The following is a 117,500-nucleotide window of genomic DNA, read 5'->3' on the forward strand; positions in this document are numbered from 1 at the left end:
ATTTATGTGCAATATATGTCAGGACAAAAAAATAATAAAAGAAATGCCATGTTGGCATTGCACTGATGGAAGAAGTACTCCATTTATTTCACTTAGCACTTAGTAGCAATACCACTACACTTAATCTTATCTGGAATAATAACCAAACCTACTGTACCTATCGATGATGTCACTGGTAGGCAGGTTTCTGTTCACAGCCCTCCTATGAGACACAGACAGAAATGATGCAATTACTGAGCATTGGTGAGGGTCAATTTAATCTATGAGGCTATGTTGAAAATGGGTGAAGTGGTCCTTTATACGTGGATAATGCATGTTTTGTAACAATAATCTAAATCTTCAAAGTAAGTAGTCACTCAAGTTTTCTAATAATTGTTGTGTAATTTTATATAGTGTAGGCCTAAGTGAAAATTGCCTCTGAGATGTAGTGGAGTAGAAGCAGGCCTTCTGAATAGCCTATTGCAGAGGTCTATTTTTGGGGACACAGGTTTGGTGTAGAGGGAAAAGAAGAGTAGACTAGTTGGTATTGACAGTTCAATATGAAAATACACATTAATCTAACCTACACAGATGATAGTGCTGTCAAGTCTAAACTGTATAAGAAATAATCCGATAGCGGTCCCTGCTTCATCTCTCTCAGAGCTAAGGGGTCCTTGGCCTGAAAACATTGAAGACTCCTGGCCTGGCTATTGGACATACTCAAGTAAAGCAAAAGTACCTAAACATTTTACCTAAGTAGTTCTTGTGTAAATTACAGTAGTTACGTTCCACCAGTGTTAAAGTGCTCGCCAGCGTTGTGGGGCCTCATAGTACTGTCTGTAATGCATTGCGCAGGCACATTAGAAGCAGATTACAGTCTATTAGTTACTGCTGTGCAGCATGCAAATGGCGTGCCCGTGGGAGAGCAGAAAATCATTTTAAACTTCAATAAGTTACAAGCGGGGGCAAGTTGCCCCCTTAATCTGTATCAAGCCCCCCAGGCAGTGCAGGGCTAGATGCAATTAGGAACCGAATAAAGAATTCAACACGGTAAACAAAAGGGAAACAAATGTAACATAATGAGACTGAATTGAAGTCTAGAGTATGAGTGTGCCTACTTTGATGAGTTCTGCTCTTGCGTCTAAGTCACAAACGTCACGGTTTATTGACAGAGATCGCTATGCCGTTCTACCCTTCCTGACACTCCTGAATAAAATAAAGATCCACAACTTCGTTTGAATCAGCTAAATGTCTTTATTGCAGGTGGCAGAGCATTTGATGGAAAAGTCCTCAGTATTATGCAAACACACAGCACGCACGCACGAGCGCGCGCGCGTGAGCACACACACACACACACACACACACACACACACACACACACACACACACACACACACACACACACACACACACACACACACACACACACACACACACACACACACACACACACACACCACACACACACACACACACACGGGGCGGCATAGCTCAGGGGTAGAGAAACCGTTATTAAAGCACGAAGGGTTCCCGAAGGGTTCCCAGTTTGAATCCGGGCTCCCCCTGAGTTAATGTCGAAGGGTCCTTGGGCAAGACTCTGAACCCCACATTGCTCCCGGTGAGCAGGTTAGTGCCTTGCATGGTTTCCTCTGCCACCGGTGTATGAATGTGTGCGTGAATGGGTGAATGTAATGCACAATCTCTGTAAAGCGCTTTGGATAAAAGCGCTATATAAATGCACCATTTACCATTCACACACACACACACACACACACACACACACACATGCATGCACGACGCATGCATGTCGAGGAGCCAAGAACAAATCATTTATATACTTTCACTCTTGTGTAGCCAGCTACTGGTATGAGATTATAAAATCTTAGTTTTTGAATAATTATCGTATTCAAAATTCAATTCACTTGAAATGACTGCAACACAGCAACATTTCAAATGTACCATAATAACATTCAGCCAATTCAATTACATTCAAACCCTAACATCTGCATAGTCCCTATAGGACACAATAATATGAAATGGTAATCCATCGCCAATGAAACTCAGTTTGGGGAGGGACGAGGGGGACATGAAAACCAGGGATTCCCAACCTGTGGGTCGGGGACCACTGGTGAGCCATATGATGATATTGCAAGTGGGCCCCAAAATAATTGGCAAGACTAAATTATTTTATTGATAACTAAAATTATTTTATTGATAACTAAAACTCTGAAAATGCACGCCGGCCCACCCATCTGACCACTCAAGTAATCAGATGGGTGGGCTGTGAACGCATTCTAGATTTTCAAGTGGGATCTGATACAGAGAAAATGTTAGGAACCACCACTACAAACAGGCAGTGGTGTAAGGTAACTAATACTGTACTTAATTTTGAGGTATTTGTACTTTACTTGAGTATTTCCAATTTCCAATACTTTTACTTCTACTCCAATACATCTCGGATCCAAATATTGTACTTTTACTCCACTACATTTATTTAAAAACTTTAGTTTTCAGTAGTAGTACTTTACAGTTATAAATTATAATATTACAAAACATACATTAACCACATTTACTTTTGGTACTTTAAGTACATTTTGATGCCAATACTGTTGTACTTTTACTCAAGTACATTTTGAATTCCAGACTTTTACTTGTAACAATTTCTACATTTCAGTATACTTTTACTTAAGTAGGCCTATAAAATGTGAGCAATTTTTCCACCACTGCAAACAGATTAGTGACACAAGTACAATGTAGGCCTATATTTCTTTGGTTAAAACAAAACGCTTTTTCGTTAAATGTTAAAGCACTATATTGTGATAGTTAGGCGTCTCTGTGTCTCAGATCTTTAATAAACAGAAAATACATTTTCAGGTGGGTGTCCAAAAAAAATAAATATATATTACATTTAAAAAAAAAAATGTTTTAAATGGATCAGAAGAAAGTTATTCATCTCCTTTTCATTTCATTTTTCTTTTTAAATAGTTTTCGGGTTCCAATTTTGTCTGCTAATCTTTGTGTCATAATTTTAATTTCACTTCTTTATGAGTACTCTCTCATGATCTGAAAATACATTTTCTATTTAATCAAGAGTTGGAGCCGGAGGGAGAGATAGCTGTCACTGAACAAACACTAGATACCAATGAATGAGTATCATTCAGAATACAAAGCCATTTAACACTTATTTTAACCAAGACATATCACTTACCCTGTACCTTTAAATGCAGGCTTTGTGTGGCGAAAAGAGCTGATCTACAAGGCTTCGCTGCGTCTCACCGCGACGCGGTGATAACTTTCAGATCCGTTCCTTTCGACGAGCGACACGGTCATACCATGAAACACAAATCCGGGGCAACCACGTACAACAACACACGCCTGTCCAATGTTTTTGTCCGCAAAGCCCGCCCTTACTCACTCGCCATTGGTCCAGTTGACAAATACTCGTCCTCCGATTGGACAGAACGGCTGTCCGTCAGCGACAGTAGACGTGTAACCAGGAAGTGCTGACATAATAATAAATTGAGGACGTGATGCGCTGGCGTTCCGGGGAGATTTTAGAGCAAAGTGCGTTAAAACAGAGATAAGACCAAAGTAAAGCGTGGAAGTTTGAACGTGTCCTTTTATCCCGCAGCTTTGCATCATGTGCAAGCACCCACAGTGAGCGACACATCCTCCACAAACAGCGAACAAGTGTGTGACAGACTGACAGTGAGTATCCATCCACAGCATTAGTATCTCTTTCATGGATGCAATGAAGTGCATTCGCATTAAAGTCGCGTTTAAACAGCCTGCAGTTGTACGAAACTAGACAATCTACAACTCTACAACAGTGTTTCTCAAATGTTCACATTTCAAGGTCTCCCCTTAACTCTGACAGACTGTCAGTGACAGTGTACAAATGTAACCAAATTGGTTCCATTTGTACACTGTCAGAGTTACAGACTTAATTTAGACCCCCCTAAAGGAACCCACAGAGTCCCTGGAATCAACTTTTTGGAGCTGTGTGGAACACAAGCTCCCTATACGTGGCCGTGTGTGTGGGTCTGTCTGTCTGTCTCCGTGTCTGTCTGTAGCCTGCAGTAACCTTTTCTGACCACACATGTTAAGGGAGGGGCGCTGTTGCACACACACACACACACACACACACACACACACACACACACACACACACACACACACAGCTCCACTTCGAACAGAGGTTCGATTTTTTTGAGAACCACAGCTCTGCAAGCTCACAGCCTTTTTAAGATTATTTGTATTGCACATTTTAACAACAAGGCGATTAAATGTAGACCTACTTGACACCAAACATTTAGCAAAGGAAACACATTAAGGATTCAGTAAAGAAGAAGAACTGAAAAACAGTGTAAAAGGAGAATTGAGAATATAAAAGGAGAATTGAAACCAGTCAAAACAAAAAGGGGTAAAAAATAAAACAGTAACATTACAGTGCAGTGCAGAAGCATAATTAAATATGTCTATAAAAGTCAGTGACAAACAAAGTTTTGGATTTTTATTTTGCTGTGATTTTTAAAATAACTGATTGCTGCTACTGTTTTCTGGGAGTTGGTTCCAGTTGATATGCATAAAGCGGCTCCATGTTGATATTTCCCAGATAGACCAGCAGTCTTCAATGTTTCCAGGCCAAAGACTCCTTAGCTGAGAGAGATGAAGCAGGGACCCCCCACTACTTTTGGGGGTCCTCCCTATGTTCCCCAGGTTCTATGCCCCATTTCCCAGGTTAACATTCACTAGGTTAGCATTCACCAGCGTCGGCAGGCTAGCATATCACCAGGTTAGCATTCACCAGTGTTAGTTTTACTGAGGTTAGGGTTAAGGTTAGGTTTAGGTGGTACAGTAAGTGGGGAACATAGGGGGAGTGGGGGACTGATCATAAGTGCGACCTCTCAATAGTCCCACCAGGTTAACATTCACCAGGTTAGCATTCACCAGCATTGGCAGGTTAGCATTTCACCAGCTTAGCATTTCACCAGTGTCGGCAGGTTAGCATTTCACCAGGTTAGCATTAACCAGCATTAGTTTTACTGAGGTTAGGTCTAAAGGGGAAAAACGGGAGGTTGGAACTATGGCATGGCACCGAACATAGAACCTGGGGAACATAGAACCTGGGGAACATAGAACCTGGGGAACATACAACCTGGGGAACATAGAACCTGGGGAACATACAACCTGGGGAACATAGCGCTGCCATAGTGTAGTGTTGTGTTGGATTCATTTTAATGTGTATTTTCAAACCGTTCACCGTTTCTTTCCCCTAAACTCGGTGTGACACGTTGTGAGATTGCAGATCGGCCAATAGGCCAAATCTGTTATTATGGGGGTGCCTGGTGCCATGTGTGATAAGTTATTTTTATTACATTAAACACTTGAACCCTAGCATCCCTATTCTGAAGGGAAATTTAGCCAAAAACAGCAGATCTAAAGGCACACAACACCGCGCTCTATACCGGCACTTATCAGCCATTGGAATAGTGTGGTGGCTCATTACTGCTGCTATGAGAAATGATGGGTAAAATCATTATTGCTTTCAAGATGACTGTTTCGCTCTACATTCTGAAAGCAACCATTGCTATAGAATGTTGTTCTGTAACGGATCTCTCTCTCCAGTTATTTAGTAAGCAGAAGTGAAACTGCCTGTGATGGCAGAAAGGAGTGAGCTGACACAATTGCAACCAGAACACTATACAATTGAAGCTGATAAATGGGCTTCTTGATTCGGTTTTGACACAGGCATTGATTGATTGATTGATTGATTGATTGAAGACTTTATTAGAAGTTTGCATAGGAAAAGGTATAGTTTCATGACAGTACAGTTCACTATTACAAGGTCAACTAATATGATACACCCAAAAAAGCCTGTGGCAGCTATGGCTTGTTTCAATTGAGATCCTTTTAATTAACTCATAACATTGAATGACAGACAGACAAAATATACCAGTAAGACTCCCTAATCGGGAGATAAGCGACCGTCAGGTCGCAGCGTGATTTTAGGGCAAAATGTGTAGGAGCAGTGTCCAAAAAATGTGTTTGAAAAAATATATGGGACAGATCCATGTTGATGACATGAGTGTAGACATACTGTGTACCGATTTGCGTAATTTTAGGGCAAAATCTGTAGGGGGAGTGTCCAAAAATGTGTTTGAAAAAGTCGGCCTGATGGTGTCGTTATATGGGACAGATCAATGTTGATGGCATGAGTGTAGACATACTGTGTACTGATTTGCGTGATTTTAGGGCAAAATCTGTAGGAGCAGTGTCCAAAAATGTGTTTGAAAAAATGGGCCTGATGGTGGCGCTATATGGGACAGATCCATGTTGATTACATGCGTGTAGACATACTGTGTACCGATTTGCGTGATTTTAGGGAAAAATCTGTAGGAGCAGTGTACAAAAATGTGTTTGAAAAATTGGGCCTGATGGTGGCGCTATATGGGACAGATTCATGTTGACGGCTCTCTTGGCGCCGCCGAGGCGGGTGCGTGGGTACCGGCCCCAGCTCTCCCGGTCGCTCCTACCCCGAGTTACGGCATTTTATGTGCGCTGCAGTGGCGGGGGTCCTCCACTAGGGGTGCGACCACTTTTGCATCCATTCTGGAGCATCAGGAGTCGGTGGTCCCTGGGAATTCCCCGTGAACAGCCCCGTTGGGGTGGTCATTGGTCATTTTAGCACTTTTTGGCAGCGACAGGGGGTCCCTGGGGGTCCCTGGAGCTCCGGGGGTCCCGGGAGGGGTGGAGGTTGTGGATTGGCAGGCAAGGAGTGTGTGTGCAAAGTTTGGCATGGATAGCAGCCGCGTCTAAGTGGCTTTTCAGTGCCGTTTTAAAGGAAGGTAGGGATTTACATTCCTTTAGTTAGACATAGACAGGTGGAGAACCACACAAACAAACGCATGGCATCCGTAAACTGTGGAATAAACTCCCTGTCGCACTTAGAACTACAGATTCACTCCCTAGATTCCGCCGTGGACTGAAGACTCATCTCTTCAGACTCCACCTAAACCCATAGCACTGCTGTAACACTCCCCTTCCCTCAATGACCACACATGAAGCTAGATAGCATTTTCTTTTTTAGGTTTTAGAAGTTTTTTTTACTGATTACGTTTGTGGTCTACCTATGTTAATATTCTTTCTAGATTGATTTTCCTATGCATTTGTTGTATTGCTGTTGATGTACTGACATATTATCTTGCTTATTATATTATACCTGCTTATTGTAAATTGCTTTGGATTAAAAGCGTCTGATAAATGCCTAAACTGTAAACTATTCGGGGCATGTCATAATTAGTCAGTGAGAATAGAGAATCTAAGTCCTGAGTAGGGATGTTCCTAGCGACTAATTTCACTGACGTGTACACGTCAATTTTGAAACCGAATATTCGACTATTCGAAAATGTATTGTTATTTCTTTTATTGTAATTTCACACAGAAAATAGCCAAAACTGAGCACTTCGATCTATTAGGGCAAACCTCGTTTGAAAAAAGTATCAAGAGTATATAAAAGCCTTTTAAAATGTTATATAATATTGAAATCTTGCTCACATTAATCAATTACATCATTGCGCGAATCTAGGTCAGATCAATAATTAGCGCATCAGTCGCAGCTTGGTCGCTACAACAGCTGACGTCTGACTGGAGTCGCTATACTAACTGAGCAACAGCTCTGTTCTCTTCAAAGTTAGCTACATAATGGTATTCCATTCTCAGCCAATGTATGATTAAGCATTCTCCTTGGCTTGTTCTCACCTCAAAATATGGATTAATTCATGGACCGGATCACAGATGCAGCGTGCAGGCTATCCTACTCGAGGTAACGAGTGATTCACATCCAGTATCTTTAAGATACACGTCGCTTAATTGCCATTAATTTACTCGCGCAGCAGACAGCCTGCTTGGTGTGTGGCTGCGTGCAGTGCCATGACACTCACTGCAGGTCACCGCGACCATTGACCACAGCGCGCAACAGTCAGACTGTGACACAGTCATGCTCCGCAAATCAACCAAGGGAATGCTTAATTTGCTTGTTAAAAAGTTACATTTTATTAAGACAAGACAGTAATATGGGCAGAGAATTTAAATGTTTAATAAAGTTAATATCTCAATAATTAAAAATATATTTAATAGAATAATCGAATTGTATTTTCAAAACGAATAGTGGTTTACAAACCGTTTAGTCGGATAACCGAATACACGCGCACATCCCTAGTCCTGAGAATAAAAGCTGAATTGATCCCAGTGCATGACGGAGGATAATTTCACAATGAACTTAAATCTCCACAATACGATTATTGTGAGTGTTTTTTTTATCACGATAAACGATAATAATGATTATCATCCCATCCCTACTTAAAATAAAAAATAAACAAATCATCCCGGAGATTCTGTCAGGTAAAATACTGCAAGAGGGCAATGTGCAGTGGCTGATAACTGCTGCTATAGAAGGAGATGATGGGTAAAACATTTATACTGTATCCTGTTTTGTTATGTAAACACAGGATACAATTGTGTACTTTGCCTTCAGTGGTTAAAAGACAGCCTGGAAACCAGCCACATCTGCCAGTGCAGGTTTGTCTCGACCCGCTTGGTTGTCATTGCAGTTTGAGTTTGCTACCACCGTAGTATGAAATCAGGAACCAGTATGCAAATATGGGTCGGGTTTATCACCACATTCACCAGACCAGAGGCATTTTTTTTTTTAAATCCGCCTCCTTGGAAATGCAGGTTCCACACAGAGATTCCTGTGTAATATCTACACCAGGGATACTCAACTTAAGATGGCTCAGGGGCCACTCAGCAAAATACCAAATGTCCAAAGGCCGCAAGCTAAAAATGACGGTCCTATTTTGGACAATGATTTTGTAACACGCTATGACTGAGTACTGATCTACACAGTGATATTAGTCTGTCCATGCCAGGCTAGTTAAAAGAGGCATCGTCGTTATTGTCCTCTTCCCTCCAGGCCATTTCTCCTGTGTAGCTTATGCAGCAATACGCAGTGTGTCCGGACCCGCCTCTGTCCATTTAGCTTTTATGTATCGGCTCACTTCCAAAAGAGAGAGGTAATGGGATTAGGTGACAAGGCGGGGGACTCCGAAATGTCTGGCCTTGGGCAACTGTGTAGTCCTCATCGCCGCGGTACAGAACTCTGCACAACACCTCTTTTCCCTGGGTGCTTAAATAATCACATCAGGACGCTCTCCCAGCTCTCTGTGGCTCTTTATTTCTCTTGCTGATGCGTTGATTTCAAACCAGCGGACGGCAAAATCCTCTGTGCTACTACTTATTCTGAGAATGTACAAGAAACGGACCCGTTATTCCGTTACATTCTCAGAGTTAAACGTGGATAACAAGGCGAGGCAAGTTTATTTAACGCATTTCAGCAAGGAAATGCACAACAGGACATTTGTATTCAGTAAACCTTTTGTCGATAGAGAAGGTAAACGCCTATCTATCCTAGACCTCTGGGGCGGCAATGGCTCAGGTGTAGAGTGGCCGCTTGGCAACCAGGAAGGTTCCCAGTTCACTCCCTTATTATCCCAATTATTACATGATCGCCTATCCTAATTATTTGAGATAATCAGTTATTTCGCATTAACCATTTCCATGTTGAACAATGTTAATACATTTTCCAAACAGCAGCAATGGCAGATCTAGATGCTTACAACACATCACTTGTATGCTTGTAGCAGTGGTGTGATATGGATTTTAGAAGTGGTGCCCATCTAAATTCATGACGTGATGATTCATGTGCGTGCATGTGAGACGCGCGTGCGTGCCGCTAAATAAGTCTGGGCTCGCCGAGCCCAACCGAGCCCACGGCATCTTACCCCTGGCTTGTAGCTATTTCTGCTATTATCAAAAGTATAAAGTTATTTGCCATATCGGGCCTGTTTAATTTGTGATTATGAAGCCTAAAAAACAAACATTCATTTAAATTGTGTTCATATGTTCAATGCCAAATACACAATTAAATCATTTTAGCGTTTGTGTGACAATAAATCATCAACTTAAATTAGTAATCGTGACAGCCGATAGACAATAGAAAACAACTGCTCAAGGACACAGAGGGAAAGAAGCTATAAGGAAATTTTTACTGTGACTCTCTGTCTCTCTCTGTCTCTCTCTCTCTCTCTCTCTCTCTCTCTCTCTCTCTCTCTCTCTCTCTCACACACCCTCTTTCTCTAGTGGTGGTGTTGTTGAAAACGTTGCAGAAAAATAGTGGTTTTAGAGTAACGTACCTCCCCCCCAAAAACCGGTCTCTCCCAGCAGGGCTGTTTGCACCCCAGGGGAAGCCATCAGGCAGCCAGCCATACTTCTTGAACATGCTAACCCATTAAGATCGGAAAAATACCTAAAAAAGTCTTCTAAATCCTAATAGTTTTCTACAGTATGTCAGTGGTTCTCAAACGTTTGTGTGTGTGTCAAGGAAAATATTTGTTCCATGGACCAAAAAAGGATTTACGTTACAAATGTCTGCCTTTAAAAATATATACATTCAAAGATTTGGACACATTTTCACGTTTTTTCAAAAATAGCAGATCTACAAGCTCGCAGCGCGGCACTTGGTGCCGCGCTGTGAGCTTGTATATCTGCTATTTTTTTTTTCGTTAACGCATAAAATAATGCTTATAGTGGTGACACAGATACAGTATGCGTTCCCGGACTAAATTGGCTAATTCAGTCTCTTCTTTCTGCCTATTCCCCTGACCACACCGTGAGAATCCTCCACCACACACTCGTTCTCCTCCGATGCACACCGGCTATTTTTCTTTCCTTTTCTCTTTTTTTTGTCTCCAAATGCACCTGTGCGTGTGCACTCGGTCTCCATTATATTATCGCTGTATCTCGCTATTTTTTTTTTCAATTCCCTGACTGTGTGTCTCTGAATCACACCCAACCACACGCACGCTCGCATGCACGGGCGCACGTACTTCTTTGAATTCTGGGTCGGTGTTTTTTCGCAGCTAACGGCGAGGAGTAGGCCTGGGCGATAAGATGTCAAATCACGGTTTTGCCTCACTGACAATTAATGTATAATTACTAGTAAGACGCCTCAGCGCGCGGTCACGCCTTGGCCATCTGGCCAGTGATGTATATCGGAAAGGGTATGATGTCAGATGTCATAGACGTCATAGGACTTTCACATAACGAATAACCGAGTAAGCATGTTTGGGCTCTCACAGCATATCTTCATATACAGTACATGGATCTCCATATATGGGTACCAGGGGTCACCATGGGACTTCATTCCCATATTAAGTCCTGTTAGATATGGCCTTAATATTGATAATATTGATGACGTCAGAGCGACAAACCCATTCTGTTAAGAGTGGTTCCCCTGACATCACAGTGACATCAGAGCTTGATGTCAGAGTGACAAATAGAACCACAGTGTCAGGCGTGACAGAGATCCATACAGTACATACGGACGAGCTGTGACCGTTTACATACTAATCTGCGACCTATGGTCACAATAAAAACACTGAAAATATGTGATCTATAAGCTCACAATGCGTCGTGAGCTTGGAGATCTGCTATTTTTGCATGCCACTATTGTACAATGAAGTATAATACAGGACTCAAGTGGTTAAACAGACGGGGCGTGCAGTCCAGTCGCGTCTTGATTGAGCATGGCGGCCTGCGACTCACACCTCATTCTTCCACTGTTGTCAAACTAAACGGCACAGTTATTATTGATTGATGCGCCGTTGAGGGTTTCTAGGTAGAATGTTGAGCGGCATGCGCTCAATGAGACCTTCAGACACATGCACAGGATATTAACACTGGCATTCACACATCATATCCTTTCTCTCTCTTTCTCACACACACACACACACACACACACACACACACACACACACACACACGCACACACACACACACACACACACACACACACACACACACCAATACTATAGTTACAAGGATTATAGATTGGTGATATTATGAACTTGTGAGGGACATTTGGCCTTCAGAGGTATAGTAATGCAAGTACACACACACTAGGGATGGGACGATAAGCAATATTATCGTTTATCACGATAAAAAACACTCGCGATAATCGTATCGTGGAGATTTAATTTATCGTGATATCGTCCTCCGTCATGCACTGGGATCAATTCACCTTATATATGCCGAGCTGCATAATCCGGTACCACTTAAACCCTCTATTGGTAAAACGTACTTATGATATACAGTACATACTTGATGCAGTCTTTTTTTCACTCTATACCAAATCTCTTTGCCAAAAAATAGCCGATCTACAAGCTCGCAACGCGACACGTTGTGAGCTTCTAGATCTGCTATCTTTTGGCAAATGTTCTGCCCTAGGATAACGGATGTTGGGGATATTTTGATTATCGTGGTAATATCGTAAATCGCGATTTCTTTGTTCACAATAATCGTGATGTGATATAATTTTCATATCGTCCCATCTAGGGCTGTCACAATTATTATATAATCGTCTAATCGCAATTATTTGACATAATCGCAAATATTTGGTCATAATCGTCAATCGTGAATGTTGAAAAATGTTCATACATTTACAAACATTTTCAGAAATAGTGGAAATAGCAGATCTACAAGCTCACAACGCGTCGCGATGCGACGCGTTGTGAGCTTGTAGATCGTCTATTTCCACAATTAATGTTATTTTTTAAGTAGTAAGTTGTCAAATTTCTTTGCGTGTGCACGCATGCACGCACGCACGCACACACACGCGTGCGTGCAGGTGGAACAGCAGTGTTGCTCTAGCAGTGTGAGTAGTGACGGTAATCAAACAGATACGCTGGTGTGAGGGGAAGTAGTGTTAGCCTAAATGAGATGGATAGCGGGCGCTCACACTGTGAACATAACACACGTGGAAGGTGGTGAGAATCCATTTAATTACCACCAGGAGATGCATGCACGAGATAAACCATCTGCCTTATCAGAAGTGACTACTGTACTGGCCTGCCTCTGTAATACTCTGTCTGCACTGTACTGTGTGTCATTAATGGTGTCGGATGGGTGCCTGTTATGTACCCTACGTCTTCAACGTTTTCAGGCCAAGGACCCCTTAGTTGAGAAATAGATGAGGCAGGGACCCCCACAACCTGTTCATAGATTCCATATACAGTAGTTTCATTGTTTGCCAACACAATTATCAGTGTATGTTGGATTCATGTCAATTTGTGTTTTCAGATATTTAACCACTTGAACCGTCAATACTTAATAAACTTGACCTTTCACTCTGTACTTTGTCTACTCTTTCCCCCCCTACACCAAAGCTCTTTGCCAAAAATAGAAGATCTACAAGCTTACAACGACTCGCACTGCGAGGTGTTGTGAGCTTGTAGATCTTCTATTTTTTATACTTTCGCTGCTTTTGCACGACACTGTCATAATATGTCAATTTCTGATTCTACACTTGGAAAATAGCTGCGACGCGTTGTGAGCTTGTAGATCGACTATTTTCAGAGAACAACACCCGAGCGCAGCCAAACATGAAATGACTTGTCTGAGTTCTAAATGTAAATATATTTAGATTTTAGTTTGTCATCATTGCAAGGGTTTTATTTAAATTTATTTTGTTTTTGTCAGGGATAAAAAGTAATTGATGGACATTTTCCGTCATAGTTTTTAGTTGACGAAATGAACCCTGGCTCACCGTTCCGTTGTGCTCCCCACACAGGTCGAAGCAGGAAGCAGCGACCATGGGCCGCAAGGACGCCGCAGGACACAACGCGCCCGTAGATCAGTATCGGAAACAAATCGGTAAGTCCAGCCCTGCTTTAGAGCAGTGGTCTTCAGAGTATTCGGGGTCTGGGGACCCCCTGGAAACTTGAGGGGTTCAAGGACCCCCTGGCAAAGTGATTGATAACTTTTAGGAACCAAAGAAATGGACCCTTATACTTAAGCCCTTATCAGAGTCTGCGGTGAAGAGCCTATCACCGCAAATGTTAGGGGATAAGCTATCCACCTAAAGTGAGAAAACAAGTGGAGGCCATCATAGTCAGTCACAGTGAAGTCCTGTCACTGTGACTGACTGGTCTAGATCGACCAATCAGTGAACGGGGTGATGGACCGATCTGTCTGAAAGTAAAAACAGAGAGATGTGTTCAGAGTTCGCGGTGGATAGCTCTTCACCGCGAGTAATGACGTAATGTTGTAGTTTTATGACTTAAAAAGACTACACCGCGGTGGATAGCTTATCACCGCGGTGCCTACTATGATAGGGGCTTTACAGGTCTGTAAATCTGAGCGTGTACATTTCCCTGGCCTATGGGGCATAGCAGTGGTGGCCATTTTGTGGTGCCACAAATAGAAAACCCATAGAGATTTGATTTCAGAAAAATATTTATATAAATGATTTTAAGCCTAGAACCAATCCATCCAGGCTGCTGGCGAATCAACCATAAAACATAAACATATTTGAAAACCCCAACAAAAGGGGTATTCATTAAATATAGTTTATGATATATAATTATATAATTATATATTATATAATATAATTATATATAATTGTATTGGACACGGAATCAAATGTTTTATGGTGATTATTCGCCGGGATTAAACTGGGGGTCCTTGAAAAAAACCCTCGGGGTTCCATGAGGGGGTTTTAAATGTACCCTTGCAGGTCTGTAAGTCTTGAGAGTGTACGAATGAAACCAATTTACGGTTCCATTTGGTTCCATTCGCATCGGGTTCTTTGATGGTAAACCCTTTTGAGACCCACTGAGATGACTGAGATGAACGTTGAACGTTGCCAAGGATCGTCAGCATCTCTCGCCGTCGTCCTGGGAAATGGTTCCCGAATTTCATGTTGTTTCGAACAGGGGGAACCCTCAGGGGCTCGGGGGTAAACCGCCGGAGCCAGGAGGATGTTGTTGAGTCCCTGCAAGTAATTATTATCAGTAGGACAACGCCAGAGCGGGGGCGCCATTTGAGGTCGCCGGCACTGACATGACCGTGAATGGCACGCTTACAGAAAAAAAGAAGAAACAGAAGACGAGCAGAGCTCTTTGATACCACGTCAGAAGCTGTTTGGTCAAAGTTGATTGGCGCTCTAATCCAACGGTATTTAGTTTCCAACCATGTCTTCCCTCTGAGATCATAGAGACTTAACTGAGGCAGTATGGTGGTGGGGATCAGTCGAGATTTTGGAGCCCGTGCCAAGATCATGTCCCCCTGTCGTCTTCTTGTTTCGTCATTCAAGTGAGAGGACACAATGCTGTAAAGTTTGATTGATTGATCAAATACTTTATTAGTCAATAAATGTAAACAGCATGTGGTACAGAGTACAGCCATTAAGGCTAAAAGGATAACAACATAAATGAATCCTGGGGATTTGTTTCCATTGTGGTCCCATGAATCCAATTCTTCAACATAAAAATAACACAATAATACATGTCATCTACAGATACAATACACTGTGAGCTGTATTTTCTCATCCCTAAACCTCTTTGACTTTTTTACTATTTTGAAAAATACTTCAAATAGCTGTACATCGACTCATTGTGAGATTGTAGATCAGCTATTAGAAATATCTATATATGTTTTTCTAAATAGTAAAAACATAGCAAAAGAGTTCAGGGATAAGGGGTAAGGCATGGACAAAAACAGGGCCCTCTATATGCAAAAACAGGGCCCTCTATATGCAAAAAACAGGGCCCTCTATATTAGGGCTGCACGATTTTGGGAAAATATCTAATTGCAATTTTTCAGACTAATTATAATAATTGCGATAGCGATTTTATTCGCAATATTTATATCAATATTCCATCCATCCATCCATCTTCAACTGCTTATCCGGAATCGGGTCGCGGGGGTAACAGTTCCAACTGAGACCTCCAGATTTCCTTATCCCGAGCAACTTCCTCCACTCCCTCTGGAAGTATACCGAGGCGTTCCCAAGCCAGTTTGGAGATATAATCCCTCCATCTGGTCTTTGGTCTGCCACGGGGTCTCCTCCCAGTGGGACGCGCATCGAGGACCTTCCTAGGAAGGCGCTCGGGGGGCATCCGTACTAGATGCCCGAACCACCTAAGCTTATATTTTCAAAAGATTCCCTTGTATTTTGCTTATTAGCAATATAAAACGTTTTTATATTCAGAAAGATCTCAGTAATGTCTGCCTCTCATTATTGCCAAGGAAGAAAGTACTGTATGTCACTGCCTTGCTTTCATCAAGGCAAAAAAATGCACCCTTCACATGTGTGCAGGGGACGGAGGAGGGGAGCCACCATCACACAGAAATCACTTTTGCGATTATTATGCACCTTTGCGATTTGCTAATTGCGTGGTTTAAAAACGCGCAATTTCGGTTTAAAAATGATTAATTGTGCAGCCCTACTCTATATGCAAAAACAGGGCCCTCTATATGCAAAAACAGGGCCCTCTATATGCAAAGGAGAAGAATTGAAAAACAGCAGTGAAGGACACCTCCTTTCTATGGGGAATTGCATTTACTGTATCTCCCCTTGTGGTCTCCTGTTATAAAGAACCCAACCTTTTAATGGATGGTGTCAGGGCTTTCCACATTTTGGTGGCAGGGTAGTAGAATGAGAATTCTCAACTTCAAGTTATGAAGGCTTTTGGCCGGACGGATCACAACCAACAGCGGTCTTGTTTTTCCTCACAGGCTTTTACTTATCAACACATTTGGTGCCCGCTATTTTTAAATATTCGTAGCTATTCAGTGCCAGCTTGCCAACGGTGATCACACGCGTGCACGCTGCTCTGTTCTGCAGCACACTAATAGGTAATCAGAGTGAGGCGAAACACCACTATACGCTGTTTGAATGGGGCGCATGGCGCTGGGGAGCACTAGAACGGAAGCTATGCTCGCTTGTTTTTTTTCGGCAGAAGAAGAATTGAACCGGACGTAGGAGTCTGATTTGTTTTGGTTTCATTTCAGCCTGCACTCGTCTGATAGCGACCGGCGATCGCTCGGATTCTACATAACGGCGATATTAATCAGATTCATTAATAAAGAAGATAAGACGGAGATCTCCGTTTTGGGCCCAAAAAGTTTAATCACTTTTAGCCCCCCCCCCAAAAAAAAAACATCCCCATTTATCTACCAAAACACAGTGATAATGCCAAAATACACTGAGAGGGCAGTGTGTTTCTGCAGCTAAACACCACCACACTGCTCCAGTGGCTGATACAGTAGCCGCTTTACCTGACTTTCGCCAGATGGTGGCAGCATTGCGTTGCATTGCTTTACCATCTGGGCTCGGTCCGCCAGCGTTGATAACACTCGTAAAGTCCCGGGCCGGACCAATCAGCGGCAGCTATGGGCGGGTTCTGAGCGGCTCTGAGCCAATAGAGTGACGTTGCCTGAGTGCATGACGTTGCCTGTCTGCAACGTCATGCAGACAGGCCAATATGAGTGGTTGGAGTTGGCACTCCCAGACTGTGATAGAAACGGCCACATCCAATCACCTGCTACAGAAATTCAAAAAATGGCCCGCCCCTTACATAGAGTCTGGCCGAGAGATCCCAGATGTAAGGCAGAGCGTTACGCACTGCTGCAACTATCTGGCGAAAGTCAGGTTAGTAGCCGCTGGTATAGAGGGAAATGTAAAACATATATATTTATTGTCATGTAAGCACAGGGCAACGCTACATATTAACTCTAGAGAGTGAACACATCTTTTGTTCCCTTTGATCGGGCTGTTCATCGCAGAGTGAGGTATTGACTTTTATCGCCGCACGGCTTTCATGTCATTTGTATAAAAGGGAAAGGGGGACACAAACGGATGACATTGTCACGCTGACACCGATAGGCAGTATCTGTCTCTGTTAAGGGTACGACAACCTATTGGGTAATTTCAGTCAATCTTGTTCACTCTCTCTCAATCTCGCCGGGGCCCTGTTCGTCGTTGCATGTTTGTTTTTTTTTGCCTCCCCCTCGCTTGCCACAGCAGTGACAGCAGAAAAAGGATTATTTCGCCTGGCAGATATCCCTTAACTGCCAGCCATTGTGAAAAGAAAAAGAAAAAAGGAAAACCTGACGGCTTTGTCGTCGACCGAGAGGCAGTCATAACATAACAAGCTCATCTCCCACTGTCGCACCCACCCCTCCCTCCGCCGCTATCATCCTTTTCTCTCTCTCTCTTTTTACCATTCACGTCTCATCAATTCAAAAATATGTAACACAGGTCGGGTGGTGGGGGTCAGGGACACTTAAGTCTCTCTCTCTATCGCTCGCTCTCTCTCCCCCTTACACCCCCCCTTCACCTCCCTCCAGTCAATTTCGCCCTCTCGTCGTCTCTGTCGATTTCCTTTTTTTAAAGAGCGGCCATCAGGCAATTTCAGCAATACCGCTGTTTAACAGCAGATGCCATAGAGATAGAGAGAGAGAGGGAGGGAGAAAGAGGGGGAGAGAGAGGGGGGAAGCCAAATTTCTGCTCTTGAATAGCCTAAAACAGCCGAGCTACAAGCTCTTAACGCGCCGCAGAAGCGACGCGTTAAGAGCTTGTAGCTCGGCTATTTCAGGAGCAGCGATAACCGCCGCACGACAAAGTATATATCAGGCTATAGAGAGAGGAGGAAGAGCGAGAGAGAAATGAATCCTTCAGAAATAGCGCGTCGTCCTCTGGGGAGTGGGAACGGGGTTGGCTGTATATATATGTGGTAATTTGAAATCGTAATAGGGTGGGTAATTCACGGCGGCCGTCAGCAGCTGTCTGCCGCCACTGCCGTCGCCGTCGTCTTGTCAAGCCCGTATATACCGCCGCCTCCTCCTCCTCTGTCGGAGTGCTGTTGTCATGTCAGGGGGAGAGAGAGAGAGAGAGAGAGAGGGCCTGTCAAAGGGGCCCTACTGTTGACACGCTCACTTTTAAATACTATTATTAGGTCCAAATAATTGACTGCCAGCCGAGGCTGTCACCCCGCCGCGGATGGAGAAAGAAAACGAAAAAAATAAAAAAACTTCCGCAAGATGAGGCAGAGCTGGTATATAGTGGTTTGGCAGCGGTCAGACCTGTCAACAGCCTTGATGGCGATTGCTGCCGCCACCCACTGAACAAGTCTCAGGTAAAATAAATGAGTGTCCGACCGATAGGCTTTTTTTGTGTCCGATACGATAACCGATTCGAGAGAAGGGACTTTCACTTATAACCGATATGCAGCCGATGTAGGCAATTTAGTTTTTTTGAAAGATTTGTTTTTGGGCTTTTATTGATAGGATAGTAGACTGACCGGAAATGTGGGGAGATATAGGGAGTGTCACACGGCAAAGGTCGTCCGGATCGGGAATCGAACCGGTGCCGCCGCCAGGCATCCATGTCTATGTGGCAATGCCTAAGTGGTATGCGCCTGGACCAGTAGGCCAGCGGGCGCCCCAATACAGTGAATTTATGAGCTGGAAAACCGGCTTTTCTGTGTTATATTGTGATTTTGCACAAAGGTACAGTCACAGTGAAACTAAGCTGCTTTCTTAAACCTATGACTTTATTCAAGACTTATAACTAGTCTGAGATAAGGAGTAGTTTGAAGTGACACAGACACCGCACCACTGGCATCACCATTTGGCACAGACAAAATAGGCTGACTTTAAAATGAACTTCCAAACTGCTGGACAAGAGCTATCATTACACCAGAGCCCTTCAATACACCAGAAACTGCGTTCAATGCATTGGGCTTACTTTTTATTCTATCGGCGAGCGATTCCCAGATCACACTTGCAAATGAATTATATCCTTGTCCATTTTATGCCCATACTGTATATGGAGATCCCTGTCCCAGTGTCATCAATATTAAGGGCATATCTGGGAATGCCCATATATGGGCATGTTCTGACATGCCCATATATGGGCATTCCCAGATCACACTTGCAAATTAATTACGTCTTGTACGTTCTATGCCCATATATGGAGATCACTGTCCTGATGTTATCAATATTAAGGGCATATCTGGGAATGCCCATATTTGGTAATGCCCAATATATGGGCATGTTCTGTCAATCTCAACAGGCACTGTTGAGATTGGGTAACCTTTTTTTTCCATATAATTTTTATCCCACAATTTTGTAACCCATTTTTTCACCCAGTGCCAATTGCCTAAGCTATGTAATCCTGTGCTGGGTAACTTGTCCGATATACATCACTGGCCAGATAGCCAAGAATTGAAAGGGCGAGGTCGCATGTCGCCCTGAGGTGTCTTACTAGTATCCAGAAGGGGATGAATGTCTAAATGACCGAAACGTCAAAATAAAGGGCACATTTTTTTTTCAGACATTGTGCTGGCCTTTTTCTTTGATGTTTATCAGAGATCCCCTTCTGAGTGATTAATATTTCAAAACAGACATTTAGAATCAATAACTACGGTTAAAATGTATTACTTTGGGCGTCTTTTGAGTTCTTAACAGGAATGTTTGTATTGTATTAATCTTGGCCTCTGTTTTACTTCAAATTTTCGTATTTTTTAAAAATTTTCATTCACTTCTAGACTAGTGCTAACTTTAACTTAAGGAACGATATACAAACGGAAATTCTCCTGGTATTGAATACGTTGCATGGTATGTAAAACGATAGAAATAAAGTAATTTCTAAGGTGAACTATTCCTTTTGAGTGTATCATACTGTAGGCTTGCTGATGGCTAATGTCTTCAGAACAAAAGTGTCAAACCTTTACAAAGACGAAACATCGCTCTCACAGCTTAGAAACAATGCAATAACACAGAAATCAGGCCGTGTGCACAACTGTTTTCTATTCTCGAAACGTCGGGACCAACACCTATGACCGAAATCACTTGTCAAAATACATTTCCAGTCGTAGAAAAAAAAAGGGGAGTGGGGGGGTTCAGGTTGTGACAGCGAGCCTTGTCTAGCTCCATACTGTCACCTTCTCTGAGTGGCTGGCTTGTCCCCAGTGTGACTCGTCCCCTACCACTGTAGAATTCTCTCTCCCTCTCTCTCTCTCTCTCTCTCTCTCTGTGTCTCTCTGTCTCCCTCCCTCCTCCACTCTCCTGAAGCCGGATGCAAGCAACACGGCACAAATAACTCCCACTGCGTTCGCCATCACCCCCTAACCCATGCCCCCCCCCCCCCCCCAATACACCCACACACTGAAATATAAAGTATATCATCCCTGTTGAGGGTGGAAACCTCGTGAGTCCAAAGCTGTACATTTTCAGGATTCAAATTCAAAAGTTGGCAGATCGACTATTTCGAAACGCGACACTTCGCTGCCCTGTTTCGAGCTCGCGGATCTGCTACTTTTGATGCTTTTGTGTGACACTGTAGTATGATCAAGTAGTGTACTCATTAATGCAAACGCAACGCGTTATGACCAGAGGTTTCTGTCCGACAGCAACCGTATCTGAAAAAAATACAATACTTGAAATACTGCAGTAAAGTACAAGTTACTCAAAAGTGTGCTTGAGTAACAGCACTTGAGTAAATGTACTCTCGATGCATGTGCAAATGCAGACATCGGTGCGCAGAGGGAGGGAGGCACGGGGGACTGTCACAGTGGCTGTCAGCATGTTGCTCGCATCATCTACGGGTCTCAGTGGGAGGACAAGAAAGACATTTTATAGTTGGCACACACGTAGACAATCCCCATAGACACCAATGTGGAAGACTGGACGTGCATGCAGACCACCTCAACTCGGCCCTGGACTTGATGACACACTTTCTCTCTCTCTCCCGCTCTTGACATTTGAGGTGTATGGGAGCATGCTTGTCGTTATTGGTGTTTTGGCAGGTGCCCGGAATACACGGAGTGACCGAGTAAACTAGCACCACTATCGATCGAGCGATCGTGTCCATCATCCACCCACCCACATGCTTCTTTGTCGTTTTTTTACTTTTTAATTTCACATACTGTATAATGCCATGCCCAAAATCGGGGTGCCAGGTTCAAATATGTTAATGCAAAAGCTATAGGAGTGTAAGTATGCCATGCTCATTTCTTTATTATACTGTACTAGTCCCGTGCCCGGGGGTGTGTGATGAGGGATTGAATGTAGGAGTCTCAAATGTTGGAGAACCCTGCCCGTTGGGCAGAATAGTCACCATGTCCAGTTGTGCAATACCCCTTGTGTCCGTCTGTCTGGCTATAGCACTCTTTTATGCCCAGATATGGTGTTCCGTGTCCAGGCCAGTCGCTGATGTCATCTCCATGGCGGAAACACTGTTGAGTACCAGCGATGTCAGCATGCAGACAGACGGTCAGACGGTGGACAGACATTCAGTAAATTAATAGTTAGCTAGATATAGCGCAATAGTTCTGCAATATTGCAATATCTCACAATATAAAAGCAGTTGCAGATTTGAAAATGGCAATTTGTCCCTGGGCTTGGTGAACTTTCTCTGGACATTTGAGCTGCGTGGGACACGTTGGAACATATAGCGGATCTACAAGCTCAGAACACGCCGACAGCTATTTTTGTCAAAGAGGTCAGCTGCAGAGGGGAAAAAGAGCAAACCAGCAAGTACAGAGCCAAGTTTACAAAGTACTACAGGTTTAAGTTAGCCTGGTTCCAGACTCGCTGAATCGCTAGCCACACCCTTTAAAAAAATCTTTTGGCGATTCAGGGAGTGTGGTGTTGCTCTCGCTGAAGAGGTTTTCCTCGTTTGGAAATCCGTATGGCGAATCAGTGTCGTGAATCAGCGTCTTGTGAACAGCGTGGGTGGGGCTTTCCAAGAACTCATGTGTGATTCCATGTAACCCAGCCAACCCAACCCAACCAATCGCGGACTGGACTGCACATTCCCAAACATAAACATTGCGTCGCCCGTCGTGGTAATATGCAATTGTATCGATCTCGCTATGAAACATCAGTAGCAGACATGTTATGTTGTGTTTGATTACTTTTTGTAGCGCTCCTATTCTGCCTGTTTCTTTTAGCAAGTAGCACTAGCTACTTGCAACAGGCTAGCCACTAGCCAGCCACAAATCAACACTACGTCATCTGCTTTGCTACTGTTGTGTTGGTCAGACGGTGAACCAATCGCAGAAGACTGCCTCTTTGGCAACGCCCATCCCAGAAATTGCCTTGGATGAAAGCAAATTCAGACTGAATAATGGAGTGAAACGAAATGCAATTCAGGCTGAGTGTCAGGCTAGGTTTAAGTGTACAAATGTCTGAACATCGAGATGAATCCAACATGTTAATAGAAATGATAATGTGAAGGAAAAACACTGATAGTGCTGTCAAACATAATAATCATAATTATAACACATAATCTAAGATAATCTATGAAAATGTATTTAGTAGGGTGTGCCTTTCTTTCAGTTAAGGGGTCCTTAAACATTAAAAACCCCCAGCACTAAGTTGAATAATAGCTTGATCAGACATCAACTCGACGGAATCGAGCGAGAAAGGCGCCACAACAACAAACAGGAACATACTGTAAGTGGTGGGCGTTTGACAGAGGAGATGTACAGTACGTCTTCTTTTCACTCAGACCTCTTCTCTTTTCTCTCTCTCTCTCTCTCTGTTTGACATGAAAGCGAGGGGGTTCTTTTGAAAGAGCCACTCAGCAGGTCGCTCCGCTCTGCTCCGGAGGCTGCCTGCCTGCGTGCAGCCTGCCTGCCTGCCTGACAAGGGCTAATGTTCCTCGGGGGAGACGTGGTGGCATTGTCACCGGGGCCGTATACCTGCATGCGAGGACACTGATGCCTTTTCAGAGCCCGGGGGGAGTGGGGGCAGGGTGATAATGGTCTGACAGGGAAGTGACTACCGCCGACTGACTAATAGAGGAGTGCTCTTTAGCTAAGCACAATAACATGGAGGACTTTACTGTGTGTGTGTGTGTGTGTGTGTGTGTGTGTGTGTGTGTGTGTGTGTGTGTGTGTGTGTGTGTGTGTGTGTGTGTGTGTGTGTGTGTGTGTGTGTTAGTGTTAGGGCAGTGGTTCTCAACCTTTTCAGTCTGTGACCCCCCACAATAATAACATTTGAACTGGGGACCCCTCAGGCATTACGTTTAGTTTGACTCAGTTCTACAGGTAAATATTGTGAAAATCTACAAGCTCACAACGCCCCGCACTGCAAGTTGTGTTGTGCCTCTATCTTGTATCTTCATTTATATTTGACAATTTGGCCATTAGTTAAAGGGGGCGTGACACGGCCAAAACAGCTAATTATGGCTATCAAATTAGCTATTTTTTTTAATGATGTCATGTACCCCCATGTTAAATTATCCAATCAAATGAATTTATTGTAGTTACTGTAATGAAAGTAGTACTTTCTGTACAGTAACGGCAATACATTAATTTGATTGGGCTAATATGGGGGGAGGGGCGGAGACTCGCGGAGTCAAGTATCCATATGATTATCTTTTGAAACTGCCCCAAGAAAAGCTGTCCGAGGTGTGTTTCCGACTTTCTAAACCAACTTTAAAACTATCAGTTCTAGGGGTAAAAATTGTATAGCTTTCGCTATAAAATCAATGGTTAGACCGATAAAAAAGTACATGTCTTCTTCAAAAAAGGTGTCAAAAAAGGTGTACGAGGGTCAACACGCTTCTCCCCGTCTATGAGATGGTTTTGTCGGCCATACCCTGCTGTCTCTTGCCCTAACCTGACTGGAGCACCAGAGTAGACCGACCGGAGCAAGCCATGTCCTGCTGTCTCACCGGAGCACAGCGGCCAGACTGAGGTCTGTGCTCCGTGGCTCATACACTCTGTGTGTGTGTAGTGTGTGTGTGTGTGTGTGTGTGTGTGTGTGTGTGTGTGTGTGTGTGTGTGTGTGTGTGTGTGTGTGTGTGTGTGTGTGTGTGTGTGTGTGTGTGTGTGTGTGTGTGTGTGTGTGTGTGTGTGTGTGTGTGTGTGTGTGTGTGTGTATAGCTCTCGCAAATAGCCGTGCGGTGCAGCGTTAGCCGGGCTACACGCTAACAACAAGCCATCACGTTGTGCGCGGCACCGCACGACGGACGAAGTATACATTGCGCGGCACCGCACGACGGACGAAGTATACATTCACTACTAACTGATACGGCCCCGCCTCCTTTTCAGACTGTTTGAAGAAACACCACGTGACCTACTGTATCATAATGTTAAATTTCGGCCGGTGTCGCCACTCCTTTAATATAATAATACCAGTAAGACGCCTAAGGGTGAAAATAGGTCGCACAGAAGGCGAGATCGCACAGGACGGAATTCATTATTAATATATATTTATTGTGTTTATATCATCACATTTTTACAACAATATCAAATATGTTAATGAAGATTGTAATCTCTCTTTTTCTTTTTTTTTGTATAAAATACTGTGGGTCATAAAGAGATATTTCACTTTCAAACATGTTTTGGGTCATTTTTAAGTCTACTCTAGCTTTTGTGTTTCACCCAAGATAGTTTTTTTGGAGCTGTGTGGAACACAAGCTCCCCATAGGCAGCAATGTGTGTCCTCACCAGAGTCTCACCAGAGTCTGTCGTCAAGAATGAACAGGATCTGCGCATGCGCGGCTTTACCACACACACACACACACACACACACACACACACACACACACACACGGCACGGGATCTAGTACACGTAAAAACAATCAAAAAGAATATAGAACTAGAACACATAATTTATAGATCTAGAACACATAGAATTTATATATAGAACACTTAGAATTCATAGATCTAAAACACATAGAATCAAAAGCATAGATCTGGAACTGCTCAAATTCACAGCTCCACTTCGAACGAGGTTTGATTTTTTTAAGTTGCTTGATTCATAACTTTCCTATACAAACCTATTTATTGCATCTTCAAACTCCATATTAGCCATGTTAGATTCATTGAAAACACCTGTCCTTGGTTCTGTGTGTGTGTCTCTCTCTCTGTCTCCTTCTGTGTGTGTGTGTGTGTGTGTGTGTGTGTGTGTGTGTGTGTGTGTGTGTGTGTGTGTGTGTGTGTGTGTGTGTGTGTGTGTGTGTGTGTGTGTGTGTGTGTGCGCGTGTGTGTGTGGGCGTGTGTGTGTGTGTGTGTGTGTGGGCGTAAACAAAACCACAGGGGGAACGGCACACATTTTTCAGAAGCACAGCACTTGTAATTCGACGACATTACAATACCTTTCACACACAGCCTGGTGTAAAGCGGCCCCTTCCCCCATGCCTAGCACCATTGCATACTCCTACTTGCTGTGTAATTATTTTGATTTTGTTGCAATTAACTATTGATTCCTACCAGATGGTTATGGCTGGATTGGGTTGAGATGAATTCCTTGTGCGCGCACGGGGCCTAATGCGTCCGTGTAGACTTGGAGCTAAATTAGTCATCCCTTTCTCTCTCTCTCTCTCACACACGCACCAAAACGAGCACAGGTGCGTGATGTGTTGGGTGTTTTATCGGAGGCGTCGTAAAACCTGCATATTTCGCTAAGAACCAGGGACTTACTTTTGATGCTTGTTAACCACAGATGGGTGGAAAAGCAAAGTGTATCTCGCCGCCATTTGGAAATCCTCCAACAAGTGTGGCAAAAGAAACTGTGGAATTGTTTTATTAAATGGTTATCTTTATTATAGTGCCAAATCACAACAAGTTGTCTCAAAACACTTTACATATACTGTAGCCTAGAGCAGAGACCCGGTGAGGAAGAAAAAAAAAGAGAAGAAAAAGATAGCCCTGTATCGCTACTTTGACTCATGCCAAAAGGTTCATTTAGTAGAGAATGGTTTGTATGAGAGAGATGGTGCAGCTTGTGTTTGTGGTACCTCCTATGGGAAGATATGGGGGCCCCACTCTCACGAGGGGTGGGCAACTTTGACAATGGAGAGGGCCACCATATCCACTCCAGTGGGCCACGTTGCATGTAGTTAACTCATTTGCTGCCAAAAACGAGGAACCCGAGAATTTCGCGATGTACCACCCTGCCACGCCCGAGGAACCCGAGATTTTAAGAAAAAAAAAAAAAAAAAAAAAAAAAAAAAATGTTTTGACCCCAAAACATTTAGTAGGCATGATAGCGATCGCGAAATTGCATGTTTAACCCCCATAGCAACCCCATCTTTCAAACATGGCAGCCATCTTTGTTTACATTTTAGGAAAACATAATGGCTGCTATCTCATGAATGCCTGAACGGATTTCCATTCGGATTTTTTTGTTTGAAAGCTGTGAGCAATGTGGACACACGTGGTGCATTATCTAGGCATGGGTGTGCATGATCCGTGCACTATGAATTACATGGAAGTCTATGGAGACAGTTTGGCCTATGAGAGTACGAAGGTATTGTTAAATGGCAGCAGATGAGTTAATGTCGTTGTTTTGATACCAATGCTTTTGGGTACTTTTACTCAAGTAAATTTAGAATTCCAGACTTTTACTTGTAACAGAGTGTTTCTACATCACCGTATTGATTACTGAGTGAGTACCTTTTCCACCACTGCAGGACAACACCGTCCCCTTGTCTACCAACTGTTGGTAGTCACTGCTGCCACTTCCCACCTGATGTTGTGTGGGAGTCCCGACTGCTCCAGACCATACTCAGTAACCGCTAGCTTGCACAATGTCTTCAGACTAGGACTAAGGTCTAAGATGTACAGGTGTTCATCGTTATTCCAGTAGTCTGGGTACACTCCTCCAAATAGTATGATTTGACTTCCAACCATGCAACAGCACATGCCATACATCTTTGAACACAGCAGGCCTTTCCTCTTGGACTTGACCTCCTTCCAGGTGAAGGTCTCTGGATTGAATTTCCAAAGTTGATCCTCCGCATATCCTCCGCATATGTACACCTCTCCATTATAGACAAACACTGAATGACTATAGCGTCCTTGTGGAAGAAGCTGTGCAGAAGGCGTACTCAGCCAGCAGTTGGTCTCTGTATCAAACACTCTGATGTCGTCGTAGATCCAGCCATACTGGTTCCCATGGAAACCAAATACAAACATCTTTGTCCCGATGATCTTGGCAGAGTGTGACAATGAACTAGGTGGTGTTCTGCCTCTGGTGTTAATTAAAGACCAGACCATTGTGGTGGTGTCCAGCTTGTAGATGTCATTATTGTATCTGTTCAACCGGGACTTTCCTCCAAATACATACATTACTTTCCCCAACACACAGGCTGAGTGACCGCCTGTCCCCTCTGGAACCGTCCCGGAAATCTTGGGCGTGGACCATCTGTGGGTGTCGACATCAAATGCATAAAGCACAAATGCATAAAGCGCATTGCAGTCGTTCCCAACGATGCCGCTCCCCATTTTCTTTATATTCACAAGAATATTCACCGCCCAGATGTAGATGATGGTATCTCCTATCAGCACGGCTGTGTGGCCACCACCTTGCATGGAGGGAACCTCAGGGGTACCTTCTCTTTCAAATGCCGCAGGGGGCAAGGTCGTCCAACGCAAAAGCACAGTGTCGAAGACACTCACATCAGTTTGGCGGTACATGTAGGTCTCCCTGCAGAACCCTCCAAAGGAGTACACCTTGTTCCCCACTGGCACAGCAGCATGGAAGGACACCTTTGGATCTCCTTTCAGATGCATGGTCCAGTGAAACATTTCACACAGCGTCCCAGGACCTTCAACAGCTTACTGCCTGTCTGACCGTTATGGAAGAAGGACGCAAGCAAATCAGCAAATGACCTCTGTTAACTCCTTTGATTGCAACCAGACCTCTCTGAGGAGTCGAGGCCTACTTGACTCCTACTTGAAGTCCTATCTATGACGCCAAATCTAGAATGCTAGTCATCTCCATATTTGGACTAAGTACTGTCTGCCCAAGCCGCCTGTCCAATTGAAATGTAAGGGGTCCTGTTGAAGTAGATTCCAAGATAAAGCCGTTTCTTTGCAGCAGCAATGAATAGGAGCCTATGGAAATGACACACTTCCTAAAGATGGCGGTCGAGTTGCATCATGATGTTGTTTTCGCTCACCAGCGGCTGCCACAGAGCCTGTTTACCTGGTAACCAGGTAACACGTTCCTGGACGTGATAACGGGGCCTCGGTGCCGTAATTCCTATCACGTTCTGGACGTAATTGGCACAGGAAGTGTTAAAGGGGAATACCACTAATTTTCAACATAAGCTATGTAGTTTATATAGTACCGTAGAGCTGTTGTGTGGAAATATGCCCCTTCTGAATTGATTGTTGGGGTCATGTGATCAATGACATATGGAATGTGTACTTTTTGGCCCCACCCTCTTGACTTGTAATAGCCTGACTTGTAATAGTTTATAATGGCATATGGTTATAAGTCATGTTTCACAAGAGGTAGAAATCAATTGGCTGAAAATACTCTCCAACAACTCTTTACTTTATATTCAAGTCACACTGATTCAGCTGGACGTGAGATTCTAGTGAATGAGGCAGCCTAGAGGGCGGGCTAAAGTGTACACCTTCCATATGTCACTGATCATCACATGACCCAACAAATCAATTCTCCAGTTTTAGGCAACACAGAAGGGGTGGACCTTTTTCCTATTTCTACACAACAACTCTAAGCCAGGGGTTTTCAAACTTTTTTGACTCGGGGCACCCCTGAGTTACACTGTTCATTTTTAGAATCTTACATCATATTGGAGAAATATCCATTTCCATCAGAACTGACTGAAAATAACGTTATACTTGACGTTTAACCACTTGAACCCCAGCATCCCTATTATGGGGAGAAGGTTCACCAAAAATAGCCGATCTACAAGCTTGTAGATCTGCTATTTTTGGTGAAGAGAGTTGTCGTATAGATAGAAAAATAACTGGTTATTGTCTAACCTCAGTGTGTCGTCATGGCATCAGGCGCAAACAAATTAGTCAGCTCCATCTATGGGCTCTTTCATATATGGTGTATACTGATGACATCAGCGATCTCCATATATGGGGATACTCTAAAAGGGACAAGGACTGATGGCTACAGTACAGACATCTCCATATACAGTTGGATCGGCGTTGCAACGAAGGTGTCTGAACCTCTAGTAAACTTAAATCGGCCACTTAAAATGTGTAGTCGTGACAGCCATACGTGCGTGCGTGCGTGCGTGCGTGTGTGTCAGACGGATCAGAGCAGAGCTAGTCCTCTGGGCCGTACATATGGTGATCCATCTGGGGACAGCAGAGAGGGACAGGGCCATTAGTCTGCTCCTTAAGCTGCTGTTCTGTCTCCAACTAAACTCTCTCTCCACAGACACACACACGCAAACACACACTCTCACTCACCTCTAACGTGCAATTTTCTCCTCTCTCTCTCTCTCTTTCTCTCTCTCTCTCTCTCTCTCTCTCTCTCTCTCTCTCTCTCTCTCTCTCTCTCTCTCTCTCGCAAGAGACGGATAAGGACACCTTGTGCCCTCTCTCGCTCTCTCTTGCTCCCTCCTCGTTCGCCCGCTCCCTCCTTCCAATGCAAATGAGGCCTAATTGGGCTGGAGGAGAAGGAAACTTGAAGTGGCCTCCGTGCGTCACGCCAGAGACCACCTTGAGCCCGACCCTGGTCTCTCACACACACACACACACACACACACACACACACACACACACACACACACACACACACACACACACACACACACACACACACACACACACACACACTGCTCAGTCTGTTCAAGCTGTTGCCCATCCGCCCGATTGTTAGCAATGTTTTTTCCCCCATTTCTTTTCTGCAATGTGGTTGTTTTCTAATTAGACCAAGACAGCCTGCTCTACCGCTCGTGTGTGAAACACGCGCACACACACACGCACGCGCGCGCGCGCACACACACACACACACACACACACACACACACACACACACACACACACACACTTCACCTACATGCAGCGCCAGGTGGCCGGTTTGCCCTAGAGGTTGGTAGACTTGGTGGGAAGACAGCCAAAACACAGGTGATACCCCCCCCCCCACACACACACACACATACACACAGAGACGCACAGACACACACAGAGGCACACCGACACACAAAGTGGGCCATAAGGCTTCTAAACTCTCCAGTCTCCACGTGTTTGTGTGTGCGTGCGTGCGTGCGTGCGTGCGTGCGTGCGTGCGTGCGTGCGTGCGTGCGTGCGTGCGTGCGTGTGTGTGTGCACGGCAGGTCTGCTGGGCAGGCTGCTGCTCGGCTGCAGCAGTACAGCCACCATGCACACGTCATTGGTTTGAGCAACTTCACTGCTCTGCTGGTTCTGCTGTCTGTCTGTCAGGCAGGCAGGCAGGGAGAGCGACACCATTACGCTGATGTATTCAACATGTAGGCTACATACAGCCAACTAGACGGTGTGTTTGTGCTAGTGTTGTCAAAAATATCGATTTATCGAAAAGTATCGATTTTGAATATAGTATCGATTTTCAATATGACTTTTCCATAGTTTCAATAATATCGATAATATCGATATTATCGATAATATCGATAATATTGACAGTTTTTACCTCTCTCGTTGGTTTACACCAACATTCATTTTATGTGTGTCCTTCCTACTTTGGCTTATTCCTAGTTATTTTAAAGGCCTATTTGTACTTGGAATGTGAAAAAATCAAGGGCAGGCCTTTAAAAAGTGCACTACCATCTACCTCAAGAAGTTCTGTATTTTTCTTTAAATAAAAATAAACATTTTTGCAATGAAATCGCTTTGGTTGCGTGGTATCGAAAATGGTATCGAGTATCGAAATGTTTCAAAATAACTTATCAAAGTTAGAAATCCAGTATCCTGACAAGCTTCTTATCTCCGTATTTTAACCTTTTGTGTTTCTTTCCTAGATCAATTCTCTACTTGGATCACACTACAGCATCTCAAAAGTGCCTTACCTTTTTGTATCTCAAAAAAGTAGCAGATCCATAAGTGTGAAGCGCGGTGTGAGGTGACTCATTTTGAGCTTATCGATCTGCTACTTTTGCTGTTTTTGAATTCTGTAAAGTGACTGTTTTGGAAATATGAGGTTTCCACCAGAAAGAGACAATGTACTTGCTCTACTTACTTTACACTCTGCCGTTTGAAATATTAGAGGGAACATTGTCCCTCCGGGCTACAGGCTATGGGCCATAGCCCGGAGGGGACAGTCAAGTTTTAACCCATTTAGGCTTAGAATTATTGACTGCTTTAACCAGTGAAAAAATAGCAGATATACAAGCTCACAGCGCGGCACCGAGTGCCGCGCTGCGAGCTTGTAGATCTGCTATTTTTGAAAAAGTCGTGAAAATGTGTGAAAATCTTTGAATATATGTATTTTCAAAGCGAACGTTTTGTATCTCAAATTTTGCTTCTGGGTGGTCCCTGGAACTAAATATTTTGAGATGGGGGTCCGTGGCCAAATACATATCATTTTGGGGGTCCTTCACATGAAAAGGTTTGAGAACCACAGACATAGTAGTCTCTCAAGAACAGACTAACTGAGCTCCAGTTAAGTGAAAAGGACCTTTTCTTTATATGGCTGGCCGGATTGCTGACATAGAAACATATGTTTTTTCCAAAAATCTTAGAAGGATTCAAAAGACACTTATAGAATCGGGTCAAAATTCTAATTTTCACGATTTTTCAAAAATAGCAGATCTACAAGCTCGCAGCGCGGCACTCGGTGCCGCGCTGTGAGCTTGTATATCTGCTATTTTTCAATAGTTAAAGCATAAAATAATGAAACACAAATTGTGTACCCGTTCTGAATGGGTTAATTAGCTACACTCGGTTGGCAGGCAACTGAGTTAAATCTCTGCCAAAGACGTTTTATTTTAATTTTTTCATTCTTAATAATGCGGATATGAAATATGAAATTGAAAACCCATCCAGGATGGGAAAGATAAGAAGAGTGTCTAATCTCTCCTAGCTGGGATGGGTTTTTACAGCTTTTCAACTGATGACAGATTAAAACATTTCTGAAAGAAAAAACACTTATAACCACATATTGTAAACCAGGGGTCTTCAACAGGGGGTCCAGGACCCCTAACTGTTCCTCAGAGTTACTACAGGGGGTCCTCCAAATCTCCCAATCCTTTTTATATTAACAACTTGAACCCTAGCGTCCATATTCTGAGAACTTTAGACAGTAGACACAAATAGCAGATCTACAATCTACGATCTACAAGCTCAAGGCGGTGTGAGCTTGTAGATTGGCTATTTTCGGTAAAGAGATTTGGTCTAGAGGGGGGAAAAAGAGCAGACTAAGTACAGAGTAAAAGGTCAAGTTTATTAAGTATTGACGGTTCAAGTGGTAAAATATCTGAAAACACAAATTGACATGAATCCAAAATACATCGATTGTGCTGTCAAACAATGAAACTATATGGAATCTATGAAAAGGTTGTGGGGGTCCCTGCTTCACCTCTCTCTCTCTCTCTCTCTCTCTCTCTCTCTCTCTCTCTCTCTCTCTCTCTCTCTCAACAAAAGGGTCCTTGGCCTGAAAACATTGAAGACCCCTGCTGTATTCATGGGCAAACATTTGGCAAAAATAGCTTGTAGAACGTTTATTTTTTGACAATACATGAATGAGATCTGAGACGAATAATATAAAGTAATGATGACTTTAATAAGCCTTTTTTTAAACACAGTATGTGTTGTGAGCTTATATAGATCTGCTGATTTTGGTTGTGTCTAAAGTTACTTTAAGATGAAAGAGTATTTATTTCATATTTTAACTTAATTAAACATTGAATCCCGTTGGTTCCATTGGTCATTATACACTGCCGCAGTTTTCATAATTTTTTTCTGGTCAGTAAATATAGCTATTTATATTTGTTGATGACATTAATTAATGTGTCAATATTCAATGCTCTGTTGATGAATAAATAGAACCTCATTTTTAGAGAGCCCATGAAATCCCCCAGGACCTTTTTGTGTTCCTAAATGCTTTACTGTACCTGTGTGCTGTATATATATTTTGACTAAAAGTATTCAATCAATCAACATATACTTTTGTTGAGTCCCCCGGGGTTTACATGTGGACCTTTCTTTTCCCTCCACGTCTTGAGCTTGCAGGTTAGCTATTTTCGCCGAATGTTCACTTATTACAGCATGGCCAGATTTAGGGATTCTAGGGTTCGAATGGTTGGTGGAAACCTCATATTTCGTCCAACACTGTTAATTTGTGTGTGTGTGTGTGTGTGTGTGTGTGTGTGTGTGTGTGTGTGTGTGTGTGTGTGTGTGTGTGTGTGTGTGTGTGTGTGTGTGTGTGTGTGTGTGTGTGTGTGTGTGTGTGTGTGTGTGTGTGTGTGTGTGTGTGTGTGTGTGTTCTCTTTATCAGGTAAACAGGACTACAAGAAGACCAAGTCATCTCTGAAATTCACACGACTGAAAGCGGAAGCCAAGAGAACTAATACTAGTTTCTGCAAGGTAAAAAGACTGTTTGTATGTGTCTGTCTCTCTTTATTCTACTCAACTACAATTATTTGAAAACTTAAGTTTCAATCTACTGTGTAGATTTAGGTTATTATTACAAATCATTCCAATTAAGCCCTTTACAGGGGTTGACACTAAGGTCTCAGAGACACTAAGGTCTCAGAGGTCATGTTCTACTTGCCCTCGGGTCATGGCCACTTTCGGAGCACGGAAATAAAAAAATCAACCTCACGTTATGTCAATCACGTTTGCACACTGCCGCCCGTTTCGCGCACCACTCGGTCCCTTGCTCTCTCTATCTCTCTCTCTCTCCTTGCCCTGAAAAACGCATTTCGCAACGAAAAACGCAGCAGTGTGCAACCACCTTTAGACGGTTGTAGTCGGAGATATGATTCTCTTAGCACACAAACGCTTGCTTGCAAGCTGGCTGCACACACATGCTGCTTAGTAACTTGTGGATATGTGTCCCTGCAACGCATCGCTGCAGGGAGGAAACTTCGGAAAAGCAGTGTTGTTGACCACCAGCCCAGGAGTTTGTTCTGACTCTTTGAAAACAAAGACACAGACAGAGAGAGGCGGAACACTTGTCTATAGCCCCGTTCAGCGTTCAAGTAGGCTAACTAAACATATCTTATATTATGTTACTCAAAATGGCTACCTGCCTGGTCGGGCAACCGGGTAGCAAACTTCACCTTCCCGACCATATTATTTACCTGCCTCGGGCAGTCGGGCAGACGTTAGTGTCAACCCCTGCCTTTATATAGGGAGTCACAACATTTCGCATCGTGCCTGCGTTGTGAGCTTGTAGAAAAAAGTTTGAAACATTTGACGCTTGCTGAAAATAGCCGATCTACAAGCTTGTAAATCTGTTATGTTTACAGCCGAGCTCAACTAAATATCAAATGTCTTGTCTTTTAGTTCTACTGGATCTCTTCTCCACTAGTTCCTCCCTAGTCTCGCGTAGCCAGACAACTATTCCACAATCTCCGAATGCTATATAGAGTCTGGAACTACAGCTCCTGAACGGAGAGTAATGGAAGCTGGCATTTCCTTTCAAGAAAATATATTTTAAAGTGTCATTTCTGCTAAGCAGCAAGCTAATGCTTAGATGTTTTTTTTTTCTTAATATATTTTATTAGGATAAATGTGCGCGACGTGAGACGCAAACGGAAGTGGGGAGGAGGCTTCACTTCCGCTTTAACCGGGTACTCATCATTCTTCTTACGTTACCCCAGACTGTATGACGGGAGCATTTCCACAGTCAGGCCAACGCTAGACTAGTTCCTCCCTAACATTTTTGCTAGTTTTTATTTGTTGACAAAAATGTCAATATACTTCGTCTTAGTTTTAGTCATCATAGCTTTTGCTTTTATTTCGTTTTTATTTAGTTTTCCTCAGTGACAAAAGGTAGTCGAGGAGATCAACGCTGGTGTAGAAACAGTTTCTCTCAGTCTCTCGGGGGATGAGTGTGTGCTGTCTCGCCACAGCGATTAGAGGCTGTTGTTCAGACAAGATGGATGACTTCAGTGTTTATCGTTTAGGCCACGTATCTTCCCTCATGCGAGCGAGCGGGACCGGGCTTACTTGATAAAGCATTTCACTGTTCAAACTAGGGATGTCACTAACGGTTTATCCAGTAACCGGTTAGCCGTCAGCATAAACCGGTTAATTAACGGTTTTTAATTAATATTTTTTTAATATATTTTTTTTATTATTATTTTTTTTTTTAACCCAAAATTGTATATATAAGTACACAGAATTAATGTTGGTAGACGAATGGTAGACATTTAGTTATGCTCCTTTGAAAGACAAACAAAAAAGACGGATTTAACAATAAAAATAAATTGTTCTAGGCTTAATCATCAATAAACAACAAGCATCGCCTGCGCGTTTCAACAAGTGGTCGGCGGCGGTGCCTATTCTGCCTTTCAAACAAACAAGCTCTAGCCTAGACTGAGCATTTTTATTGAGAACCATTAACATGACGACGAGTTCTGTTTTGTACGAGTCTGTTGACTCGCGCTGCAGAGAAAACTCTTCCGAGATGAAAATAGCAGATCTACAAGCTCACAGCGCGTCGCGTTCTGCGACTCACGGCTTGTGATTGAGCATCGCTGTTGCCTCATGTCGCTGCTGTATTTGAGAAAGATACTGTCGCCTACACTCCTTTCCTTTTGAAATGCTCCCAGACCGAAATACCTCTGTTGGCTACGTGTTCTGTTTTGTGTATTCCGACGCTCGTTGTCTGATCCTCCCCACACTGTGGCACAGACCCCACTACGTAACACTAAAACAGCTGTTCTCTCATTCACTGTTCGATTGGACATGACATAAGACTACTTACTCTCTTGCGCCTCCCAGAGTCTGTTTGACAAAATCACATCTCCATAGCCAAAAACACTATGCAGGACCAGGAAAATGCGATCATATTATTATGACAATTAACCGTGAAACCGTTAAGCATGACCGGTTATTTCTTAACGGTTGGCTAACCGGTTAACCGGTTAACCGCTGACATCCCTAGTTCAAACTGCTGCCTCCGTATCAAGGGAGGCATTTTGTGCTTTACGCTTTGTGGTCTCTGCAAGTCCCTCAACAACGACGGTTGTCAATCAAGGAAAGCATAGTTTTAAGTGACACTAGAAAAAACGTTAGTGCCTCCGATTGTGTTTAACATTGCAGAGATACATTAATTGGTTGGTTAAATAACTTAAAGAAATTAACTAAAAAAGAGATGTTTAGTTCAAAGCTGTCATCTGTAACTTTTAAGTCCAACCCAGGATTCAAACCCAGGTCTCACGCAAGGGAGACAACATTTCTGTCGCTCATTCAGGAGGCAATCGAGGATGGGATGCTGCCTGGGCTTTGCCCAAACTAGTGAAACATCTACAAGCTCACTGTGTGTTGCTTTGTGCTAAGTTGTGAGCTTGTAGATCTGGTACTTTTCTCCCCCTTTTTTTCCCTGGAAATGATTTGATTTATTTTTATGAAATACCTTTGAAAAAAATGTCAGAATAGTGATTTTTGCTTTTTTTTTTTTGGAAGTGTTTTTACATATTTTTGTCCCAACCCACTGTTTGGGAAACCTACGTGTGTCCTACGTGACACCAGGGTCTAAATGTCTTAATGTAAGAGTAGGCAGCCCACCTCCAACCACTGCTGATGTGGCCCATAGTTAACTTGTACCAACCTACTGTACCATACAAGATGTGGCCCATAGTTAACTTGTACCAACCTACTGTACCATACAAGATGTGGCCCATAGTTAACTTGTACCAACCTACTGTACCATACAAATTGGATGAAATAATGTATTCTCAGATGACCAGGATGAAGCGCCCGGAGCCAAACGGTCCGGTTTTAAAATATGCGACACGCGCGCCCTCATTAAGCACGTCTTTAATCCAATTAGAGTCGTCCATATCTTGAAATATTTATACTTCTCATGAATAATTCATTTTTTTTCTTTTTTACACTGAAGATTGAATAATTTTTCCGAGGTGGGATTAAAAATACCTCAGAGATGAGGATATTAATCCCACTTATGTTAAACCTCTCATGCCCCCCCCCCCCCCCCCCCTCCATTGATATTCTTAGCCCCTCCCCGGTTCACAGGGATGACTTTTTTAAGTGTCATAACGTTATTATTTCGCTGCAAACTCTGCAGGACTACTCTCTCTCTCTCTGCAGCTGAAGAATTGATAGTTAAAAACCAAATCTGAAGCAAGTGTCATCATCACATTGCAGGTTTACAGGTGTAAATCAGTGCGTGAAATTGTTTTTTGTGCAGGCTCTATCATTTTTGTTGTTTTCAGAGAGAGAGAGAGAGAGAGAGAGAAAAATCTATATGTACATGTATGTACATATAGCATAATAAGCAGCAGGTATGTACAGAACATAAGGTTAAGACATACCGTAACCTGAAAACCTTTCTTCGGAAAGGGAGGCAATATACTCTATAACTACAAATTGACATCATTCCGAGCTTCGGAACTTTCTTCAGAACCAGTGCACCACCAGTTGTGCTGACTCGCCGAACTGTAGTTCGAACCGGGAAAAGTATGTGTTGCGCTTAAAACTGGCGTGGATTTCGCTGCATAAGACGGGCCGTTCAGGTACAGTACAGCAGTGATACTCAACCTTTACAGGCTGTGACCCCCAAAATAATCACATTTTAGCTGGGGACTCCGCACCCTGACAAGCACTAAGAGTTGAGGCATTACATTTTGTATGACACGGTTCTATTGTGAAAATAGCAGATCTACATGAGGCGTTGCGAGCATGTAGATCGGCTATTTTCACAAATTCTTCCTCTAATATTTGACAGTTGGCCAATGTTTAATTTGTCATTTTAGAGGTATTAAAAAGTCCTTAAATTGTCACTTTAGAAATGTGCAGATACACTTAAACTTTATGTTGGTTTGTTTACTGTTGAGTGAGAAAACAACATTGCACATAAAGTTAATCATCTGGGGACCCCCCAAAATAATTTGGGGACCCCCAGGTTGAGAAGCACTGCAGTACAGTACAGTACAGTACAGTACACTACAGTACAGTACAGTACAGTACAGTACAGTACAGTACAGTACCATCAAAAGTTTGCGCTTAGTGATAGCTCCCAGCATAGGAAGCACAGCCTGCTGGCATGTCTAATTGGCATGCTAGCCTTCTGTTCAGCACTCTGCAGTTTTCCTTTTCTTTTCCTGGGTCTAGTTTAGCCACCAAGCCTCCAAAAAGTGTAGAGGAAGCGCTTATGGATTTGGCAGAGGATACAGGCTGCAGATAATGACTTTGGTTCTCCCTCCCTGCTGTCATTTTGTCACCGTCAGGCCTAAAACCCATTATCTCCATATTTTAGTAATATATCATTTTTTATGTGTTTTCGTTAATGAATGACCGACTTGAATGCCTTCATACCAGGGGTCTTCAACGTTTTCAGGCCAAGGACCCCTTAGTTGAGAGTGAGATGAAGCAGGGACCCCCACAACCTTATCATAGATTCCATATAGTTTCATTGTTTGACGGCAAAATCACCAGTGTATTTTGGATTCATGTTAATTTGTGTTTTCAGATATTTAACCACTTGAACCGTCAATACGAAACCGTCAATACGAAACTTGACCTATCATTCTGTACTTAGTCTGCTCTTTTCCCCCTCTACACCAAAGCTCTTTGCCAAAAATAGACGATCTACAAGCTCACAACGCCTTGCAGCGCGAGGCGTTGTGAGCTTGTAGATCGGCTATTTTTGACTAAAGTTCCCCCGAATATGGACCCGAGGGTTCAAGAAAAGGAGAAAAAAACATTCTATCACTCAACGATTTGGAGGACCCCCTGTAGTAACTCCGAGGAGCCCCTAGGGGTCCCGGACCCCCTGTTGAAGACCCATACAATCTCGACTCTGTCTCTCCTCTTTGATCCTATTAATACAGACTGGCAAATGTGCTTAAACTCCACACATTTTCAGCCTTATCTACATATAATTGGTCCTCACTAAAGCTCCTTAAGATTATAAGAAGAGCTCGGTTTCACTGTCAACGCACTCTTGTGTCTCAGTGACAGGCTGCTGAGTGGGGACAGTTCAGAAACATGCCTACCGTTGACCTCATCAATGGAGATTCCTAATAGAAAGTTAGCATGCTTCTTCTTCTTTTAGTGTCTTCAAGTCATGTGGTTATATGACAGTTTCCCTTTTATTATTCCCCATTATTATTGAACTCTGCAAGATCTTTTAACTAATTTACTGGTCCAGGCCGCCGCAGTTTGACGACCTATCCTTATTTTGACACTGGATGGTGCTGTTCGCTAGCTTATGGGTCAAGCTTGACGCGGAAGCAGCCATCTTTGGAGTGGATCAACGCGAATGGACAGGGATTATTTTCCAATTCCAGGACACTCGTGCGTATCTTTTTGAGGGCTCTGCGAGCAAATCGGAGTGACGCAAGGAACGACCAAAGTCGAAAAACAATGTTGGCAGTAAGTGTTAACTCATTGATTGCTAAGGCACGAGTTTCCCGAGTTATTACAGTAGTCCCAGGCTGCCACAGCCCGAGTTTCCCGAGTTGGCAGAGTTTTATAAAAAAAAATCCAAAAATGCCTAAAATGTATTAGGCATGATCGCAATCGCGAAATTGCATGTTTAGCCCCAAAAATGGCAAAATGTTTGTTTTGTCTGACTTTGAAGGCTTCTATCTCATGAATGCCTGAACGGATTTCCAAGCGGATTTTTTTGTTTGAAAGCTGTTAAAAAATTGTGCATTATCTAGGCATGGGCATGCACAATCCATGTCATTAGGCACAACTATCAATATAGTACAGTGCCCCCAAATCAAAGTGACCATAAATGCTAGTTAGTGCAACAAGTATGTTAGTCCGGGAGCCGTGGGGGTGAACGTGGTTTTGTTGGTAAAAGTTTTTTTCTCAACTGATTCTTGTAGCTTAGGGTCACTTCTTAAGGATTCAAGAGGGTGCCCAGTGATATACCTTGAGAAATTTTAGTTATTAACCCCTTAATGCCCAAACCGCTAAAAATCCACCCAAAATTGAGTTTTATGGCATTTCATGCAAATTACTTGATCTAAATGCATAAAGTTAGCTTTCTACAGTGTTTATCCATGAAAGTGAATATGTACAGTGCATTAGATTTAATATTTATGCATTTTTAAATATTAACCCCTTCATAACCAGAAATGAATCTTTAAAATTAGATATTGTGAAATTGCACATGCACATGCACAGAAATCAAATCAAATGCATCATAATTATCTGCTTTCTACTCCTTTCAGATGAAGGCATATTAACCCTTTCAAGCCTTCCATATTTTAGTTATTAACCCTTAAATACCCGAAACAAAAAGATACACACAAAATAGTTGTATGGCATTTCATGCAAAATACTTGATTTAAGTGCATCAAATTTGATTTCTACAGTGTTTATCTATGAAAGTGGATATGTAAAATGTTTTTGATTTCACATTAGAACATTTTAGATATTAACTCCTTCACACCTGAAACTGAAAATCCCCTAAAAAAAATTGATTTATGACATTTTATGCACAATACTCAATTCAGATGCTTCAAATTAGCTTTCTAAGAAAGTTTTAATGTTTCACGTGGAAGTGGTCTTGGCCAAAAATCACCCTTTTTTCCCGGACTATATCCTCTTGCCTGGCCGCTCCATCTTCAGCATCCTTCTCCCAATGCAGTGGTTCTCAACCTTTTCAGGCTGTGACCCCAAAATAAGTTGAGGCATTACATTTTGCATAACACGGTTCTATTGTGAAAATAACAGATCAACATGCTCACAACGCCTCGCATTGCATCCATATATGGAGATCTAGGAGATGATCCAGTCGTCTCCATGTATGGATATCCAGGGTTTGATGAGGTTCACTGTTGTTATCATCATATATGGAGATCCAGGTGATGATAGTCAGCAGTCTTGATTTGCAAATGAATTCTGTCTTGGCCATATATGGAGCGGCCATATATGGGCATTGCCAAATATGGGCATTCCCAGATATGCACTTAATATTGATGACATCGGGACAGGCATCTCCATATATGGGCATAAAGGGACAAGGACAGAATTAATTTGCAAGTGTGTCACGTCACGTCAACCACACTAGACTGACTGACTGACTGACAATATGTCCATATATGGGCATTCCCAGATATGGGCCGGCTGTCCCAGATTGAGTGTCTGTGTTTATGCCATGGGCCCGTAGCCAATCAGAGAGGGGCAAAGGGTGACGTCATAACATTGAGGCATATATAATATGCTATGCTATGCTATGCCCGTAGCATAGCATATGCCAGATGGCCATAGATGGGCATAAACAGGCACATTTACGATAAGCTTGAGCCTTTACTTCCGGTTTTGGTCATCAACTTGATTCAATGATTCAACTAAATTCACAGATGGATGAATTGCAACTGTCAGATGTGCAAATCGGTTTTATTAGGAATGATGTCAATGGTTTGTGTTGTGTGACATCAGACCAGAGCTCTGGTCGACCTGAATAAGATGTGACACAGTTTATAAACGTCACATTTAGTCTGAGTATGACCGTGAGAAAGCCTTTGCAAGCAGAATTTACTGTGAGAGTCAGCCACAACAACCTCTACCGTCAAATGATGGACAACGGACAGCTGCCCTCATCTTCCTGTCGAGCAATCACCAGCTGTGTAACCGGCCAGCCACAAGGGGACACAGACAAACCGAGATCTTGCGATGACTTCAACACAGCCAGGAGAAGTAAAGAAACATTAGATGACCTACACATGAAAGAAAACCTCTTATGTGATAAGAGTTTCATTGTGGTATCGACACAGCATTTCCAGCATGACCACACCAAAGAAAAACCTTTCCAGTGTAAACAGTGTGAAAAGAGTTTCAGTGAGTTAGGTAACCTGAAGAGACATCAGTCTGTCCATACTGGAGAAAGACCCTTTGTTTGTAAACAGTGTGACAAGGGTTTCAGTGAGTCAGGGACTCTGATGAGGCACCAGCGTATCCACAATGGAGAAAAGCCCTTTGTGTGTAAACAGTGTGACACGGGTTTCAGTAGGTTAGACCACCTGAAGACACATCAGCGTGTCCATACTGGAGAAAAACCCTTCATCTGTAAACGGTGTGACAAGAGTTTCAGTGAGTTAGGTAACCTGAAGACACATCAGCGTGTCCATACTGGAGAAAAACCCTTCATCTGTAAACAGTGTGACAAGAGTTTCAGTGAGTTAGGTCACCTGAAGACACATCAGCGTGTCCATACTGGAGAAAAACCCTTTGTGTGTAAACAGTGTGACACGGGTTTCAGTAGATTAGACCACCTGAAGACACATCAGCGTGTCCATACTGGAGAAAAACCCTTCATCTGTAAACGGTGTGACAAGAGTTTCAGTGTGTTAGGTCACCTGAAGACACATCAGCGTGTCCATACTGGAGAAAAACCCTTTGTGTGTAAACGGTGTGACAAGAGTTTCAGTGAGTTAGGTCACCTGAAGACACATCAGCGTGTCCATACTGGAGAAAAACCCTTCATCTGTAAACAGTGTGACAAGGGTTTCAGTGAGTTAGGTCACCTGAAGACACATCAGCGTGTCCATACTGGAGAAAAACCCTTTGTGTGTAAACAGTGTGACAAGGGTTTCAGTGAGTTAGGTCACCTGAAGAGACATCAGCGTGTCCATACTGGAGAAAAACCCTTTGTGTGTAAACGGTGTGACAAGAGTTTCAGTGAGTTAGGTCACCTGAAGACACATCAGCGTGTCCATACTGGAGAAAAACCCTTTGTGTGTAAACAGTGTGACAAGGGTTTCAGTAGGTTAGTCCACCTGAAGACACATCAGCGTGTCCACACTGGAGAAAAACCCTTCATCTGTAAACAGTGTGACAAGGGTTTCAGTGAGTTAGGTCACCTGAAGACACATCAGCGTGTCCATACTGGAGAAAAACCCTTTGTGTGTAAACAGTGTGACAAGGGTTTCAGTGAGTTAGGTCACCTGAAGAGACATCAGCGTGTCCATACTGGAGAAAAACCCTTTGTGTGTAAACGGTGTGACAAGAGTTTCAGTGAGTTAGGTCACCTGAAGACACATCAGCGTGTCCATACTGGAGAAAAACCCTTTGTGTGTAAACAGTGTGACAAGGGTTTCAGTAGGTTAGTCCACCTGAAGACACATCAGCGTGTCCACACTGGAGAAAAACCCTTCATCTGTAAACAGTGTGACAAGGGTTTCAGTAGATTAGATCTCCTTAAGGCACACCAGCGTGTCCACACTGGAGAAAAACCCTTCATCTGTAAACAGTGTGACAAGGGTTTCAGTCAGTCAGGGACTCTGATAAGGCACCAGCGCATCCACAATGGAGAAAAGCCCTTTGTGTGTAAACAGTGTGACAAGGGTTTCAGTGACTCAGGGACTCTGATGAGGCACCAGCGTATCCACAATGGAGAAAAGCCCTTTGTGTGTAAACAGTGTGACAAGGGTTTCAGTAGGTTAGACCTCCTGAAGAAACATCAGCCTGTCCATACTGGAGAAAAGAAGGGCAGATCTACAAGCTTGTGATGTCACGATCTGGTGTTGTGGTGGTGAGGACCCAAATGCAGAACTCGATGTCAAAGTACATGCAGGAAACCAAGGAGTGCAAATAAGAAGACTTTACTAAAGTTAAAACAAGCATACACTCAACTCATATACAAAAGTACAAACATACACAGACTGACTGAGGAACTGACAGCAAAACAATGATCCAGCTCAGAGAGCAAACACCGACTGGTTTAAATCATTAGTCAACAGCTCTCAGCTGTGATACCGGGAAGAGTTCAGATTGTCAATCAGGTATTCACAGGAGGGGAGGGGGCGAGCGAAGTGTGGTAGAACAGGGGCAAGGGCCGGACCCTGAATGTGACACGTGAAGATTTGTGCAAGTCTTTGAATGAATTAAAAGTTTGGATCTGGAGTCTGGTGCAACGCACATGGTCCTGGACCTGGTGAGAGCATGAGACGTAGGAGGGGCCCGGCCAGGAGTCAACCCATAGAGCAGAATTTTAAAATGCCAAAAAAAGTCATTTCAGAATCAGAACCTAATCTTCTGAAGAGCTTGCCTCCCTGCATGAAATGCCATCAAACTCTATTTTGGGTGGATCTTTTTTTTTTTTCGGGCATTTAAGGGTTAATAACTAAAAGATAACTAAAATGCATGAAAGAGTTAATATGCATTCATCTGAAATGAGTAGAAAGCAGATATGATGCATTTGATTTGATGTCTGCATGTGCAATTTCACAATATCTAATAAAGATGTATTTGTTCTGGTCATGAAGGGGTTAATATTTAAAAATGCATAAATATTAAATCTAATGCACTGTACATATGCACTTTCATGGATAAACACTGTAGAAAGCAAACTTTATGCATTTAGATCAAGAATTTTGCATGAAATGCCATAATTTGACATTTTGGGTTGATTTATAGTGGTTTGGGCATTAAGGGGTTAATAACTAAAAACGCTCAAGGGATATCACCGGGCACCCTCTTGATTCCTTAAGAGGTGACCCTAAGCTACAAGAATCAATTGAGAAAAATACTTTTACCGACGAAACCACGTTCAGTCAAAAATCACCCTTTTTTTATTCGGACTATCTCACCATCATGTCAAACACAAGTAAAAATACTCAAAACTACTAACACAACCTAATAGTGCAGAGTGTCCAAAGGTCAGTGCGATATAAAAACAACTAGAAAAAGAAAGAAACAAGAGAGGGTGACGCAGCAAGACGCACAAGAGCACCCTCCCTGGAAGGTCCTTAGAGGTCAGAGTCAGTGCAACTAAAGTTCCAGTAAGAAAGGCTACCGTTGTCCTAGGTTATCCACTCTTGAACCACTAGACCTGTCTTCAACAGGGGGTCCGGGACCCCTAGGGGGTCCTCAGAGTTACTACAGGGTGGGCCGCCAAGCCTTTGTGATAGGATCATTCTTTATACGAACAACTTGAACCCTCGCATCCCTATTCCGAGGAGAACTTTAGCCAAAAATAGCAGATCTACAAGATCTCAACGTCTCGCGTTGCGAGGCGTTGAGAGCTTGTAGATCGGCTATTTTCGGCAAGTAGGTTTGGGCGTAGAGGTAAAAAAAAAAGAGCAGACCAATTACAGAGTGAAAGGCCAAGTTAACTACTAAAAACACAAAACCAACAGACTGATGACAGTGCTGCCAATCAAGTCTATGAATCTTTATCGATGAAAATCTGCATCACACATTTATAAAATAGGTAGAGGGGGTCCCTGCTTCATCTCTCTCTCAGCTAAGGGGTCCTTGGCCTGAAAACGTTGAAGACCCCTGCCTGAGTTGGCTCCGTACTTGGTCTGCCTTTTCCCTCTTTGCCATATAAATAGCCTTCTGTTTGCTATTTTTGGTACATTTTGCCTCCAGAATATGGATGCTGTGGGGTTAAGCTCATCCTGAAAAAAAGAAAAGCTAAAAACAAAGGAACCAGGCAGCGACTCAAACCGTGCCATCGAAAAACAGCTGTTCTGCTTGATGAAGGAAAAAAAACAAAAACAACAACTAGCTGGAAGCAGTCCACTGTGTGTGTGTGTGTGTGTGTGTGTGTGTGTGTGTGTGTGTGTGTGTGTGTGTGTGTGTGTGTGTGTGTGTGTGTGTGTGTGTGTGTGTGTGTGTGTGTGTGTGTGTGTGTGTGTGTGTGTGTGTGTGTGTGTGTGTGTGTGTGTGTGTGTTTGTCCTGGCTACCCCTGGCTCATGTTGTTGGATGTGTCGTCTCCGCTGGCTGTTAGCTTTTATGGGGCTTTCTCACACCTTCCAAGTGTTTTTTTTATGAGCGCTGACAGCCAGCGTATGTGTTGTGAGCCTGTGGCTTTTACGGCCCTCTCATACCAATTTATTTACAGTCGTATGTATTTTGGCGTGCGTCGCGCTGCATGAGCCGGTAGCTCTGCTACGCCTGTTGTACAGCAGTGATACGGAGCTGGCTGGCTGGCTGCCAGCGTTGCCAGATTTTGCGAGAGAAACGAGCAACCCAGGTCTATGAATACACAATATCAGTGGTGGAAAGTGACTAATTACATTTATTCAGGTACTGTACTGTACCTAAAGGGGAATACCACCCATTTTCAATATTGAACTATGTCAACACTTTGCAAGCCGGCCGTACTTGCCCGGTCGGCTCAATTAGCCGCCCGTACTTTCCCGTACTAGGTCATTAAAAATGAAATTAATCATAATTAAACAGCCGCGGGTCGTTCTCTGTGTCTCTGAGGCTCCCTGTAAGGGGTTAACCCCAAACCGATCATGTGACGTCATCTGCAACTGGGCCAGGAAGAATGCATAGGCGCCATTACGTTCCCTTCCATGCTGGGAGGAGCCGTTTGGCCAGCGCATCTCCGAGTCTTTTTCGATCAGACGAAAGACGAAATCAAGGCTTCACAATGAGTGGATTACATGTGTTTAGATCGCTGTGCGTGCATCGAAGACGGAATGTACTTTCGGGTGCTGTTTTTTATCGCTGTTTTCCCTGTTTCGCCGCACGCAAATGAATGGAGAAACTCAGCCTACTGCAGCATGAATCCTAAAATGCACTCTATACACGGATCGCTCGCTCGCACGGGGCGCTACACTACACGCTGTTAGCATTTGGTGCATTGTTTTTTTTAAACATGTTTATAAATAAATAGAAGATTGAGCGGCAGTACCTCTGTTCAGGGTTTTTAAGGGGCTCCCTGTGGCTATGGAAGGGTTACTATACCTTAGAGGAGTTGTGTGGAAATAAAAAAATAGTTCTGTGTTGCCTAGAACTGGAGGATTGATTTTGGGGTTTGTATTGTAAAGTACAACTTGATGACATCACACATTGTACTTTTCAATACAAACCCCAAAATCAATCCTCCAGTACTAGGCAACACAGAAGAGGGGGAACTTTTTAAATTTTATTTCCACACAACTCCTCTAAGGTATATTAATGACATAGTTCAATATTGAAAATGGGTGGTCTTCCCCTTTAAGTACAATTTAGAAGTACTTATGTATATTATGATTTTCAATACTTCTACTTCTACTCCACTATATCTCAGAGGCAAATATTGTACTTTTACTCCACTAGAATTATTTGAAAACACAACATCTACTTTGTAGATTTTAATTATTATTACAAAACATACATTAACAACTTCAGGCCTAATTGAGAGAGGGCGAGTGCCAAAGTGCGGCCGGCCCTCGCCCGCAGCGGCCTAATTTGAACTTTGGCTGTTTGAAAATAGTACAAGCTCGTTGTGAGCTTGTGGATCGGCTATTTTCAAACACTTTATATTGATACTCAAGGATCCACAGAAGTGGAAAAAGCAGCACACCAAAATGAAGATGCAAGACAGGCTCAGATGCTTTGTTCCATTTAAATCTGAACACTAATGCGTTTCGGCACAAAGCCAAATACTATTACTTGTTTTTAAGATTTTTAAGACGGGAACCCCTTTTGGGGTTCTTGTTGCTATGTACAGTATACTTACCGTATGACAACATCATTATTTTGTAATTCTTTAATAAATATACAGTACGTTTTTCAGAAAGCTAAGGTCAGGATTTAGGTGTTTTTAGAATCTGCCTCAGTCGAGTATATTTTGATGCCAATACTTTTGTACTTTTACATTGCAGTAGGCCTATTGGTATTTTTACTAAGTAAAACAAATTACAACTTTTCCCCACCACTGCCCAAAATAAGTGACAAGGCCAGGTCAGTCAATGTCTAATGTTGTTTATATAGCAGTGGTTCTCAAACATCTTTCATGTCAAGGACTCAAAAAATATGTATTTGGCCATGGAACCTCTTTTGAAAATATTTTGTGCCAGTGACTCCCATACAGGAGTTATGTTGTTACAACAACATTCCAGGTTAAAGAAAAAGAAGAAAAGACAAATAGATTTCTTAGAAAATATCTGATCTAGCTTGTGATCAGGGCCTGGATCTTTCCCTAGCTCTAAAAATATGTTATAATCATAAAAACAACCCATCATTTCCCTTCTGAGGAGGACCAGGAAAATGGTTTTCACAGTGTCTATTTGACAAATTCTACCAGGGGCGTCACAAGGGGGGGAAAAGTGGGACTGAGTTACTAGGGCCCAAGGTGGAGGGGCCTTCATTATTTTATACTTTAGCTAATGAAAAATAGCAGATATACAAGCTCACGGCGCGCTGTGAGCTTGTAGATCTGCTTTTTTCGAAAAGTCGTGAAAATGTGTCCAAATCTTTGAATATAATGTATTTTTTAAGCGGACATTTGCAACTCAAATTTTGCTTCTGCGGGGTCCCTGGAACTAAATATTTTGAGGTGGGAAATATAGGTTTTTCAAAAAAAAACCTTAGAAGGATTTGAACACTTGCACAAGACTTGCACAAATGTTCACAAAAAAAATAAAAATAGCAGATCTACAAGCTCGCAGTGCGGCACTCTGTGCCACGCTGTGAGCTTGTATATCTGCTACAATAGTTAAAGCACAAAATAATGCGTTACCAGTCTAAATGGGTTAACCCCCTCCCCCCTATGAAGAACATTCATGGTGGGCCCGCAGTGAATCCTTGTACCCATGCAGGGCCTGGAATTATGTGCGACACCCCTGAATTCTACTATACTTTCGGTGAAATTTGGGCCTGTTTAATACACACACACACACAAACACACACACAACAAAAGGAGGGCCAGATGAGGGGACGTCTGCTGAGCCCGTGGCTGGTCGCCAGGGCGACGGGAACCCGCGGGCTCCCAGCATGCCGAGCGTGCCACAGCTGCTGTCGGTGCGGAGATGAAGACGTGCCACAGGTCTCCATCACTATGTGATTTGTGAGGGCCAAATGTTTCAACGTTCAACGTTTTCAGGCCAAGGACCCCTTAGCTGAGAGAGAGATGAAGGAGGGACCCCCACTACATATTATACAATATGTATTGGGGGTCCCTGCTTCAAACAAGTGTTTGACAGCACTGTCATCATGTTGGAGTGTTGTGTATTTTCAGACATTTAACCACCGTCAAATAATTTAGTCTGCTCTTGTTTTTCCTGCAAACCTCAACCTGCCAAAAATAGCCGATCTACACGCTTACAACGCCTCGCAGCTAGATCTGCTATTTTTGGCTAACGTGCCACTCAGAATAGGCTAGGGTTCAAGTGGTTAATGTAAAAAACATGAGCCTATAGTGCAAACAAAGATTTGGCGGCCCCCCTGTTGTAACTCTGAGGTCCCGGACCCCCTGTTGAAGACCCCTGTCCTAAAATGTTGATGTGCTTATCACAAGTATAGTAATACAGACGCTTGTGTGTGTGATGTGAGGCCCTCGCTGCCCTTCTAGCCAATATCATTCGTTTCTGGTTGGTTTTCGGGACAGACAATTCCAAGATGGCTTGAATTTGCCAAAAACAGGCTTCAAAACAGGTCCGTATACGGCTCTATAGCCCCCCTCGTCTATTCTTATTCAGACTTTGGAGTGAACTCAGTGATCTCAATCAGGCGCAGGTGTGCTCCCACAGCTGGGCAAAAACATTTCAGATTTTGAGAATAATATAAGATAAAATAAATAAATACATCTTTTTTTTTTTTCTTTCTTTCTTTGGTAAGTATTCTACGCTAGTTCCATTGATCCTGGTGCATAGGAAATTGATTGATATGAGAGACAAATGGAACCATTGTACTCTGGCCAAGTGCATGCCAAAACCGGGGGTCCTTGAAATAAGAAAAAAATGTTGACAATCAGTGCTGAGAAGGTCACTTGTGTTTGGTCATACTCTCTCCTCCACTTAGCGCTACTTGAGGCCTATACAATGAGCGGGGAGAAGATGAGTTCTGGGATGGAGTTTTAGCAGGATATCAACCCATTTATTTCTGAGAGCTTTGTATGTAGCTTCATTTCTAATAACGTTGGGCATCTTAGTGTACCAGGAAATGCGGGTGTAATAAAAATGACATATTGAACGAGAGCCCCTGCTAATATTAGTCAGGAGCACTTCTCTATCTCTAAAAGTGGATATTGTTGCCGTCGGGTGGAAACCTTGCATGTCCAAAAATTGTTCCTTTTTGCGACCGCACCATAGGTCGCAGATTAGTATGTGAACGGTCACAGCTTGACCGCATGTATCTCTGCCTGTCTATAACGCCTGACACTGGTTCTATGGGTTTGTTGCTCTGACTTCACTGTGATGTCACACTAACAGAATCCCTTTTATGCCCATATATGGAGTTCCCTGATGTCATCAATATTAAGCCCTTATCTACCAGGACTTCATATGGGAATGCCCATATATGGAGGCCACATCGGCCACATACCACACTAACAGAATCCATATATGGCCAAGACGGATCCCCTCTCCATATATGGGTAACTGGTCCGATATACATCACTAGCCAGATGGCCCTTGGGGGTGAGGTCACATGTCACCCTGAGGGTCTTACTAGTTTATTGTTATTATAAAACAACTGTTTTCCACTATTGCCATACACTCTTGTAAGGCAAAGTAGGGCATTAATTTACCCCCCAAAAAATGAAATGATTAAAGAAATCGTGAAAAGGTGAAATATGGAGATTCAGCGTTTCTGCCCGACAGCAAGGATATAATAAAAAAACTGTTATAATCAAGCTTCAAAGAACTCGAGGGAGGGTCGGAGAAAAACAAAGAAAAAACTATCGATTTGATAACAATTCCCCCTCTCCCCGTCCCACCCCCAGAGAAATAGAAAAGTAAATCAAGCCCTAGGAGGCCCGCCAGTTAATATATGAAACTAAAGTGCATGAAATGTAAAAGTTTTCCAATTAAGCAGAGGGGCACTTTAACCCATTTAGGCCTAGAATTAGAAGGATTCAAAAGACACTTATAGAATCGGGTCAAAATTCTAATGTCCACGACTTTTCAAAAATAGCAGATCTACGAGCTCGCAGCGCGGCACTCGGTGCCGCGCTGTGAGCTTGTATATCTGCTATTTTTCAATAGTTAAAGCATAAAATAATGATACACAAAATGTGTACCCGTTCTAAATGGGTTAAGCTGTTTTGGAGGCTGCCGGGAAGGAGATAAACGTGGACCGCAGCTAATGAAGACCAACGCTGCTGATGATGACTAGGCAATACTGCATTATACACACATAGTCACACACGCGCGCGCACGTACACACACATGCACATATGCACGCATATTGCTATACTTTTGAGGACGTCAACATTTTAGAATGCCGATTTTGTTTGCCAGGTTTTAACTCTATATTTGTCTGCAGATGCCTGAAGAAGGTCCATTGACCGAAATGTTGCTTAAATAAAGTTGTCCCTATATTGTTGTGCAAGTGTAGATGGTGTGCGGGTCATTTAATTTTAAGCTAACACTATAAGCCGAAAGCTGAAAATTGCAGATGTTTTGGTGCACAACCCCGGCTCACAAAGTATAAATCATGTTCTTCTTGTCTTCTCCAGTGTCTATTTCTCAAACGTGCACGCAAGCACAAACCCACACACTCCCCAAATTAATATGGGCATTCATTTATTAGTGAATACATTTTGACTTGAATGCGGAAAATTCAAATTGGTAGGACGAAATCCATTTGCCAAAATCCGAGTGTGACTTGAGTCACAGCAACCACTTGCAATTTCCAATTGGTTTGAAATATTTCTTAACCTCTGTACCGCATGGACAAATAAATACCCTGGCTTACTTAAAAATGTCTTTCATATGCCCTAAGGATGCGAAACAGTTTCCTTGCCCAGGCACAGGGCCGTTTTTAGCTATAGGCGGACTAGGCGGTCGCCTAGAGCGCCAGCCTAGAGGGGGCGCCGAGGGGGCGCCGAAATGGAGGGAGTGGACCCAAACCAGCCCAAAACCGACCCAAAACCGACTAAATTCACGGCAAAACCCGCAAAAATCGGGGGGGCACATTCGAGAGAGCTCGCCTAGAGCGCCGATTAGGCGCGCTACGGCCCTGCCCAGGCAGTCAGACTTTTGAACTACTTTCTCCCTACTACTGTAGGTATATGAACTTGGGAGGTATGCATTCCTATGCATTAGATGAGATGAACTCTATAGATGAATTTCATTCCATTTTGATGGATCTGGTTATGTTTTTCTTTCTTATTTTTTTAATTACATGAATTCTTCTAGTTTTTAGGATTTATTTATTTATTTAGATTGACTGTATTTCTCTGGACCATTTATTCTTTTATGATTTTATTCTTCTTTTTTGCTGTCTTTAACTAGGAGAAAAACATAATTTATATTATTTCCTGAAGCTGCGAGCAGTTGGATAACAAAGACAAACAAAGCAATCGAATTGAATGTTCACTTCAAAATAAATAATTGGTCACACCTGTGAAGGCAGTAAAATTATGTCAAGATGGCTCTACTGGAAGTGCGCCAGGGACACTTTTGTCCCCAACATCTCTGGTCGTGGTGACCCCGCCGCTACATTAAAGTCACTATGCCGCTCGACTGTCTTTTTTTCCTAATAGCCTCCAGTGGCGCCGCACGCTGAGCTCTTAGAACAGCCCTCAGCCTTGATTAGAAAGTTCCCTGCTAATGACTTCTCCCCACCAAGAAACAACTGGCATTGTTCAACACTCGGCCCCTAATGAAACTCCCGCTGATGAAGATTGTTATCGTGCGAGAGAGAGAGAGCGCTCGCATAATGAAAACCGGCGCTCCGAAAACCACCCGTTTTCAAGTCGAATGCCTCTTCTCTGGGACTGCCTGCCGTTTTTTTTGTTTTTTTTAGCTTGAGACAATTAAACAATACAAATCCAACAATAGTGAGCAGGCCTGGAATTTCGTCCTTTTAGGGGCAAGGCCATTTGGCCTTTGGTGTTCATTTTTTTGGGCACAAAGGCCAAATGCCAGGGCAGGAAGGCCATCATAGAAATAATTGAAATCATTGAAAGAATTTGTTAAAGATGATAACCTAATCTGCAGTGAAATAGATACATGATGGTATTTACAATCTGATCCATGCTCAGCCCTGCACCAATTAAAGTCACTGGATTGGGTTAAAGATGGGGACTCGGGGGAGTTAAAAGACACTGGTGTCTACATAACAAGAAAGAGACAACGGTGTCTACTGTCTACATATTGACCAGAAAGAGACAGAGGAGAAAGTACAGTCAGCTGCGGCATTAAGTCCACTGTGGCCTCAGGCCATGCCGTGGCCTTCATGGCCTCCATGAAATTGCTGCCCTGGTAGTGAGTCTCCGGCAAAGTTCTGCTTGGTTGAATCTGTGGGAATATGCATGTAAGGTCCACACTGCTGTTGGAGAGTACATTAGTGAATGAGTTATCTGACTTGATTGTATTAAAGGTAGCATACGCTATTTGTTTTGTAGTTTTAAGTTAAAGCTCTATATTCTGAGCAGCAGGGGTCTCTCCCATCTCTCCTGATCTTTAGCTCTTTTGCCGCCGAACGAGCGCTCGTTTCTTATTTCACATGTCCCCGGCGCCATAACGAGCGTTCGTTCTTTTCCCCGGCCAGAGCCTGAAGATGAGGGGTGGCGCGGGTGTCTGCAGCAGAAGCCGCAATAAGTCTGTTATCTTCAGCGCACAGAAACAATAATGGCGGCGGGATGACTTCTCTGGTCGTTTTCTCAGCCTGGATCTACTTTCTCTTTCTACAGTATGTTTGAAAACTGGAGCAAGCCGAGGGGGAGGAGGAGCGTCTCGCTTCGTAATGGCTGCGCCCATATTGTTGTGATTTTTTTTTCACGACTCCGTGAGCGATGCGGCCGTCTTTCACACAAAGACCGCGATTGGAAATAATGGATGTCTATGTTTCTATAAAATCGCAAAGGTACGCTACTTAGATGGCCTAACCCTAACCCTAACCCTTAGATGGCTGTGAGCAGACTATAAACAACCTGAAAGGCAGTAAAAGAGTTAATAAACAAGAAATGCATTTTCTTGTCTTTTTCCTTAAGGATGCCTTCCTGGTCATCATGGCCATTGTGTTCTTCATGCTGTGTGTCTACGCCTTCTTCTACCTCAACCTGAGCACCGAGATCAACCTGGACGTGGACGTTGACTGACGGCATGCACACACACACACGCACGCACACACACACACACACACACACACACACACACACACACACTAGGGCATTCACCAAATTTTCGAATATTCAAATATCAAAGTCACCTATTCGACATTGTTCACCGAAGTCGAATATTCGCTTATTTTAATTTGTTTTATTGTTTTCTCCTTAAAAATATATATAGTTTATAAAGCTTGGCTAGATAGGAAGTCATAAGAATGAGTTGTCAATGCCCCATGGTGGATGAATTTGTTAATGCTCTATAATAGGGGTTCTCAAACCTTTTTAGGCCGTGACCCCCAAAATAAACATATTTGAACTGAGGACCCCCACCCTGACAAGCACTTGGAATTGTAGGTATTACATTTAATGTGACTCAGTTCCACAGATAAATATTGTGAAAATAGCAGATCTACATGTCGAATATTCGACTATTCGAATACTTTGAGGTCGAATAATTTGAATACTAAAAATCACTATTCGTGAATGCCCTAACACACACACACATACACACACACATACACACACACACACACACACACACACACACACACACACACACTGAAACCGTCATAACGGCCATCTGAAGAAGTCCCCAAGACTGAACCCCCCCCCTATCCAACCTGAGGCTTCTCAGACCCCCAAGACTCTTTCTTCTGTCTCACAAAAACTCTTAAAGCACCTTTTCTTATTTTCCTGTGTGTTTGCTTTTGATGTGACAACAATGAACTGCATCTGCTGTACAAGAGACGGCATCTGTGCATCAATCCACTGAAGTCTTAAGCCTTATGAGATTCTGACCATTTTTGTTTTATTTTTTATTGTGTGTTTGTTCACATCCTGCGTCTCTGGGATTAACGGCACCTTATGTGGCACCTTGACATTCTTATATGACATGATGTATCTTGTAATGCATAAAGATTTATTTTGACGTGGGGACCACTGAAGATAAAAGCAACATGTCACTGTCAGGTAGAAACCTTGTATCTCCATATCTCACCTTTTTTAAGTATCTTCGTTAATTGATGCCCTATGTTTGATATGATGGCAGATGGCGGTGCACAAAAGTAATGGAAATGGCTGATCTACAGGCTCACAATGTGTTACGATGTGACATCATGTGAGCTTGTAGATCAGCTAGTTTTGCAATTTTTTTATTATATAGGTTCTTTTTCCATTTCCTGAAAAGTAATTGTTTTGTACATCGTCTCTGTCGGATGGAAACCTCATGTGTCCAAAACTGTTCAGGATTCAAATTTAAAAAATGCAAAAGTGGCAGATCTATGGGCTCGAAAGCTTGTAGATCTGCCACTTTTGATGCTTTTGTGTGATGCTGTACTATGATCAAGTAGGCCGTTGATTAACGAAAAAAGAAGAAAGAAAACACCAAAAGTTGGAATATGGAGATGAGAGGTTTCTGCCCAACAGTAACGGTATACAAGGTTTACGCTCAGTGACAAATAGTAATACGAGGCTGGGTCAAACGCTTACTTTGTGGCACAAAAAAAAACTGTTACGAAACAACTAACAAAAGCGGTAGATTGTTGAACAAATTACGAACAAATGTCGGAACACGTCTTCCTAACGCCTGTGAAGAGCAACAGGGCTCTGATAGCCAATAACCTGCTCCGTAATGTCCCCCCCCCCCCCCCCCCTCCTCCCGCACTAATGGAAAAAATGGAAATCCATGTCACGTCGAGGGATGTGACCGTGGCCTTGCATTCCTCCGCACAAAAAAAAAATCTCATATCACGACAGAGATCTGGAAGACGGGTTGCAAAAGTGTGAGATTAAAAAGATCACAAAAGCCCTCCTCTCTCTCTCTCTCCCTCCTGATTGAAACGCGTGCGTGGAATACAGAACAATATATGGTAACCGTAACCCGGAGAAACGCACGTCGTCCACGGCACGCACCACACACACACCATTAGCATTACAAATACGGGCCCGCCAGCTTTTCATTTCACATGAAGGGAAAGTATGAAGGCTGCTGAATAGCTTCAGATACACGGAACACCTTGAGGTCTTTGACTGTTGCATATATCCTTGTGTGTGTTTGTTATATCATTGTCAGGTCGAAATCTTGTTTGACAAGACAGTTACTTTTCAGGAAATGGGAAGGAAAAAAAGCACCTGTTGTCCCAATGGATCCAATGTAGTTATTATTTAGCCACACGCTATTGTTAATGCTTTTCATATTTCAATATCTATAAAAACCCACTGACATTCTTAAACACTATCAACCCGGCCTTCCCTAAAACCCACACAGACCCTTAAAACTATTTTGAAAATGAGCTAAATGGCACATCTACCGTACAAGCTCGCAACACCTCGTGAACTCTATTTTAGCTACCTTTGTGCGACTTATGACATTATGTGTATAATGAAATGATTTTTTAAATAAATACAATAAGGTTTATGCTCGACACAGACAATATACTATACATTATACTCTTGGGATTGTAAAAGGCTCTTTCCTGACATCACATCATCTTGCTCTTTTGTTCTCTGAACCTGCGAGGTGCAGGGCTCTGGAACGCATGACCTTCCATTTGACAACCTGTTGCTTTTCACTCTTCGAAAGAGGTTTGGTTTGCCAGGTTCCATTTGCTGTTTTTCTTACTGCACTGCCTCCGATTTTCTTTTTTTAATGCAAATTTAATTACTTTCTATTTTCCAAACAGCTCTATGTTTTTCCCCGTTCATGCACACGTTTGATTTACTGGGGTACTGTGGTGATTGTGTGTGGGTTACCTGCAGAAACACATTGCTCTATCGCTGTTTGTTTTGGTAGACAGAAAAAAAAAAGAAAAAAAAATCTGATTCCTGTCTACCAATCAAAAAAAGTATAATTATGAAAACATACAGGGAAAAGTTACAGACTGTGTCATTTTACATGATGATTAATTGTCACCCAAATAATTGCGATCAACGATTTAATTGTGTTTTTTGTTGTTGACCATTACATTTCCGTTTGGCTTGTAGGCTTTGAAGTCGCACATGGCAGATATGACATGTAAACTAAATATACAAAGCAATTACTGACATATTTTCACAACTTTATACTTTCAAAAGAACATTGATAGTTGAAATAGCCGATCTACAAGCTCACAAAGTGTAATGATGATACCAAATCATTCCTCTCTTCCATTCCTCTATACATGCATACTCTGTGGTCTCTGACATTTTTTTCTTTTTTCCTTTTTTGTAATGGGAGTGAATGAAATACTGTGTGTTTGACATTAAAGGAGCTTTTTGTAAGCCAAAGAACAACATTCTCTGTTTTTGGGGTGGGGTGGGGGTTGATGTGAGATCCTTGACATCTGAGACAGACATGGGGAACATTCAGTTTCCTCTTTTATTGTTTTCCCCCTCTCTCTCCCATGACCTCCTGACCTTTAGAAAAAAGGCCCACTTTTGTCAATGATGCTGTTATGGCGGGTGTCCGGATCTCTTGCTACATTTGATCTGGCCTTGGTACGGCCAGACCCCCCCACCCCCAACAACACAACTATATCTCCCCATGGCGATTCGCCAGACACCGTCGCCAACATTGGACTCTTTCAAGTGCGCTCTGAAGAGAGACTTGTTTACTCAGGCTTTTGGAAAATAGTTTGGTTATTATTGTTATTATTACAGTATTATTATTGTATCGTTAAGCGTCCTTGGGTTTTCAAAAGGTGCTATATAAATTAAGTTATTATTATAAGTGGTGTAAGTGATGACATAATTTCTATATAATAGTTGAAGAAAGAGAGAAAATAGCCGATCTGCAAGCTCACAACATGCCACAAACGTGCCGTGTTGGGGGATTCTCGATCTGCTATATCCGGCGAGCGACACTTCCGCACAACTACGTTTAAGTCTGGTGCAACCGGACATGTCTGAGTTAGTCTATCAGGGCCCTGTACCAGGACATGAGGCATTCACATGCTCGTCAGTAATTCTATAATTACGATTAGAATTTGTACAATTTAGGGCATTTAAGAGACTAAAAGGCATGAAGGTTGTCAACAAACAGCAGGGTGAATGGTCACTTTGATAGAGTGCAAAGTTAAATGAATTAAGTGCTACTAAGTAACTAGGATACCAGGTAAACATCAAACCTAACATCTGTGTAAATAACATCTTAAGGAACAATATTTGCATCTGTGGACAAGCAACAAAGCAAACAGTGTCTGTCTGTCTGTCTGTCTGTCTGTCTGTCTGTCTGTCTGTCTGTTTGCCCTCTTCCTACCTAACCCAGGCACCATACAGTATCTGCCACCCACCGCTCTACCTTAGCAAGTTAATGGTATGCTAAGCTATTTGAGTCAGGAGCCTTCATGTCTCTCCAGCTCTTCATGAAACAGAAAATGCATTTTCAGGTTAGGATACCAATTAGATCCAATCGTGATAGAGAACTCAGGCAGGATACAGATAAAACAAGCGAAATAGGAAGTGATGACACCAAGAAATGAGCAGACATAATTGGAAGTGGAACACTTCCGATGAACCTGATAAATAGGTTCTCTCCTGATTGCCTGACATTTTGTCACCTACCTGAAAATGTAGGTTCTGTTTATCAAAGAGCTGTAAAAACAGGCAGACTCTGGTTACTGAACAAACACTCTATAGCGATAATTACTATCAGCATATAGTGCTTTTATGAAAAAGTGTCTGTCTGTAAATTGTAAATGGTCTTTATCCAAATCACTTAACAATGTGAATGACTAATTGCTCCTGATGAGCAGGTTGGTGCCTTGCATGGTTTCCTCCGCCATCGGTGTATGAATGTGTGTGTGCTGTGAAGGGGAAATCTCACTCTTTCGATGTGTCATTCTTTCGACAACCAGCATCGGCAAGTTAGCTACCCGCGTCACCGTTACTGAGGTTAGGGTTAGGTTTAGGCATAGAGGTTAACATTCACCAGCGCCGGCAAGTTGCAGGTTAGCTTTTCACCAGGTTCACCCGCATCGAAAGAATGGACCGTTGAACAGATGCCATGTGTCACAATATCGACACGCTCCCGTGTGTGAATGGGTGAATGTAATTAATGCACAATAATTGTGAAATGCCTTGGATAAACGTACTTACTTACTTATGCCTGACACCCTTACTAGGGTATAGGCCGTCGACAAGGGACCTCCAGAGCTCTCGGTCGCTGGTGTTCTTCTCTGTCTGCGACCGCAGGTGCATCCCAGTCTCTTGGTGTCTGCCTGGAGATCCCGCCGCCAGGTGTTTTTGGGCCGGCCTCTGTTTCTCTTCCCTTGAGGGTTCCAAGGCAGAGCCTTGGATGAAGGCGCTATAGATAAATGCATCGTTTACCAATCACACACACATGGCACCAACCTCCATCCATCCATCAATCATTCTGACTGAATAGAGTTCTCTTTTCATATTCATACTCAACCATATTACCGGTTTGAAGGAGAAGACTCATTTACTTCCTGTTTAATATTCTCATCTCCCCATTCCCCGCATTGCCTGTAGTGTGTGGTGGATTCTCTCTCTCTCTCTCTCTCTCTCTCTCTCTCTCTCTCTCTCTCTCTCTCTCTCTCAGCTGGAGAATCTGTATCAGCACTGATACAGTGCAAAATGAGAAATTCTTTTCGGGGGTATTTATTTTTTATTTTTTTATTAGGCACAGAACGGCATACAGCAGGAGCGGGAGAGAGAGGAAGAGAGAGCCCCGCAGACCTAACGGAGATAAGTTGTTATCTCACAGTGGAATTTCGCTCCAGTCATCGTCCCGTATCGGGCTGTAAGCCTCTGCCACGGCTGAGGGTTTACCTCTGGCCTGTAGGGAAGGCTTCGTACGTACCTACAGTATCGGGTTAATGCATCGCAGCATTGGACATCGCTATGTGATGATGCTCAGCAGATGAGGATGGAGAGGAAAGGAATGGTATGCAGAGAGAGAGAGAGAGATCTGTAAGTGATGTTGAACTTTGGTAGAACCTTGGTTTTATAGCTACCTGGCCATGGTATCGTTGTTATGTGTTATGTGTTTTGTACGCCCTACTTCATCTTGCTACGGCGTCACACAAAAGTATCGAAAGTAGCAGTTCCAAAAGCTCTGTGTTTTGAAAAGACGTGCTTTGAACTTGTTGATCTGCTACTTTTGCTGTTTTTGAATGGTAATCCTGAAAAGTGCTGTAACTGTTTTGGACGTATGAGGTTTTCCACCCAACGGAGGCGATATAAGTCAATCATCTTTATCTTTCTGTGCTTCTAGGAAAAATAGGAAACGGAATACTCCATCGCTGTTGTAGCCTATGCCAACCATTTTCCATTTACATCAGTATCTGTCCAGACTTGTATAGTATTATGTCAACGGTTCTCAAACTTTCAAATTTCAAGGACCCGCATTGTATATATTATTATTTTATGTATTATGAGAGTGTACAAAATAAATGGAACCAACACTACACTCGTTACTGACCTGTAAGGGTCCATTTGGTTCCAAATATCAAATATTTAGCAACAGTGACAGCATGAAACTCTTACCCCACTTACAATATACAGTATAGTCAATGAGAATTTAATGAACTAGAAGCTGGGCCGCCCTTCGGGCGGCCCAGCGTCTAGTCGGCGACCTGGCCAACTCGGGAACGATGTAAATAGGGAATGAATCCCCCGCCCTTTAATGCAAACCCTGTTGTCATAGAACCCGTTTTGACCATCTGTTTGCCTGTGTCCATTTATGCCCATATATGGAGATATCTGTATCTGTCTGTCTGTCGGCGTCCATTTTATGTCCATATATGGAGATCACTGCAGATATAGTTCTGGGTCCATTTTATGCCCATATGCCCATATATGGAGATATCTGTCTATTTGTGTCCATTTTATGCCCATATATGGAGATCTCTGTATCTGTCCGTCTGTGTCCCTTTATGCCCGTATATGGAGATATCTGTTTATCTGCGTCCATTTTATGCCCATATATGAGATCTCTGTCGCTTTTTGTTTGTTTCTTCTTTAAGCAGAATACACAGCCTGCTTAAATCTGCATCATTCAAGTCATCCTCCCAGTCCCACGCTTTGTCGCTTGTCTTATGTTTGTTTTTGTCTCTTTTATTTTCTTTTTTGGAGCGGACCCCATGAATGCCCCATCCTTTAATGCAAACCCCAATATACCTGTTGTCATAGGACCCGTTTTGACCATCTGTTAGCCTTTGTCCCCACCCTTTAATGCAAACCCCAATATATCTGTTTAGCCTTTGTCCCCACCCTTTAATGCAAACCCCAATATACCTGTTGTCATAGGACCCGTTTTGACCATCTGTTTGCCTTTGTCCCCTTATGCCCATATATGGAGATCTCTGCACACACAGTACCGGTTGCGGAAAACTCTGATGTCAGACATCAGCTCCGCATTCGGGGATTCATTTTATGCCTATATCTGGAGAAAGCGTGTGCCGGTGGGAAGAACGGTTCTCGAGATTCACATACATACATACACTGGAGAACGCGCGTGCCGGTGGGAAGAACGGTTCTCGAGATTCACATACATACATACACATTCACAGAGATTTTTTGTTGACTCCTGGCGTACGTGATGTCAGAGCCTTTTATGAAGTGATGTCACAATGAGTCAGCGATTGTGCCGATTTCCTCAGGAACAGCCTGATTTCACAGAGATTTTTTGTTGACTCCTGGCGTACGTGAACAGCCTGATGTTAACAATCAGCTCCGCGTAAGGAGATTCCGAACGTTTCGCGCCGCTTCGGGAAAACCGCATGCCGAGTCGGGCCGAGTCATTTATGTGCTAAAAGCGTGCCTTCGAGAGCTGTTTCTTATTGCAATAAGACTGAAGTTAATCACTACATTGTAAAACCGTCCGTTTTGCTTCATTTCAGAAATGGACAAATGCAAGCAATGCACCAGTGGAACCAAACGGACCTGTCGTCCGTTTGGTTCCACTGGTGCACCCTTCTGGGTCAAAGCCTTTACTGTACACTTCTGCTTTCTCGCTCACGGAGCACAGAAGCAGCCGCAGATAAAGATGATGGACAATATTTGGATTTATACAGTGCAGGTGGGAGCACAGGCAGACGCAGAGGTTCTTACCAGAGTTTGGCTCTAAAAGAGGGAACGGAATCATAAATACACTTTTCATTTCCATTTCCCACAAATTCTCGGCCTGTTAAATGTTATCGCATTACCGCCCCGAAATGAATTTTAGGGGGCGAAAACACATTTGGGCGACTGTATTACAGGCAGCTTAGATATTGATCGGAGCGTGGATGACGGTCGTGCATTACCACGGGGCTCAGGAATGCATTGTTCCCAGAGTCAGCTGGCACTGGACAAATCGTTTTTTGCTCTCTGGGCATGTTTCCGTGGTTAGAACTGCGTGCCAGCTTATTTCCCCCTGTTTTTATCGTCCAGATGATGCATGGGCAGTGGTGGGAGAAGTAGCCTACTCTGACTTTCTTTTTTTATTGACCTAGTAGTACGCAGTGGTGGGAAAAGTACTAAAATGTTTTAGTTGAGTAAAAGTATGAAAGATAAAAAATCTTTTGAAAATAGACGATCTACTATAGCTGACAATGCATCCCATCGCGACGCATTGTTGTGAGCTTGTAGATCGCCTATTTTCAAATGCATATAGGCAGGGTTCGAGTTATGTGGGGGCCAATGGGGGCTTAGCTCCCATAGTTAAAGTCTGGGACCCCATAGTCAACAACCCCTGTGGGGTCTCTTTTTTTCGTGTTTTTTTTTTTTTTCCTGTTTTTTTTATTTCATGTTCCATTGGAAGAATTTATATTATTTATGTTAACTAGATATACTAAATAAACATGTTAGACAGTAAGACTGAACAATGACATCACACCGTTTAATCCTACTATTAATTTTATTATTATAAAGCAGGCGCATTTAATGTGGGGTGTGAGTCTTCCTTTACCGTCCGGGTTATAACACACTCGCTGCAATGGTTCCTACCTTTCTCCCATAGCCGAGGAGGCCCTGGATGCAGACCTACCCAGCTGCGTGGTCTCGCCATGGCCTGGGCATGGGGTAAGCTAGGAACCACTGCATCGAGTGTTTGTTCTAGCCACGGCCCGGACGGCAAAGGAAGGCGGACAGCAACAAACAACCAAACAACGCTGTCTTGTAAGCAAGACTGTAGCCTTAGTGTGCCTGTGCCCGTGACAATGTTTTTTTTAGTAAATAAATATGAACCCGGCACGGCTTGTTTTGAGAAAGAAAAATACCCATTTTAGCCGACTTTATGCTGCCAGAACGGGAACTTTTGGCTGGATGGCTCAGAGCTCAGATGGAGGAATTGGGCAATTGAGCAATAATGGTGAGTTAATATGAACAGAAAAGACTGCCTGGAGTTGTCAACATAGCCAATGTGAAGCCCCAAAGACACCCGAATTAATATTGTGAAAGGAAAAATATGATTTAATATAGGAAAATACCCGTTTTAGCCGACTTTATACCCGAAAAATACCCGATTTAATATGATTTAATATAGGAAAATACCCGTTTTAGACGACTTTATACCAGAAAAATACCCGATTTTAAAGGCGCCGGCGGAGGGGCCCCCAGAGCTATGGGGGCCCTATTCTGGCGGCGCCGGGCCCCCATAGCTCTCAGAGTATAACTCGAACACTGCATATAGGGCAGTAAAAGTTTTATATTTGCTGCTGAGATGTATAGTGGAGTAGAAGTAAACTTACTTAAAATTGGAAATACTCCAGTAAAGTAAAATTATCTGAAAATGTTACCTAAGTAGGATACAGTACTTAAGTAAATGTACTTAGTTACTTTACACCACTGGTAGTAGGTATAGTTAAAATAGCAATGGCCCGATGTAGACATACGCAGCAAAAAGGCCTGTATTCACACACACACACACACACACACACACACACACACACACACACACACACACACACACACACACACACACATATATATATATATATATATATAAAAAATAGATGTTATGAAATAGTTATTAATTTATTCATGGGGATATGTCGGGTAGTAGGAGTATATAAAGCAGGGGTCTCAAACTGGCGGCCCGGGGGCCATTTGCGGCCCGCGAGACGATATTTTGTGGCCCCAACCTTAATATGAAAGTTTAATGTTATTGCGGCCCGCGAGTTTTATATGAACCTCAAAACAGTTAATAATACAGTACAGTTAACAGTACAGTACATGTTCCATGAGTTAAACACAACATGTTTACACCAGAGTCCGTGTTCATCTTACTTTGTGTTAAAAAATAAAAAGGACATTTGAGAAGACTGATGGGGAGATAGATACAGTAGTTGTTAGACTGGTATGAAACTACAGTATAATAATCAAACAAATTAGTGCACATGTACTAATTTGTTTTATTAGTGCACGCGTGCATGTGCGCTGAGGATGCGGCCCCGCCTCAGCCAAACTCTGCCTCCAGCGGCCCCAAGGTAAATTGAGTTTGAGACCCCTGATATAAAGCATTGGGAAAATGGTCATACTAGAGTAAAGTTACCAGTAAGTCTCCCTAATCGGGAGATAAGTGACCGTTAGTCGACTCATGAAATTATTGGCTTAGGAATGCGACAAAAAACAAAACAAATATGTTTGACTCACGCGCAGCTGTGGAAGTTTTTCTTTTTTACATAAAGTGGGTATTTCACTTTAAAACACTTCTTGGGTAAAAAAAAAAAATCAAACAATGAATTTAAGGGTTCACAGGCTGTGTAATTGTTAAAAAATAAGTATTTTTTGGGGGGGTGAACTACTCCTTTAAGTACCCTTTTACTTGGAGTAAATGTACTCGGTTATACCGACTTGTTTATGAGGCCAGCAGGCGATGCGTGATGAGATTCAAACTCTCTCCAAAGTCAAGCGGAGTAACAGTGCCTGTAAGCACTATAATAGTCTCCCTGGCTTTCAGCGGCCTGTCTCCATCTGTGTCCCCCCCCCCCCCCCCCCGCCCCCCTCTCCTCCCCCCAGCTGTGTGAGGTGGCTGGTCTGCACTATGCTTTAGTGTTTACACAGGTGCTGCAGCTGGGTCTCACCCGTGCACCCCCCCCCCCCCTCAGTCCCCCCCCTCCTCTCCCACCCCTCCTCCCCCCTTGCAGACGAGAGAGGCTGCAGCCGTGCAGGCCCTGCCTGACCGCAGGCGGAGTATCGCCTTTCACTGTTTACACTATTATAGCTATAGGGATAATATGTGGGACCGCCCATGGGAAGAGGTGCTCGGATATGTTTTACTTGAGTAAAAGTATAGCAATACCACAGCGTGAACATTTATTTTCTAAATGTTACTTGGGTAAAAGTACAAACGTATTGGCATCGGCATGAAGCTCACAACGCGTCGCATTGCAACGCGTTGTGTATGCATACTGTAGATCAGGGGTTCCCAAACTTTTTTGTCTCAGGGCACCCCATGAATATATTTTTTTTAATCCGAGGCACCCCTACATTATAATTTTCACTCCCAGAACCTTATATTTATAGCATATCGTCATTGTCGGGTGGAAACCTTGTATGTCCAAAACCGATCATTTTGTATTTATCATCTAAAAATTTTACCAAACCAGTGAAAACAGCGTAGATCAGCTGTTTTCACTAGTTTTGTGAGACAGTCTTGTATGATGAAGCAGGGCTTGCTTTACCAAAAGACGTACACATTTGAAACTCGGAGATACAAGGTTTCTGCCCGACAGTGACGATATTTTAGTGATTATGTTGCGAGGAAAACGTTGAGATAATAGCCATTTTGGTTAAAACTGACTGAAAATAACTTTGTACTTCAAGTTTAAAATTTTACTAAATATTTTTTCAAGTGTCCACTCCAATTAAATTCCAAATATTATCAAATTATCTTGCGGCACCCAGGGACTGCCGTCACGGCACCCCAGGGTGCCCCGTCACCCACTTTAAAAACCCCTGGCATAGATCATCTATTTTCAAATAGTAAAATGTATTTCACCCATTTTAAAACAGCAGACTTTGAACTTGTGAAATGGGACATACTGCACACAATGACTACTTTTAGGTTTCATACTTTTAAGTATATTTTGATGGCAATACTGTTGTACTTTTACTCAAGTAGATTTTGAATGCTTAACTTTCTTGTAACAGAGTATTATCTACAATTCTACAATGCAGTGTTGACACTTTTACTTTTAAGTAAAGAAAGTGAGTACTTTTCCCACCGCGGCCCCCACCCTTGCCCCCGGCCCGGGCGGCACCTCCGCTAGCTGTCAAGGGACGGCGGCGGTACATTCTGACATGCTAATTTCAGCCCGCCGCTGACCCACCCCGACTAATTATCCTTCAACTCTATAAACACTGGTAGCACCAGTTAACACCAATTAATGGCCACTTATCATTGCCAGATGCTCCGCAGTGAGTCATTTGCCCCCACTTCCTACACTTGCTCTTAACACTTTCACACATCAGGCAACACGCTAACGTCTCGGCGTACTGCGTGGTTAAGTTTATCTACGATCCCCAACACAGAGCATACAACAACGCAAAGCCAGCTTTCACTTTCTCTCGCTTTCTCTTTCGACTCACGCGCGTTTGTGAAAGTTTTTCTTTTTTACGTAAAGGGGGTATTTCACTTTAAAACATTTCTTGACTTGGGTGATTTTAATTTCTATTCAGGCTTTTGTGTATACACCCAGCCCAGATGTTTTCTTTTTTAAGATGCTTGAACTTAGATATTAATTCTTATCGGAAACCAAGCGTTCCCAGTTTACAGTTTAGGCATTTAGCAGATGCTTTTAATCCAAAGCGATTTACAATAAGCAGATAATACATCACTATAATAAACAAGATAACATGTCAGAACATCAAAAACAATATAACAAATGCATTATGAATATCAATCTAAAAAAACAATATAATCAGTAAAGGGGAAAAAAAGGATTCTAAAAAACAAATTCTAACTAGCTTCCTGTATGGTCATTGAGTGTTTCAGTAGTGCTAAGGGTTTAGTTGGAGTCTGAAAAGGTGAGTCTTCAGTCCACGGCGAAAGCTAGCGAGTGAGTCCGTTGTTCTAAGTGCGACAGGGAGTTTATTCCACAGCTTGGGGGCCAGGAGGGCAAACTGTCTCGGACGACTGACATCACGCTCTGGCTTCACTGTGATGTCACACTAACAGAATCCCTTTTATGCCCATATATTGAGTATCCAACTATGTTCCGTGAAAACAGCCTTTCCACAAACTGTAAGCGTGTAGATCTGCAATTTTCTTCACAAAAAATAAAATTAAACCAGGTTTAAAGTGGTTAACAGAAAAGGGGGGGACACGTGTTAAAAACAGAAATGCATGACCAGAGGACCTGCCAAGTGGGACTCTGCTTCCTTCAGCACGCCACACACACACACACACACACACACACACACACACACACACACACACACACACACACAAACAGGACATAGTAGTTACAGTGTTTTGCAGTCGCAGTAATGATTTCCATTTGTGTAACATTAACTGTGTTCGATGCTCCGCTGATCCCATTACCAGAAAAACCTAAAACCGTGGATGCTGATTACATTTGGGCAACGGACCATTCTCTGGGCCAAACAGAACATCTGACGATCACATGAAGAAAAAAAAGGCAATTATCCAATAAAAGCGCTCTCATTCCATAAGCCTAATTTATGCTCTGTCGTACGATGGTGTTGCGTGCCGAGAATAGCAGAGCTAAAAGCTTGCAATGCGTCGCGGAAGTGACACATTGCGAGCTTGTAGGTCTGCTATTTTTGTACAACACCGTCATTTTTGCGGTGGGGGGGCGGCATAGCTCAGGGGTAGAGAAACCGACATTAGAGCACGAAGGGTTACCGAAAGGTTCCCAGTTCGAATCCGGGCTCCCACTGAGTTAATGTCGAAGAGTCCTTGAGCAAGACTCTGAACCCCTAGTTGCTCGATCCCGGTGAGCAGGAGTGTGCCTTGCATGGTTTCCTCCGCCATCGGTGTATGAATGTGTGTGTGAATGGGTGAATGTAATGCACAATCTATGTAAAGCGCCTTGGATAAAAGCGCTATATAAATGCACCATTTACCATTTACCAATGCGCCAGAAGTAAATCGGGCTCACACTCCCATATCTCTCTCGCTCGCTCTTTACTTTGTCCTTACACACACGCAAACGAAAAACAAAACAAAAGAAAATCGTCTGGCGATTACGGGAAGAATTCCCCCCACCCCAAGTGCAAAGTCAAATGACCTCGAAACTAACACCACATCCAAACCTCCTATTCTCTCTGTTTCTCTCTCTCTCTGTCTCTCCGTCAATGCTCTCGTTAGGGGGGGCAGCTCTGCCGTGCTCCATTTGTTCGCATCGATCAGTCGAGTGCGTACAGCGCCTCGCTCGCCCCCCTCGCCTGCCAACTGTACTGTTGCCAGGGGGGAGGGGGGGGGGGGGAGAGAGAGAGAGAGAGAGAGAGAGAGAGAGAGAGACTCTTCCAACAGCTGTGCCACATATGCCGCCGATCGATATAAACAAACATGGCCTCCCCCAGAGCCAGAGACACAGATTGACAGGTATGATTCATCTTCTGTTCCACCGGGTGGGTGGGGGGTGGGGGGCAAGGGGGTAATAATAATAAGGCGAGATAGATCATTTCCCATCGCCAGCAGAGACCGCCGGGGTTAGCAGGGGTGGGTCGGTTGGGTATCGTTTGCCCGAGAGATACCTACTAACTGGCAGGGCCTCCCCAGTCGCCAGGCGTCCCCTCGTTGCACTGCTGAAAAAGTAGCAGTAAAGTACATTTACTCAAGTGCTTTATAAGTGGCCTGAGGTACTTTTACTTGACTTGAGTGTTTCCAATTTTGCGCGCTTTAAACCTCTATTTCGCTACATCTCAGAGGTAAATATTGCACTTTTGGTACAAAAATGTGTAGATTTAGATTATTCACCATTAACACATTAAACCACTTAAAGGGGAGCTCCGGTCGTTTTCAAGGGCTTTTGTAACCCCATATTATCATATTCTAACTTGGAAAACAAAAAAGAAATTTATTTTTGTGGTACATTTCCATTTTTTGGGAAACGCGAAGCTATGACCTCACTTCCTACAGCACCAACCTCACTTCCTCCAGCACCCATAATCCTTTGCGCAAGCAGCGCTTGGAGAAGAGAGCCAAAGCTAAGCTAACAGCGTAACCATAATAACATCCTCGCTGCGTTGCTGTTTTAGTTTGTTTGTTGCTGTTGGTTGGAAGTCACGTAGTAAGAAGATGGGATGTTATGACCGCAGTGATGCTGAGCAGTTGTAGAAGTTTTGAAACGTGTGCAACTGTGTCGGTGAAACAACATGGCATTGTTGTTTTACCGTGGTGTTATGATTGAATGAAGCCGAGCGACGGAGCGAGCCCCGGGTGCTGCTGCTGCCTGCAGAACGATATGAATCTGCGGTTGTGTAGTGATTAGTAAACATTTCACAACAGATGACTTCCACCGAGATGTAATGGCAGGATTGATGGACACAATGCAAAGCCAAATGTCCCTTGTAAAGCAGAACATAGGTATGTACTGTATGTTTGGAATTAAAATGCCACTCTACGAAACATAATGTATAATGTACAAGCAAAGGTTGCAACTTGATTCATGTTTGTAACACTTATTTTGTTGTCATCTCTTGTCTTTAGAATCATCCATCTAATGGGTGGAGAGGCTTCATATCAAGGTGTACAGGTGTACTGTATTCTTTCAAGAGGTAGGACTACTTTTAGGCTATTGTTATTGCTAGCGATGCTAATCTTTAGCCTGTAACAGCAGTGCGGTTCCAACATTAATGTAAATGTGCGGGGCACCCAAAAGTGGTGAGATAAAAGTCAACAGAGGGGACTGTATTATAATGTATATGAATCGACAAACAACCCCTCCCCCAGTGGCTGCACAGTAATTATGATGTAACGTGAGCTATTATAAAAGATGATGATGATGATGATGATACTACACTCTGATTCCTAGTGTAGGCAACCAAACGTTGGGTACTTACAACTGTGAAGTGTGTGAATCACTAGAATATATTTTATTCAGACAAACTCATAAACAAACTGAATCCACATAACTCCATTAAAACACATAGCAGTACTGTAACACTCCCCTTCCCTCATTGACCATACATGAAGCTAGATCGCATTGTTTTTTTTTTAAATGTTTTTTACTGATGTGCGTGGTCTAAATGTTATTGTTTTCTAGATTGATATTGCTATGCATTTGTTATATTGTTGTTGATGTACTGACATTATCCTATTATATTGATATACTGTATTACCTGCTTATTGTACATCGCTTTGGATTAAAATCTGCTAAATGCCTAAATTGTAATCATCCAGCACTTTTGCCAGTTACTTTTTATTCTTTTGTACTACACTGTTTTATAAAGTAGGGTTTAAACTTACAAACAAAAAACTGTTTAAATATGGAGATAAGAGGTTTGTGCCCGAGAGCAACCCCCCAACATTACATGAAATATGTAACATGGTAAAATGCAGTGTTACTGTTGTTAGCTTATAGATCTGTTCTTTTTTTTTTAGCAAACTGGTTTAGGATTCTCATTATTGCATGGTGTGATTACTAGAAATGGGGTAAAAGCTATGGCAACATTTTGAAATGTCATTGTAAAAAATCTGTGTACCCTGAAACATTTTTCCTCCTCTTTGTCTATAATTGCATAAGGTGCTGACACATCACATAATCCACCATGTCCAAGATGATGTCCATAGCAGTCCTGCGGGAAGACAGCGGTACAACTGTCTACATCGCCCTCTGAAGAGATGCCGTAGAAGAAGCAGCTTACAAGGAACTCCCAGGAATATTATTTACTCTCTCGATTCATACAGCAATGTGATCTAATTTTTTAATATTAGACTACTCTAAAGCCTCTTTCAACTCTAATGTTGCCTCGCCTGTGCTCTGTACACCCAGTAATAAGCTTGTTATTTTAATAAGTCAAATTGGGAAATAAGATAAAAGTGAGAGAATAATTTTCCAAATCCTAGGGAGAAAAATAATCATTTACAAGAATCGTGCTGCCCTTCTGCAGATATAAGTGTCTGCTAAATTTCTAAATTAGATCAGCTAACACAGGGAACATGTCAGAACCCTAAAACATCCGGGACAACCATGTCCTAGCTCTGGTCGAGAGTGTGCGCTGCTCAACCCATTTTCAGTATTGGCTACAGCACAAACTATTAGAATAACGGTTTCAATTTCAGGTGGACTACACACTAAAAAGGCTAATAAAAACAATATATAACATGAGCTTTTTGGTTTCATCCTTGCAATCTGTCATGAAAATATGTATTTACCGGTAATATATTATTTGCTGGAGTAGAGCAGTGGTTCTTACTCTGGCGTCCCTGCAACAATCATATTTGAACTGGGGACCCCCCACCCTGATAAGCACTTAGACTGTAGGAGTTGAGGCATTACATTCTGCTCGATTCCGTTCCACAGATAAATATTGTGAAACTAGCCGATCTACAAGCTCAAACTCCCAGACTCAAAGGTTGAGAACCACTGGACTACAGTAATGCTCTGAAACAGAAGTACTTGCCACTGTGTTTGTTACATTGTACTGTGTTTACTGTGTTACAAATGGCAGGTTCACACAGCACTCCATACTGTGTACATTATATTTCTTACAAGTAAAAACAGAAAAGAAGGAAAATCAAATGTATTGAATCTATTTTATTATCTATTATGACAAGGATCATAGAAATGTTCACATCTCTATGCATTTGTTATGTATAATACAATATAATGATGCCAGGGTAAGAAGACGTCGACTCTCCACTTGCGACGACTCTCCAGGACACTCCAAACGATACCGCAGTGCCTGCAGTGAGAAGAAGAAAATACTGTAACATGTGGCATTGTCTTTGTCACACACAAACGGTTCATCGCCATGGCAGCTTATCGTGTACATCAGGGTCTGCAACCTTTTACAAATGAAAAGTGCCATGGTTTTATTTTTTTAGATAGTGTGCCATGTCAACATGAATTTTAATGACAAGCCATCATAAGTGTGGACATTTTGATTGGAAGGACATAACAATCATTAGACTCTGAGCAATAAGTCACTTATCTCCCAGACTCCCTCCCCAGTCAGAGTTCATAGCTTTAATGAATGTAGAATTATATGCAGGATGTCATTTGCTGCAAATTAGGTGACTTAATTTAATTTACCATGTTTAAAATATATATTTGAAATAAAAATCCTGTCTCACACTTCTGCCAGTGTGCCAGTGATCACCCCCCCCCCCCCCCCCCCCCCCCCCCCCCTGTGCCAATGTTGGCACTCGTGCCTAAGGTTGCCTAGCCCTGGTTTTTGTCATGGACATACAAATATTAAATATGACCAGAGACAGATCTGCTAGCCCTAAATATTAGCCTACTAGTGCTGTTCTCAGTGTGTTGAGGGACCTTCAGTTGAAGATGGTTCAAATGGATCACAGGTCTATTTTCTGAGAGCAGTGGTGTAAGCAGTGCTTGTAAAATGTTGAGGCTTTTGTACTTTGAATAATTTCCAGCTTTCTGTACTGGTACTTGACTCGAGCTCGAATCCAAATATAGTACTTGTACACCATTACAATCATTTGAAAACTTGAGTTACTTTGCACATAAATGATTATATTATAAAACCTAATTAATCAACTTTAGCCCTATTTTATATCCAGGCTATTTGAAAATAGACGATCTACAAGCTCACAATGTGTTGATGCGATGTGTTGTGAGTTTGTGGATCTGCCATTTTCAAACATTTTGTACTTTTAAAGAATATTTTGATGCCAATACTTTAGTACTTTTACTTCTTACAGAACGTTTTCTATATTGCAGTATTGATAGCCTACTTTTACTCAAGTATCTTAGTCCTTTTTCCATCTCTGTCAGAGTGTAGACCTACAAATGGGACCAAATAGACCCATAGGAGGTACTGGAAAATAAAAGTTTTGAGAGCCACTGTACTAGTGGACTCCTAATGTGAAATACATAGTAAAATCAGTGCCATCATACATATTTTAAAGTAAACTTAGGCCTACAGACTTTACATTCTGTAATTGGGATTAATATAGGAATGTGCATGCCAGGACACATTGATGATGACACTCACATACACAAATAAGTTATACATGAATGAAACATACCATTGGGTCTCGGTTGTCTCTTCCAGTTCAACTTGGGGATCCTAGCAGCATGGAGCAGTAGTCACAACAAACGGGCAGAATAACTTGGGTGCAGAGAATGGTCCTATGACAGTGTGTATGATGTTAGCTTAGTGGAGTCCCAGCTGGCAGAGAGACGCCTCGTCTTTTCTCTCTGGTTCACGTCGCTGCTTTTTTTTTTTTTTTCTTCCTTCTTCTAATGTAATGCATAGCCTACTCCAGTTCATATAAAAAGTAGTTCTACCGAAGATTCTGCCAGCAAGTCCCTATGTCAGTAGAAAACATGTCTGAAACAAGTAACAACCATACTGTTGTTGCTAACTAGCGTTCACGCTACGGCAACCACACCGGGTCAAATCCTACTGTAGTTTCTGCAGCTACAACGGCCTCCCACCACGTACGTCATAGCCAGGCGTTCCATTGGCCGAATCAGTCTATGACGTACGTGGTAGTAAGGCCCCCTACTGTCCACAGAACAGTAATGTAAGGAAATAGACGCGTTTTAGCATGAACGTAGTTGACTAAAAGAACACAGACTTGGTTGAAAACCGGCGAACCACTCCTTTAAGCCACATTTTATATTTCTGCTCTTCGATTACAGCCGATGTACAAATAGATCGTCTATTTTTGAAAACATTTCACAAATTCCAAGATTGTACATCTGCTACTTTTGATCCTTTTGTCGGCCTAGGGCATAAATGTATGGGAAAAAGAAGTGTACTTTACTCAAGTAAAGGTTTGAGGGTGCGCCCTCTGGCCTAGCGGTCCAGGCGCATATACCACATACAGTAGGATCTGATGCCTGACTGCGTGTCGCTGTTTCGAGTCCCGAGCCTGACGGCCTTTGCTGCGTGTCACTCCCCATCTCTCCCCTGTTTCCCTAACCCTATACTGTACTGTCAATTACTATTTTTTTTTATATTGTGGTATTGCTACATTAACTTATTTTAGTTATTCCACCACTGTTTGGGGGGTCGGCGGGATCATTCGCCCCCCCAGGGGAAGCGACATGACTCCCCACACTCTCAGTTTGGGCAGAGATAGGATTACATCATCCCCCCGCGAGGCTTGCAATTTGCGGCGCGTACACGGAGAGTGACAGGGCGAAGATGGATGCGCAGCGGCCACGGATCATTGGTGCCGTGCACGCCTGCCGCCGCGGCGTGCCGCGCCGCACAGCGTCACTCCTCCGCCGAACAGCCTGGGAACGTTGTGACACTGTGACAGCTGCAGGGTGATGTTTCTTTTTGTAGAATTTACAGTTAAATGTTCCAAAAAGTGTACGACGCAGAGGACATTAAACAGAGGGGGGTTACTTCTGTGCATGGCCTATACTGGTGTGTGCTCAATCCGCCCAGCGGTTTTGTGAGGTTAACTCTGGGCACGCGCACGGCATACGCGGCACGCATACACACACCCATGAGCGCACAAACACACACACACACACACACACACACACACACACACACACACACACACGGAAGAACCTCTTTCAGTGCTCCTCAACCACATTAACCCAGGCGTCTCTGTTTTTTGGAATGCAATAATCAGTAAAAAGAATCTATTTTTTCGTCATATAAGGCTTATTGCGTGGTTGGTTTAAGCTACATCATTTCAACTGAGTGTGTTGTGCTACCAACTCTTCCTCCTGAAATGCATGATGAAACCTTTGTTAAGAATTGCCTGGGATTGCGGCCCCTCCGAGAGCTGAACCGAAACCAGGCTTTAGCATTTGTATTTCTTTTCTTTTTTTTCCCCAACGACGGTATATATTATATTAGATCACCGGAGGCTCTGCCGTTTGTGATGTTCCAGAGACAGGCTAGGCCACAGAGGACAATAGTCTAGCTCACTAGCAGAGTATGATGCCTCCTTGATGAAGAGTAATGGCTTGAAACAAGATTTCCCCCGAGGAGGTCGAATTGAAAATCTTGAGGAGTGTGATACTGATATGGTTTCATCGGCGTGCAATTTGGCAGTGTCAAAACGCTTTTCAGGCCGGGCCAGCCGGCACTCCGCGAGGCCGAGAGACACACAGCCACGGGAGCAGTGGTGGAAAAAAGTACTCACATTGTTTTTTTATTATTATTTTTTTAGCTTGTAGATTGGCTGTTTTCAAATGGTCGAAATGTATCTACTGCCTAATTGGATGTTTCTTTATTTGTATTTTTTTTTTTTTTTTTTTTTTTCAAATAATGGAGTAAAAGTGTAATATTTGAATATATGTAGTGGATTAGAAGTAAAAGTATTGCAAATTGGAAATACTCAAGTAAAATAATGCCTCAAAATCTAGCACAGTACTTGAATAAATGCACATAGTTACTTTCCACCATTGCAGGACACTTTCAGCCACGGTAGGAAGGGATAGCCTGCAAAAAAACAAAAACAGAAGATTTTCATGGATCATGGCCGAGCTGTTGACATGTCATTAACAATGCAGTTATGCATAAAAACATAATTCTCTTGAGATGGAATGATGATGAGCCTACTCATCATCATTCTGGTGGAATCTGGTGCTCAATCAGGAAAATGCTGTCTCCCTCTCGGTATCATAGACCTTTGTAGATCCCATGGGGGAAATCCATTTGTCATCGCTGTAACGCACTTGTAAAACACAAGACAGATACAGAAAAAGAGATGCAACTAAGAGTAAATGATAAATTATAGTTTGAGCTGTTCTTAACCTTATTACCACATTTCAGTCATACGTACTACACTAAAACCTCATGTACTGTACATAACTACAGGATGGATATGCTATGCTGTATGTAGATCAGTGTTAATTTAGTTGACTACGACTAAAAGTCTAAGATTTTGATATTAAGTAAGACTAAACAATTTCAGATTACTAAAATAGGACTAAATCCAAAGTTGTGTTTTATTCAAAAGACTAATAGTTTGCTTCCAAAATTAACACTGATGTAGATGCTCCCTCTGTCCCGTCCCCCTTTTTGAGCGGTTGTCACACCGTCTCCATAGTGTGGCTGTGTGTGTATCCGTGTATGTATGTGTGTCTGTCTGTCTGTATGTAGCCTGAGGTGTATGTAGCCTGAGTACCTCTGGGTGACCAGAGAGGTGCTGTTGAGTCTAGCCTGCCCTGAGCATCAACTGCAATACCAGTGGTTGGCCTGAGTGAGCAAGTATGGCTCACACTCTCTCTCTCTCTCTCACACACGCGCACACACGCACGCACGCACGCACCCCCCCCCCCCCCCCCCCCCCCACACACACACACACACACACACAGGCACCCCCCTTCTCTCTCTCTCTCTCTCTCTCTCTCTCTCTCTCTCTCACACACACACACACACACACACACACACACACACACACACACGCGCACCACCGCTCACTTCAAACTTGGGTTTGATTTTTTCTTTTCTTTGTTTATATTTTAAATGTTTTGCAGAGTATCCATGGTGCATGTTTGCTATTCATTTAAAGATGGAAAGGGGTTTATGTGTGACTCACTCATACAAGTATGCAGCGAAATGTAGTCGTGACATGCTCTGCTATAGTCTGTGCTAACAATAATGATAATAGCATATAACAAAAAGATATGACACCTGGTATAAAATATATACAGGTTAAGAACAGACAAAAGGTCAAAAACCTTCAGCAGGAATGGAGAGTGTGTACAGCATAAGAAGTGAGAATAATTTAGCAACCAGGATACAGAAAATGCAGTAAAGGCTCTGATAGCCTCAGGTGAAGAAAAATAAAACTCTTGCCGAGTTTATTTGTGTTGAACTTCGTGTTGAACAGGCAAGAGAGTGACCTCTCTTGCCTGTCTCCATCATAAATAATTTTAATCTGTGTGTGCAGAAATGCCCAGCACAAATGTACAGTAGAGAACACTGCAGCACAGCTACCCTCGAACAAACATTACACCAGAGTGAGGTAGAGTGGACAAACATTGTTGTCAAGAAAAAAGTACTTGTACTTTAAAGAGGTGGTGCCATTGTTTTGTACTTTTTCTGTTTTGCATGTGAGTTAACATTGCTCTAATAGACCCCCAGGTGTGGTTATTATAATATGCAAATATGTCTTCCCTGAGTATGTTTAGTTTCTTCCTGAAAGCTGAAAGGCTCTGAGTCAAAAAGCCCAATTGAAATACACTGCTTTAATGAATTTAAAATCATCCACTCCCCTTATTACCATTCATTCAACTGCAGCTGTGGGAGTGGCTACCTGCAGAAACATGACGGGCATAATCCTGTATATGACACCACCATGACAGTGTTGCCTCTAGTCTAAACACATTCAAACACAACAAGGCTTCACAAGATATGCTCAGTTCTCTCCCAGAGGACCTCTCTCTAAGAAATAATGCATGGATGGAGACATCCTAGAAGCAGGAGTGGGAGTCAGCTGGGCACACACACAGTGGTCCTCACTACATATCTGGGAGCCCAGGAGACGGCGTCAAAGGAGAAGATCTTCCTTGCAGGAGTCGATATCATTGTTTCAATGTGCTTAGAACCCCACTGGGAGCGGGGCGTCACAAGGGAAGGGGGAAGTGGGACTGAATTACAAGGGCCCAAGGTGGAGGGGCCTGGAATTATTTTATACTTTAGCTATTGAAAAATAGCAGATCTACAAGCTTGTAGATCTGCATTTTTTTGTGAAAATGTGTGCAAATCGTTGAATATATGTATTTTTTAATCTATGGTCCATCATTTTGGGGATCCTACACATGAACATGTTTGAGCAACACTGACATAGAAACATGGGTTTTTCAAAAAACCTATATGATTTGAAATATTCTAAGAATATTCTAAGCTCGCAGCGCAGCACTCGGTGCAGCGCTGTGAGCTTGTATATCTGCTATTTTTCAATAGTTTAAGTACCCAGGGCCCAGAATTTGGTGCGACACCCCTGCTTGGGAGATGGATTGCTGTCTGAGGTGGAGTGCAACATCTACCATCAGCTCCCAGTACTTTAGCGAGCGACTTGGCATAACCATGCCGTGTTGCTCAACACTGCCTTGGCAAGGCCTTCATGACCTGTGCCCAAGGCTGACGACGGTATAGACCCGCAGGGGTGTCGCACCAAATTCTGGGCCCTGGGTACAAGGATACACTGTGGGCCCCCCATGAATGTTCTTCATTGGGGGAGGGGGTTCAACCCATTTAGACTGGGAACGTATTATTACGCGTTATTTTCTGCTTTAACTATTGAAAAATAGCAGATATACAAGCTTGCAGATCTGCTATTTTTGAAAAATCGTGACAATTTGTGCAAGTCTTGTGAATATTTCAAATCCTTCTAAGGTTTTTTGAAAAACCTATGTTTCTATGTCAGTGGTGCTCAAACTTTTTCATGTGAAGGTCCCCCAAAATGATATGTATTTGGCCAAGGACCCTCATCTCAAGATATTTAGTTCCAAGGACCCCCAGAAGCACTCAGTGCCGCACTGTGAGCTTGTATTTTTCAATAGCTAAAGTATAAAATAATCAAGGCCCCTCCACCTTGGGCCCTGGTAAGTCAGACCCACTATTACCCCCCTTGTAGAGCCAACAGCTAATGATAACTAGAAGAGAAAATTTCTAAGAAATTTTAAGTGTGCCTGCAGCTCGCTAAGTCTGTGCAACCTTGTGTAGCGGTTGGTGTTAGCATTAGCGTTATTTCATTTGACGCAACCCGCGTGTCTGTATGACAAACGGTTCACGAGATCAAGGGTCACTTCCTGTTTGGTGAGGGGCACTTCCTGTTTGGCGAAATAGGCCCCAATTAAGGTCATGGACGATTAATGAATTAAAGCTGCAAGCAGCGATGACCGGGCCCTCGCAGCTCTACCCACGTCACAAGGCCAGCAGCCAATCAGAAACCAAACAGGAAGTCAGCCATTTCGACTAATTAGTGGCGTTTTGGAGCATTTTTGGCCGTTATGACGGGTCGCACTTTAACGACAGTTTTTTGAGAAAAAATTGTTTTGTGAGAAAAAAAATTTGAGAAAAAAACTTTTTTGAGAAAAAGAAATTTTGAAAAAAAAAATGTGAGAAAAAAAAATTTTGAGAAAAAAAAATGTGAGAAAAAAAGAATTTGAGAAAAAAAAATTTTGAGAAAAAAAATTTGAGAAAAAAAAAATTGAGAAAAAAAAATTTTTGAGAAAAAAAAATGTGAGGAAAATTTTTTTTTGAGAAAAAAAATTTTTGAGAAAAAAAAAATTTGGAGAAAAAAAAAATTGAGAAAAAAAAATTTGAGAAAAAAAATTTTTGAGAAAAAAAAATTTGAGAAAAAAAATTTTGAGAAAAAAAAAATTTGAGAAAAAAAAAATTTGAGAAAAAAAAAATTTGAGAAAAAAAAAAATTTGAGAAAAAAAAATTGAGAAAAAAAGAAAAGGTATGACACCAGCCGCGAGTCTGTACGACAAACGGTTCATGAGTTATAGAGGCACTTCCTGTTTGGTGAAGGGCACTTCCTGTTAAAGAGGGGGCGGGGCTTAATCAATTACAGCTTATCCCTATTGGTCGGAAAAAGACCAAAGTTGTGTGAGCATTTTACATTTTAAATGACGTTGCTAGGCAAAAGTATGGCAGAGTTATGTGGCGCCAAAGTTTCTGGGGAAAAAAAAATTTGAGAAAAAAAAAATTGAGAAAAAAAAAATTTGAGAAAAAAAAAATTTGAGAAAAAAAATGTTGAGAAAAAAAAAATTTTGAGAAAAAAAATTTGAGAAAAAAAATGTTTTGAGAAAAAAAAATGTGAGAAAAAAATTTTTTTGAGAAAAAAAATTTGAGAAAAAAAAATTTGGAGAAAAAAAAAATTGAGAAAAAAAAATTTTTGAGAAAAAAAATTGAGAAAAAAAATTTTGAGAAAAAAAAATTTGAGAAAAAAAAAATTTGAGAAAAAAAAATTGAGAAAAAAAGAAAAGGTATGACACCAGCCGCGAGTCTGTACGACAAACGGTTCATGAGTTATAGAGGCACTTCCTGTTTGGTGAAGGGCACTTCCTGTTAAAGAGGGGGCGGGGCTTAATCAATTACAGCTCATCCCTATTGGTCGGAAAAAGACCAAAGTTGTGTGAGCATTTTACATTTTAAATGACGTTGCTAGGCAAAAGTATGGCAGAGTTATGTGGCGCCAAAGTTTCTGGGTTTTTTTCGGAGTCCCCCATTCAAAGTCAATGGAGTTTTTGGGCGTTGTTTTTTGCGGATTACATCGCAATCGTAAAGCGGATCGGAAAGAAAAGTAATCGCACACCATTCCCGGCCGAGCCGCACATTTTGATGTATATATTGCGGGGGTGGCGTAAATCGTGCGGCAGTTATTACGTGCCGAAGTTTCCCCCATTCTAAGTCAATGGGGTTTTTTGGCGTCGTTTTTTGCGAATTACGTCGCAATGGTAACGCGGATCGGAAAGAAAAGTAATAGCAACCTATTCCCGGCCGAGCCGCACGTTTTGATGTATATATTGCGGCGGTGGCGTAAATTGTGCGGCAGTTATTACGTGCAGAAATTCGTGGCGAAAGACTTAATTAATGACTTAAGTATGGCGGATTACAATAAGTGTTTTGCTATTGCATAGCAGGCACACTTAATCAACCAGAGGCTTCAATTGGGTATGGCAAGCTACAGTATGGCAGCTGCCATATCTTGGCTACAGGGGGAAATAATAAAATGTACTGTAATCGTGCCTGTTGCTAAGGTGTGGCAACATGACTGGTGAATCACGCGCGTGCAAGAGACCAGTCATGTTGCCATACCTTAGCTTTTTCTGAACTGACGCCGCTGTAATCAACCAGGATTAAATTACAGCCAGAACGCCAAAAGTTGATCCTCTGGCAAACACAATCTTTCTTTTTTTTTTTTTTTTAAGACGCAATACCCCCAGCTGAGATTATCGGAGTAATTAATAATGCAGTGTATTTAATCAGGGCTGGTGATGATGGCGCTTACTTATTAATCAAGCTTGATATTTAGATAGGGGTTGATTGGTTAATTTCAATCAGGCCCATTGTTGCTGCGCTGTCATAACCCAGACCACGGCTCCGTTGGAGACCTCATCCCTGAATCACTGCAACACCAGTCATCACCAGGGCTGTCATCGTCAGGGGCGTCACAAGGGGTAGGAGAGTGGGACTGAGTTACTAGGGCCCAAGTTGGAGTGGCCCTAGTAACTTTAGCTATTGAAAAATAGCAGATATACAAGCTCACAGCGCGGCACCGAGTGCCGCGCTGCGAGCTCGTAGATCTGCTATTTTTTAAAAGTCGTGAAAATGTGTACAAATCTTTGAATATATTATGTATTTTTTAAGCGAACATTTGTAACTCAAATTTTGCTTCTGGGGTGTCCCTGGAACTAAATATTTTGAGATGGGGGTCCGTGGCTAAATACATATCATTTTGGGGGTCCTTCACATGAAAACGTTTGAGCATCACTGACATGGAAACATAGGTTTCTTGCACACATTTTCTCAGTTTTTCAAAAATAGCAGATCTACACTCTAAAAACTGCTGGGTCAAAAACAACTCAACTTGGGTCATTTTTGATCCAACTCACGGGTCAAATAGGGACCAATGCCCAGTTTGGTTATTTTAACTCAAGAAATTTGGTTATGAATATTGACCCATAAATTGGGTCAAATAAATAACCAAATTATTTGTTTAAAATGACCCAAGATTGTAGTCAATATGACCCAAGTTTTGGGGTTGAGTGGGCTAAATGAATACAACCTACTTATGCATGGTCTTTAGAATGACAATGTCAATATTATCTGTCATTAACATAACATCAGAAATGTTTCAGGGTTTCTTCTCAGATGATTTGTTCAAAGATTGGTAATATCAACATAAAAGTGCATAAAATATATTATGCAACAATGTTGATAATACTATAATCAGAATAATTTAGAGAAGATACACAAAAATAATCTCAGAATTACTATGAGTTCTTCTCTTTCAGACAAGCTGTTGGGGAGGGAGCTCAACCCTAAGCTAGCAGCCAAGCACTTACGGTTAGGGTTTAGGCTCAAATATTGACAAATCAAATTCAGACATATGACAGACAGCTTGCCGAGACAGACACATGGATATGACATATTTAGCATTTTTAGCTCCCAACAGCTTAGAAAATGTCTCTGGAAACCTAGAAAAATGCTTTTCCCAGCATGCTTTGCAAACAGGTTTATGGTGCCTGTCCCCTGATTGGCCCAAAGCTAGACAACTGACCCAAGTATAGGGGTTACCACTAACCCCAAAAACGGGTCACCCCCAGATAAATATTACCTAACTCGAACAACCCTGGAATTGGGTCAAAATAATATCCCAATAACTCAAGGAAGGGTTGTGGCTCTGAGAAATGACCCCGAAATTTGACCTAACACAAATGACCCATGATTTGGGTCAAGAAATGACCCATGAGTTTTTAGTGTGTACAAGCTCGCAGCGCGGCACTCGGTGCCGCGCTGTGAGCTTGTATATCTGCTATTTTTCAATCGTTAACATTCATGGGGGGCCCGCAGTGAATCCTTGTACCCAGGGCCCAGAATTTGGTGTGACGCCCCTGGTCACCATTATGAATTTTTACATGATGATTAATTGTCTGACAAATAACTGCGATTAACGATTTAATGTGTTCTTTGTCGTTGTATGCTGGAACGTATGAATAGAAATTAACATTTCTGTTTGGCTTTTACAATTGCAATTTACAATTTAGGCATTTAGCAGACGCTTTTAATCCAAAGCGACTTACAATAAGCAGGTAATGCATCAATATAATAAGCAAGATATATGTCAGTACATCAACAACAATATAACAAATGCATAGGAATATCAATCTAGAAAAAATAATAACATAGTTAGACCTAGACACACCTAATCAGTTAAAAAAAAACTTCTAAAATCTAAAAATGCTATCTTTGGTCATTGAGGGAAGGGGAGTGTTAGTGCTATGGGTTTAGGTGGAGTCTTCAGTCCACGGCGGAAGCTAGGGAGTGACTCTGAAGTTCTACAGTAAGTACGACAGGGAGTTGCAAAGGGCAGTTATGAACCTAATTATATACAAGCTCACAGCCACGCTGCGAGCTTGTAGATCTGCTATTTTTGAAAAGTCGTGAAAATGTGTGCAAATCTTTTTATATGTATTTTATAAGCGAACATTTGTAACTCAAATTTGGACTCTGGGGGATCCCTGGAACGAAATATTTTGAGATGGGGGTCCGTGGCCAAATACATATCATTTTGGGGGTCCTTCATATGAAAAGGTTTGAGCACCACTGACATAGAATATAAAAAGAATGCGTAATAATGTGTTCCCAGTCTAAATGGGTTAAACCCCTCCCCCTATAGTATGAAGAACATTCATGGGGGGCCCGCAGTGAATCCTTGTACTCAGGGCCCAGAATTTGGTCCTAACCCTGGATACATTAAGTACGGTTAAATCGTTGTTCAAATGAATCGTTATACCCCTAGATAGTCCCCCCAGGAATCCGCGGAGAAAAATTCTTGATTCCGTGGAGAACAATCCTGATTCTGCGGAATTCTGTGGTGAACAATTCTTGATTCCGCGGACATTAAAAAACAACCTAAAATGACCAGTTATCAAGCTAAAAATGATATAGTTCTAATAATCAAGTAAAACCCTTCATGAAATAGCTACAATTAATTTTAATTAGTGGTTAGAATAATCAAATAATCATTTTTGAGAATATAAATCTAATATTAAATCCATTCTTTTTTTTTATTGTTATTGTTTTTAATAATTAATTTCTGTTGCAAAGACTATATTGTCATGCAAACCCTGCCCATAGTAACCACATTTTAGAGGATAGCCTACCTACTACCTAGTATGGGTGTAATATTTATTTATTCTCTTCTGCATTAGCATTGTTATTGCCAGGACCATAGACATAGAGGAACTATAGTTCAGGACACAGTTTCTGTCAGGAACGAATGTGGGACCGGACCAATACAGCGTCAGTGCTAGCAGGAGGGAAGCTAAGCTATTCCCCCAGGCTCTGTATGAGGTGGCCAATGACCAGACCATGTACACATCGTTTTATAATAGTAGTAATGACTACTCCCGCCGCTCTGCTGCCACTCGCGACCGTTATTCCGCGGACGTCAGAAAAGTCCGCGAATGGCCGAGAAATCCGCGGGTGGTCGCGAATTCTGCGATAAATTCCGTTTTCGCGGAATCGCGGATTCCTGGGGGGACTACCTAGAGCGTAGCGTTACTCCGACATTGTGTGTGTCCGACTCTCCCCATTACTAACCCTATCTCTAACCCTAACCATTACTAACCCTATCTCTAACCCTATACCTGCCCTCGTGGCCACGTAGTCGAAGTAATGAAACGAAGGACTATAAAAGTATGTGTATCAAAATATATTTAAAGTACCGAATTAAGTACTCAAGCTTGTTTTCGAACAGCCAAAGTATAGAATAGGACAGGGCTTAATTGGTTTCTGTTTGTTTTGTATTAATACATCATTTATGCAAAGTAAGTTCTCGTATATAAAACTGTGAAGTAATTGCGGTGGAGTAATACAGAAACAATACTTTCCTCTGAGACGGAGTAGAAGTGAATGAAAGTAAAAGTACCTACAAATTAAATACAGTAGGCCTACTTGATTAAATGTGCTTGGTACATTCCACCTCTGTGCTTGGCACGGCGCCTTGAAAGCAAGCTGTTGTGATGACATTCCTCCAAAATCCAGTGTCAGAAGCCGCCGCTAATGCTTTTGGCGCCAAGGCCGCGAACGGCAGCCTTTTTGTTTCTCTTCCTTTCTTCCCTTCCTCAACCCCCCCCCCCCCCCCCCACCCTCCCACCCTGTTCTTTGACAAACAGAGGCTAGGGCTGTGTGCAGCTGCGAGGCTAATTTATTTGTTTACTTGATTTACCAGTCAATTACATTTTAATGCGACTCGGCTAATGTCCGCGCGCGGCGTCTTCAGATGTGGCCCTGTGTAATGACTGTGATAGATATAAGGCCCGCTTTAATTACTCCCAGATCCTAATTGTCTTACATGCGACAAAAAGGGGGCCTCCATTAAAATAAGGGGAGACTTCAATCTACACCGTCATCAGCCGATGAGGGAAGCGAGGGCTAATTTGTTAATTCGCAGTAAAAGACCTCAGTGTTAATTTAACTCGGGAAGAGCGTACGAAAGGAACCATTGCGGGTTGTACGCTCTTCTGAGTTAATTTAACACAACAGGTTTTACTGTGTTCTTTCAGATGATTAGGAGATAATGGCTCTGTAGCAAAGTAGAGTAATATGTTGCTTCGGGGTGGGGGTGAAAGAATAAATTCAAAATGGCCGACCTGGAGCCGCAATAGGTGAAAATTTGCGTGGGAGACAAAAGTGATAGTTTGAAGTTTGAACCCTGCTGTATGCGGTGTGGGAAGTAACTACTGTATGTACATGAACTTAAGCACTGTAATCTACTTGAGTGTACAGTAATATTGAATTCAATTTAATAAAGTTTTTTTTTTTTTAATACTTTCTATTACACTACATCTCAGGAGAAAATATTGTAATGTTTTACTTTTATTGCAGTTATGCAACATAGTAAGGGGAACATAAGAAAATCTGCGAAGTAAATCGTTACCAAGAAATTTCTTCACCAATGTGTTTCTAAAGGCGTGTAATAATATGTACTAAAAGGTTGAAATTCAACTCCCGGGGGAAACCTCATAAAAAAAAGATTTGTGTTTGTGTCCCATTAACTTTACTATACAGGAAAAAACTACACAAAATAAATCTGCTTTAATAACATGTGAGGGGTGTTTTTCGTGCAAAACAAATGCTTGCAATGGATTCAGCATCATGAAAAACCCCTAGTTTAACCCCTCACATGCTACTTAAAGCAGATTTATTTTTTGTATTTTCATCCTATATAGTAAATTAATGGGACACAAACACATTTTTTTTATGAGGTTTCCCCCAGGAGTTGAATTTCAACCTTTTAGTACATATTATTACGCACCTTTAGAAACACATTGGTGAAGAAATTTCTTCTTTAGTTGATACATACATACCTAGCATACAGTCAGGCACGTGCACACATAGACATCTGATACTTTTGTTGCTTTTGTGTGACGCTGTAGTTCCAACCAGTGGGGCATTGTTTATAGAAGATCTACAAGCTCACAATGCGGCTTGTAGATTTTCTATTTTTGGCTAAGAGCTTTGGTTGGTTTAAAATGTCCATGCTCGAAAAAAAAGCTTGAACATTTTTAAAGCTGGTTTGCATAGAGATTACATTGAATAACCAAGCCAACCATCAGCTTGGCTTCTCTCAGTGTGAATGTAGCATAAGTAGGCCTACAGAGTGAAAGGTAAAGTGTATAAACTATTGACGGTTCAAGTGGTTACATATCTGAAAACACAAATTGACATGAACCCAAAATACACTGATGATCGTGCCGTCAAACAATAAAACTATATGGAATCTATGAACAGGTTGCGGGGGTCCCTGCTTCATCTCTCTCTCAACTAAGGGCCTGAAAACATTGAAGACCCCCGGTGCACAGTGTATTGCAAACACCCACACGGTGCTATAATTTCTCCCTCTCTGCAGGCGTTGACCTGGCCAGCCGCTGGTTGTTAATTGGAGCTGGAATACTCTGGTCATTCTGTGTCTGTTGCCATGGAGCTAGTTGGTTTCCCTGCGCGACGCCGCTGCTCGTTAGCTTGCCGTCAAACCTCTCAGAGACTCGGTGCTCTGCGGATAATTGACATGATATTTACGAACACACACGCGTGGTTACAAAGGGGTGACGTGTTACATGTGGTTAATATAATATACAAAAAAAAACTGTACATAATATAGAGTGAGATTTTATATATTTGGCAACCCATAAGTCGTTGGAAAGAAAACTATTGGCTAAGTAAATGCCTACCGAGTGGGGTCAACTGCAGTGTTGATTATGACAGCATTTTTTTCCCTTAAAGGTGATACACGATGAAATTTCACTTTTCCTATTTTAAAACCTTTTTTGGGGGTCCCACTAGCACCTTCTATCCTCACAAAGTCCCATTTCTGACCGTTGTGTCTTTCTCTGGTTTTGGGAAGGAGGAGGTTAAAAGCATCCCACGGGTTCTCAAAACAGGCTGTCCAGATTTGCTGACGTCAGCGACGGCCGTTTTTGAAGATTTTTTTTTTTGGCGCAGTTCAGGCCAAAGGTGGTACTGCAGCTGAAAATGCTCTGAGAGCCATTCAAAAATGAGAGAGGCTCTCTATTCAGGAGTGGTAATTTAGCCTCAAACCTTTTGAAAAATGTTTTTGGGACATAAACAATATGACATAAATACTTTTTAAATGCATGGTGTATCACCTTTAAGATTTGTTTTGGGCTTTGAGGGACATGAGGATTGGAGTCGACTGACAGGAAATGGGGAGAGAGATGGGGAGCGACATGCAGCAGAGGTCGTCCGGATCGGGAATCGAACCGGCGACGCCGCCAGGCATCCATGCCTATGTGGCAATGCCTAAGTGGTTTGCGCCTGGACCAGTAGGCCAGCGGGTGCCCCTACGACAGCAAATTTTGATTTAGTTTTAATCTTTTGAATAAAATTGCATTATATTTTAGTCGTCTGAAATGTTTTAGTTTTAAGTCTACTTTTAGTCGACAAAATATCATAAGATTTTAGTCAACTAAATCTAGTCGGGACCCCCTAATCCAGGGGTTTTCAAAGTGGGTGACGGGGCACCCTGGGGTGCCGCGACGGCAGTCCAGGGGTGCCGCGAGATCATTTGATAATATTTGGGATTTATTTGGACACTTGAAAAAATATTTACTATCATTTTAAACTTGAAGTACAAAGTTATTTTCAGTCAGTTCTAACCAAAATGGCTATTATCTCAACGTTTTCCTCGCATCATAATCACTAAAATATTGTCACTGTCGGGCAGAAACCCCGTATCTCCAAGTTTCAAATGTGTAGGTCTTTTGGTAAAGCAAAGCCCTGCTTCATCATACAAGACTGTCGCACAAAACTAGTGAAAACAGCAGATCTACAAGCACACAACGCCTCGCATCGCGAGGCGTTGTGTGCATGTAGATCTGCTGTTTTCACTAGTTTAGTACATTTTATAGATGATAAATACAAAACGAACGGTTTTGGACATACAAGGTTCCCACCCGACAACGACAATGCTATAAATATAAGGTGTTGGGAGTGAAAATTATAATGTAGGGGTGCCTCGGATTAAAACAAATATTTATGGGGTGCCCTGAGACAAAAAAGTTTGGGAACCCCTGCCCTAATCACTGAGCAAGCGGCAGGCTCTATTAAAAGCTCTATAAAAAATGTCAGTGCTTTCGCAGGAAACCGGGCTCAGATCCAGGCGGGTTCAAATCCGGGGTAGAAGATGAAAGCTTCCTGCAGATTTAATCGTAATTTGTGAAATCTTCAAATGAATCATAACAAACAGACAGACAATCAACCAGTGTAGGGACGCTAAAACCAGAGTATGTTCTCGTCCACTGGTTTCAGTTAAAAGGCCTATAGCAGCAGCTGTTCACTGCCATTAAAAATTAAAAGTCATAAACACGACGTCCTAATAATGAAGTTTAATATCTTCATTAAAATGTGTTCTCCATCGGTTTATCATCACAGAGATACAATCATTAACACACAGTTCATGTCTCTTAACAATGCAAGATAACTTGAATGCAGCCCACAGTATTTGAACTGCTTATTTTCCGTAGGTCTTCAACAGGGCCTCCGGGATCCCCAGGGGGTAAAAAGTACAAAGCCAGAAATCGAGTTTACAAAATGGTTAATTGGTTAAATGACTGAACATACATGTAAAGGCATGTAACGATGAAATAAAATACAAATTAAAAATAATTAAAAATTAAAATAAGTCTATGAAGCCATATTATGACTATTATATAGGCCTATGCACAATATGTTTAGACATTATAGTGAAGGTCTCTGCTTCATCTCTCTCAGCTAAGGGCTCCTTAGCCTGAAAAAAAAGACGTTGAAGCCCCTGTTCTTTTATATATTGTTCACAGTAGCCTACTGAAGAATCACACACACACACACACACACACACACACACACACACACACACACACACTGGTATTGCTATACTTGTGAGGATATTACGGTTTATTTAACCTTTTTAATAACCCAAACCCGCGGGCGAGCCCTACCTCCACATGTAAATCGACGCTATTGGGCAGAAACCTCTTTAATATCTCCATACTTTAACGAGTTTTTTTTTTACTTGATCATACTATGGGGCTTTTAAGCCGTGACATAATTTTGTAGTCAGACCTCCAAGCAGATTTATTGTCAATATCTGTCCCTCGCTATTTCAACAGATCCGAGACAAAAATAACGACTAAAGTATAATTCTACCACTTTCCTTTCAACAACAAAGAGAAGAAAAATTAGTAAATAGTAAAAATAGTAAAAAGATTCGCTTTTTTGGGGGGCAAAAGTTCTCCTCTGCCTACAAAATGATGTCAGACTTAACAGCCCCATAGCGTCACACAAAGCCACAAATGTAGTAGAGCATCCACAAGCTCGAAACACGGCACGAAACGCTGCGCAAAGTGACACGCTTGTAGATCTGCTACTTTAGCTTTTTTTAGGCGCTTGTGTGCCAAAAGATGTAGATTTTTTTTTTTTTTTGTGCACTACATTTTTGACAGATAGACTATGGTATGAATCCTAATATAACCTCAATCTTTGTAAGCCTAACTCCTCAAATATTTTTGTTTTAAAGGAGTAGTTCACCTCCCAAATGACTTTTTTTTAATTTGTATTACTCACGCAATGGAGACTTGAGTTCAATAATATTCTTTCGTATTTGTCGCATTCCTAAGACAAAAAAAGTATTTGAGTAAATTTACCCCCATTGATTCCTGATGGGGACCCGAACGCATTTGGGTCCCCATCCGAAATCAATGGGGGAAATCTCGCTTTTGCGAATGCCCATCATTTCGACCGGAGGGTTAGCGATTCACTCCACGGAGGTTAAGGTTAGGGTGAGGGTTAGAGTCGGGTGTCGAAAAGATGACATGTAGTAACAGCGACACGCTCCCAATCAATGGGGGTACAACATTTATTGTAATCAAATTATAGTCTTAGGAATGCGACAAAAAATCTAAAAATATTATTGAACTCAAGTCTCCATGGCGTGAGTAATCATTATAAAAAAAAAGTCATTCTGGGGGTGAACTAGAACTACTCCCTTTAACCTTAGATTTTAAAACTTATATTCATTCAAAATGTATTCACAATGTCTATTAAAGTCTACTATACTTGGCAACATTTGGCCTTCATAGTAATAAAAAGCGCACACACGCACGCACGCACGCACGCACGCACGCACACACACACACACACACACACACACACACACACACACACACACACCCGTCACAGCAGAGTCCTCAAAAACCTGGGAGCAGGGGCGTCACAAGGGGGAGGAAAGTGGGACTGAGTTACTGGGGCCCAAGGTGGAGGGGCCCTAATAACTTTATCTATTGAAAAATAGCAGATATACAAGCTCACAGCGCGGCACCGAGTGCCGTGCTGCGAGCTTGTAGATCTGCTATTTTTGAAAAGTCGTGAAAATGTGTGAAAATCTTTGAATATATGTATTTTTTAAGCGAACATTTCTAACTCAAACTTTGCTTCTGGGGTTCCCTGGAACTAAATATTTTGAGATCGGGGTCCGTGGCCAAATACATATCATCTTGGGGGTCCTTGACATAGGTTTCTTGCACACATTTTCACGATTTTTCAAAAATAGCAGATCTACAAGCTCACTGTGAGCTTGTATATCTGCTATTTTTCAATAGTTAACATTCATGGGGGGCCCGCAGTGAATCCTTGTACCCAGGGCCCAGAATTTGGTGTGACGCCCCTGCCTGGGAGACATTGAAGCTGAAAGGTGTGCCACATCAGAGGCAGAGGAATTGGCCTTGGCTGGAAGGATTGGTCCAATCAAGCTGCAGGCGTGTAATTAGTAATTAGATTGGGATTAGAGGCAGCGCTGAGTGGAGGAGCGTGGCCAATTCAAATCAGCATACCAAATGTGATTAAATTAATAACAGACAGAGAGGGGGAAAGAAATGAAATATTAATGTCTCCCCAACTCCTCCCAACTCCCGCCAGGTCCTAGGATTGATTTGTTTGAACTTTTGGTCAGGCTAATTATGGACGCATGGGGGGACTACGTTTATATGATTTCACTGCACGTTATAGAAGTAACAGTTCAGCTTCTTTTTTCAGTGTAGTGCACAATAATGGCGGCAAACCGCCGTTTGCAATGTGTCAAAGGGCCTTTTAATGTTGCCATCATGTCAGGGAGTGTTCATTGTGATACAGATACATAGGAAATAAACAATACCACGTTGGTTACATTGAATAGGAGCACCACAACCAGTTGCTATGGCGATTCGAGGATTCTTGGCATGGAACAGTTTGCGAACCGGCGATAACATGAGTTTGTCTGGGGTTGACCTGAATGGGCTTGCTGAGTGGAGCATGAATATAATATAATAATACCAGTGGGTCGGCATTGCAGCATTGGTCCACTCAATCCCTCGCCAGCTGATTATTGTGGAAGAAAGAAGACTAGGAGGATAATGATAGCACCTCACCTCAGCCCCCACGGGCATGTCCTTCCCTAGTCTAACTTCACCCCGAAACTTTGCAGTTTTCTCTCAGAGACTCTCTCTCTCTCTCTATCTCTCTCTCTCTCTCTCTCTCTCTCTCTCTCTCTCTCTCTCTCTCTCTCTCTCTCTCTCTCTCTCGCAGGCCTTGATGGCGTCGTAATTCCTGATTTTACACTTGGTTGCAGGCTGAAAATAGCCGATCTTTAAGCTTGTAGAGCTGCTATTTTCAGAGCGCAACCACACATACAATTACTACTGGATCTCTTCTCAACTAGTCCCTCCCTAACATTTTAATCTGGTTTCTATTTGTTGACTAAATTGACAATCTATTTAGTCCTAGTTTTAGTTATAGCTTAGTTTTCAATTTTTTTTTGCAAAGAGATTTGGTAGAGAGTGAAAAAAAAATGACTGTATCAAGTACGTATATCATAACTAGGTTTTACCGGATTTGCAGCTCGGCAATTAAAAGGTGAATTCATCCCAGTGCATGACGGAGGATAATTTCACTAGCCTGTTTGCTCCGTTCCGCGATTTGTTTTGTCTCTTCGCATTACATTCTGGAAAGACTCCTATCTCCAAGGGGAGGTGGGACATAGAAGTGGGATTCACACATCCGTGGCTTCCGATTGGTCTTTGGTGATGTCTGTCAAACACACCAGTGTGCTGAGTGTGTTTATGATTACGTTGCTACGACAACCCTACTTTGATTCGTTGGAACAACATCCAATCAGCAACGACGACGCCTACGTCACAACTTGCTTCCTGAAATACGAGTCAACTGAATCATTTCCAGGCTGTGATGCGCAGAGCAGAGCAGAGCATGTGAGCGGAGCGGAGCGGGAACCAAAGACGCTCCGCACTCCAGAGGGCTCTTGTCCCGCTCGCTCGTCACTCTGGTCGGCCACCGCGCCACTCCGTTCCCCGCCGCTCCGCCGCTCACCTTGTTTTCCGCATTTCTCGCTCCGCGCTCGCTCCACGCTCCGCTCAGGGTCGTCAATCAGAGTCAGCAGCCAAAATAAAAAAAGTAGTTTGCTAAGTAGTTGCTACCATGGCGCTCCACGGAGCGGAGGAAAATCCTCGCTCTAAAGCCGCTCAGACCCATTTGAAAAGTCGCTCGCTCACGCTCACGTCAAAAACGGCCCGCTCCGCTCACATGCTCTGGCGCAGAGACAAAACAAACCCAGGCTACGATTTCACGATAAATTAAATCTCCACGATACGATTATCATGAGTGTTTTTAACGCGATAAACAATAACATATAATAACACATCCCTAGTAGTGCGCGGGCTGCGTCGTTGCAGGTACAGTAGTCTTCATGTTCCTTTTAGAATAGCAGCCTCCGGGTTGCTCCCGCTCACCCGCCACCGCTCTCCCTTTCAGACCTTCCTTTCGGCTGAATAATTCCATTCTTCCAAGCATTTTGTTACATGCCATTTCTCCTGTCAATCCCGGGGTGGAAGTGACCATTTGCTAGGCACTAAAGGTCATTACAAAAGATTACACCTTAACAATAAGGCTGTCATTTGCCGTTCCCCCGATCTTTTAATGGACTTAATAAGCGTACCGACCCAAAGTGGTTCTTATTCGACACTGACATGTCCCTTTCATACATTCCAGGGTGAGCAGGTATTATGCTCTTTGCATATTAAAAACCCAAATGAAACCCACATTAAAACCCATTATTTGAGCTTATACGCAACCTTGGAAGGAATCAAAAAGAAAAAGAAGCAGTTTTGAGACATAATTTACTTCCTGAATAAGAGTCACTCGTTATGGTTTAATCCAGTGTGTTCCCAACCTTTTATGCTTGGCGCTCTCCTTTTTATATCTGACAAAAGCTGTCAGATATAAACACACACACACACACACACACGCACGCGCGCACGCAGGGACATGCTGGGCCCCTGATTCAGCCCGGGAAAAGGACTTGGAGAGGCCCTCATTGTGTGCGGACATCGACCACGCGATAGATTTTTTTGTCTTCCGGACGTGCCGCGAGGCCCCAAATACAAGGCCGGCCATTTTTCTTTATGGCCGGCCTGGACCGGCCGTTGTCCCGCTTTTCCCAATGGCCAGCACGTCTCTGCGCGCGCGCACGCATACGCGCACACACACACACACACACACATGCATGCATGCATGCACATACCCACGCACACAAAAAATAACAGTGTTATTACTGTACTTTGTAATGTGGGAGTAGTTCACCCCCTAAATATACCAGTAAGACTCCCTAATCGGGAGATAAGCGACCGTTGGTCGCTTAGGCCAAAAGTTTGTTTTACCAATTATCAAGACATATGGGCAGTTGACAGTTTGTCATGGTTACTCATTGAAGTTGAATCTCCATATATGGAGATAACCTACGCATCACACTAAGTCTGACCTCACCAGCCCATATTTGGGCATGAGCAACTTATGTATCCATATATGGAGATATGATGACATCACACAGTCCTCAGCCGATGATGTGGCGTGATGTCATACAATACACAAACGAGCCCTACAGTATAAAGGGGCAATTCTTGCCAGGAAAGAAGCATTTCTTCGACTCAGACCTTATCGCCAGGGTTGGCTTATAGCAGCTGTCGGTAGATAATGCCGGTCTTATATAAGGGTCATTTGTGTACGGTGTGATTTGCCATGGTTACTCATTGAAGTTGAATCTCCATATATGGAGATAACCTACGCATCACACTAAGTCTGACCTCACCAGCCCATATTTGGGCATGAGCAACTTATGTCTCCATATATGGAGATATGATGACATAACACAGTCCTCAGCCGATGATGTGGCGTGATGTCATACAATACACAAACGAGCCCTACAGTATAAAGGGGCAATTCTTGCCAGGAAAGAAGCATTTCTTCGACTCAGACCTTATCGCCAGGGTTGGCTTATAGCAGCTGTCGGTAGATAATGCCGGTCTTATATAAGGGTCATTTGTGTACGGTGTGATTTGCCATGGTTACTCATTGAAGTTGAATCTCCATATATGGAGATAACCTACGCATCACACTAAGTCTGACCTCACCAGCCCATATTTGGGCATGAGCAACTTATGTCTCCATATATGGAGATATGATGACATCACACAGTCCTCAGCCGATGATGTGGCGTGATGTCATACTGTCAGGGTGTGGAAACGGAGGTGTTGGACTCAGGTGCAGATATGACAGTCTCAGACAGAATAGTGAAGATGCTGGGGTTTTATTAACACAAAGTGGAAATACAGGGAAGACAAAGGGAAACCTATACTGGGAAAACTAGGGACAAACACTACGAAAAAACACTCTAGAATACAAAATAGTCAAAGACTACAAATACTTGGTTACTAGGAATACACAAGGAACAAGGTCTTTACCACATCACATACGACGACGAACTGACAAGGGAACTGAACACACTGGGGCATAAATATAGACAAGGACTAACTAGACACAGGTGCAAAACATTGGCTAATCACAGGTGAGACAAGTCAGGTAACAACAAACAAAGCAGACAGGAAACACTGGGATCAAACTACAAAATAAGATACACAGGTGTAAAGTAAACTGAAACTGGAACATGGAAAACAATACTACAACACAAAACATAATACCAAGGCAACACACTGTACAGATCTAGAAACCCCAAAAACATTACAGGAATACAAATACAATCCCAAAACTAGTAAGCACAGGCAAAGTCCACGGTCCTGAGGAGCGGACCGTGACAGTACCCCCCCCTTAAGGGACGGATTCTAGACGTCCCACACTGTTGACCAGTAAAGTCAAGCTGGGTGGGTGGTGGGATCCAAGAAAAAAAAGAACCACAGAAAATACTGGGGCACAGGACTAAATACTAGACTGGCAGGGACAGGGCAAGGAACTAGACTAGTAAAATGGGCAGGGACTGGGCAGGGTGAAAAAACTGTCAAAACACAGAAGACACAGAGGGAATCACACAGAAAGGCAGGTGGGCAAACACACAGACAAGCACACGGACAAGCAGACAGGCAGAAAGTGAGACAGACCAAAAGACAAACAGATCGACTGACACACAAGCATGCAGGCAGATAAACATGAGGTTTGACACAGTATGCGGGTAAAAGGGTCGAAAGGGCAACTGGTGGACTGGGGACTAGAAAGACGGACGAGCAGAGTAGCAGACTGGCTAGCAGATACACAGACTGGGAGACAGGTAGACAAACAGATAGGGAGAGCATCTAATGGGCTGGTGGGTGGACCAACTACACCCCTGGCCAAAGGGCGGGGTGGTCTAGTGTGGACCTGGGGTGATTTAACAGACTGGAGAAAAAAGGGGCTATGCTGGGAAACAGGAGGGTTAGGAGCACAGCTGGGACTGGGGCTACAAACATGGTTGCGAATGGGGTTAGAGACAGGACAGGAAATGGGACTACAGACAGGGCTAGTAACAGTGCTAGCTAAAGTACACTGAGACATGGATTCAAGAGGGAGTGGACACATGGGCTCAAGGGGACAAGAGGACAGGGATGCTATGGAACTAGGGGGCAGGGGACATAAGGGCTGGGGTACCTGAGCACAAGGAGACATTGGCACTGGGAGAGGAGAACAGAGCTCAGGTAGCTGGAGAGCAGTCTCGGGGTCCAGCAGCTGGCGTGCCGGACTGGGGGCCAGCTGCTGGAGTGCAGGCCCGAGGTCCTGCTGCTGTTGTGCAAGCCCGGGCTCTGATATCTGGACAGGCCCGGGGTCCGGCAGCAGGAGTGCTTTGTCCATAGTGGCGGTGGCAACAAGGGACAGTTCACAAAGTTCACGAGGGGTGTTAGCGGGGAAAGCCGACAAGTGCACAGGTGGGACAGGTGGGCCGTCGGCGGGGACAGCCGGCAAGAGCACAGATGGGACAGGAGTGCCGTCAGTTGGGACAGCTGGCAACAGCTCAGGCAAGGCTAGGGGCGGAGTCACTGTAGCGTCAGGCAGCAGAGTTCTCTGGATGCTAGGCAATGGAGTGTCAGGTAGCTTGGTGCCGGGCAGCGGAGACCCAGGCAACAGAGAGCCGGGCAGCACAGAGCTGGGCAGCGCAGAGCCGGGCGGCGCAGAGCAGGACGGCGAGGTGCCGGGCAGCGTGGAGCCGGGCAGCGAGGGCTCTGGCAGGACGTTGACAGATACTGCTGACGAGGGCACAGAAGGGACATCGACGTGGACAGCAGACGAGGTGACAGGAGGAACATTGGCGTGGACAGCAGACAAGGTGACAGGAACGTTGACGTGGACAGCAGACGAGGTGACAGGAACGTTGGCGTGGACAGCAGACGAGGGTTCAGGCGAGACAGGAGGTACATCGGTGAGGACAGCTGACAATGGTGCAGAAGGCGCACGCAGGTCGTCGACGTGGACGGTTGGCGAGGGCTCTGGCAGATGGTCAGCTGGAATGACCACCGATGGTTCAGGCAGGACAGACAAGATGTCGGCGGAGACGGCTGACAAGGCATCAGACAAGACGGGTGGAATGCCGGCAGAGGCGGCTGACAAGGCAGGCAGGGCAGGCCGGGTGCTGGACAGCAGAGGAGGCTCACCGTCGCTGTTCAGTAGTGAAGGCTCACCGCTCTTCAGCAGTGGAGCCTTACCACCACTCATCAGCCATGGAGCTTCCTGGACACTGGGCAGCAGGTGGCGCTGGTGCTGGCGGGAGCCATGACGATCTCTGCCCCTCCTGGAGGACCCACGGTTTCCCCTGAACACGGCCAAGTGAGTCTCCACGAAAGGGTCTTGGACAGGAGTCGGCTCAGGGTAGACGGGCACTCTTGCCTTGCTGCAAAAGTAGGCAAGCAGGTTCATAGGCTGGTCTTTCCGTGGGGCAGGATTGGGGCAGGCAGGAGCAGACGTAGGCTGGAGGCCCACAAACCCAAGTCTAACTGACTGGGGCATGGGCTGGTCAGTAGCAGGCTGGGAATCAATGGGACCAGAACTGGACAGTTGAAAGCCATTCAGCCTCTTCCGGACCACATCGAGGTGAGGAACAAAGTGGCTCACCCATGGTCGCTCATTGAGCCATTGCTGCTGGGCTGTGATCCTCCCCAAAAGCTTAGCATGCTGGCTGGGAGGTGAAGCTATGAGGCACTCCACTGCGTCAATCTCCTCTACTTTCTGCTTAAAGAGCTGTCGTTCTGCTGAGTCCATAATGGTCAGTTCGTACTGTCAGGGTGTGGAAACGGAGGTGTTGGACTCAGGTGCAGATATGACAGTCTCAGACAGAAAAGTGAAGATGCTGGGGTTTTATTAACACAAAGTGGAAATACAGGGAAGACAAAGGGAAACCTATACTGGGAAAACTAGGGACAAACACTACGAAAAAACACTCTAGAATACAAAATAGTCAAAGACTACAAATACTTGGTTACTAGGGAATACACAAGGAACAAGGTCTTTACCACATCACATACGACGACGAACTGACAAGGGAACTGAACACACTGGGGCATAAATATAGACAAGGACTAACTAGACACAGGTGCAAAACATTGGCTAATGACAGGTGAGACAAGTCAGGTAACAACAAACAAAGCAGACAGGAAACACTGGGATCAAACTACAAAATAAGATACACAGGTGTAAAGTAAACTGAAACTGGAACATGGAAAACAATACTACAACACAAAACATAATACCAAGGCAACACACTGTACATATCTAGAAACCCCAAAAACATTACAGGAATACAAATACAATCCCAAAACTAGTAAGCACAGGCAAAGTCCACGGTCCTGAGGAGCGGACCGTGACACATACAATACACAAACGAGCCCAGATATGAGCAGGGCAAAGGTGTGACGTGTGACGTGTGACGTGACGGACGTGACGGACGGCCGGTGGAGGTTTTGATACTAAACTGCGACCTTACGGTCGCAATAATATATATATATATCTTTTTTTATTAAAGTTTCTATTCCACGATTTTGTAACACCTATTTCACTGTCAATTATCTAATATAATCTTGGGCGCTACACTCCCTCTGCCAACCTGGGGAGAGCAATGGACTGACCTCATGCTTCCCTCTATGCATGAGGAGTCCAAGTCGCTTCTTTTCACCTGACAGAGGGGCGCTTCCCCGGTTGGACGTAGCACCAGTTCCTTTCCCTTCCATCAGGCGCCTCGGCTGGCCAGAGGGAGGCAGTATAGAGACCAGGATTGTGTTGGAGAAATACAAAGAGTAGCAGATCTACAAGCTCAAAGCGCGTCGCTGTGTGCTGCGTTTCGAGCTTGTAGATCTGCTACGTTTGATGCTTTGGTGTGACGCTGTAGTATAATCCAGTAGGGTGTTAATTTACGAAGAAAGAAAAAAATACGAAAAGTTAAAATATGGAGATATGGGGTTTTTGCCCGCCAGCAACGATATATTGTATTTTCCGTTAACCCATTCAGAACGGGTACACATTATTGTCTATCATTATTTTATGCTTTAACTATTGAAAAATAGCAGATATACAAGCTCACAGCGCGGCACCGAGTGCCGCGCTGCGAGCTTGTAGATCTGCTATTTTTTTTAAATCGTGAAAATTTGAATTTTGACCCGATTCTATAAGTGTCTTTTGAATCCTTCTAAGGTTTTTTGAAAAACCTATGTTTCTATGTCAGCAATCTGGCTAGCCATCGTCAAAGAAAAAGTCCTCAGTTAGTCTGTTCTTGAGAGACTACTATGTCAGTGGTTCTCAAACCTTTTCAGGTGAAGGACTTGGCCACGGACCCGCATCTTAAAAAAATTAGTTTCAGGGATCGCCCAGAAGCAATATTTGAGTTACAAACGTTCGCTTTGAAAATACATATATTCAAAGATTTGCACACATTTTCAAAATAGCTTTTTCAAAAATAGCAGATCTACAAGCTTGCAGCGCGGCACTCGGTGCCGCGCTGTGAGCTTGTATATCTGCTATTTTTCACTGGTTAAAGCATTCAATAATTCTAGGTCTACGTAGATGGGTTTTAATTGGCCAGCTATATACCGTGCCCTAAATCGGGTTCTATTCTCCCCTGGCTATGCCCGGAGCCCATTGCCTCGCTCCTGGCTAACTTAATCCAGTCTTGCAGTAGCACTCGGCAAAAAGCAAGAAAATAAGGCAAAAAAGTTTCAAAATGGCCGGGACTGCTTTAATTAAATACTGCACCTTGATGTGACAGTCTCAGCAATGAGGCAATTGTCTTGTAACAGCACGCAGCAGTTCTAATTAGATGCTAATAGAATGTCATGATTCATTAATGCCTTTTCTCTCTCTCTCTTGAATTGTTGCACCCCTATAAGCACCACTTTCTATTAGATGGAGACACCATTGTGTTGGAGTTTTTGACATGTTACAGATTTATTATTCAGTAACTCAATAATGTCAGCCTTTCAATTTCATTTCATTTTTTATAGCAAAAATAGCAGCTCTACAAGCTCTCAACTCGTTGCAATGGAAGATGTTGTGAGCTTATAGAGCTGCTATTTCCGCAAATTGTGAGACACTCGAAGTAGGGCATCATTACATATAATATTTTAGCTTTTCTTTAGCTTTTTACCTCCTTTTCTTCAATTTAGTCGTTTTACCGATTCATTCCTCCCCGCAGACATTGCTGTGTTGTCACTCGCTGTTGTTTCCTACTGGCTCACCTGCCAGTGAGGAGCCCCCACCGGGAGGACATACTGTAGAGCCTTTGTCCTACCCCTCCCGCCCAACACTCCCTAGGGCACAAAGTATGGCATTCATTTATGGGGGAAAAACACAACAACTAAAGTTTAAATAATAGAGACACAAGTTTTCTGCCTGACAGTGACTACACTATATTCAACAACACAGATGAAAGGCGGTATATTGTACTCTGTGTCTATCTGGCAGTGTTGCCATGTCTGTTTATGATAAGCGACTTTGGGCTTGTTTTTCGGTGAAGTCGCTTTAATTATTGGTACAGTAGTTGCGAGTTGCTGGGTTTTTAAGGGGCGTATTTCCAAAGTGTTGTGCTTGTGTCGGGCTGCCTTCCTCAATCTTTCTTGTTTAAACAGTTCTCAAACATTTTCACGTCAAGAACCCACAAATTCATTAAGTATTCGTCCGCGATCCGCTCATTTGAAAATGTTTCCAGATTCCTACCAGATCTGTGTGGTTAAAATGTTTCAAAACTATTCCACGATGTAAATCATAATAATAGGTTTAAAGTGCTCATGTGGCTATTATAGTCGCATCTTCTGGGCTTGTTTTCATAGACCTGGTCACTTACTTACATCCCATCGCATAATCTGGCAACACTGCACCCCGGCAAAGACATGAGCTGTGTATTATTTATAAACAGGCTTGTAAGTACAGAGGCTGAGGTAGAGAGAGAGAGAGAGAGAGAGAGAGAGTAAAACGAAAGCATGCGGTCCTCACACATGGCTTCATGCCGCATGGCGAGACGTCCTGATCACTGTGCACATTAAAATGCATGATACCAGGGAGTTAGAGTCGCTTATCTGCACCGGGAGAGAGAGAGCTAGAGAGATACGTGTAAGTAAATATTGAAACGTCGCTATGAAATATTCACGGCGACATGGCAAAACAACGCAAGCGACCAAGGGATTCAGGTGTGGCCAAAATGCTAAAAGGCCTTGTTGGTGGGAAGGGGGGGATACCAATCATGTATTTATTTACGCTAGGGGATCCTTACCCTTCTCCTCAACTGTCGGATCTCTAAACTGGATAGATAGGCTATACCTATCTATGCAGCCTTATACCGGTATATTATGATGTAGGGGTGGGCGATATGGAAAAATACAATATTACGATATTTTCCCAAGCTGTATCACGATACACGATTTTATCACGATTCTTTTTTCAAGTTGGTCTTTAATGGATATTTTTCAAGTTCCTTGAAAAAAACTCTCGGTTCCATTGTACGAGGTCTAAATTGAACTTTACAAGTATGTAACTCTGGCAGTATACAAATGAAACCAAATGGACCCTTACGGGTCCATTTGGTTTCATTTGTATACTGTCAGAGTTAAGTGGAGACCTTGACATTTTAAAGTTTGAGAACTACTGATTTAGACCAAAATGCAGGTTTAAATTGAATTCTGCAATGAATCTCTGTATTAACGATTAAACAGGATTTTTTACAAGGCTCCCTCAATTGTATCACGATATATACGATACCTCTGAAAAGGCATATCGTGGAGACATTGTATCGTCTCAACGATACTTATCACCATATCGCCCACCCCGAATATGATGTCACCCTTTGCCCCTCTCTGATCGGCTACAGTTGAAGTTCATGCACAAGCATAAGAGCGCGCCGCTGGGGTCTACAATGTCTTACTCTTAACTAGCTGCTTCTGACTAATAGTTAAGTTATGTTCGGTTGGTATTATAAATCATCAATTGCCAAGCAAGTGTGGCTGTGTTTTGGGACCATATTCCACAAAGATGTCGGAGGATGAGGAAAGAGTGCTCTTGTGCTTTCTGTCTGTCTACACTCGTTTGCTATTACCTGACTATGCGTTAACCTTGGTCACCATGTGTCCAGTCTGCCCCAGCCTATCCCTGTGTTGATTGTCAGTTGATTCAGCTGTGTCATGTTAGTGCTGGGTCTATTTAAACTCCCCTGTGTCTGTGAGAGTAGTGTTGAGGTTGTGTGTCTTCTGTCTGAGCTAATGTTTTGTCAATGCTGTTGTTTTTGGGCTGCATTTTGATTGTCTTAAGTACCAGCTCTTATGCCTTAACTTAAAGGCCTGTCCATACTGTCTCCAACCACCAAACTTTTCTTGTGAAAGGTCTGGTTTAACTACACCAGTAAGACTCCCTAATCGGGAGATAAGCGACCGTAGGTCACTTATCTCCACAAATAGGGCAAACATTTGTTTTTCCAAAATCTTCCTGGTCCATGTTGATGACATGAGTGTAGACATACTGTGTAGTGATTTTCGTGATTTTAGGGCAAAATCTGTAGGAGCAGTGTCCAAAAATGTGTTTTTAAAAATCGGCCTGAAGGTGGCGCTATATGGGACAGATTCATGTTGATGGGATGAGTGTAGACATATTGTGTAGCAATTTGCGTGATTTTAGGGCCAAAACTGTAGGAGCAGTGGCCAAAAATGTGTTGTAAAAATCGGCCTGAAGGTGGCGCTAGAAGAGGGCCATGTGATAAATGAGGGGTGGGGTCTCCGCGTTGCCTTGGCGGACGAATAGGTACCGGCCCCGGCTCTCCCGGACGCTCCTAGCCCGAGTTACGGCATTTTATGTGACCTGCAGTGGAGGGGGTCCTCCACTGGGGGCGTCACCACTTTTGCATCCGTTCTGGAGCACCAGGAGTGGGTGGTCCCCAGGAATTCCCCGTGAGCAGCCCCGTTGGGGTAGTCATTTGGTCATTTTTGCACATTTCGTCATTTTTTACACCTGGGGGTCCCCCAGGGACCTGGGGTCCCTGAAGCTCCGGGGGTCCTTGGAGGTTGTAGTTTGGCAGGTAAGGAGTGTGTGTGCAAAATGTGGCATGGATCGGGGCAACGGTTGTGGAGATATGAGCAGGGCAAAAGTGTGACGTGTGACTGACTCACTGACTGACTGACTGACTGACGCACAGACAGCCGGTGGAGGTTTTGGTAGTAAATGCGACCTACGGTCGCAAAAATGACGTCACTCGCACCTTCTTAAAAGCATTACCACAAATTAGAGTTCGGAAAGCTGCACGTCAAAAAGTTAACTCTCAGACGAAAGGTTTGGTGGTTGGAGACAGTATGGACAGGCCTTTAAGTTAAGGCATAAGAGCTGGTACTTCAGACAATCAAAATACAGCCTTCTGAGTCTAACCTTGCCTGCCTGCTTGTCCTGCATTTGGCTCCTACTCCACACATGCCCTGGCAGTCTCCATATATGGCTATGTTGTGTTTGTGAAACCCACCATCCACCCACCCAGAAGGCAATTCTAATATAGGATTTCTGCCTATAATAACGTCCACACAATGGGGACATCAGGGTTAATGTGTTTAACAACGTGTTGACGTTCTGTTGACACCTTCCAGATGGCAGTCAGTTGGAGTAACGTCACTGGTTGGAAATAGCCAGAGCCAGAGTGTGCGACACGTTTGTCCTACTCCCACAAATAGTAGTTGCGACCGTCAGGGAGCAGTTTACTATGAAAACCTCCACCGGCCGTCCGTCCGTCCGTCCGTCCGTCCGTCCGTCACACGTCACACGTTTGTTGATGGTCACCATCAACAAACGTCACACCTTTGTTGATGTTTAAATCGAAGAGTCTTGGTCAAATACTTCTGTTGGTTTCTGCACTGATCATTTATACAATTCAGCTGTGTTTGCTCGTGTCATCATGATGAGGTCATAAATCAGCCATGCCCAAATATAGATTTTACGGGTTTACATGCTTACTCAGTTATTCGTTATGTGAAAGTCCTATGACGTCTATGATATCTGACATCATCATACATACATTCCCTTTTATGCCCATAAATGGAGATCCCCTCTGTAGAACCAGCCACTGACATCACTGTAATGTCCATATATGGAGATCCCTGTGATGCCAGGGGAACCAAATCCCTTTTATGCCCATATATGGAGATATGGAGATCCCCGTGTTGCCAGGGTAACCAAATCCATTTTATGCCCATATATGGAGATCCCTGTGATGCCAGGGGAACCAAATCCCTTTTACGCCCATATATGGAGATCCCTTATGTCATCAATATTAAGCCCATATCTGTGAATATCTTTGGGTACCAGATGTCTCCATATATGGTTAAATGGTCCGATATACATCACTGGCCAGAAGACCAAGAAATGGTGCAACCTCGCCCTTTGCTTTTCTCCCTTAGGCATCTTACTGGTAGGTAGTTTAATGAGGAATGCAGTATGGTGGTAGGTAGGTAGTTATGGCCTTTGATGTAAGATTTTCACTTTCTAGGATAACTATATTTGCTATTCCCAGATGATGCCCTTTTAGGGTACCCCTCATGCCCATATATGGAGATCCCCAGGCTTTACTAATTAACATAAGTTTTATGCCCATATATGGAGATCATTGTCCCAATGTCATCAGATATATGGGCATAAATGGACACAGGCAAACTAGATGGGCTGTATGGATATCCAGATGTGTGATGTAAGTGTTTTATTCCAAATGTGGCACCCCACAGACATATTTCCAGAAACAAAATCCCTTTCATGCCCATATATGGAGATTTCTGATGTCATCAATCCCAGGCCCTGTAAAAAACATGGTTGCTATGGTAAACAGTTGGTTGCTAGGGTAAACAGTTGGTTGCTAGGGTAAGAAAACATGGTTGCTATGGTAAACAATTGGTTGCTAGGGTAAACAGTTGGTTGCTAGGGTAAAAAAACATGGTTGCTGTGGTAAAAAGTTGGTTGCTAGGGTAAACAGTTGGTTGCTAAGGTAAAAAACATGGTTGCTATGGTAAACAGTTGGTTAGTAGGGTAAACCTTCAATGATTTTGACATCTTGTTACTAATCTGTCGGTAGATAATGCCGGTCTTATATAAGGGTCATTTGTGTACGGTGTGATGTCATACTGATGTCAGCAGTGTGACAGGAGATAAGCGACCAACGGTCGCTTATCTCCCGATTAGGGAGTCTTACTGGTACACTATACAGTATAATATACATACTGTACGAACAGATATTAAGGGTTCTGTCTTCTGTGTGACCTACAGTATGTAGGCGATGTGAATACCGACCCTCCTACCTACAGTATTAGTACATAATATCTCATATCCTATTCTGTATGTGGTTTTTACCTTAACCCCTGTGTGAACTCTACTGAGTTATCTATTTACACAGTGTGTGGTGAGGATTAGATGTGTGGGAGCTTATTGTCTCCCATGCAGGACTGGCATTATGTGTCTGGGTGTCTAAACAGGACGTCTGATGCAGAGAAACGTGGCTCAGTGCCACTGCCTCCATCAGCCCTGGACCGCTCCCATTATTGTCATGTCAACCTTCATAGTAGTAGTAGTAGTAGTAGTAGTAGTAGTAGTAGTAGTAACAAAATAGTGTGTTTTGAATGAAAACACAATGGAGGAAAATCTAGTCTGGCACAAATTGATGGAGTTTTGCGTCATTATCCGAGGAATCCAAAGAAGGAAAACATTAATAATAATATAATTGCCAGACCCATGAAATGGGTAGGCCTACATAAGCAAATGTCTGTCCGGGTTTTCTATATAAAGGGTATATATGATGATGACATGATGATGACATGCCTACAAAAGACATGATGTCATAAATGATGATGACAGACAGGGGGTCTGGCACAACCAGGTTGACCTGGTCTAGTTATAATTGACATGTCCTTCAGTGGGGCGGTTATAGCGCCCCCATGAGGACAATTTAAAATATCCTTTGGCCTACTGGGAGTGTGTGTGTGCAAAGTATCACGCTGATTGGTCCTACGATTCCGTAGATAAACTGTTCCGCAGACAATCAGACACAAAACATACTGTAGTCTCTGGCCTCATACGGCCTGGCAGAGATGAAAACCTCAAATACAGAAACTCTGAGACAGAGAGAGAAAAGAGGCACTGCAGAAAAACAAATTGAGAAGCCAAGCAAGAGTCTCTTTTTGGCCGACTGAGACGCTCTTCTGAACTCCTCTTGAAACGAGCATTTTGAAATGGGACTTGTGTCCGGTTCACACGGACAACGACTTGGCACAAACATGGCTGACCGGCCAGAAGGACTGGAAAAGACTGAGACAGGAGGCGCCTCCGAAAATGTCTCTGCGGCTCAAAACAGAACAGTGTCATTTAAACGGTATTAAGCTAAAGAAAAGTGACAAGAACCGCGCCAGGGCCGCTTTGCCTTGAAAACCCTCCATCACGTTCGCTCACATCTTGAGAGGGGAGACTTGAAGAGAGAGTCTTGCTGTGTTGCATCATTACAGTGCAGACCGCGAGCACATTATGTGGGTTTCGGGTTTGGGTTTAGAGAGTGTGTGGCTTTTTTCCTGTCTCTCCACTGGCTTTAAAAGAAAAAAGGAAATGATCCTATTGCGAGCTTGTGTCCGCTGACAGTTTCACTGCTCCACAAGAAGTAGCAGACAGACTGTATTATTTATAATCTATCATCTTTTTTATCTGTTGCTGCTTCTGTGCTCTATGAGCGAGGAGTCGAGGACCCCGAAGACTCCTTTCACTGTCACTGCGGCCATGCAGGTCTCGAAATCACACTTGTAGCCTATGCAAACGAACACAACAAAGCATTATCGTCTCTGTCGGGAGGACACATCATTGCGACCGAAGGTTGCATTTACCCTGAAAAACCTTGTCACTTGAGTGACCTTCCTTCCTTCCTTCCTTCCTTCCTTCCTTCCTTCCTTCCTTCCTTCCTTCCTTCCTTCCTTCCTTCCTTCCTTCCTTCCTTCCTTCCTTCCTTCCTTCTGTAACCTTCCTTCTATAACCTTCCTCCTTCTGTATGGCGTGATGTCAGTGTGACGTCAGCGAGTTGTGACATCACTTCCTGTACGGGGCGACTACACGAAAGACTAAAAAAAGAGAAGGATACACAAGACTAAGAAAGACAAAAAAAGAGAAGAATAAAAAAGAAAAAAAAAGGAGGAGAAGGATAAAGATACCAAAAGGAGAGAGAAGAAAGGGTGGATGAGGTACAATGTGTCTCAAAAAATAAAATGTAACAAGGAGGTGGCAACGGGGCGGCTAGATAAAGTTATTAGGCCTGGATCCGACTTTAAGTCGACGCACAGGATTCCAGAAGTGTAGCGCTTATTCGCTCTTGTATCAAACTGGTACTCGAAACGTTCTTAGAATTTAATATATATTTTCTAAAGTAAATATGGGGGCGGCTGTGAAAAAAAGAGAAGAATAAAAAAGAAAAAAAGGAGGAGGAGGATAAAGATACCAAAAGGAGAGAGAAGAAAGGGTGGATGAGGTACAATGTGCGGTATCCTCCTTGTCAAGCTCGACGTTGGGCATTTGGACCTATACATGGAGAAATGGAGCGAACCTGTTTGGCCTAAACATGAAGATGTGGTACAGAATGACTCATATATGGGCATACAAAGTATGTCATGTGACATCACTTCCTGTACAGACAGTCAGACAGACGGCCATTGACTCCGGCCTAACAATGGCTACTGTCTATGACGGTAGTCCCATATGACATGATGGACTGGACTATCTCCATATATAGTGTTCTCCACATCTCCATGTTTAGGCCCTATCGCTCACACCCTAGGTGGGGTTGGCGATAGGGCTTTTCTGTGTGGAGTTTGCATGTTCTCCCCGTGTCTCCTAGGGTTGATACCCTCACAAAAACATGAACAAACTCCCCCCAGAATGACAACAACTAGAATCGTCAGAGAAACGCTGTGTTTGGCCAGATAGTCAAGAATTGGCGCGACCTCGCCCTTTAGGGTGAGGTCGCATGTCACCCTGAGGTCGCATTCCACCCTCAGGTGTCTTACTAGTATATCCAAAACTGTTACATTTCAGGATTCAAATTAAAAAGCATGGAAAATAGCAGATCGTCAAGCTTAAAACATGTTGCTTCGCGCCACGTTTTGAGCTTGTGGATCTACATTTGTGTGATGCTGTAGTAAGATCAGTAGAGCATTTTCTTTTTAATGATGAGAGATTTCTTCCCAACAGCAACAACATTTTGCCAATAGTGTTATAGCATTGGTTCTCAACGTCGGGGTCCGATTATAGGGAGGGTAAGTGATGCTTATGTTTTGATAGGAGTAAAAGAAAATCCTGTTTCTTCGGTCAATCTGCTGGTGTGAGTACAGGAGAAATTAACTGTCTTTCATGTCAGGTAATTGTCCGTCCCCCCTTGCGTCCAATAACACATAATTGGTCCATAATCAACCAACAATGAAATAATTGTGGGGCAACAAGTGTTTACTTTGTGCATCGTGCCAACTCTTGTGAGACACCTGCAATACTGATCGGAGGGGTGTTAAAATAAAATAGCTTCATTGCTGGAAACACATACTCAAGTATTATATCTGTAAAATGTTGAGGTATTTTATTTTATTTTACAGGAGTATGTCCAACTCCAAAGTCCTACTCCTCCTATATCTCGGACGGAGGCAACTATTGTACTTTTACCCCCAAACCTTTGTCACAAGTTACTTTGTAGATGTTAGCTTATTATTTCAAAATATACATTAACCACTGCATCCCATTATGTACTTAGGCTATTTGAAAAGAAACAAGCTATACAAACACATTCTGAGCTTGTAGATCTGCTATTTTCTATTTAATGTGTAGGCTTACGTTTACTTGGGACATTTTTGCTGCCAAAATGTAAATTTTTAATACCGGACTTTTACTTGTAAAATAATATATATTTTTTTACATTGTGGTATTTGATTTAAGTACAAACACAAGCACTTAATTCCATCTCTGCCTGAGTGGTTTGTTTTGCCACTGAGGCGAAAACAGAAGAGGATTAAGAATTCCGGGGGAAAACGATCTGACGCGATGGAAGATGACAAAGAAATAAAGGAAAGAGCATATTTCTGCCGAGGTCTTTTCTGACTCCGAATTGAGTTGCAATTTGGACGGCATCCATCATTTTAATTGAATGAAGTGCAAAACAAATAAGGGCCAGACTCCAGTTCGTCTCTGCGCATCTGGGCACAAAGTCCCAGTTGGTGGTGTTGGAAGAAGTGCCTGCCTGCACGCAGGGGTGTCGCACCACATTCTGGGCCCTGGGTACAAGGATTCACTGCGGGCCCCCCATGAATGTTCTTCATAGGGGGAGGGGGTTTAACCCATTTAGACTGGGAACTACGCATTATGCTTTAACTATTGAAACATAGCAGATATACAAGCTCAGTAAGATCTGCTATTTTTGAAAAATCGTGAAAATTTGTGCAAGTCTTTGGATATTTCAAATCCTTCTTAGGTTTTTTGAAAAACCTGTTTCTATGTCAGTGGTGCTCAAACCTTTTCATTTGAAGGACTCTCAAAAGGATATGTATTTGGCCACGGACCCCCATCTCGAAAATATTTTGTTCCAGGGACCCCCTCAGATGCAACATTTGAGTTACAAATGTTCTCTTAAAAATACATATATTGAAAGATTTGCACACATTTTCACGACTTTTCAAAAATAGCACATCTACAAGCTCGCAGTGCGGCACTCGGTGCCGCGCTGAGAGCTTGTATATCTGATATTTTTCAATAGCTAAAGTATAAAATAATGAAGGCCCCTCCACCTTGGGCCCTGGTAACTCAGTCCCACTCCCCCCCCTCCCCCCCCCCCCCCCATTGTGACGCCCCTGCCTGCATGGGCAAATGAGGACACAGAATGGCTTACATCAGTTCACTGCCAATGCACTGCAGGAATTCTGACTGTCAACTCAACTCTGAGTGTGTAGAAAGTGTATTATCTCTTTTTTCAAAGGTGCTCAAAATGGGGTCCAGGGACCGCCAGGGGTAGCATCACAATCATGTTTTACCACAGAATGAGAGAGAGGTGCCGACCTTCGGGAACAATCTTCAAAAGGAGGGGGAGAAAGTTGCATACTCAGGCTCCATATGCAGATACTGACATGATACTGACCATGATACTGACATGATACTGACCACGAAACTGACCACGATACTGACCATGAAACTGACCATGAAACTGACCACGATACTGACCATGAAACTGACCATGATACTGACCATGATACTGACATGATACTGACCATGATACTGACCATGAAACTGACCATGATACTGACCATGATACTGACCATGAAACTGACCATGATACTGACCATGAAACTGACCATGATACTGACCATGATACTGACCATGATACTGACCGTGAAACTGACCGTGATACTGACATGATACTGACCATGATACTGACCATGAAACTGACCATGATACTGACCATGAAACTGACCATGATACTGACCACGAAACTGACCATGATACTGACCATGAAACTGACCATGATACTGACATGATACTGACCAGTGACCATGGTACTGACCATGATACTGACCATGATACAGACATGATACTGACCATGATACTGACATGATACTGACATGATACTGATCATGATACTGACATGATAGGCCTACTGACCATGATACTGACCATGATACAGACATGATACTGACATGATACAGACCATGTTACTGACCATGATACTAACACAATACTGACCATGATACTGACCATGATACTGACATGATACTGATCATGATACTGACATGATACTGACCATGATACTGACCATGATACAGACATGATACTGACATGATACAGACCATGTTACTGACCATGATACTAACACAATACTGACCATGATACTGACCATGATACTGACCATGATACTAACACAATACTGACCATGATACTGACCATGATACTGACATGATACTGATCATGATACTGACATGATACTGACCATGATACTGACCATGATACAGACATGATACTGACATGATACAGACCATGTTACTGACCATGATACTAACACAATACTGACCATGATACTGACCATGATACTGACATGATACTGATCATGATACTGACATGATACTGACCATGATACTGACCATGATACAGACATGATATTGACATGATACAGACCATGTTACTGACCATGATACTAACACAATACTGACCATGATACTGACCATGATGATATTTACTGAGACACGTAAAAGTGGAGGAGACAAAGGAACAGGAGAGGGGGTGAATAAAAGTGACTCCTTAACAGGCACGTTCCTCTATCTATCTGATGGCGTTCCGTTATCCAACTATAATGAACTATCCAAACAAGTGTCAAAGAGTGTGAGACGTGTGCAATTATTCTATTTACCATTGTTTCATTACGGTACCTCAGATCATGTATGTTATTCCAATCTGCCCCAGCGACAACCTCGGGTAGGCAAACAACGTAACAAGACGGGCCTGGGCACACATGGCTAGCTGTCTCCAGTGCGCTCCAGTGCTATATTTAAAGTTTGGCCATAAATTAAGCAGCTGATGCATTATTTATGACCAACAATTCTACACTTCTTTCCCCCCCGAGGATGTTATGCAAAGTGGGGGAGCTATCCGTCTTTCTCTCTCTCTCTCTCTCCCTTCGCTCTTCGCCATGGCGGACTGACTACATTATCTCACTAATGGTCCGAGTCGGCGCGCGTGCGGCTCTCACACTCGGGTACACATGTCAAACCCCGAGGACGGCGCCGGGCTGATGAGGCCAAGTGGGCGGCAAATTAATTGTCTCGCCCGCGTACGTCTTCTTCTTCCTCGGCTGACGGCGTCGCGTTGCGTCTGAGGTGTTTATGCAAACATGCACGGCGAATCGCATTGGCTTTTATTGTGGTCAAAACATTGTGTGTGTGTGTGTGTGTGTGTGTGTGTGTGTGTGTGTGTGTGTGTGTGTTTTCTCAGAATAGCAGTGTTGCCAGGTATAGAAACCTTGTATGTCCAAAACGGTTATGTTTCAGGATAAAAAAAAGATCTACAAACCCAAAACACGATGCAATGCGACAAATTTTGTGCTTGTAAATCGACTATTTTTGCTACTTTTGTGTGACACTGTAGCATGATGCAGTTGGGCGTTAATTTTTACGAAAACTCATCAAAAGTTGAAATTGGTAGATAGGAGGTTTCTGCCCGACAACAAAGATCTCGCAAGTTCTCTCTTGCTTTCTTTTTCTAGCTTTTTCTTTTCTTTTTTTCTTTTTTAGTAAATAGGGCACGGCAGACCAATTATGCCTCCGCTATCTGTGGTACACGCTGCAGTAGCGTATCCAATTTGTACAAGGACGGCAATGAAACAAAACAAAACAAAAAACAGCGCTTTGTGTAGGAAAGGGAAAGAAACAAACAACAAACGCTATTTTATATTCAAAAGGAGGCTTCCCTGTGAGTGATTTGCCTGGCAAACCAACAAACGCGAGGTGTAAAAGTAATATTCTTTGTGTCCGTGGACTTCTCCCGTCTTGAACGGAGAAGGAGGAAGTTGCACAAAAGGTAAAGAAGAAAGGACCATTTTCTCTGTGGCGCTCACCGGAGGTGGAGGTGTGAATGGAATGGAGGTGTCTCTCGGTGGGGCACTTTACCAGAGTTCCTCTCAGCAGCTGAAAAGAGTGTCCAGTGTGTGTGTGTGTGTGTGTGTGTGTGTGTGTGTGTGTGTGTGTGTGTGTGTGTGTGTGTGTGTGTGTGTGTGTGTGTGTGTGTGTGTGTGTTTGGTGGAGGGTTGTTGTCAACAATATCTCCGCAGGGTAGAAGGCACACAAACACACATAATATTGTTGCTGTCGGGAAGATACCTCTCATCTCCTTTTTGTGTTGTTTTTTTGTGTGTAAATGAATGCCCTACTTGATCGTACTACAGCGTCACAGTAAAGCATCAACAGTTGCAGATCTGCAAGCTCTTTCGCGCCACGCTTCGAGCCTGCAGATCTGCTATACGTCCGCAGTTTTCGAATTTGAAACCATGAAAAGTTTTGGACATATGAGGTTTCCACCTGACAGAGATGACGATATCCTAGGTACCCTGGCCTGTACACAGCGCCTGATTGCAGTAAATTGAGGTGTTATCTTGGACCACAGACAAATGAACACCCCTTTGCCACTTCACTGTGTTCCCATGGCCTTTCCCCCCTCCCCTTTGTTGAGAGGTTTCCTGTTCCGCCGCCCTATTTACGCTTTTTAACCACTTAAACCATAGACATAGAAAGGTATAGACGCCTCATTCGGCTAGGGGGCGTATGCATTGGGCAACTAAGGGAATCTTCATCGCTTCCGTGTTCATTGCTTCCGCGTGCGTCACACATACGGAAGTCAGTAAGCCAATCAGAGACAGGTGTGGGCTGGTCTTTACGTATGCAGCCTGTAAGAACAGATGAGCCGTGCAACATGGGAACTGGCTCTGTTGAATTGAATTGTAGTCCTTGGATACGTCCCGGAAAAGACACGCTGTGATTTGCCTGTAGTCACTTTGACTGACAGCGTTCCCTTAGTTTTTCCAGGAAGTCCGGACTAGAACTTTTGCACATTGCTCCAATTAACTGCAGAGGCGAACAAGGCATCTAGCTCTTTATATCTGACTTAAACCCTATATGTACATATTTGACCGGGGTCCCCCAGGGCTCCATGGTGTGCTTCTTTTTGAGCGGTGCCAACCGCTCCAACAACTGACCGCATGTGTCTGTCTGTCCATATGTCTGTATCAGTATGGCCTCAACAGCTGCAATACCGCCAGGTGACCAACCTTCAAGTGGCGCTGTTGAGCAGCCTTGAAGTCTCAACAACAACTCTCTTCGCAGAGGATTGCTGATCGACAAAGTCGCGACGCGTTTAGTGATGCATTGTTAGCTTGTAGACCTACTATTTTCACAAACGTTTGCCCCCGAGAAAAGGGGTGCGGCAATATTTTGGCATCACAGACATGAAACGTGTATTTTCAGTGTGATATAGAGTAATGAAGTCATGACATCACTTGCTCATCCCCCGGTTCACGAAAGTCATTTCTCTATGGAGAATAACATTGAGTCATCTTAAAATCGTCTCATATAAGCATTGTGGTCCAAAAATAAACAACCGGTCTCCACGATATTGTCGGGGAGGTGGCTCTGTATAGTTTATGATAATCAGTAACTAATATTTGATACAGTCTGTTTCTGGTGAAAATTTAACTAATTCGGCGACAGTAACATTAGCGTTGACAGTAACATTAGCGTTGATTCTTCATATCCATATGAGTCAAACCGCTGAGATCATTTGTTTATGTTTGGAACACAGTTCTTGTATGACGCGATATGAGAAAAGTCTATGGGAATCCAGAATGGGAGGGGGGGACAGGAACCAGGTAGGATGTGTAAATGACGTCAAACGTCGCAGCTCTATAGTGTTTGTTTTCGGGAGCGAGTTAATTTCGTTCTTCATTTGAAGCTGCTACCCGTATTTGTATTTTTATTTTCATTTCTTGAAAAATAGCGGTTTAAAAAAACAAGGTTTCCACCCGGCAGTGATGATAACATTCATCTGCTATAGACCAGTGGTTCTCAAAGTGGGGTCCGGGGATCCACAGGGGTCCTTGGTGGGGCGGTCCCCATGCAGCAAAATGTGTTTAATACAGCATCACACTGATTTTAACTACTTATCCATTTATATGTTGGCTATTAAAATATAGCAGATATACAAGCTCACAGCGCGTCACTCCTTGCGACGCAGTGAGCCTGTACATCTGCTATTTTAGAAAAGAAAATATATCTTGAAAATATTGGAAAATCGTGAATAATTTTAACATTGTTTAACACAAATATTCTCTTCTGGGGGTCCCTGGCACAGAACATTTTCAGATGAGGGTCTGCAGCCAAACATATATCAATTTGGTCCTTGACATGAGAAGAGTTTGAGAACCAATTCAATTTTTCAATTTCCAATTCCAATTCAAATTCATTCAGCTAGCAAACACTACTGTCACCATAATATATGAGTAATTTATTATTCCACTGAATTGCAATTTTTCCATTTGTTTCTTCCAATCACAATGTTCTGCTTTATTATTATTGTTATTATTGTCATTAGTATTGTGCGGCTGGGGGCTGGGGGTTTGTACACTTCAAGTGATTACAGATTGGAAAGAGAAATGTATGGTGGGGGGGCAGTGATGGAAAAAGTACTCACATATTATACCTAAGTAAATGTATCAATACCGCAATGTAGAAATACTCTGTTACAAGTAAAAGTCCAAAATTCAAAATGTTCGTGAGTAAAAGTATGAAAGCGTAGGCATCAAAATGTACAAAATCTTTGAAAAAAAGAAGATCTACAAGCTCACAACGTGTCGCGATGCACGATGCGATAAATTGCGAGCTTGTAGATCGGCTATTTTCAAATAGCCATGGCATAAAATGTGTATAAAAAAGTGGTTTATGTATGTTTTATAATATTATAATTTAGGCTTATATGTGCAAAGTAAAGTAACAACATTTTTCAAATAAATTAAGTGGAGTATAATATTTAGTACAATATTTGGATCTGAGATGTAGTGGAGTAGAAGTAAAAGTATTGGAAATTGGAAATGCTCAAGTAAGCACGAACAGGCACACAAACCGCTCAGGTACAAATACCTCATCATTGTACTTAAGTACAGTACTTAAGCAAATGTACTTAGTTACTTTACACCACTGGTGGGGATTTAAAAAAAAAAAGATAATGCATGGCCATTCTAATAAACTCTGACATCCCATCCCAGATCCTTGCACTCTGTTTTAAACAGAGCTCATATTCTTTCTTCCTGGGAGCAAAGTATTTCGCCCCTCTATCTCATCAATCTCTCTTATGCAAATGAACGCTTTTAATTTGGTTAGAGGCAAGCATGGGAGCCACATGGGAGAAAGCACTTGGCTTGTTTACTGTAATAGGAAAAAAGGTTTTGAAGCAGTGGCGGATAGGCTTGTTGCGTCACGCTAAGGAAGCAGGTTAACAGGCCAGGGAACATGAGCACTAATTCATTGCTTTGTTGTAAGCAGGTGACGGCGGCGCTGCCTATGTGCTGTGCAGTGCTTCAACGTGAGAAATGGTCATATCTTGCACCCACACTCTTGACTTATTGTCACCTGCATACAGTGGCATCTTAAATAGAAATCGTAGCATGTTTTTACTACATTTACTGGATTTAACCACTAAAGGATGTGTAACACTGGTTCCTTTCGTGTATCTAGTTGACTTTATCTCGGAATAAAGTCAACTAGGCTCTATCTATACTAGGCCCCCACCAATTGTTCTGCGCCAAATATGCAGTATTTGACAAAAATAGCTGATGTCTAAGTTTGTAGCTTAACATATTCTACAAGCGTGTTGCTTGTAGATCTGATAGTTTTGAATTCCGGACTTTTTCTAGTAACAGTATTTCTACATTGCAGTAATTGGTACTTTTACTTAAGTAAAATAAATGGAGTACTTTTCCCACCACTGGGTCTAACAAAGCAGGTACAGCTGCCACTGACCCCCTGCCTGCCATACAAGCACATGAAGGTCATAATTATAGTCTTCTGCAGCAGCTAAAGCAACCTATAGCTCACTGCTTCAAGTATAGGGACCCCCAGGGATCCTTCAGAGG

The 117,500-nt window shown here is 42.9% G+C and overlaps 1 protein-coding gene and 1 long non-coding RNA gene across 2 annotated transcripts; one reads left to right on the forward strand and one right to left on the reverse strand.

The window, feature by feature from the left end:
* Positions 1–3,508: 3,508 nt before the first annotated feature.
* Positions 3,509–57,991, forward strand: triqk (triple QxxK/R motif containing). Its single transcript, XM_080734940.1, has 4 exons — positions 3,509–3,687; positions 13,667–13,749; positions 34,081–34,169; positions 54,614–57,991. Exons 2-4 carry the CDS (start codon positions 13,689–13,691, stop codon positions 54,719–54,721), a joined length of 258 nt encoding a protein of 85 aa, XP_080591066.1. The 5' UTR covers positions 3,509–3,687; positions 13,667–13,688; the 3' UTR covers positions 54,722–57,991.
* A 14,375-nt stretch (positions 57,992–72,366) lies between these two features.
* Positions 72,367–74,403, reverse strand: LOC308292434. The gene is made up of 2 exons (XR_013962396.1): positions 73,839–74,403; positions 72,367–72,529 (listed from the first exon to the last, which is right to left on the reverse strand). It is a non-coding gene; the product is annotated as an uncharacterized lncRNA (long non-coding RNA).
* Positions 74,404–117,500: the final 43,097 nt, after the last annotated feature.

This window comes from Nannobrachium achirus (assembly GCF_963921795.1).
Source record: "Nannobrachium achirus genome assembly, chromosome: 10".
Classification (NCBI taxonomy): Eukaryota; Metazoa; Chordata; class Actinopteri; order Myctophiformes; family Myctophidae; genus Nannobrachium; species Nannobrachium achirus.

Bases quoted from the DNA above. Each gene is read 5' to 3' on its own strand.
- triqk (XM_080734940.1), top strand. From the start codon at position 13,689: ATGGGCCGCAAGGACGCCGCAGGACACAACGCGCCCGTAGATCAGTAT. The intron at 13,750-34,080 runs GTAAGTCCAGCC...TCTCTTTATCAG, and splicing joins TCAGTATCGGAAACAAATCG to GTAAACAGGACTACAAGAAG. The intron at 34,170-54,613 runs GTAAAAAGACTG...TTTTTCCTTAAG, and splicing joins CTAATACTAGTTTCTGCAAG to GATGCCTTCCTGGTCATCAT.